General features: G+C 38.9%; 3 protein-coding genes across 4 annotated transcripts; 2 read left to right on the forward strand and 1 right to left on the reverse strand.

Moving 5' to 3' along the window:
- Positions 1 to 5,099: 5,099 nt before the first annotated feature.
- Positions 5,100 to 36,619, reverse strand: LOC306847238 (NACHT, LRR and PYD domains-containing protein 3-like). Its single transcript, XM_079381076.1, has 11 exons — positions 36,447 to 36,619; positions 36,171 to 36,241; positions 35,805 to 35,918; positions 27,082 to 27,171; positions 25,078 to 26,889; positions 24,661 to 24,834; positions 23,927 to 24,094; positions 23,068 to 23,241; positions 13,838 to 14,011; positions 9,109 to 9,155; positions 5,100 to 8,924 (listed from the first exon to the last, which is right to left on the reverse strand). The coding sequence occupies exons 2-11, from the start codon at positions 36,218 to 36,220 to the stop codon at positions 8,338 to 8,340; spliced, it is 3,390 nt and encodes a 1,129-aa protein (XP_079237202.1). The 5' UTR covers positions 36,221 to 36,241; positions 36,447 to 36,619; the 3' UTR covers positions 5,100 to 8,337.
- A 20,901-nt stretch (positions 36,620 to 57,520) lies between these two features.
- Positions 57,521 to 84,990, forward strand: LOC306846820 (cytosolic 5'-nucleotidase 3-like). 2 transcript variants are annotated; one of them, XM_079380447.1, is made up of 9 exons: positions 57,521 to 57,664; positions 58,088 to 58,198; positions 64,110 to 64,179; positions 67,650 to 67,696; positions 69,715 to 69,800; positions 78,486 to 78,575; positions 78,662 to 78,824; positions 83,421 to 83,621; positions 83,699 to 84,990. In XM_079380447.1, the coding sequence occupies exons 1-9, from the start codon at positions 57,662 to 57,664 to the stop codon at positions 83,804 to 83,806; spliced, it is 879 nt and encodes a 292-aa protein (XP_079236573.1). In that variant the 5' UTR covers positions 57,521 to 57,661; the 3' UTR covers positions 83,807 to 84,990. The 2 variants fall into 2 exon arrangements, with proteins under 2 accessions (XP_079236573.1, XP_079236574.1); XM_079380448.1 differs by having other exon boundaries at positions 57,547 to 57,664; positions 64,142 to 64,179.
- A 34,522-nt stretch (positions 84,991 to 119,512) lies between these two features.
- LOC306846897 (endoplasmic reticulum protein SC65-like) lies at positions 119,513 to 137,105 on the forward strand. Its single transcript, XM_079380587.1, has 7 exons — positions 119,513 to 120,128; positions 123,906 to 124,055; positions 124,156 to 124,327; positions 124,559 to 124,687; positions 126,378 to 126,523; positions 126,979 to 127,062; positions 135,694 to 137,105. Exons 1-7 carry the CDS (start codon positions 119,673 to 119,675, stop codon positions 135,841 to 135,843), a joined length of 1,287 nt encoding a protein of 428 aa, XP_079236713.1. The 5' UTR covers positions 119,513 to 119,672; the 3' UTR covers positions 135,844 to 137,105.
- The last annotated feature ends 3,695 nt before the right edge of the window (positions 137,106 to 140,800 follow it).

A 140,800-nucleotide genomic window follows, 5' to 3' on the forward strand; every position in this document is an offset into this window, starting at 1 on the left:
ATTTGTTTTACATTAAATTTTATTTAAGTATTGTATGCAACAGAAATGCTTCTGTGACCGATGTATGACACAGGCTACATCGTAATTTAAATGCAGAAAACTTTAATGGACAGTACAAAAAAGGCAAAAAGCAGTAACTAGTGTTACTGTGTTCTGCCTTGGTTTCTCCTCGTCTTTTGGAAGTTACTGTTAAAGCAACCCATAATTTTCTCAAAAACAAAAAACAAAAAAAACAATGGAATTGACTCTTTTGGAATTGACTTGATATACTTTCCACATAATAAAGAAGGTCTTGAATGTTACAAAAAAAAATAATAACTTTGCCTCACTATTTATTTTTCTGACTACTTTTTACTTTCACTCCTTACATTTTTACACAAATATCTGTTCTTTCTATTTCTTACATTTTCAAACCAGGCTCGTTACATTAGTTTTTAATCTGGATCGCCACTCGATAACAAATCTCTAATAAATCATGAACTGGTTAGTCTTTACTGGCAATGCGATTCAGCTCGTGCGCGCTCCACGTCTCCACCAAAAGGTTTCAAATTAACCATGGTTTTGCTACACTAACCATAGTCTAACCATGACATTTGTAGTAAAACTATGGTTGTAATTTAAAACAGATTGCAGTCAATCCAGGAAAAAAACATGGTTACTATACTTTTACTGTAATAAACCATGATTAATTTTGTTAAGAGAAAAATTTGACTCATGATAATGCAATAACATGTTCAGTATTAGGATTTTTCTGTAAAGATTTTGTCATGATGTAATTATTATTGTACAAATTTTGACATTTAGGTAATTTAGAACATATAGTTTTGTTAAATCTACAGTATTTAAGTCATTTTAAGATAAAATAACACATGGTCATAATGTGATACTATGAATTTAAATGTTATTGCAAACAGAATGCAATGAGGTGGTTGTTTTGCAGCAAGGTGGAGACAGTTCTGTTCATAAGAGTAGGGAAAGGCTGATGGGGAAAAGTGTCAGGGACAAGAAATTTTGTGAAAAAAGTAAACACACAAAGTGAGATGCGAGATATCATAGAAAATGAAGAGACTGAAAGGGAAAATGGAAGTGATGGTGCAGTTCAAGAGAGAACCTTTAATAATTTTGCTATGTGATTTAAATGTGATGGCCATGCAAAAAAAATAAAGTTGTCCGTGGTTTCAGAATTTGTCTTGGGTGTTTGGCCTGGATGAGTGCGAGATTTCCTTGAATTTTGTCCCAGTCCTGCCCTAACTTACATTTAAAATTATGTTAGCTAACACAATTCTGGTGGTGGACGAGGAGACACCCCCCTTACTATGTAAAGCGCTTTGAGTGCCTTGAAAAGCGCTATATAAATGTAACGAATTATTATTATTTTAAATGTAAGTTATTTTGTATTAATGTGTCAGTATGACATGAGATCCAGTTACCAACGTGACACTAAAACAGGTAGTAGTGGGGTACGTTTATACTTACAGTAAGTACATATAAGAGCCCATACTTCTTTACTTTAACTTTTGTAAAAAAGTGTAGTCAGTACTTCTACTTTTACCAGAGTATTTTTAAACATGAGTATCTGTACTTCTACTTGAGTGAAGGATGTGTGTACTTTTGCCATCTCTGGAAGTTACTGCCTTTTGCCTTTGTAGGGCAGAAATGTCCTCAGCAGAAGAACAATTTCATCTTTTATCAGATTAAGTGAAAGTTCTTCAAACTTCATTGAGTCCAGTCCACATTCTATATCACAACAAACTGTCATTTTTTGAATAATGTATCGTGGTACATTACTTCTGCAGAGACTTTTGTATTGTTCTCTGTGAAACCAAACTGCCTTACTGAGTCTTTAACACAATCATCACACAGATCTGGGTAAAATGGCGTGCTGTCTTTAGATGAAACATTGGCCAGAGAAAAATACATAGCTAGTATTTTGCTTGTTTTTTGCTGAGCCTAATGGGTTTACCACCTCAAATGCATCCTGATAAAAAATTGGTTTGAGATATTGTGGGTTTTGCAAGAAGAATTTGTTGTTTTTGAATACCTGACCATCACTGACATCACAAAGCACATCTGTGCATGGACAATGTGTATGCTGTGCAACACAATTCTGCCACAGGTCAGACTCCAACAAACATTTCAAAATCTATTTTAAAGGAACACCTGTTCCTGTACCTGTAACTTGGCTTGCTTGGGAAAAGATCACCAAGATTTGTCTGTGTACTTGAAGATATTTTTTTAAAAGCCTGAGCTCTTGAATAAGTGGTTCTCATTGGTTCATGACAAACAGTGAATAGGTCTGATTCCTTCACAGCATCACATATTTTACCAATGTTCTCAGCTGTTAATGATAACTCATGCAACTTCAGGTCAGGTTACAGAGGACTGAGAAGCTGTCTGCTTATATTTGTTAGCTTATACTACCCACAGAACACTGTCTGTGTTTTCTAGACATGTGGGAATTAAATGATGATTTTATTGTTAAAGTATTGTTCCATCCTGTCACAGGACATGTTGTCAGTAATTGTTAAATTTGCTTTCTCACCTTGAAACATCACAGAGTGTAGTTTCAGAAATCTGAGTTTTTCTTTTTTTAAGCAAACAAGTGTTTTCCACACATTAAAAAAATCCAGGTTTATTAATCTGTGAAGACACAGATTAATAAGGTTCAAACAAAAGGTTTATAAAAAATAATCTAAAATACAGGCAGATGGGCAGGAGTAAAACATGTGTATACATAAACATGACCAAACATAGAGTGAGTACAAGCAAACAACTTAAATAAGCACTCAAACAAGGTAATTAATCAAATACAGCTGAAACTAATCATGGTGAACATGGTAACTAAAGAGTGATGGGAAATTTGAACAAAAGAAAACAGATAACATGCGAATACTAACTAAATGTCCATGATAACTAAACCTAACAGAACATAACTGTGACAGCACAACCCTCTCCGGTAAGGCACAACCTCGCAGTGTAACAAAAAGATGAGCAGAGAGCGGGATCGAAGGGGTTTCGGTGGAGAGCAAGGGGATGGCAAAGGGATGGTGACTGGCAGCGGCAGAGGAGTGATGGCATCTGGACAATTATGAAACCCCAGCAGCGCAGACCCAGAGCACAACAAGAGTGGCGGAGTCGAGTGAGGGAGGAGCCAAGATGTTGATGCCGTGGCTGCCGACATCTTGGGGACAACCAGCGGAGATGTGGCAGATGGATCTGTGGGCACAGACAGATGGTCAAACGGAGTGCCTGAGGATTTAGCTGATGCCAGTGTGACCGATGACTGAAGTTTACCCAAAGGGAAGGAGAAACCTGCTGTAGCCATTGGGGTGGAGAAACTGAGTGTAGCAGAAGCCTGGCCAAAACAGTATGCATAAAATAACTTATTTTATTTACTTCAGTTCAAGCTAATAACCTATAACAAATAAAAACTTCTCTAACATGCCATGTGTGATTTTTATAGCAATCAAATGTAATGAGCATTAGCTTTAACACAGTTGTGACTCATTGAGAACAATATTCAACACAATTCTAGTACATATGTCACCAACAACCTAATCACAAACTCTATTTTTCAGCACAATGGTAACCTCAGAAAATCAACTTATCAGAAACTCTTTTAGATATAAAATATAACATAACTGAATATTACACAAATAACAGGTCTTTTCAAAAAACACATTAAATAGCACTTAATATCAACATTTATGCTCCTGATACAGCCCTATGCAAAGCATGCTGGGAACTAGAATACCACTGGCCAGTTTCAGTCAATGCAACAAAAATGCTTCATGTTGTCCCAACACAAATGGATTAAGTTAGCTTAACATTTCACAAATATAATTTAATTTAACATAAATAAATAAAATTAAATAAAACTAAATGCAAGAGACAATTAGGTAAAAAAAAATTAAGATTTCTGTTGCTTTAGCTTACTTTAAAAAAGCTGAGCAAACAGCTAAATGCTTCTTTGTTTTTTTAGTTTCATGAGTTCACCCTTACATCAAATCTGATTGAGCAAATAGTAAGCAAATTTTGGCGTGCTGTCCTGGGGAAGGGCTCCGTGTCACGGTTCACCAATTCATTTGCTTCCTTCTCGTCCCGTGTCATTGTTGTGATGTGTGTGTGTGTGTGTAGGTGCGTGTGGGCGTGACCGAGGTATCACCGCTGATCAGCGCCTCAGCTGAGGCTCATTAGCAGTGCCAGCTGCAGCTCATTCACGCACCTATACATTCTCACCAGTTTCTCCTCTCCATTGTCAGATCGTTGTTGATGTCTTCACGGATTCTCCTGTACCTGTTCCTGCCGTCATGTTTTGATCCGTGATGCTGTCTGGTGTCGTTGTCGGAGTTCTTATAGTGTTGCTGGGTTTCTCGTTCCTCGTCTGGATGCTTCACTCTTCACCTACGGATCCGTCTCATCTCACCATTAATTTCTGTGTTGTCCATCGAGGTCCCTGCGCCGCTGATCTTCACTGTGTATTGTCTGTTATATAACTTTTATTTTACAAATAAAAGTTCTTACTCACTCGCCAACTTGCTTCCTCCCACTTTGTCATGACACTCCGAGCCCGGAATAGCCCAAACCCAGAGAACTCCCTCTATGGGATGAGAATAGATTAAGGCCCAATCCCAATTCTAATTTATACCCCTTCCCCTAAAAAAATATTCCCCTAATAATTGGGGATACTATACCTTCACACGTCATTATACGTCGTCTAGCTCTTACAATAAACAGACTTATACTGGTGTGCATTAGAGCCTTACCGTTCTGTATTAATGAGCTGCTTACTGACACACACATATCGGAGATCGCGCAGATCACACACCCAGGAGCAAAGAAACTCGTCAACGCTGCCCCACGACTTTTATTAATAACAGTTTAAATACTGAATCGCTACATTATATTTTCCAGCAACGAGAGGATAAAATCTCTGTTTTTGAAGTAAACTCACTCATTGTAAAGAGAGACGCACAGACGCACATACACGCAACTTTCATCTCTCACTCTCTCTCTCTCTCTCTCTCACTCTCGAATTGGCAATAGGTATTCGAGAAAAAGGTTTAGCTATAGAAAAAACTGGATCCAAGACATTTCTTCTGGTTCAAAAATATAAAAGGCCTTTATTCAGACATGGCTCACTCTAAAAACATAAAAGCTGCACACTGATGCATTTCGTCCACCCAGCCTTCCTCAGAGTGTGTCAGAGGTTTAGCTATTGTGGCGGGAGGAGCAAACGATAGACACAGTGGGCGTGGCGTCAGGCCTCGGAGAGGTTTTTATTAAACATAAACAAAATTAGTGTCCAAGGGGAAAAAGTGTCCAAAATAAACAGGGGGATCTGGTGTCCTCGTCGTGCTGCGGGGCTTGTCAAGGAGGGCAGTGTTCAGGAGGAAGGAAGGGTCCAGGGAAGGGGCGGAGTCCAGTGGCCGCACGCGCTCCCCTCTCGGGTCCGGGAGCGAGTCGCGGCGGCTTCTTCCAGCGGCAACATCCTACTCCTGGGCCCCCGGAGCTTCTGGGGGACTCGACGGCCCGGCATCCTGGCCCGTCAGCCGTCTAACGGGTGCGGCAGTCCTCCTACTTGATGCGCCCTTCCTGGACACACGAGGACACCAGCGTGCATGCACGGGGAAGAGACCGGTCTCCCGAGGAGAGGCGCGCTCGGCGTTTAAACGGCGGCGGTGATGAGGCTCTATTCACATCAGGTGCGCCTCATCACATGCCGCCAGCCCTGGCTGTTTCAGCGCCCCTCCTCTCTCACACACCCACTCCCGTCGGGAGCCTGGCGAAGGGCGGCGAATACGGGACGGGGTGGTGATGATGATAAGGGGGGAGGCAGCCGACGCGTCACACTATTTATAATTATTGGGGGTACTAGCCCTCCTCAATGTCTATGTATGATGCAGTCTGTAATGAAATGACGTTAGCAAATTTTAGCTATTTTTTGCAAACATTTCATTGAATAACATGACCGTAAATATGAACACACGATTGAATGTAACAAACAAATTATTACTTTTCATTAAAATCTTTATTAATACCAATAATTCTTACTAATGCTTAATAGTGTGTCTTTTCGTTCGCTCAGGCAGCCATGTTGCCGCTGTAGCCGCTTTATGCTGATAATTCTCATACCCCTTCATTTGAAGTGTGGTCCCGAAAAATCTTTGTTTGAAGGGCTCTCTGGCCCTTCCCCTACCCCTCCAACCAAAAGAGAATCGAGACACCCCTACCCCTTCACGTGAACGTGCAAAACAGGGAAAAGGGGAAGGGCTAAGGGGAAGAAATGGGATTGGGCCTAAGAGTAAAGAGTTGGGGTGGAGGAGGGTTAGAATTTGTGAAGAAAAAAGGGGACAGCATGACCTGGAGAGCTCATGCAGTGCTCAACGGGAGCTGCGGCTCACAGCGTCTGTGTTACATCTCCCCAATCATTTGGCATCTAGGGTTTTTGGGAGGTAACACAAAATGTTCAATAAATAAAAGGATATTTAAGCTAAAACACTTTTCTCTGCTATGGAGGTGCGGTGTGTGCAGTTAAGAAGCAGGCAGAGGCAAAACTGTATAAGTAATAAATAATTTCAGTATTACAAAGCTCCCAATAATAATATAAACAGTAAACCCAAAATGCCTTCAAAAAAGCCAACAAATATCTATTTACAAATTATGTACAAATGTAATGGATTAACAAAACAAGAGTGGTGCTAAAGAAAAGAAAATAATAAAACAAAAAACAATCTAACTAACACCAATCAATACTAAGCTAAACAAAGGAATCAAAGAAAATAACATCTTCAGCATAGAACACCACTAAATACACTGACTGACAAACATAAATACAGAAGTTGGCACTCGCTCATAAAGGGAAAGGGAAGTGGTGTAATGCAAGTATGGTGACCCATACTCGGAATTTGTGCTCTGCATTTACACCTGCTCCGGGTGTATGTTCACTACTGTGTGTACACTTGGATGGGAGCAGTGGCTGCTCCAGCCAATGCTGCGGCGCCCGGGGAGCAGTTGGGGGTTCGGTGCCTTGCTCAAGGGTCTCACCTCAGTCGTGGTATTGAGGGTGGAGAGAGTGTTGGTTATTCACTCCCCCACCTACAATCCCTGCCGGATCTGAGACTCGAACCCACGACCTTCGGGTTACAAGTCCAACTCTCTATCTATTAGGCCACGACTGCCCCATTATAAACATAAACTTGTGTTTTTAGACAACTTTACCCTGCGTGTAGTCATGTGACATGCTGAACTGGTCTCATCACTGTAGGTGTGTTCGACTTGAAGCGGCGCTGCGCAGAATGATTAGTGTATGACATCAAAGTACCGCGAGAGCGATTCAAAAGCATAAGGATCCATCTGCTCTCTCATCGCTCTCGCAGTACTTTGATGTCATACACTGACCATTCTGTGCAGTGCCACTTCAAGTCGAACACACCTTATGTGTCGAAGTAGGACTTGAATAAACTCGGGTACACCGAGAGTCGAGTCACAGCATAAACGCAGTTAAACAGCCAATGAACAATAAAGTTTCGCAAGAGAAATCTCTAACACACCATAACTCAAATTCAGAAAACAACAACAAAAACAGGAGCAAACACCAAAGTAAACATGAGAGAGCAAACAAATGAAAAGCAAACGCTCCTCCCGAACTCGTGTCACATCCAGGTCTTTATATGCACCCACGTCTGATTGGTCCTCAAAACGTCACGTAGAATCAATGACTGACGGAAGCATGGTCCAATCACAGGTCCTGTGAGATGAGAGCGTAGCAAGAGAGAGAAAAAGGGGGAAAAACATCCCTCCCAGAGCAATAAGGGACGTAACACTCGAACTGGCAAGCCATACATGCCACTAAAAGAGGAGCATGATGGAAGACATCAAATGAGGGACTCTCTGCTGCACCGGAAGGGAGAGCCCCGTCCGATGCTAAAGAAGCAATGAGATTCAAAGCGACTGATGGAGGCACTCTCGTTGCGTCTGAAGGGAGACGCAGAGAGGCAGGCTCTGCTGCACCGCAAGGGAGAGTTCCTCTTGCAGCTGAATACAAGGCGCGGTTTGATGCGTCGGATGGAGGGCTCTCACTGTGACCGAAGGGAGCCTGCGGCTCTGCTGCACCAGAAGGGGGAGCCCCATCCGATGCTGAATAAGCAATGAGACTCAAAACGACGGCTTAAAACTATTTTTAGGTTATTTAAAAATGCATAGTTATGGTGGATACTGTATAGTTATGAGAGTTTTAACTGTTCAGGCTGAATATAGCCTGTGGGGGAAAAAGTTATCTTGTGCCTGGCTGATCTGGTGGTCGGTGCTCTGTAGCGCCAGCCAGAGGGCAACAGTTCAAAGAGAGAGTGGGCTGGGTGTGTCATCTTTTTTGTTTCTCACAGTGGTTTTAATCTCACATAGAGACACTGAGGAGTTCAAACCATAAACCCTAAATCCAGCACAGAGAGACTCAGTGAATGTGGAGGTGAATGTGTGCAATTGTGTGAGTTTGTGTGCGTCAGAGACACTGTAGAAAGACAGAATGCCTGCAGATACGTCCACATACACTCCTACTCTACTACATGAGCCTGAAGGGACATGTATGTCAGTGAACTTGCTATTGTGACACACAGTAAATTTGTCATTAGAGCGTCTCAGACTCCAGGAGTTCTTATTGTGTCCAAATACACAATCATCACTCCGTCCTTTCCTGCTGATTCCTTTATATGTCACTGATATAACAGCATCTCCACTCCATTCAGCCTCCCAGTAACAGCGCCCAGACAGACTCTCTCTACACAGAACTTGAAGAGTCTTGTCAAATCTCTCTGGATGATCAGGATATGACTGATATTCTCTCACATGTGTCACCTTTCTGTTTTCCTCAGACAGAATGAGATGATTGTGTGATGTGTCTGGATCCACTGTGAGATCACAGGCATCTGAACACAAGAAGACAGACATTTATTTATCAAACAACAACATTAAAGCTGTGTCTGTGTACCTACTTAACTAGGGTTGGGTTGTAAAATGTGTAACTATCCGTATATATAAACAATAAAAGTCTATGTAACGTCCCCATTTATATAGCTAAGTGCATGTGTGTGTGTGTGTGTGTAGTCATACATTTTTGTAGTCCTGCTGTAATCCTGAACTCTCCTCCATGATCCACACTATAAAACACACAGTGCCATATTCAGTTTAAATTCACATAGAGCAGTGTTGAATGATTAATCAATTCTTAATTATAAAAATTATATTTCCAATTACTCCTGATAAATAGATTATATATAGATATAGCATCTATAAATAGATGCATTTTCCTGACTTATTTCTAGAATACAGTTGGGTATTTGGGATTGTTATTGTTCGACACCTCTAGGAATAAATGTATAACTAAAGCCCTAGTCAGACGGTAATTGTTTCTCAAGGGGACCTAAGTGATTTTCACCATATACAGTGGGTAGTTGGTGATTTTAATGCCGTCCGAATCCAGGATGTCTGTGTTTTTCTCTCACCACCCTCTTAAAAATCCCCGGCCGAATTACTTACTGTTTTTTGACAAACACCAAGGTAGTGTGCTAATTTAATTGCCGTCCGAATCCACATCTCTTGAGTATAAGAGAAGAAATCAATTCAAAATTCAGTTTAAACCCTTTTTGAGCACTCCCGAACACCGTAAGGTAAAGTTGTACTTCGGTGTAATTTGCATACATAATATTTCTGAAATGCTGGAAAGTATTTAAAAGAACAATACTTCATGACTGATCAACCACAGCAACTGGGAGCAGAAAAAGAATAATAGCACATAAACATTCGAAATGGGTCTTTATTATGGCAGCAGCAGGTATGCAATACAATTGTAAAATGTGTATTATAAACAGATATATATCGCGTAGAATTATATACAACAATACCTATTTTCCTATTTTTAAACAGGAGATTTAAATAATTAAATAATAAATATTCTAAAATATGCTTGGAATAATAAGAATAAATTTTACATAATAATAAGTATTTTTAAATACATTTTACACACTAATAAGAATAAATTTGTCAATAAAATTAATTTTATTTACAGCAGACAGAGCAGAGCAGAGCAGAGACGTGAGCAGCACGTTCCCAGGTGCGCAGGATCACAGAAGTCGCTGCTCCACTGTTAATAAATCACCGTCCGAATCCATGAGTTTTATCACTGAGGTGATATGTACATTTATTTTTACAGACGTCCATATGCGAAACCATTACCGTCCGAATCGGGCTTTAGTGCATTGGTCTCAAACTCAGTTCCTGGAGGGCCACAGCTCTGCACAGTTTACCAGTGACTTAGTGGTTCCCAACCACATTCCTGGAGGCCCCGCAGCACTGCACGTTTTCCATGTCTCCTTAACCAAACACACCTGATTCAACTCATCAGCAGAGACTCCAAGACCTGAAAGGGGTGTGTCAGACAAAGGAGACATACCCTGCGTCTCAATGTCCATACTATCCATCCTAAATAGTATGTGAGATTAAAATAAGTGTGTCCCAAAGCATAGTATGTTAGAAAGAGTATGCCAAGAGTCCCCGGATGATCTACTATTTCCAGCAGGTTTTCGAAGTGTGCATTCGGGCAGAATATGAAGGCTAATATTACCCACAAGCCATTGCACTTGGACGAGGATGTATTCAGAACTACAAACATGAGTAAAAACCGTTCAAAAACTACAAAACATGGTCGATTATCGTGAGGATGAGTGACTAATAATCCAAATTTGACCTGATAAGAAATATTTATTTAGTGTTATCCATGTTGTATTTAATCTGCATTAACAATGTTAACTTTTCAAAAGATCCTTTAGGACCTTAACTTTTAAATGCATCATTATCCATTAATATGAGGAGAGTCTCCGCATCAAAGACCCATGACTGGAAGATCAACTCCAATAGGTAGGAAACAAAATTAATGAAATGTGGAGGATAATAACTGTGACAAGATGATTGACATGTCAGTTTATGGTGTCAGGATGTGACAGAGAGTGTCGGTGAAATACGCAGTTTTATGGCAGGATAGTATGTCCCAAAGCTTGCCTACTCTTTTGCTACACACTCAAAAGTATGTACTTTTTCTTCACAAAAAGAGTACATACTTTTAGGGCTAAGTATAAGTAGGTGAATTGAGACGCAGGGATACAAAATATGCAGTGTTGGGGGGCCTCCAGGAACGTGGTTGGGAACCATTAATTTTTTAGTGTATGATATTCCTATGTCTGTTGATGTCAATCGCAATCACTGCTCAGTGTCTTTGAATGAGAGATGTGGTATTTCGCTATTCTTTTGTCTTATGTAACACAAGATAACCACGGGTTCTTAAGAACTCTTAAATGGCATACAACGCCTTAATTCTAATGTTAACTCTCCTGCTGGGTTAAAAAATAGAAAAAAAAAAAAAAAAGGCAATTTTATTTTTTTGTTGTGGGTCAAATTAACTGACATTGGGTTCCAAGCAATTTGACCAAACACTATGAAAAACAGTAAAAATTCATGTAAAAACATAAAACTACTATGTAGCTTGTTGGAGATTAATATATAAAAGATGTCTCATATGCTCACCAAGGCTGCATTTATTAGATAAAAAAAAAATGTTTAATATTATCCCAATTTTAAAATGTAATTCATTCCTGTGATGAAAAATGTGAATATTCACCATCATTACTCTAGTCTTCAGTGTCACATGATCCTTCAGGAATCATGATGATTTGCTGCTCAAGAAATATTTTACTTAATGTTAAAAAAAAAAAGTTGTGTACAATTTACCTGGATTCTTGATGAAAATAAAGTTCAAAAGAACAGCATTTATTTTAAATGTAATACACATTCTTTTTGACATTGTGTCTACACTGAATGCAACAGAGCGAGCGCTGCAAATCCATTTGCTCTTCATGTTCAGAAGTAGTGCGAGTGCTTGGAGTATTTCAGAGATTGAACGGGGCATCAGTTTACTGTCTGGAAATTGTCATATCTCAACATGCTGCATCCAGTGTAGAGAGCATCACTGATTATAATACTTTCTGTTTGTTTTTGTCAGGTCCCACCATTCACGTCTGATATAGACGTATGTCTTATAGCATGCTTTAACCTGATTTTAATGCATCAAGGTAACCTTCTTGATGCATTAAAATCAGTAACACAGTCAATTTGTCAGAATTGGGACAAAAGTATTAAACAGGATGCTCCGATGCAGTTTTCAAGGCACTATTGTATCACACCCTGAACCGATGCTTGTATCGAAATTACAATACCACCTGACTGATTATGCTTGAAGCTTCGATAGTCATGCAGTATTGGAAGGTCAGAACAGCTGGTTTGGAAAAAATCAGTGCATTTTTTCGCATGACTCTTGTGTTTGACTTTACATTGACTTAGTTGTGTGTGTGTGTGTGTGTGTGTGTGTGTGTACACTTATTTGGGATTCAGTGGAATAGTTTAGAATAACCTCAACACCAGACAGAAACTGAAAGCATGTCACAACTCTATTGCATTTAATCATGCTCTACAGCTGGGGTCTCAGAGACCCCGAACAGCTCACCTAAAATATTTTTTGTAACTATACTCACGTCAATTATTAATCATAAACACACACTTGTATATTTTCTATTATTGATCAATATGTGAATCCGTTGAGCATGACACGAGTTGGCACAGATTGAAAACTTTTTCAAACCATCCTCTGAAACGCAGTGGTGGAGAAACCAAATCTGACCACCAGATGCCGCTAATGCGCACTGTGTTAAAAGCTTCGAGTAATGAACCGTTTTTCGGCACAATTTGATGAAAGCCTCAAACAGTTCAAAAAGCCTTGGTTTCTCATTACTAGCTGGAAGTACTAAAGCATAAACATTGGCTTGTTTAGAATTCAAAATCCAACCTTTACAGCTGTAACGTAGGGTTTGGGTTTTGTTTCTTGTTTAGGTTTTCTGGTCTTTTATTTTGATATTTTGTTTTGTTTCATGCTCCTGTCATGTGTTCCTTGCCCCTCATGTGATCATGTCATGTGCTACTCTTGTCTATGTGTCATGTTGTGATTGGTTGTCTTAGTCATGTGCCTTGTTTCCCATTAGGTGTGTTCGACTTGAAGCGGCGCTGCACAGAATGACATCAAAGTACCGCGAGAGAGATAAGAGGGCAGACGGATATTTATGCTTTCGTATCGCTCTCGCAATACTTTGATGTCATACATTGATCATTCTGCGCAGCTCCGCTTCAAGTCGTACACACCTATTGGTTGGTTTGTGTCATGTGACCCTTATTGTTTGGTATTTATTGTCCTCATGTTGCCATTAGGTGCGTTCAGCTTGAAGCAGCGCTACGCAGAATGATCACTGTATGACATCAAAGTACCGTGAGAGAGATAAGACAGCAGAGGGATCCTATGCATTCGAATCGCTCTCGTGGTACTTTGATGTCATACAGTGATCATTCTGCGCAGTGCTGCTTCAAGACGAATGCGCCTATTGTCTCTTGCTGAGTAATATCTGTGTAAACTGCTGTTGGTGAGTTGTGTTTCTGTTCATGCCAAGTCAAGTCTGTTTCTGGCCAAGTCCGTTTCACGTCAAGTTTGTGTCGTCGAGTCTTCGTTTGTTTGGATTTTGGATTTTGAATATCACTTTGTTAAATAAAAGCTGCACATGGGTTCTTACAACTTGCCTTCAGTGGACTGATTGTTACAACAGATAAGCATTTTTCCAGTTTATTAATAATCTTAACAAATGTATCACATTCTTTATATTTTACATGCTTTTCAATCTGACACAAGGATATTGAGTAATTTGAATAATAGAATAATAAAAATAAACAAAAATCCTGCTTAACATACTTGAGCTTGTCCAGTGTACAGTCAGGATGGTTGAGAATATCAGAGAGCAACTTGACTCCTGAATCTCCCGGGTGATTGTAGCTCAGAACCAACTCTCTCAGGTGTGAGGGCTTTGAACTCAGCGCTGAAGACACATAACGACAGCCTTCCCCTGTCACCATACAGCCAGACAATCTACAAGAACACACAACACAACAGTCTACATGATATTGTTTGGCATTCTGAAATCAAGCAAACAGTGCAGTTTATTTCAGTGCACTATATTAGTTATTTTCTGCAGTTACAATAACTAGTATTTATTTTTGTTTCTTAATGTAGTAAAGTCTACAGAGACATAATTTCTACATTGTCCCTAGACACCAAGGGTAAAAGCTGAAATTTGTCTCATAGAAAACGTTATTTGAACAATTATACATATTTTTACCATTTATTATGTATTATGCATTTAAGCAATTTAACAAAATTCCAAGTACCTTGAAGGTGCTTGTCCACATGGTAATGTCTGAAGAATTATTATGTAGTTCACTACCTTTTGGCCTTTGAATCCCCCATCCTTACATAAATGTGTGATATGATTTGATATTTCTATTGGAAGTGAAAAAATAGTAATTTTGGTGGAATAATCATTCTCACTGATTAAACATTATAACTTGTACTATTTAAGATTTAATAATTTTAAGATTTATTTTTGCCATATTCACCATTATGATAAGACAGGGTAACACTTTATTTCGATAGTCCACTTTAGACATTCTACTAACAGTAAGTAACTTTGCAACTACATGTCAATTAGCAGTCATTAGAGTATTAGTAGACTGTCTGCTTAATATCTTCTAACACTTTATTTTGATGCGTCCACAACACACAACATACTGACTATTAGAAACTTTGCAAGTATATGTCAACTTACTCTACCAACCCTAAACCTACCCTAACAGTCCACCCTAAGAGTTAGTAGACATGTAGTTGCACATTAATGAGAATTAGTTGACATGTAGTTGACATGTAGTTACAAAGTTACTTATAGCTAGTAGAATGTCTAAAGTGGACTATCGAAATAAAGTGTAACCTAAGACAGTATAGAGTTGACAGGAAGCAAAATGAGAGAGAGAGAGAGAGATATGATTGCGAATGGTCTGCAGCCCGAACTCGAATTCAGGTCGCCCAAAGCACAATGGCACTATATGTCATATATGACTCTACCGTGTGACTCCACCGGGCAGGGACACCGAAGGGATAGTAGTAGCTTTTGATTTAATTTTTTCATTGATATGTTTATTATTGAAATGTTGTTGTTATATGCATGTGTTAATTCGATTTAATTTCTTTATTTTCTTAAATATGTGGGTAGATAGTATTTATAGAGTTGTAACTTTTTAGTTTTAGTTACTTTTTCTTATTTGTAAGTCGCTTTGGACAAAAGCGTCTGCTAAATGACAAAAGTAAAGTAAAGTAAAGTATGTCAGCACGCTTGCCCCCGAGGCTATCGGCACTGACAAGGGGGTGTAATGTAAGGCTTATGTTTAGTTTTTTATTGTGCTTAATTTGGTTTTCCCTGTTCCTGTTTGCCTGAATTATGCACCTGTTTCATGTTGTGTTCATTAGTCCCTGTGTCTATTTAGATTGCCTCAGTTCCTTGTCCTGTGATAATGTTTAAATGGAAGTGTGGTGCGCTCTTGTTTTTTTCTGTTTAATGTTATTGTTCATTTGTAATTCTGCTTTACATATCATTCATGTGTATTTACTATGCTGTCAATGTAACAGTATGCCTTCCTCTCCCAAAAGATATAGAGCACTACCCTTACGGAAAAAATAAATGTTTATTCGGTAATACTTTATTTTGATGGTCCCTTTTGAACATTCTGTTGACACTAAGTAATGTTGCAACTACATGTCAAAAAACTCTCATTAGAGTATTAGTAGACTGTCTGCTTCATATCTGCTAACTCTTTATTGTGATGGTCTCCCAACAGACAATCTACTGACTGTAAGTAACTTTGCAAGTGCATGTCAACTTATTCTAACCCTAACCCTACTAGTCTACTAATACAGTGATACTAATGAGTGTTAGTAGAAATGCAATGTTGGTGCAAGGTGCAATGTTACTTATAGTCAACAGAATGTGTTAAAGGGACTATCAAAATAAAGTGAAACCGTTTATTCAAGTGTGTTATTATTATACTTCTTTTAAACTTTTATATATATATTATACTGTAGGTGTGCCTGATGTACTGTATATTACCACTTAGACCAGCTGTAAACAGACTGCATGCTGCACCACGCGACTGTTTTAATTTTTTTATTTAATTTTAATTTTTATATTTTTTCTGCAACTAATAAAATCTTGGTCATCCAAGCCTCTTCTCATTGACTAGTCTACTATTAGGGAACAATCCAAATGTAATCATTTTCTTTTAATATATATTATGAATAGGGTTGGGTACCGAACTCTGTACTTTGAAGGGTACATATTGCGTACAGTTGCGTCATTACTACAGAGTACCGATTCACATTAAATCATTTGGTACCCAATTTCGGTACCTGATGCATTTGGGCGCAGAGAGAGACAGAGACAGAGAGAGAGACCCTGTGACATGATGGCACCCCTGCTACGCTTTAAAACACGACACACAGGGCAAACCGAAATGTTCTGAAGTATGCTTACATTTCTAGGGACAGGATGGCGGAGTCCATTCATAAAAAAAGAATGTACTCTATAGCGCGGAATTCGTAATTTTTTGGATGAATAAAAGGTCTGTCACTTATTTCGAATCGCGATATGAACTAGTGTATGTGACTAATAAAACGCAAAAAGACGTTTTTGTTTACTACATAAATACTGAAGTACACCTGAACTCGCGGTGATTTTCGGCCTCTGCATATCACTACATGAACACATGAACACTTACAGGCTGTGAGTGTCACGAATCCTGGCCATGAACTCGCATTTACTCACCACCAGAGGTCACTCACTCACCACATGAACTCTTGCACTACACTAACTGTTGCACACCACCTCAAACTCCAATTCCCATCATGCCTCATACCTGGGACTCTCCCGTCTGACTTCTCCAATAAAGCTGCATTTGGATCTAACTCAGCCTGACTCCTCGTTACAGTGAGTCCCACTTCATGACAATTTTACCGTTTCATTTGAGAAAACTAGCATCATATCATACTTTATACACACAGAAACTTCATGGCAACCTGTCAAAATAAAAGTGCGGTTTAACGGAAATATATTACTCTTGTATTACTTTTGTACAGTATAATGTACGTCTTCTATTTACTGTCAAATTTAAATAAAACAATTAAATTATAAAAATAATTATTACAACTACATTAACCACTTAATTGTAGAACAAAAATACAATTATTATTAAAAAAATTTTTTTTTAAAGGAATATTCACAATTCCCCGGGCGCCGCAGCAAAAAATGGCTGCCCACTGCTCCGGGTGTATGTTCACGGTGTGTGTGTGTTCACTGCTGTGTGTGTGCACGTTGGATGGGTTAAATGCAGAGCACGAATTCCGAGTATGGGTCACCATACTTGGCTGAATGTCACTTCACTTCACTTCAATTTTTCTACCATGTATTAATTTTAACAGTAAACCTTTGTTTGTTTGCCCAAAAATAAAAGGGTTTCATTTTCATTTGATTAAAAGTAAATAAATGTTTCATGCCTTCCTTTGATTATCAGGAAAAAAAAAACACACAATAATTTCTAGAAGAAAAAATAGAAAATAAATTGTTGGGCCCTATTGTTCAAAATGTTGAAATTGAGAGTTTTGGACTTAATTTTTCACTGAAATAAATGTTTTTGTAATTACACAGAGAGTAAAGTACCAAAAAAAGGTACCGTTGGGTACCGGTACCGAATTTCAGGTACCGATACCGGTACCGTACCGGTTCAAATGTGAACGGTACCCAACCCTAATTATGAACAGAACTTCTGTGATATTTTAAAGCATATTGAAATACTTTCAGTAAATTTCCTCAGGGAATGAAGGTAGAGCAGTGTTTCTGATATCAGGGTCAATATCACTGTAGGGTGCCTTTTGGTATCCTGTACATAAATAACTCATTTGCCATGATAACATAAAAATGACTATGAAAGGGTGTGCTAGGCTTTTTCGTGCTGATGGCCTGCACCCCAGCAGAGTCGGAGCGGAACTCCTGTCGGACAACATCTCCAGGACGCTACGCTCCATATGACTAGTAAGCCAATTCTCAAATAACTGCTATGATGACTTTTGTTCTACCCACTTAAAAGATAGAAGTACTTGCGTTGTCCAATCTACACAGACTGTGTCTGTTCCCCGAATAGCGAGTTCCAAATATACATTTAATGCAGGATCTAGAAAAAATCTGATCGTGATTAAACCAGAAAAATGCAAAATAAATGAACAAAAACAATTTTTAAAAGCTTGGGCTCCTAAATATTAGATCACTCGCACCCAAAGCAGTTATTGTAAATGAAATGATCACAGATAATAATTTTGATGTACTCTGCCTGACTGAAACCTGGCTGAAACCAAATTAATATTTTGGTCTAAATGAGTCTACTCCACCAAGCTACTGTTATAAACATGAGCCCCGTCAGACTGGTCGTGGCGGCGGTGTGGCAACAATATATAGTGATATTCTCAATGTTACTCAGAAAACAGGATACAGGAGGTTTAGCTCATTCGAAATACTTCTGCTTAATGTTACACTGTTAGATATGCAAAAGTAATCTCTCTTATCTTTTGCTCTGGCTACTGTGTATAGACCGCTAGGGCCATATACAGATTTCCTAAAAGAATTTGCAGATTTCCTCTCAGATCTATTAGTTAATGTTGATAAAGCACTAATCGTCTGAGATTTTAACATTCACGTTGATAATACAAATGATGCGTTAGGACTTGCGTTTACTGACCTAATAAACTCTTTTAGAGTCAAGCAAAATGTCACCAGACCCACTCATCGTTTTAATCATACGCTAGATTTAATTATATCGCATGGACTTGATCTTACCGATATAGATATCGTACCTCAAAGTGACGATGTTACTGATCATTTCCTTGTATCGTGCATGCTGCCTATTACTGATATTAATTATATGTCTCCGCGTTATCGTCCGGGCAGAACCTATTGTTCCAGCCACCAAAGACAGATTCACAAATAACCTGCCTGATTTATCTCAACTGCTCTGTGTACCCATAAATACACATGAACTAGACGAAATGACTAGCAACATGGGCACTATCTTCTCTAATACATTAGAAGCTGTTGCCCCCCTCAAATTGAAAAAGGTTCGAGAAAAACGTACTGCGCCATGGTTTCCTCAAGAAAGAAACTCGTAATCTTGAGCGCAAATGGAGAAAAACTAACTTGGAAGTTTTTAGAATTGCGTGAAAAACAGTATGTCCAGCTATAGACAGGCTCTAAAAGCTGCCAGGGTAGAGCATATCCGCAAACTCATAGATAATAACCAAAACAATCCAAGGTTCTTATTTAGCACAGTGGCTAGATTAACAAATAAACAGACACCGCCCGATCTAAATATTCCCACACAGTTTAATAGTAATGACTTTATGAATTTCTTTACTGATAAAATAGATAACATCAGAAATACAATATCAAATGTAGATTCTACTGCGTCTAGTATTTCAGCTTCATTCATCGCACCCAAAGAAAAACTGCAGTGCTTTACAACTATAGGACAGGAAGAGCTAAATAAACTTATCAGTGCATCTAAACCAACAACGTGTTTATTAGATCCTGTACCCACTAAACTACTGAAAGAGTTGTTACCTGTAGCAGAAGAACCGCTTCTCAATATTATTAACTCATCGTTATCTTTAGGTCACGTCCCAAAACCATTCAAGCTGGCGGTTATTAAGCCTCTTATTAAGAAACCACAACTAGATTCTAATGACCTGGCAAATTACAGACCCATTTCAAATCTTCTGTTTATGTCTAAAATTTTAGAAAAAGTTGTGTCTGCTCAATTGTGCTCCTTCTTGCAAAAAAATGATCTCTATGAAGAATTAAAAATGACTTGCTTCTTGCTTCAGACCAAGGCTGCATCTCATTGCTATTATTACTTGATCTTAGTGCTGCGTTCGACACTATAGACCATGACATACTCATAGATCGATTACAAAACTATACTGGTATTCAAGGGCAGGCTTTAAGATGGTTTAGATCCTACCTGTCCGATCGCTACCACTTTGTTCATTTAAAGGGAGAGTCATCACAATTATCACCAGTAAAGTATGGAGTACCACAAGGATCTGTCCTAGGTCCTCTGCTATTTTCAATGTACATGCTGCCTCTTGGTAATATTATTAGAAAATGCGGGATTAGTTTTCATTGTTATGCTGATGCTACTCAACTATATATCTCAACAAGACCAGATGAAACTTCTAAACTATCTAAACTAATAGATTGTGTAAAAAATGTAAAAGATTGTATGACCAATAATTTCTTCCTATTAAATTCAGATAAGACAGAGATATTACTTATTGGACCAAAAAACTGTACACAGAATCTCTTGGATTACAATTTGCAACTAGATGGATGCACTGTCACATCCTCTAAAGCCAAAAATCTGGGTGTTATATTAGACAGCAACTTGTCCTTTGAAAATCATATTTCCCATGTTACAAAAACAGCATTCTTTCATCTTAGAAACATTGCCAAGCTTCGAAAAATGCTACCTGTTTCTGATGCAGAAAAGCTAGTTCATGCATTCATGACCTCTAGACTGGACTATTGTAATGTACTGCTAGGTGGTTGTCCTGCATCTTCAATAAACAAGCTACAGATAGTCCAAAATGCAGTGGCTAGAGTTCTTACCAGGTCAAGAAAATATGATCATATTATCCCAATTTTATATTCTCTGCACTGGCTATCTATTCAGTTCCGTATCATTTACAAAAAATTATTACTTGCCTATAAGGCCCTAAATGGTTTAGCTCCTGCGTACCTAACTTGTCTTCTACCACGCTACAATCCAACCCGCTCCCTAAGGTCGCAAAACTCTGGACTTTTGGTAGTACCTAGGATAGCAAAGTCCACTAAAGGAGGTAGAGCTTTTTCACATTTGGCACTCAAACTCTGGAATAGCCTTCCTGATAACGTTCGGGTTCAGACACACTCTCTCTGTTTAAATCTAGATTAAAGACACATCTTTTTAGCCAAGCATTCACATAATGCATCTTATAATCTTGTACTGCAGTTATATCTGATCAAATGTACGTTTATTATTATTCTTTAGTTTGGGTTGAACAAATCATTTTTGCTTAGATGGAACAGCAGCTACGCTAATTATGTCTCTATTTGTTTCTCTGTTTCTGCCACGGGATTAACATCCCGTGGTAACTAGGAATGACAAGCTTCAGTCTGGATCCAACCCTTAAATGATCTGAGACGACCGAACACCTGAGAAAGATGATGCCAACCCCTCAGAGGACTTCAGAGGATGCCAACGCTCAGACAACATACAGATTTACCAAATTTTGCCATAAGTCAAACATATTAAGGTTCTGCAATATATAAATATATTGTGGAAACTTAAATTCCTGTAGAGCTGCTTTGCAACGATTGTATCGTAAAAAGCACTATACAAATAAACTTGAATTGAATTGAATTATATTAGGCTAAGTTTTCATATTCATAACAAAAGCATTACTTGGCTCTTTAAATACTTTTTCTCTATTTTTTTTTTTGTTTTGTGTAAGAGGATGTGTGTTATTTTGCTATGTCCCATGCACTGCTCATTAAATTTGAATGATAGTAGAATAGTCAAATCATAAATTTCTCCTTTTAATATTTTGTTAAATAAGAGATTTCTCAATTTGAGTGTATTGATCATTTGGTAATAAAAATAATATTTTTACTTAATAAAAAAGAGTTTGTCCATGTCCCTTGAATGGTTGTCCACCCTGTTGTATTGGGGAATCCGCCCCTAGAAAAATGCCATCCCCTTTAGTGACAACAGATGGGTTTGTCTCTTCAGTGAAGGGAATTTCAATGGCTGAGGTGAATAAGTTGGTGACTTTTCAACTGACAAATTTTCTTCGCATGAGTTTGCTTACCTGCTTTGCCAAAACGTAACATGTCCACCCTGTCGGCATAAAATATGCCAGAAGTGATTCGAATACAGTATCTTCAAAATATGTAAGTTTAAATATACCAAATTCTCTTCAACAACCAGACTAAATATTTAGCTAGTCACAGTTTGTTGTAAGCTAATATGTGAATTGAAGCTTAAAATGTCCACCCTGTCATTGTTCCAAAATGTCCACCATTTCGGCCACTTAGACTCGATAGAGTGGACATAAACATGACAGGGTGGACATAGCATTCATTTATAGATAATATTGCGAAAACTAAAATCAATGGGGGGAGGTATATCAATGTGATTGAGGATGTAACTGCCTTTCATAAAATATAATTTGCATCTTAATTTTGCATTGAAAACGTATTTAGCAGTACTACATATGTCATTGAGAGGGTTGACATAACTTATGGTTTATGCTTCGAATAATGGCCCATAATTCTCTAAAAACAAATGTGTGGGAGCTCAGCAAATACGTTTGTATAGTACTTGAGTGTCTACTATTTATGATATGACAGAAAGTGAATGGAAAATTAAAACCAACATTTTTGAGTATTGTGAGGGTTGAAAGGCACTTTATGGTGATATTGACCCATCAGTGAGTGAGGAGAGGAGTGCGGAGCGGAAAATGGTGAACCCAAAGCAGAGCTGGAGCGGAGTGATTACTGAAAGCTTAGAGCGTGGAGGGGAAATTGTTGCCGCTCCACTCCGCTCACATACTCTGTATCCAACACCCTTAATTCATCTTAAAATGTAGCATGAGTCGAATTCTGAAAACGCGGATGATCAAACCGATCGATCAGATCCAACTGTGCAAGCCTGACTTGAGCAGTACGTTTCACAGTGGTAAGTAGTCTTTGTGTATAGCCTGTGTTGTACTCTCCCACTCTTATTCTAATTTCTTCCATTTTCAGAAGGCCAAACAAAGTAATTTTGTTTTTGCGTTGAAATACACAGCATCTCTGCAACATGAAGCCTAATCTTTTCTATTTGCGTATGCCTTTGGGTGTGTATTATGCTAATATACCACATAGTGACAGATATTTGAGAGGAACAGTTTGATTGTATTAAGTAATTTATGGTGTAAGTGTTTTGTTAATTATTTTATAGAAAATAATTTACCTCAGTATCTCCAAATGACAGTTTGGACTCTTCAATCCATCAGAAAGAAACTTTACTCCTAAATCTTGCAGATCATTGTTACTCAGGTCCAGCTCTCTTAGGACAGAGTTTGGGGATTGTAAAACTGAAGACAAACTTTTGCAACAATGATCAGTGAGATAACAGCTATGTAGCCTGTGTAGGGAACAAAACAAACATATATAATGTGTTTATTAGGCAGGGTTTATAGTGTCTGTACCACTTGGAAACTTTGAAAAACCAATGTAGGGATGAGAGAGATTTCTGTCCCTCCATTGATAATAAACACAACTACCACTTTGATGCTTCAAAAAGTTCTTAAAACTAATCCATTTGAATCCAAATTTATTAAAGAAACACAATCGTTAATTTAGGATTTTATTCATATATTCAAATTTATTCATATACTCATGAATGCACACATCAGATATTGTAAATGTAAGCTAAATGGAAGAAGTGTTGGCCACACTATGAGTTCCCTCTGATGCCAGCAGCCAATCACAGCACTGGAATGGAGAAGCACCATACTGAAAGTTCCTCCTCATCTGCCGTTGGCTATTGCAGATGTGGGTGCTTCAATACAGTACAGCATCATCATGCACACATTCAGAAAGACAAATGTACCCATTTATAATGTTTACTTTGATATGTCCAGTGTAAAAACACCTAAACTCAGTTCTAGCAAAAAATGTACCTGGTGCAGATACGTTGAATGGGTTTATTATAAGTGAGATGCTCATGATCGCAATCCTACATTCCTGTCAGAACTGTGAATATGTCAGAATATGAATATTTTTTGTGAGTATCAATGTGTGTGTGATTCTCAGAGAGATTAACTTACTTCACTGTTTCCAGTTTGCAATCCTTCATTCCAACAGAGAGCAGATTCACTCCTGAATCTCCTAGTTTATTCCATGACAGATCCAGTTCTCTCAGGTGTGAGGGGTTTGATCTCAGAGCTGTAGCCAGAGCTACACAACCTTCATCTGTGACACCACAATCATTCAACCTGTAGAAAACAATGACACCCTTTTTTGCATTTTAAGATATACAACTCAAATAAGCCATATCTTTACAATAAAAAGATGGCACATTAAACAGGTTCAGTCAAAGGTTCTCAAATTGCATTTTACACTGGACCCACAGTCATGGCCAGAATTATTGGCACCCTTGGTAAGTATGATCTAAGATGGCTGTAAAAATAAATCTGCAATGTTTATCCTTTTGATCTTTCATTAATTAATGATTTTTTTTTTTTTTCAAAAATCCAACCTTTCATTAAAATAAAATATTTATTTTAATTAATTATCTTAATTCACATGGACCAATACAACAATATCTGTCCCTAACCTTATTCATATGCCACCTTCATTTTGCAATACATCATGAACACAATAAGTACATATTACTTAACATTTTTAAGTACAGCTAAATCACCTAATGTTCAGTAGAATTAATGAGCTATATGCAATAAAAGGGCACCTTATATTAATATAGAAGTCAATAATTCCAGTAGGAGGTGAATGAGAATGTTTATACAGTTTGTATGTTTATACAATGTTTATACAATCTTACCACAGTGTTACCAGTTTACAGTGAAAATCTTTAAGTCCAGCAGAGATCAGCTTCACTCCGCTGTCTCCTATGTTATTCTGAATCAGATCTAGTTCTCTCAGGTTTGAGGGATTTGATCGCAGACATGAAGCCAGAGCAACACAACCTTCATCCGTGACACAGCAATAATTCATACTGTACAGAAAATGCAAATGTAATTTATGCAGGCAGTAAAACATACATTAAAAAACATCATTAGAGAACAGACAGTGCAAATCTAGGTTATTTTCTATTAATTTTGATCCCCTCACATTCAAACTTTCATCTTCATCTTACACCCTGATATCCAGCCCTCACAAAGATCACATAAAAACCTCCTCAGCTGCTTTAGTGTATCTCACTCACAGACATGAAACACATGTTGTAAGTTTTACTTACTGAACTGATCTGGATTCTTTAACCACAGGCAGCAGGTTCTGAAGAACTTCATCTGCTGTATTTTGTGCTCCAATAAACTGTTTTAGATCAAAACCATCTATCTTCTGTTCTGATGTCAGCAACACATAAACCAGAGCTGACCACTGTGAAGAAGAGAGTTTGGTTTCACCTATTTGTCCAGATTTCAGATAATCTTGGATCTCCTGCATCAGTGAATGATCACCCAGTTCACTCAAACAGTGGAACAGATTGATGGATCTCTCTGGAGAGCGATTCTCCCTGATCTTCTGCTTTAAGTACTGAACTGTTTCCTCTTTGTTGTAGAAGCAGCATCTTGTCTGTGTCGGTAGTTTTTGCAAGAGAGTCTGATTGGACTCCACTGAGAGACCCAGAAGGAAACGCAGGAAAAGGTCCAGATGCCCATTCTTGCTCTGTAAAGCATCATCTGCAGCTTTCTGATGCAACTTACTGATACGATAAGATAAGATAAGATAAAATACTGAACTCATCCATTTTAAAACTTTGGAGAACAGACTATGTTTGGTTTGGTCAAACACATTGATGTTGTTGTTGGTAAAAGAGAGATGTGCATATAGAGCTGCTAGATGTTCCTGAATGCTCAGATGAACAAAGCAGAAGACTTTTCCCTGATACAAGCCAAACTCCTCTCTGAAGATCTGAGTGCACAATCCTGAGTACACTAATGCTTCTGTCACATCAATGCCACACTCTCTCAGGTCTTCCTCATAGAAGATCAGGTTTCCTTTCACAAGCTGCTGATAAGCCAGTTTACCCAGTTTGAGAATCATGTCTTCATCTTTCAGTTTCTTCTCATAGTCCTTCTCATGTTTGATGTTGGTCTGAAGGATCAGGAAGTGTGTGTACATTTGAGTGAGAGTCTTTGGAATCTCTCCACTCTCTACTCGACTCAACATCTTCTCTAGAACAGCAGCTGAGATCCAACAGAACACTGGGATGTGGCACATGATGTAGAGGCTCCCTGATGACTTCAAATGTGAGATGATCCTGTCGGCCAGACTCTGATCACTGATTCTCTTGCTGAAGTATTCCTCCTTCTGTGGATCATTGAAGCCTCGTACCTCTGTCACTCGATGGACACACTCAGAGGGGACGAGATCAGCTGCTGCTGGTCTGGAGGTGATCCAGATGAGAGCAGAGGGAAGCAGATTCCCCACTATGAGGTTCATCAGCAGCACGTCCACTGAGGCTGGTTTAGATATATTGCACAACCTCACATCACTCTGAAAATCCAGAGACAGACGACACTCATCCAGACCATCAAAGATGAACAACACCTTATATTCATCACTGGATATTTCCATTTCTGTAGTTTCAGGGAAAAAGACATGAAGAAGATCTGAAAGACTAAGTGTTTTGTCCTTCATCAAATTGATTTCTCTGAAAGGAAGTGGAAATATGAGCTGGACGTCCTGATTCTCTTTTCCTTCAGCCCAGTCCAGGATGAACTTCTGCACAGAGACTGTTTTTCCGATGCCAGCAACTCCCTTTGTCAGCACAGTTCTGATGGCTTTGTCTTGTCCAGGTAATGGTCTAAAGATGTCACTGCATTTGATGGCTGTGTCCTCTGTTGCTGCTCTCCTGGACTGTGTCTCAATCTGTCTCATCTCATGCTCATCACTGATCTCTCCACTCTCACTCTCTGTGATGTAGAGCTCTGTGTAAATCTCATTCAGGAGTGCTGGGTTTCCCTGTGTTGCCGTTCCCTCATACAGACACTGAAACTTCCTCCTCTGGTTTGATTTAAATGTGTTGAGGACTTCAGAGTCATGGCTGTAAAATTAAAATACCAGATTATTACACAGGTTTGGGAAGTAAATATACAGAGCTATAAATAGCTAAATGTTATTTTTTTAATAATGGTACACATGGTTTATTAAATGTGTTTGATTATTAATAGTGTGTTTTAGTGATGTGTGATGATTACAGCACCTAAAACAATTACAAAAACATCCAATATTTTACCTCAAACCAGGACACATGCTTTCATTAAAATCCTGTGGTTGTTTCACAGACCGGTCATATGTCCTATCAGCAGGTGTTTTTGGGGCTGGTCTGGATAGTTGGTTTAACCATAATCAGCATGAAAAGAATAAAGAGTCAGAAATTCCGATATTGAAGAATTGTATCATTAACTGAATAACATACCATCAGTTTGTGTGAATGTATTAACAACACATAAGAGCACAGTGGTAATCATTTAAGGAGGAGAAAACTACTGCTGTGACAGGTATGATTTATCAGTTTCTTTTCCCACAACAGCTAGATTTGGTCGTCTTGTCATTAATGTTATGCATATTTACATATATGAATAATAATTTGAAATGTATTGTATGCTTTATACACAGTGAAAATAGCCTGTGTTTTACTGAAATTACAGAATCATCAACAAGCGGATTATCTAGATAGCTTTGTGAACATTTATATGGTTGTCAGTGAATGGGACACTAAATATAATTTTGCCTTTAGTAATATTTTCCCAATAAATCTGCAGGAATAAAACTGGTGTCCTCCCTGATTCCTGTTCATTCCAACAAAGCACTTGAATGCAACAAGCTCGTAATCATAACTTCTGAAATAGGAATTAGGAAAGTTCCGATAGCACGTGAAGGCAGCATTAGAGCTTGTCATTCCCATATATTAAAGGTGCGTTCACGCCATGAAATTACTGTAACTACAAGATTCTAGTTTCAGCCTCAGACGTCACGCCCACGGACCATTGGCTAAACGTCTGATGCATATGGCACACAAAAGTGGAAACACTTCTGGAGTTTCGAAGTCTTCATCGTATTAGTTGAATTCTACAGGATTTCCGGGAGATGTGTGAGTCGCGTTCTTTAATGTTCTGCCTGGAAACAAAGATGCTGTAACGCCAAACCCCCTCACGAAAGAAGAAAGCTGTTGTGTTTACAACTGTGACGACAAGCACTTGTCAGGATCAACTAAACGCTGGATTTTCAAAAGTATGTGAAATATTTAAAGTTTGCGGCATAAAACCTTTAAAATATGTCAGAGAGTTTTACACACCGGTCTGTTATTGTGGCGACATTTCCACAATTCTGACTTGTAAGAAGTGTTCACACCCTCGTAGAGCTGGTAATAACAACTTTTAACCCTCTGAGCCCGACAAACGCGAATACGCGTTTTGGGGCAGATTTTCCTGATAAGGCAGAAATGAGCTTGAATTACTCTGCCATTTTTGATCATTCAGATAAGAGCAATACACCATTCGAATCTGTAAGGGGTCTACTTTTATTTGTATTCACTCATAATAACAACTAAACTTTGTGCTTTTGAAGAATAAAGAAAACAATCAGGGTGCGCTCTCTGTCTTCTCCGTCTCCGCGATCTATTTTCAGAAATGCGTCACTAAAATGAAGTGTAACTCAGCGAATACTCAACACACAGACATTGGAGTTATATCTATAGAAAGCTTGAAGTGTCTTCTTTCAAATTAAGTAAGTCATATCGAAAACAAATATTCTGTGATGAAGTAATCCGTATGAAACCAACACGATGTTCAGTCTGTCCCGTCTAACTCATTATTTTTAATGAGATCCCGCCCCCTCGCGTTCACATGTAAATAACCACGTGACCCTCGCGCGGAGCATAAACAAAGCGTCAGTGAAGAGTTCATCGCTCCTACTTTCTGGAAGAACACGCGTTGAGTAAAGGCTGGATTTCCCTCAAAATCGATCTGATGAGTAAGTCATGTTTATTTTCTGCATTAGTTAACGTGTTATTGTGACATAAACTTCATGTGGTATCACATTACTAGTTGGGTTTTTCCCAAACTACAACACGATGAATGCTACGCATCTAAGAAAGTTTAGACCATGTTTATTGTTAATAATATGTTCACAAATATATTTTAATAACGTGCTAAACGATAACAATTAGTTCTCAGATATAAAATATCCTTTTTTTATATTTTTTATATTACGAAGTACATCCTTTTATAGTACAAAGCATGCTTGAGTCTATGGCTGCAGAATCATATCTTCTATACTATAAAATATACATGATGTTCAGGATGGCTATATGACTACAAAATCATAGTTGGGTTTTCCCCAAACTATAATTCCTGACTAAAATGTTTGAAATCCAGTAAAACATTGTGAATATGACGGGCAATTCATTGTATTTAAATTTCTTATGGCCCGATGATGTTTTCATGCTCTATATAAAACAATAAAAGTAATATGAGAGTACATTGTAACATGATGAATGCTACGAGTCTAAGTATGTTTACAACATGTTTATTATTAATAGCATACTCTGTTCAAAAATAGATTTTAATAACGTGCTAAACAATAATAATTAGTTTCTCAGATATAAAATGTCTTTTTTTTACAATAATACAAAGCAAATAACACGTAAATATCAGGTATGATTTGTTTGTTTCACTTGTTGAACAGAATCTGTTGCAGGAACGAGTCAAAGTCTGTTCACATCTCTGTGGTTAGATCAGTGTGCACAATAATGTGTCTTTGACCCTCATTATGTATGTTTTGATTATACTGTGTTGTAAATAAAATACAAATAATTTTAAAAACCCATTTTTTCAGTCTCCTCACTCTCTCTTACCTGCCTCAGTCACAGTCACACTGATGAGCCATTAGCAGCTTTAGGGGAGGGCCCTTTGATTCGGTTCTCAAAAGTCTTGTAAACAATTGTTCTGTATGTGTTGTTCTGTATGGTCTTATTTCAGTGACTTCAAAATTTTAGTTTTTCACTAACCACGCATAAACGTTGATTTCTCAAAAACACAATCATGTACATAAATGCTGCTAACATATTATTGTAGCCCAGTTTGTGCTGTTTACAGTGTTATTGACTTTAGCCATTTATATTTTTATAAGCAACTGAAAAAAGCACAAATGTCAGGGCATGTCGAAAGTTCTCCAGGCCCCCAAAACACCCTCAGGGCCCAGAGGGTTAAGCTGGGAGTTTTCTGTAAGCTACTATACCACCTGACCGGTGTAGATTCATTTAGACATTGATAGTGGTCCCATAGAAACACATAATTTCCGTGAACAGCTCCGAACATAACATCACGTCGTCATCTCAAGTTTACTGTAATTACGTGGTGGTGTGAATGCAGCATTAGGCATAAACAATACAGGAGAAGCACACTTTTGAAATATAACTCTCAAAATGGATCATTAGAAACATCCAACATCCATGTTTGTGATCCAACATTCATGTTTCTGATCCAACATATCCAGAACATGTAAATAAGGCATATATTTTGTGAATGTTTGCTGAACATTTGATTCTGAATGTGCTTGATTGCATGCTGCACGTCTAACATGGCTAAAGTTACACACTGTTGGAGAGACTCATTAAAGGAATAGTTCACCCAAAATGTATGATTTACTCACCCTCAAGCCATCCTAGGTGTGTATGACTTTCTTATTTCAGCCGAAAACAATCAGAGTTCTTTTAAAATTTATCCTGGCTCTTCCAAGCTTGATAATGGTAGTAAATGGAGACCATTATTCTGAAGCTGGAAAAAGTGCATATATCTGTCATACTGAAACTTTATAAAGCAAAACATCCAGCTTCTGGTGCGATCGCCTCTCACAATGCGTAACACCTATTGATCTGTATAATGATCAGTGGTAATGCCTCTCGCAGGTCACAAATAACAAGTCTGGTCTCTGTAAGAGACAATGGCAACTAGCCTCGTTTGCAAAGTGATAACAAGCACATTCAGAAAAGCAATTTGCAAACATCATAAAATATATTTACGTGTTCTGGATATGAAATTGGATCATGAACAGTTGGTGATCCATCTTTGATAATTAACTTCCATACATATCCTGTGTTTGACCCTTGTTTGCAAAGCAGTATGATGTAAAATTACTTGCACATACTGTTATTTGAATTTGACTGTTTTCTTCTGGGACACATTACCATCTTAAATAAAATTACACCACTGCATCTTTAGTGGCTCAGATGCTGGGAGTTTATGAAGACTCTTATATTTAATATCACAGCCATGAACAGATCAATTATAATATTTCTGTAGTTGAGACATTATATCACAAGCTCACGGATATTCGGTCCTGAGTGCTGCTGTCCTGCAGAGTTTAGCTCTGACCTAACTCATCAAAGTGGGTTCAAGCGCCAGCAGAAGGCAGTGTAATGAAATAGTCTTTAAGAGAAGCAGTCTATCAGCGGAAGTTAAAATCAGCTTGTAAGTGTATTTTCTTGTCTCATTAGTGTTTAGAGCAGTTGCCGTTGCTAGGAAACGCTTATTTTGTTTACTGTTGAGACTTTCTGAAATCGCTTGTCAGTGTCTGCACTTGCTTGTCCATTTATATATAATAAATAATAAATAATAAATATTTATATATAATAAATAGCTGATATAATACTGACTGGCGCCGAACATGGCCACTTCGGTTTGTTGCTTCTTGGTACTTTTTCTGTTTTTGTTTGTTTGTCCTGTCTTAAGCAACATTTTCCGATCAGCTTCATTAGAAACAAACTCTTGGACATAAGAAATAGCAAACCAGATAACCTTTTCATCATAGAGTCGTCGGGGAAAATGAGAGGCGGTGGATTATGTTTTTATATCAATGAAGGCTGTTGTACAGACATGACAGTTTTAAAGAAGATGTGCTGCCCAAACCTGGAAGCTCTCTTTATTAACTACAAGCCTTTTTATTCGCCGCATGAGTTTTCCTCTTTTATTCTGGTGAGTGTGTACATTCCTCCTGACCCGCGTGTGAGTGCAGCACTAGAACTGTTGGCCGACCAAATCACACACACAGAGCAGTGTTTCCCGGACTCTTTTATTATCATTCTCTGTGATTTTAATAAAGCTAATCTCACCCGCGAACTGCCTAAATACAGACAACACATCACATGCCCCACCAGGGACAGCAATATACTGGACCACTGCTACACTGTTTTAAAGGATGTGTATCACTCTGTCCCCCGTGCAGCACTGGGACTCTCTGATCACTGTTTGGTTCATCTTCTACCAGCCTACAGGCAGAAACTTAAATCTGCTAAGCCTGTAGAAAAAACTGTAAAGAGATGGACTGTTGAAGCAGAGCAGGATTTACAGGCCTGCTTCGAACTTACTGATTGGAGTGTTTTTGAGGCTGCAGCTACTGATCTGGATGAGCTCACCGACGCCGTGACGTCATACATTGTTTTCTGTGAGGACATGTGTGTACCCACCAGGACTTACTTAACATTTAACAACGACAAACCTTGGTTCACTACAAAACTCAAACAGCTTCGCCAGGCCAAAGAGGATGCTCACAGGAGAGGGAACAAAGCCTTGTACAAACAGTCCAAATACACACTGAATAGAGAGATAAGAGTGGCAAAGAAAAACTACTCTGAAAAGCTAAAAAACAGCTTTCAAGCAATGACTCTACATCAGTGTGGAAAGGCCTGAAAGCCATCACAGCTTTCAAGCAATGACTCTACATCAGTGTGGAAAGGCCTGAAAGCCATCACAGTTACAAGACCCCTCCCCCCAGCACCGAGGCCCCCCCCCCCCACTGTTCCTCAGCCTGTAATCAAGATCATGGGAAGAAGATGTAAGCAAAGTCTTCAGGAAACAGAAGATAAGGAAAGCCAAAGGCCCAGACGGTGTCTCTCCAGCCTGCCTCAAAGCCTGTGCTGTTCAGCTATCATCCATCTTCAAATTGATCTTCAACAGATCACTGGAGCTGTGTGAAGTCCCCTCCTGCTTCAAATGCTCCACCATCATCCCTGTACCCAAGAAACCAAAAATCACAGGACTTAATGAGACAGACCTGTTGCTTTAACGTCTGTGGTGATGAAGTCATTTGAGAGGCTTGTGTTGGCTCACCTGAAGGACTTTACTGGTCCCTTGCTGGACTCCCTGCAGTTTGCTTACTGAGCAAACAGGTCTGTGGATGATGCAGTCAACATGGGACTGCACTTCATCCTCCAACATCTGGACAAACCAGGGAATTATGCAAGGATTTACCTACATTTCACTGCTGGTTATACTCTGTATAATTGTGTATGTGACAAATAAAAATAAAAAACTCTTGAAGGATCCTGTTTGTGGACTTCAGCTCCGCCTTCAACACCATCATCTCGGACACCCTTCAGAATAAACTGACACAGCTCTCCGTCTCCACCTCCGTCTGTCAGTGGATCACCAGCTTCCTGACAGACAGGCAGCAGCTAGCGAGGCTGGGAAAACTCACATCCAACACCCGCACCATCAGCACTGGAGCTCCTCAGGGCTACGTTCTCTCCCCACTGCTCTTCTCCCTCTGCACGAACGACTGCACATCTAAAGACCCCTCTGTCAAACCTCTGAAGTTTGCAGATGACACTACAGTCATCGGCCTCATCCAGGACGGTGATGAGTCTGCTTACAGACAGGAGGTTGATCAGCTAACTGTCTGGTACAGTCACAACAACCTGGAGCTCAACATGCTCAAAACTGTAGAGATGATCGTGGACTTCAGGAGAAACCCCCCTGCTCTCCCCCCACTCACCATCATGAACAGCACTGTGACTGCAGTGGAGTCATTCAGGTTCCTGGGCGCCACCATCTCCCAGGACCTGAAGTGGGATACTCACATCGACTCCATCGTGAAAAAGGCTCAGCAGAGATTGTACTTTCTTCGTCAACTGAAAAAGTTCAACCTGCCACAGATGCACATGACACAGTTTTACTCTGCTGTTATTGAGTCGGTCCTGTGCTCTTCTATAACTGTATGGTTTGGGTCAGCCAACAAATCAGATATAAGAAGACTGCAGCGGACTGTTAGATCAGCAGAAAGGATCATTGGTGTCCACCTGCCCAGTCTTCAAGACTTGTACTACTCCAGAGTGAAGAAACGGGCAGGTAACATCATCACAGACCCTTCTCACCCTGGACACGACCTGTTTGTGCTTCTCCCCTCAGGCAGATGCTACAGATCTCTGTGCACTAGAACATCTAGGCATAAAAACAGTTTTTTCCCCCATGCCACCTCCAGCCTAAACAACTAACACAGGAATTATTACCTGTGTCCTGTAATTCATGCCTGTAATTAATTCCTCATCTCTAATTATTCACTCTCTCCCTAGTACTTTGTAAATATATATGCATATTTTTCTAAACAGCTGTATATATAGAGTAAATGAGGCACAAATCTGTACATAAATCTTCTGTTCCAGATTCTTGCACATTATTATTATTATTATTATTATTATTGTTAAGTCTTATTTAAATGTTTCTGTTCTCATGTCAGATATGTATGTATGTATGCATGTATGTACCAGAGCTTCTTAAAAACCACAGCAAATTCCTCGTTTGCGCACACTTGGCGAATAAAGCCGTCGTGTAAAGCCCTCCTTGTGTGAAGACCGAAGAGTGTAAAGACCATCGATTCTACCGTGCGACTCCACCGGACAGGGACACCGGCAAAGGATATAAGTATCGCTTTTGATTTTTCCTCTTTCCTACAACTTGTTTCACTTCTGTTTCAGTTTTTATAACCATTTCTTACTATGTGTAAGTAAGTTGTTGTTGTTGTTGTTTTAAAACGTGTGCTTGGCTCAGTGTTGATGTCTGTATAGGTTGTTTATTCAGTTTTAGTTTTATTTCATTTTAGTTATTTTAGTACTTCATACTATATGGAAATTAAATAATATATATATTGAATTAATTTTTATATGTATATGTACTGTATATGTGTGTGGCTGTACATACACATGTAGTTGTTTTTTGGTGTTTGGCTTAGTGTTATGTTAGAAGCATTATTATACTCATACCTTTTGTTGTTTTAATTGTTTTAATTGTTTTTTTTTGTTTTCATTTAAATGTTTAGTATTGAAATGTTGTTGTATGCTTTTGTCAATTTAATTTAATTTATTCATGTTCTTAAATGTGTGTATATAGTATTTACAGAGTTTTGACTTTTCGTTTTAGTTACTTTTTCTTGTTTGTAAGTTGCATTGGATAAAAGTGTCTGCTAAATGACTAAAAGTAAAAGTAAAGTAATCCTGAAGACATTCAGATGTGTCTGATCAGGGCTGGAGCTAAACTAGACAGGACAGCTCCAGGACCAGTGTTATCTATCCCTGCACCAGCTGCTCTAGTAACACTATACCAATGGAGGACCGCAGCTTGTCACTCAGGGCTGTGCCTACGTTAACAGGGCAGATCCCCACCAATCATGGGCAGGGCTGTCCCTACAATGATGTCAACGTAGGAAGTATTGGGTTTATGATTTATGGAGATTATAAAAAAAGAAGTGGGTAAATTTGTATCATTATAGACTGGCTGTTTACACACACTGTGAACACACATCTGTGTTCAAACACCTTATAAAAGTGAAGTTTGCATAATAGGTCCCCTTCAAAATCAGGATCATTACAATATTGCATATTTTAAAACTTCATATATACCTTAACGTATAATACTATGAACCTATTTTTACGGATGTTTCATTAAAAATGTGACCCTGGACCACAAAACCAGTCATAAGGGTCAAAAATTAAGTTTTGATATATTTACAGTAGGAAATTTACAAAATATCTTCATGGAACATGATCTTTACTTGATATCCGGATGATTTTACAATGTATTGTTGGCTATTGCTACAAATATACCTGTGCTACTTATGACTAGTTTTGTGGTCCAGGGTCACATATACATTCTATAAAACATATTTATTACAGAATTTGCATACCTGAGACTAGGTTGTATGTTTCCACACTTAAATTGTTTTGGCTCATCCATTGACTGGTCGCTCTTCATTGACACAGAGCTGGGCTCTGGTTTTGATCTTTCCTGCAGGACTGAACTGTAAGAAGTGTAATTCTTTTAATTACTGGATCTATTCTGTATGATAAAATCTCATTCATTTTTCATTAGAAGACTAGGAAAGACCATATGAACTGTTATTATTTATTTAATTGTAGTATTAAAATAACTGAAAAAATATAAACAAAAAATAGGCAAAACATTTGTCATCTGTATTTCCATACTATAAACTATTGTTTATTATTAATAATATTCATATATTTATATTAATAAACAGTGTTTTTGAAAGTACCTGCATCTTGGAGAAAACTCTTCATTTCTTAATCTTTGCGAACTGTCCATGATGGAGCTGTATGGGTTTTACTGAACGGAAATGACATTTAGACAGAAAACTAATCACATAATCAAATTAATCAAACATTATCATTTATTTGAATGGATCCTGTGACTGTTAACTCAAGCTCAGCCATACATTTACACAGGTGTTGTTAGACATCAGAAGAATCATCATCACAAATAACACGAGAAACAACAATGTTTCTTTTCAGTTTCTCTTCCTTTCACTCACCTTGATCAAACTTTCACACGATTAAGTTTCTCAAAATCCTCCAACTTTTCCATCGATACATGTAAATTCCTGCATAAACTTACATAATACTTTATTAAACACTTCGATAGTACATTTTACTTGTGTAACAAATCATATTCTGCATATTTAAAATGGTGGTAGGTGAACTCTGTGGTGTACTTTCACTTTCTCTTTTCCTGAGTTGAGAGTTTAGACAAAATGAAAGGCATTGACCATCCTCTTCACACAGAGCTCACGAAGAGGATCTTTTCCATGCCATAACCATACAAAGAGAAGTTCAACATCAGCACCAAATATACATCTAAAAACATGTCACTAAATTTGAACGGTGTAATAAAGAAACATTTTGCCTTTTCTGCAATGTGCAGAACAGCAGTGAAATAATTTCACACTGAAATGTGTCTCCCTCTGTTGGCTGGTTTTATGAAACTAATTTAACTTAACATTCTAATCCAGCCAAGTCCAGTCAAGTCAGTCAAGTATACACAGATATTTCACTCATATATATTTCGTCATGTGTCATGAGCTTTCTAAGGAGCAGAGGTGGACAATCCATGGGTCAGAACGTAAAAGTCCTGCCATATGTTTATTCCAGCCATGAACTCAGCAGCTGACTTCACCAGAGGAGGAACCAAGTCATTTATTTCAAGTCACAAGCAAGTCTCAAGTCAAATCCCAAGTCCTTAAAGAGTTAAAGTTAATGAGATAATTAAGTGACTAATTAAATGATGATTGTGCATTAGTGATGAACACCTGCTGTTATTGAGAATTACAGAGGATCAGATGCTGATGTTTTATTGGTTAAAATGATGCCACCATCATGGAGATCAGTGTTTGCTTTAGTTGAGCTCTTGATCTTTGACTCCTGTGTTAGTTCTCACTCTGTAGCAATGCATGTGGTGTTGTAAAGCAGGGAGATCAGTGCTGTGCAGTTATGCTTTTATAGCTGGTTTGATTACATCTAAAATAACTTTTTTTTATATGTTTAGGTTTTGAATAATCAACCCCATGCCCATGAAGCTACAGCATGTAAGGAAAGTGTTGCTCTAAAAGTTATAATGAATTATTTTTAAATCTACTGTATGTAGATATGTACTGTACCCCCATATGTACTGTATGTACTGTCCCCCCAACTGCTCCCCGGGCGCCGCAGCATAAATGGCTGCTCACTGCTCTGGGTGTGTGTTCACGGTGTGTGTGTGTTCACTGCTGTGTATGTGCACTTTGGATGGGATAAAGAGCACGAATTCCGAGTATGGGTCTCCATACTTGGCTGTATGTCACGTCACTGTCACTGTCACTGTAATGTATATAAATATTTGAACTCTTGTGCTATTTAGACACAGATAAACATCAAGAACCAGCATATGAATTCCAACAATGGTGACAACCAACAAAATTCTTCATGCTGCAATGCATGCTGGGTAACACCATAGTAAAAAGTCCCATCATGCTCTGCAGTATGAAAAATTATTGTCACCACTTTTGAGGATCATATGATAAGTGTTCATGTCTAAAAGCATTACCCTACCCCCTACCCAATATTTAGTTACTACAGTGGCATTTGTTTAATAGGACTTTTTTGCGGTTCAGTTATCGTTGTCAATAAAACAAAGAGAGACCACTTCATGGTGTTTATTCAAATGAGTTATAAGCAGAAAGTGTAAACTAATCTGCTACCTCAAGCTTTTGATTCATCAATGCGCAAATGCATAAATGTTTGCTGTGAAACAATATTGTAATTGCTCATAAGCAAGTTACTTTGAATTACTAAAAGGGTCAAGAGACCACCTAAAGCAAACACTGATCTCCATGATGGTGGCATCATTTTAACCAATAAAACATCAGCATCTGATCCTCTGTAATTCTCAATAACAGCAGGTGTTCATCACTAATGCACAATCATCATTTAATTAGTCACTTAATTATCTCATTAACTTTAACTCCTTGAGGACTTGGGATTTGACTTGAGACTCGCGTGTCACTTGAAAGGAATGACTTGGTTCCCCCTCTGGTGAAATCAGCTGCTGAGTTCATGGGTGGAATAAACACACGGCAGGACTTTTACTTTCTGACCCCTGGATTGTCCACCTCTGCTAAGGAGATTTTGTGTATTTTGTGTGTGTATTTGATGTACGATGCCAGTGTGGCCATATTTCCCCAATCTGGCGGGGAGTTGAACTGCTTTTCATGTCCAATTCTACAAGCTACCACGGCAAAAAAAAAAATCCAGAGGTGATAAATGAAAACTTTTACTTCCTGCTAAAACAACGAAGGTAAAAACTTTTAAAGTAACTGTTTACAGTACTCAATTGTACAACTCGTCTGGTGTCCTTCTTTGCATGAAAACACTATGATGTCACAGCTTTTGGCAGCTGAACAGTTCTAACTGTTACATATTGGTAATGTCTATGTCGGTATGTGTTGCATTTATGTTCACATTAAAATTTAGGAATGTCTTCATTAGTGTAAGTACTGAATGGAAAGTTGGAGACCAGCAAGATGGATACAGTCGGCTTCTCAGAGTTGTGTAGAAAGTGAAAGAGGCCCTTGGATTGCGGTATTCAATCGTTTTGACAGATAGCTAGGGTAATGAAGAAACTAGGGGTATTTTTGATCATGTAAGCTGTTTTAGTAATTTCAATATGAAATTTTGTTTTATGCATTACTAGAGATAAGTTTTTGACTCACTTTGTAACACTTTTTATAGTGTTGGAACAGCTTATGTGCCAGCAGTTTCTGAAAGTTCACTTAACAGTTACATGATTGTCACAGTTATGTTTGGTCACGGTTATGTGCTTAAACAATCACATTAGCGTAAAAACATAAAATATTCAGATATTGCCAGAATTATCTGTACTGTTAGCATATCAGAACATGAAATGACGTCAAATGATTTCCCTATGGTCATAAGTACTAGTGTTTCTTTATTCTGTATAAATTAGTTCAAGCCTGGATGCTCTTCAGAGTTCTCTGCAATTAAAAGGCTGTAGAATATGTCTTAACTCAGTAAACTCTGTCAGTTGATTGAACTGTAAATTTGACTGCAGAGGTCAGTTGCATGAAACTAGTTGAACAAAGTTTCAGTGTAAGTTTAGAGTTGACAAAACCGAACAAACCTAACCCAGTTTAGATCAGGATCAGCTGTTCCACAACGCTCTGTATAAACGTTCTCTGTCAACTCAGGTTTGATCCAGAGTGGGATGTATAAAAAAGTTTTCATGTAGGTTTATTTTATGTACTTTATGTAACATTTATTCATGATGAACTTAATTTGCATGCTATTTACATCGAGTGCAATAGCCTACAGTCCGGTAGCCTATGGTCAATATAATAATTTAATTATGTAATCATTTCTATAATAATTCATATAATAATTTCATAATTCTACATAATAAATTATTATGTAGAATCCATCTCTGATAATCCCGGGTTGCTATGGTCACGTAGGTTTGTTTACGCATTAAACTCGACAAAACTAAGGGAACCGAAGACGTCCCCTCCCGGGCACCGTAGAGTACTCCTTGCCAGGTACATCCTTTTTTATGTGTTTGAAGTTAAGGTCTGCAATGAAAGCAAATGGGGTATCCAAATGGGGGAATTCTAGCTCAGATGATCACCCATTGTTAAAGTGCATAAAAAACACTACTTATAGATAAAGGAGACTGTGCCCTGACAGTTACAATTACTTGAATACTCATATAAGTCCTTGAAGATAATAGCGGTGTGGGAGAGAGAACTCTCCTGGTTGGGTTATAGTCCTGACTGGAATACAGTTTGGTTAAATCTCTGCCTTACCTCCAAAAACCCCTCGTTCTTATTAATTTCAAAACTGTACACAAAATGTAGTGTACCCGATAAAAGCGATACTTGATGAAACTCTTAATTGCAGTCTGTGTAATAATAATTCTAAAGGTACTTTTTGCACATGTTTTGGGATTGTTAAGTCATATCCAATTTCTGGAAACGTAGTTCAAGTGCTAAAAAATATCACAAAGTTGCAATTTGATCTTGATCCTTGTTTTATGTTGTTAAATGATGATTCTTCTTATAAGTTTGCATTAGTTCAGAGAAGGTTGTTAAAGTCTGGCTTCACTGCAGCTAAATAAAAAAACAGAACAATTATACAGCAATGGTTTACACCTGACATGGATCTTAGAAGATTCTGGCTGCTTAGTGACAGAAGCTCCACAGTGCAACAGAAAGACAGCAACAGGACAAGACACAGATGATAAAAGAATAATATACAAAGACACAAATAGGCAATGTACTAAATAGCAAAAACACAATATATAATATAGACAATTATGTGTGTACAGGTCTGATATATGCAATTTGAAATGAAAAAAATAAGTATGTGTGGTGAATAAATAATGTATAATTGTGTTGTGTGTTCCACATTTAATGTCAAGTGTTCATGAGATGGATTGCTTGAGGGAAGAAACTTTTTCTGTGTCTGGTCATTCTGGTGCTCAGAGCGTCGACCAGATCATAACAGCTCAAAGAGGGAGTGTGCTGGATGTGAGGGGTCCATAGTGATTTTGCCAGCTCTTTTGCTCACTCTGGATAAGTACAGTTCTTGGAAACTGGGGAGGGTTGTACCAATGATTCGCTCAGCAGTCCGGACTACCCTCCGTAGTCTTCTGAGGTCAGATTTGGTAGCTGAGCTGAACCAGACAGTTATTGAAGTGCAGAGGACGGATTCAATGATGGCGGAGTAGAACTGTTTCAGCAGGTCCTGTGGCAGGTTGAACTTCCTCAGCTGGCTAAGGAAGTACAACCTCTGCTGGGCCTTTTTCACAATTGACTAAATGTGATTGTCCCACTTCAGGTCCTGAGAAATTGTAGTGCCCAGGAACCTGAATGACTCCACTGCAGTCACAGTGCTGTTCATAATGGTGAGTGGGGGGAGAGCAGGGGGGTTTCTCCTGAAGTCCACGATCATCTCCACAGTTTTGAGCTTGTTAAGCTCCAGGTTGTTAAGACTACACCAGACAACCAGCTCCTTAACTCCTGTCTGTAAGCAGACTCGTCTCCGTCCTGGATGAGGCCGATCAGTGTGGTGTCGTCTGCAAACTTCAGGAGCTTGACAGAGGGGTCTTTAGATGTGCAGTGGGGAGAGAACGCAGCCCTGAGGAGCTCCAGTGCTGATGGTTTGAGTGTTTGATGTGAATTTTCCCAGCCTCACTAGCTGCTGCCTGTCTCTCAGGAAGCTGGTGATCCACTGACAGACGGAGGTGGGGACGGAGAGCTGTGTCAGTTTATTCTGAAGGGTGTCCAGGATGATGAAGTTAAAAGCATAGCTGAAGTCTACAAACAGGATCCTCACACAAGTCCCTGGTCTGTCCAGATTCTGCAGGATGAAGTGCAGTTCCATGTTGACTGCATCATCCACAGACCTGTTTGCTCTGTAGGCAAACTGCAGGGGGTCCAGTAAGGGTCAAGTGGAGGCCTTCAGATAAGCCAAAACCAGTCTTTCAAATTATTTCATGGCCACAGACGTTAGAGCCACAGGTCTGTAGTCATTAAGTCCAGTAATTTTGGGTTTCTTTGGGACAGGGATGATGGTGGAGCGTTTGAAGCATGAGGGGACTTCGCACAGCTCCAGTCATCTGTTGAAGATCTGTGTGAAGATGGGGGCCAGCTGGTCAGCACAGGCTTTTAGGCAGGCTGGTGACACACCACCTGGGCCTGGTGCTTTTCTTCTTTTGTTCTTACTGAAGGCCTGGCACACGTCGTCTTCACTTATCTGCAGTGCAGGTGTGGGGGAGAGGGGGGTTGCTGGAGGTGTTAATGGTTTTGTGGAGAGGTGTTCAGTTCGGGTGTGGGTGTTTTTTCAAACCTGCAATAGAACTCATTCAGGTGATTTGAACTCATTCAGGAGTTCTGGGGGATGGTGTCTTGTAACTCGTGATATCTTTCAGACCTTTCCACACTGAAGCAGAATCACTGGAAGATAATTTGTTCCTTAGCTTGCCAGAATAATTCTTCTTTGCCACGCTGATCTCCTTTTCCAATGTGTATTTGGCCTGTTTATACTTTACATTTACATTTACATTTATGCATTTAGCAGACGCTTTTATCCAAAGTGACTTACATTGTATTCAAGTTACAGTTTTTACATTTTATCAGCTCTTGATAAAAAAACTTTATCCCCCTTTCTGTAAGCATCTTCTTTGGCCTGATGGAGCTGTCTGTGTTTTGCAGTGAACCATGGTTTGTAAAACCCGCTCTCTTTCATTAGTCCATCTTTTAACCGTTCTTAATACAGGTTTAGCAGATTTAATTTCTGCCTATAGGTCGGTATGAGATGAACCAAACAGTGATCAGAGAGTCCAAAAGCTGCTTGTGGGACAGAGTGATATGCGTCCTAACAGTAGGACGCATCCAATATATGTAACAGTGATCCAATATATTACTGTCTCTGGTGGGACATGTGATGTGCTGTCTGTAAATTGGCAGTTTGTGGGAGAGATTACCTTTATTAACCTGTTAACCTTTGCCAGAGCGACGGCGCACTGAACGCTCTTTGTTTGCAGGTGTCATTGTTTTCTAATAGAATAAATGAAACGGGACAAAGTTAATCTTGACAAACTATATATCATTCTGAAGGTCTAAGCCTCAAACATCGACGACAGATCGCTGTTTTTCGATGGAAAGCTTATAAGGAATGTATTTGCTACATTTGTGTAAGCAGTACACATCAAAACATGCAGAATAAAAAGCAGTACGTACCATTATCATTGTAATAACGAGCCACAAACGCGTACACTGCTGAAATCCCAGTTTAGTTAGAGAGGTAAGGGTCCACAGAACAACATAACAGCGAGTCCAACGAAACAATAACGTTGTAATAAGGATGATTATTCCTTTGTTTACATTTCATTTCTTCGGGAGAGTTAATGTTCGCGTCTGTTATGGAATAAATTACGCTCAAAAACAGCGTCTTGGTGGTAAAAAAACAACACGGTGTTGACTCTTATTTTGAAACGACCATGCTTCCACATGCACTCCTGCAACATATTAGTACAAAATAAAATCATACAGACCGTCGAAATCCATCGCTAAATCATTATCATCAGTCGCTTGGCATAACAATGCTCGTATTGATGGAGCTGCTCTGAAACAGCTCACGATTAAAGTATTGCGATTCGTGTTTTTCAGTCCCCAGTTTTAAGTCCTCTAAAACGAACCTTTAGGCTTCTGTATAGCCTCAGTGGATCAAACTAACGCACGTGGCCACATCTGCTAACACTGAACACATCTTGCTGCTCCATTAATGTGCGCCAAACACTGTTAGACAAGTATATTACGCGTGGAACGATAAATCATTGCAACATTTTCAGTAAAAACGAAGCGTTATGTCTCACTCACATGTCTCTACTGCCGCTCCGGACCGGAAAAGACCATCCAGCCTGCGCGTGTCCCTGACGTCATCCTTTCACCGGAAGAGCCGGCTACTGCGCATGCGCACATCAGCGTAAATCCATCACTCTACAATAATTCAGTTTTTGCAAACATTGAGTGGAAGTAAGTATTGTTAATAACACATAAGTTTTTTCATAAGTAATAAAGTAAAAGAGGTATCTTTTCAAATATTACAAAGAATTGAACCCGTTAAAGAATTATTTGAATATGTGGTGTTATTAAACAATCTTTTCTGTTTATATTCAGGATGTCTCTAACTTCATTTCTAGGATGTTTGGGACATTAATACAAATAGGAATATATCATGTCATATTCGTTTTTGTACGAGATACCATTGATTCTAAAAGTACAATTTCTTTTCTTACACAGCTAATTATTTTACTTGGAAAATATCATATTCATGTAAAGAAATGGTCTAAAGCTAAGCCAAATTGTGAACATTTTATTAAAGAAATTCAGCAATATGGTACTATTAGAAATATTTATGTCAGTTTAATTTAGTTAGTTAAATGTTGCTGTTTTTTTCCCCCTGGCACAGATCTTTTTTAGTAGATTTTTTTTTTCTTTTCTTTCCCTGTATACCCTTTTTCATATTTTTTTTCTAGTACTGTTGTGAGATGTATATGTTTGTATTAATATGTACATAATTGAATAATAAAAAATAAAAAAAAATTAAAAATGTGTTTTTGCATTATTGTAAGGAGGAGGTTTAGGGTTGTTTTAGGTGGACGTTAATAAAACACAATCTAATAGGTAGAGCATCTTATTTATTGTTAGTTTCCGGCTGTAGCTGTATCCATTTAGCCACAAGAGCCTTTAAGATTAGCGAATTACAGCCTTTTTGTTACAGCCATGATATTTCTTAACCCTAATTTAATTTCTATAAAGATACATTATTATGTTGGTTTCCTATTTATAACTATAACTTGTTTTCCTCATATTTATTTTATCTGAAATAACACTTCAGATATAATATATATTGTGCAATTTCTGATATTTAATCACAAATGTATTAATTGATGTTTTGTCAGCTGAAACTTGATTCTTAAGATCTTATTAAAGCTCAGACTTCTTTACCTGTTTTGGAATAATAAATTCAGTGATTGACAGACAGATGCTAATAAATAAATAAAATACAGTTCCTAATTGTGACCCAGTAAATGATAAATGTGCTGTGGTTAAAACCCATGGACCAGGTATGATGAACAAAGACCAGGAGTCAGACTGCGATTAATTAAAGAAATGTACTGAAATAGTTTGCAGTTTCATCAGCAGAAGTCAGCTTTAACACTCACGATGGAGTTCGTAGGCGACCTGCTTTTTATTATTATTATTATTTAGTCATTTAGCAGACCAAACACCAGCAATTATACCCTGACAGATGTTGCTAATTGTGTCAATGCATAAGTCATCAAAATTCTGATTGGTTCTAAAACCTAGATAAACTTAGACAATTTCCACATATGGACACAAGCTTGAAGCATATCTTCTGATGAGTATTTTAGTGATCAGAGGTCCGACGCTATACGTCTCTCCAAAGACATATCAAGTCAAGTCAAGTTGAGCTTTATTGTCATTCCGCTACATGTGGGGACATACAGTGGAACGAAATGTCGTGCCTCGCAGGACCACGATGCTACATAAATACAGACATACAACAATGAAGTAAGAAAACAATATAAACCTATACACAACTAACCTACTGACATATTTTAAGTATTTTAAGTATTATGTTTCAGGAGGTAGGGGTTTGCATGGGGTTTCAGAGGGGGGCGGGGTGGTTTGAGTTCAGGGCTCTCACAGCCTGGGGGAAAAAGCTGTTGAGCAGTCTGGCGGAGCGGGCTCTGATGTTCCGTTACCATCTTCCTGATGGTAGGAGCTGGAAGAGACTGTGGGAGGGATGGGTGGGGTCCAGGAAATTTTCCAGGATGGAGGGGAGAGGGGCACCGATGATCTTTGCAGCTGTGTTCACTGTCCGCTGGAGGGTCTTGCGGTCAGCAGCACTGCAGTTCCCGTACCAGACAGTGATGCAGCTGGTCAGCACACTCTCAATGGTGCCTCTGTAGAATGTGGTGAGGATGGGTGGAGGGAGACTTGTCTTTTCAGCTGGCGGAGAAAGTGTAGGCGCTGTTGTGCCTTTTTGGAGAGTGACATGGTGTTGGTGGTCCAGGTGAGTTCCTCTGTGATGTGCACCCCCAGGAATTTAGTGCTGTTGACTCTCTCCACAGTCGAGCTGTCGATGGTCAGTGGGGGATGGTCAACGGAGTTTCTCCTGAAATCCATCACAACCTCTTTTGTCTTCTCCATATTGAGGGACAGATTGTTAGTGCCACACCATTCAGCCAGCTGTGCCACTTCCTCTCTGTAGTGAGTTTCATCGTTGTTGCTGATGAGACCTACCACTGTTGTGTCATCAGCAAACTTGATGATGTGGTTGGAGCTGAACTTGGCAGTGCAGTCGTGGGTCAGCAGTGTGAAGAGCAGCGGGCTGAGCACATAGCCTTGTGGGGCACCTGTGCTCAGTGTGGTAGTGCTCGAGGTGTTGTGGCCGACACGGACTGACTGAGGTCTTCCGGTTAGAAAGTCCAGGATCCAATTACAAAGGGAATTGTTAAGGCCCAGCAGGTTTAGTTTATTTATGAGCTGTTGTGGGATTATTGTGTTGAATGCCGAGCTGAAGTCAATACACAGCATTCTAACATAGGAGTCTTTATTTTCTAGGTGGGTAAGAGCCAGGTGGAGGGTGGAGGAAATTGCATAATCCGTAGAGCGGTTTGGACGGTATGCAAACTGGAGCGGGTCGAGTGTGTTGGGGAGGTTGGTTTTGATGTTGTGCATGACTAGCCTCTCAAAGCACTTCATCATGATTGGAGTCAGTGCTATGGGACAGTAGTTATTTAGACAGGACACAGGTTATTTCTTTGGTACCGGTATGATTGTTGTGGATTTGAGACATGTGGGGACGACTGCCTGGCTCAGCGAGGTGTTGAAGATATCTGTAAGTACATCTGTCAGCTGTGCAACGCAGTCTCTCAGAACAAGGCCAGGTATGTTGTCAGGACCCGCAGCCTTGCGTGGGTTAATCCTAGATAGGGTCTTCCTTACGTCGGCTGGAGACAGACAGAGCGCCCGGAGGTGTGGGCAGTTTTTGTGCAGGTGTGTCATTCTGCATTTCAAACCGTGAATAAAAGTGGTTGAGTGCATCGGGGAGGGATGTGTCCTCATCACAGGCCTGTGGCGGCGGCTTGTAGTCAGTGATGGTCTGAATGGCTTGCCACAGGCTCCGTGTGTCTCTGCTGTCTGTGAAGTGATTGTTGATTTTTTGAGCATATGACCGTTTTGCATTTTTGATGCCACAGGACAGACTGGCTCTTGCTGTTTTGAGGGCTGCTTTATCTCCTGATCTGAATGCTTCATCTCTGGTCTTTAACAGCCCACGAACCTCTGCTGTCATCCATGGCTTCTGTTGTAGATGGCTGCCTCTTTAAACATGTTCCAGTCTGTGCACTGAAAGCAGTCCTGTAGTGCTGAGGTGGCATTGTCTGAGAAGTGAGTTTGAGAAGTGGTCTATATGCTGGGATTAGCATAACAGTGATGTGGTCTGAGTACCCGAGGTGGGGGCGGGGTACAGCCTTGTAAGCATTCTTTACTGTTGTGTAAACAAAGTCCAGTGTGTTGTTTCCCCTTGTTGCAAAGTTCACATGTTAGTAGAACTTAGGCAAAACTGTCTTTAAGTTTGCGTGGTTGAAGTCACCGGCTATGATGAAAAAGCCCTCGGGGTTATTTGTTTGTTGTTCACTGATGGCGCTATACAGTTCATCAAGCGCGTCCTTAGCGTTTGCACACGGGGGGATGTAAACCGTGACGATAACAATGGCCGTGAACCCCCGCGGTAGATAGAACGGTCGACATTTCACAAACATAAACTCCACCAGCGGTGAACAGTGTTTTGATAATACCCCAGCATTGTTACACCAGTCTTTGTTGATATAAACACACAAGCCACCTCCGCGGGTCTTACCAGACAGTGATGAATCTCTATCCGCTCGGAAGCTGGTTAGCCCGTGCAGCTGAATGGCGGATGTTGTCGTTTAGCCATGTTTCGGTGAAAACAAACACACAACAATCCCTTGCCTCATGCTGTGTAGACCGACTGAGTTGAACTAAGTCCAGTTTGTTTTCCAGAAAGCGAACCTTTGAGAGCATGAGTGTTGGAAGAGCTGGTCTTGCGGGGTTAGCTCTTAGCCTAGCTTGTATACCTCCGCGCTTCCGTCCTCTCTCACATCGCTTGCGACGCTGCCTTGTGTGGGTAGCGTCAGTAGGCGAAGCCGCGGTCTCGAGGTCTGGCTTTAGCAGTAAACAAAGGCCTCGTAGCTTCTCAGTAGCCGCCGGCGAGAGTTGGTGTTTGTATGCGTTGCCGATATCCAAAAGACTTTGGCGATCATAGATGAGTTTTGGGGTGATTTCCGTATGAGTTAGCGGTAAACTGACACTATTTGGAGACGAACAGACAACATTAAAAGAGAATAATCAAAATCCACCTAATTGAGATGCTATGTGGAATGATGGGAAAGAAAAAGCGGCCAGTTTAAAAGGTATTCTGGTCAAAGTTACAGAGCATAAGTTATTACAAACACTGTGCAGATGCACCTGAAAGTGTATGCACCGTGCGTCGCCAGGTGCAGTTTTAACGCTCGCCGTTTCCTAAACGTCTTTGCGCACTGTGGATCTTTACACTGAGAAAAACAGACTCAGTGTTGATTACAAACATAAAGCGTATTTAAGCGAACAGCAAAATGTGGCCAGTAATTGTGTGGTGGGAAAGTAAGAGTCCGACCTTGAAACATTTGCGTTTCTCACTGTGAGCGTAGCACACGTGCCTCTTAAGTCTATCAGCGGTGAAGAAGCTTTTGCCACATGTAGCGGCACCGCACCTGCTCAACGAGAAGCACAAACTTTCTCAGATGTACAAAAAGGAGGAAAAATGGTTTTTCACAGATGTAGAACACCTTTTAAACTGGCCGCTTTTTCTTTCCCACCATTCCACATAGCATCTCAATTAGCCTAATACGATCCCATAACTAAACATTTTTAAACTGGCCGTTTTTAATAATGTATTACTTCAAGTTTTCACCCCGCTGTGTATTAAAGCATGTCGACTCAGGTGCGATTTACAGGTGAAACTGCGTCCACATCCTGCTACAACACACTTGTGAGGACGCTGAAGAAAACAGGGGTGGGGGGGTGGAGTCTGATCAAACGCAGAAAAGAGAATTAACAGAATGATAAAAGCGGTCTTTTATTCCAATAAAAAATAAATAATAATAATAATAAAGAATACAACTCACCGCACCGGTATGCACGGCCTCGTACTCCAGCAGATGCCACTGTCGAGTGAATGTCGTGCCACATTCAGTGTAAGCGCAATTAAACAGCTGCAGTCGCAGCACAGCGTCCTCTTTCTTAACCACCAATGCGTTCATCATCTTCAAAATGCGGATTGCAGTTTCAATGTGATTATTATTACTTATTACTTTGCTTCGTTCAGTTCACATTAATAAATAGGAGGTCTTCTAGGCTTGGTGAGCTATATACACTCCGGCCACCTGCAGATGGTTGCGCTAATGATGTTTGGTAATAAGATAAAGATTTTTTCAATGTAATGAGAACACAGCTGTATTAAGAACAATTGGGTCTGAATAAAGATTGCATTAAATGAAAGGTCAATGTGCATTTTATCCAGTGCTTAATAGGGAAAAAAACTACTTTATATAGCCTACAGTTGTACTCAAAATTATTCATACCATTGATAAATATGATCAAAGAAGACTGTGAAAATAAATCTGTATCATTAATTATTTTGATCTTTTATTTAAAAAATAAATAAATACAAAATACAAAAGCAGAAATTTTCACTGGGGAATTTAAAAAAGGGGGGCAATCTCATTATGAAATAAATGTTTTTCTCTAATACACATTGGCCACAATTATCATAACCTTTTATTCAATACTTTTTGCAACTACCTGTTGCAGAGATAACAGCTCTGAATCTTCACCTATAATGCCTGACGAGTTTGGAGAACATTTGATAAGAGATCAGAGACCAGTCCTTCATCCAGAATCACTCCAGACCCTTCAGATTTCCAGATAATGGTGGTGGATGAGGAGATACCCCCTGACAATGAAGAGCACTTTAGAAGCCAGTGTGAATTTCCAGTAGTGTCTAGCAAATAAATATGCTGGAGTTTGTTTTTGGTTAAGAGCATTTTCTTTTCTAGAATTTTTTAAAACACTCCCAAACAACATATGATGTAGGTGCTGTTTGATATATATATCAAGTATATATATATATATATATATATATATACAGGTGCATCTCAATAAATTAGAATGTCATGGAAAAGTTCATTTATTTCAGTAATTCAACTCAAATTGTGAAACTCGTGTATTAAATAAATTCAATGCACTCAGACTGAAGTAGTTTAAGTCTTTAGTTCTTTTAATTGTGATGATTTAGGCTCACATTTAACAAAAACCTCAACAAATTAGAATACTTCATAAGACCAATAAAATAAAATAAAACATTTTTAGTGAATTGTTGGTCTTCTGGAAGGTATGTTCATTTACTGTATATGTACTCAATACTTGGTAGGGGCTCCTTTTACTTTAATTACTGCCTCAATTCGGCATGGCATGGAGTTGATCAGTTTGTGACACTGCTCAGGTGTAATGGAAGCCCAGGTTGCTTTGATAGCGGCCTTCAGGTCACCTGCATTGTTGGGTCTGGTGTCTCTCATCTTCCTCTTGACAATACCTCATAGATTCTCTATGGGGTTCAGGTCAGGCGAGTTTGCCGGCCAATCAAGCACATTAACACCATGGTCACTGAACCAGCTTTTGGTACTTTTGGCAGTGTGGGCAGGTGCCAAGTCCTGCTGGAAAATGAAATCAGCATCTCCATAAAGCTTGTCAGCAGAAGGAAGCATGACGTGCTCTAAAATTTCCTGGTAGATGGCTACATTGACTGTGGCCTTCATAAAACACAGTGGACCAACACCAGCAGATGACATGGCAGCCCAAATCATCACTGACTGTGGAAACTTCACACTGGACTTCAAGCAACATGGATTCAGTGCCTCTCCACTCTTCCTCCAGACTCTGGGACCTTGATTTCCAAATGAAATGCAAAATTTACTTTCATCTGAAAAGAGGACTTTGGACCACTGAGTAACAGTTCAGATCTTTTTCTCCACAGACCAGGTAAGATGCTTCTGACATTGTCTCTTCTGAAGTGGCTTGGTAGCCCTTTTGAAGACGTCTGAGCGTGGAGACTCTTGATGCACTGACTCCAGCTTCAGTCCACTCCTTGTGAAACTCTCACAAGTGTTTGAATCAGTGTTAATTTTGGCAGGCATTTTTGATTTAGTCTTAGTCTTTATCTTGAGACGAAAATGCTTAATATTTTAGTCATTTGAGTCTTTCATAGTTTTAGTCTAGTTTTAGTCGACGAAAAGTCATTGCATTTTTGTCAACTTTTAGTCATTACTTTTAGTCAAACTGCAGTTACCAACATTTATTTTGGAAGCTATTTTATATGTAGTATTCAAACAAAAATAGTCATCAATACTTCTCTCTTTAGACCAATTCAATTAAGCTTAGTTATGAGAAATTTGAATCAAGGATTGAATTTGGAAAAACTGGAATAAATTTTCATTTTTTGGTAGAGATATAAATTAAACTCATTTTTCAGATACAGTAGGTTTACTTAAGTATACATTTATTTAACATCTTTTGTTGGTTAACATTTATGACACAGATAATTAGGAATGCTGTCCATTTAAGACGGAAGGTATGCATGTAATAGCCTACTGACATACATTCAGTTTTCACCCACCTGTTTAAGCTCACTTAAACCATAACGGACTGTATTTCCGTGAGATACTCTACACGAGAGACATGTGGACTGCTGTGTGTGTATTTGAGCGCTGAGAACTGATCGCGCGCTGTATGAGAACTGAAGAAGTGGAGCGTGTGCGAGAGAGAGCACTTCTATCAGCGCGCTTCCGCCTATCGCACCTTCACTGACTTTAAGTTAATCGACAATGAATTGTGACTCCCGGGAAAAACGGGACGTCTGGTCACCCACTCCCTAACCCTTCGGTTGCTGAGGCCATTGTTTCAGATCGCTAGTTCGCGTTTTGGTAGGCTATCCGTCCACTGCGGCTGCCATGCAAACGCACCTTATCCAATGACAGAGATGCACATTTTGAAAGACAAGACAGATAACTTAACCTATAGGATGTATTTTAAATGTCCGGTAGTCCTCAAATAACATTTTAGTCCCGTCTCGTCTTGTTAATGAAGACGCGCATAAATTTCGTCATAGTTTTTATCATCAGATGTTAGTTTTAGCTCGTCAACGTCTCGGCTTAGTCACAGAAAAAAGGTTCGTTGACGAATATTTTTCGTCGTCGTCTTCATCGACGAAATTAACACTGGTTTGAATCAGCTTTGCCTGACCGTATTTTCAAGCTTGCGGTCATCCCTGTTGCTTGTGCACCTTTTCCTACCCAAATTCTTCCTTCCAGTCAACTTTGCATTTAATATGCTTTGATACAGCACTCTGTAAACAGCCACAGCTTTCAGTAATGACCCTCTGTGACTTACCCTCTTTGTGGAGGGCGTCAATGTTCATCTTCTGGATCATTGCCAAGTCAGCAGTCTTCTCCATTATTGTGCTTTCAAAGAACAAGCGATACCCAGAATTTATACTGTAGGGATGGTCATTAATTGAAACTCAAATGTAAATATTCTAATATTTTGGGATACTGATTTTTGACTTTCATGAGCTGTAAGCTCTAATCATCAAAATTAAAACAAAAAAAACTTTGAAATGTTTTACTTTACATGCAATGAATCTAAAATATATGAAAGTTTCACTTTTTGAAATAACTTACAAGAAAAAATGAACTTTTTCACAACATTCTAATTTATTGAGATGCACCTGTATATCAAGCTGCAGTTTTCCAGCTGTGATCCTTGGAGAGTCTTTGGCCTCTCAGACTAACCTCCTCATCTTGCTTTGAGACAACATAGAACCACGTCCTCTTCCAGGTAGATTTGTAACATTTTCTGTTGATTGGAAAATCTTAATTATTGCCCTGATGGTAGAAATGGGATTTTTTTCTTACAGCCACTTTCTAATTTGTGAAGTTCAACAATCTTTTGCTACACATCAGAAATACATTCTTTGATTTTAATCAATTGATCAATTAATGATCATTGTGTAATTAAGGAATTTGGTCTTTGTGGTCCCTCATATTTATATTCCTTTGAAACAGAAAGCCATGGCTGGCTTCATGTAGTCACCCTGGTGTGATAAAAAATGCAAATATGAATGGGAGTATACTTCAGAGATATTTTAATCATAAGATTTTATAGGGGTACCAATAATTGTGGCCTTTGTGTACTAGAGAAAAATATATATTTCATAATGTGATTTCAAAATGTGATTTCCCTCTTTCGCTTTAAATTTTTTATTTATTATTATTACATCAATTACATCACTGTGTACACTGTGTACATCAATTAAAGGTTAGATTTATTTTTTTATTTTTTTTAAATGAAAGATTATGCACACCCTGGATCATGTGCTTACTACACACATTTTATCTGGCGTAAAGTGATTAAGTAAACAGAATTCTTTAATTTTGCAAATGTAGGTTAAACACACCACTCCCAAGAATGGAGTTGACCGCAGAAATTACATTAAATTATTATCCAGACGTATAGAAAATAAATGCTGCTTTTGGAGAACTATGAAGCCCATTTTCACCAAATAATAATAAAAAAAGTAATTACCTGTTTTAGTTTTTAAACAAGCTTCTATACTTTTCCCAAGATACTGCATTTTAATGTCACAATTTAATGTTTAAGAACAGCAAAAACCACTCGTTCATGAAGGTTTGCATTGCACAACATCAGAAAGATCAGGCCCTTCCTAACGGAGCATGCTGCTCAACTTCTTGTTCAGGCCCTTGTCATTTATAGGCTGGACTACTGCAGCACTCTTCTGGCTGGACTTCCATCATGCATAATCAAACCAAAATACAAATGATTCAGAATGCAGCGGCGCATCTGGTCTTCAACGAGCCCAAAGGGCCCATGTCACACCTCTCTTTACCTCCCTGCACTGGCTAGAAGTTGTAGCTCACATCAATATCAAAACATTGATGCTTGCATATAGAACAGCCACAAGCTCCACTAACTCTTAAGAATCTACATCCCCGCTAGAAGCCTGAGATCTACAAGTGAAATAAACATGAATGAACATCTAATACCTCGTGCAATCTCTCAATCAGTGTTTCAACTGCAGAAAGACATCAAAACAAAATGTCACATAGCATTTCATTTACCCATCATCAGTGTTCAGCTCATTACTCTCTAATGAGTGTAGAGTGTAGAGCATTTCACAAAATATTAGAATGTATACAAATTATATTTTACTTGACCTGTCTTAATTATTTAATGTATGTTAAAATAAATTTGTTATGAAACACATTTTAACAGCCACTGTGTAAATGAATATATTTCAACAACAAATATAAATTTTATAATAATTTAAATTATAATTTTATAATTTAAAGTTAAACTGCATGTGCAATATGTGCAATTTACATGTTTGCATAAGTTGAGTGTTGATTAATATATTTAAAAATAAATAGTAATTAAATGTAAGTTTAGGCTCTGTTGTTTACTGTAACTTCATAGTAATGCAAAATGGCTCCCTAAAGTTTAGAGCATAGGTAGAGGTAGACTTTTATCCTTAAGAAAATGTTAATTATATGTGAATTTATTTAAAGAAAGAGCAATTCGTTCAGTAAACCACTGTTTAATAAAAAGCAATTAAATATAATAAAATATATAAATATAACCATTGTTGACTTTCATATGCTGATTCTTGATGATTTAGCAATTTAATGAGATTTTTTTTTTTTTTTTGTTAATTCATAGAAGTATGACAGCCATATCACACATATCTCATAAAAAAACATATGCACTTGTGAACAATTATTTAAATAATCTCACAGTGATTACAATCACCGTCACCTGATCCCTATGTATCTTAGTTTTCATTGTCTCAACAAATGTATTGTTACAAGTAACAATGAAAACATAACATCAAAATACAATGAGTCAAGAGCCAACATTAATTGCGGGTGCAAAAGTGATATTAATTCAATGCCATTAACACTGACAAATCAACTATTTCAAACATTGATTCAATGGTTGCTTGCTATTACTGATTTGTTTCAACACAATAGTTCAGAGTATTTGCTGTGTGTATATTACTACTGCAAGTTTCCAGAGATTGCAAAGCTGAAAGACACCACGAGCAGAAGTGTGATCACGGCATTGATATCACTGTATGCAAGACATGGCATACCTGATGTGGTAGTATCAGATAATGGTCCACAATATGCCAGTCAAGAATTCAAGTCTTTTGCAGAAAACTGGGAGTTCGAGCACAAAATGTCTAGTCCGGGATATGCTCAGTCAAACAGACAAGCACAAAGAACTGTTCAAACCATCAAGAGAATGCTTAAGAAGTCTCAAAGTGAGACTGGAGATCCATTTATTGCGTCGCAGTACTCCACTAGATGGCATCAAAATGTTCTTGGCACAACTTCTAAATGGGAAGAAGGTTGAAAACCAAACTGCCAATATCTACTAAGTTGCTGACTTCCAAGTGGATGTGGAAGAATTCAAGAAAAACTACAACAGAGACAGTCAAAGCAAAAATTTGAGAGTACAGCAAGGACAAATCTGGAATCCTGCAACGGTCCTGAAGAAACGTGATTCACCAATATCATACATTTTCGCAACCTCGGAAGAAACAGAAAGCATCTGTTAAAAACAAGAGAGCAAAATTTTCCATCAACAAGTGATGAAGATGACTTCGACACTGAGCCTGACACAAGTGCAGCACTACAGAGAGAAATGAGTCCAGACTTACCTTCTGTGATGAAGCAAGCAAGAAGAATGGTCTGACAAACAGAGCAAACCAAACATCATCACAAGATTAGGAAGGGAGGTTAAAGTTTCTCCGAGATTTAAGGACTATAAAATGGACTAGAATAGTTACTAAATAAAATACATCACAGGGAATGTGTGTTGATAAAGTTAAGGAATAATGTTTATGTTGGTTAATCCATTATCGAATGTTTAAATAACTGTTTATTTAAAAAGGGGGGGATGTAATATATTTAAGTATAATACATTATGATGTAAGTGTGTAATGGGCACGTGATTGGTGAACAAGAAGGCAGATAAAAAGCATGTCAGTTCTAGAGCCACCAGTGTGTCGTCTCATTTTATTGGTTTAAAAAACAATAATACACCGCCCAGCACTTAATATCTGTCCCTGCAGCACAAAAGCAGTCATGAGTAGCACAGGTATATTTGTAGCAATAGCCAACAATACATTGTATGGATCAAAATTATACATTTCTCTTTTATGACAAAAATCATTAGGATATTAAGATCATGTTCCATCAAGATATTTAGTAAATTTCCTACTGTAAATATATCAAAACTTATTTTTTTATTAGTAATATGCACTGCTAAGAACTTCATTTGGACATCTTTAAAGGTGATTTAATATAGGGGTAGAGTGGGGGGAAAACACCCCCCTACTGATTTCCCCAAAATAACCACAAGCTAAATTCAAGATCAATTTTTATTGTAACTATGGACTACGTTGCCGAGAGTGATGTGGCAGTTTTCACCATGAAGCTTACACTGGTGATGTACCGGAATGTCACGAATCCTGGTCATGCTCTTCCGGACAATCGCCACAAGAGGTCCCCGTTTGGATTATTGCTCTCGTCTCTGGATTATCTCTCTGCCTTGCCCCTTTGGATACTGTTCGCTGATCGTCGACCCACGCTTGCTCCACGGATTGCTTTGTCTTGCCTCCACCATACCAGTTTGGCACTGTCTGAACCTGCTTGTTTATGACCATGTTTTATAATAAAGCTTTGCATATGGATCCGCACATCTCACGTCTCGTCAGCCCCGTAACACGGAAAGAAAACAGATTTCACAGTAAATGGTATAATTTTCAGTTTACCCCACCTAAACGCCCCCTTGGCACAAATTAAAAAAAATTTAAAAATCTAATAACATGAAAACTCTGGACATTTTTCATACTTGTTTTATAATTTATGTCATAGTCATTAAAACTATGATAACTTTTTTGAACACATTTAACTTTTGTTTCACTGAAAAAAAAAAAAGACAATCCTTAAAAAAAAAAAAAAGTCAAAGTGACGTGACATACGGCCAAGTATGGTGACCCATACTCAGAATTCGTGCTCTGCATTTGACCCATCCAACGTGCACACACACAGCAGTGAACACACACACACACCGTGCATATAGACAGAGAAGGACAAATGGAAAAAAATATAGGTACTATATTTATAGCTGGACAATTATATTGTAGGTAGAAGGTACAAAAGTATAACACTGAAAACATTACTATAAGCTGTACAGTACGGAGATGAAAATATTAGAATATCTTTTTCCTAGCCATTAAGGCTTCACACTTCAGTTCAGTAGGTGGCAGTAAAGCAGCATGAGCTGGATTGCTCTCACTGTAAACGAGAAGAAGAAGAATACCTACTGTTGTTTTGGTCATTTTAAGAGATTGAGTTTTATATGCTCTTTTTAAATTTATAATTAATATCGCTTTGGGTTTTAACATGGTAAGTTATTATAGCATTACAGACACAATTAGAGTTTGCACTGTTTTTATCAATCATATTTGACACTGTTCGTTATAAGTCACGATTTACAGGAGAAACTGGTATAATTCATAACCTGCTCAGTCATTAATTGCATTCCTAACTGACTGCTTTGTATGTCCTCCTGCATTATATCACACGTTTTGAACACTAAAGCTGCTTTGACACAATCTGTATTGTATAAAGGTGACTTGACGACTTCTCCCACTGAGATATTATAAGACTGAAAACAAAATTATATTTACCTAATATACATTGTAGAAAACGAAACCTGCAAATTTATTTTGTCCTTTAACAACAATAAAACAGCGTGACTCTGTTCTGTATACTTGTAAAACACATTAAACTTGTAGTAAAACATGGCTTGATGTGTTGCTTGTTTAGTCTCTCTCTCAGATTCCTGTGTTATCACAAACTTCAGTGAGCATGAGGGACCCCAAGAGGGTGGAGCAGATATTAACATCCATGAGAAATGCTGGACCTAACACATTACAGGTAATTATTTCTCCTTGAAGTGTCAAGCCTGTTTTAGTGCTGGTCATTCACACCTCAGATTTGAAAAAAGCCTCAAGAAATGGGTATGCAAAGTTTCAGAAAATTGGGAGCGTTGAGGGACAACAACCAGCAAAACACAAACCTACAACACTCATTATACAGTAATGTATATTAAAATGTGCTTTTTTTTCTTTTAATTTAAAGGAAGTTCACTTTTTTTCCATTTTCCTTCCTTTTGCATAACTACATAAAAGCATACATTAACGCACTGTTTACACAACAGTGATCACAAATGAGATATAATTTAAAGGCAGGTCAGTTAGGTATTTCACTTTATAAAATTTTTCTACGTCAATTTCCATGCTTTGTTGAATAAAAGTGTACTGGAAGTGAAAATTATGAACTCTATATTGCTTACAGGCAAACAGTGCCTCAGGAAAAGTGAAAAAGAAAATAAATGATGGACCATATATGAACCCATGTCCTCTGGACTGCTCACTGCATGAACTGAATAACCACTAGATGGCAGTATAACAAATGAAACTAAAATTCACTGTACAAGTTGTTTGAACATAAATGTGTGTTGGAAGTGTCCACCCAGTGTTTTTTTTCTTTAAATCCCCTTTCTGAAATCAGGCTGTTCTGAGGTTCCTGTCAGAATGACGTAGTCCTGTACGAACCCCCCCCCACACACACAACGATAGTTGATTGACAAGACCGTCTTACCTTAGACCCGCCCTGAGTGAGCTGAGAGCTGTCCGACTCCGGTGCAGTGGAAGACAAGTGATTGAAGTGTTTAGTTGTTGGATGTAATAATGAATATAGCAGTCATCATTAACTCCCGACATCTGAGCCGCTGAAGGCAGAGGATTAACGTTACTTTCGTTTTGAAGTGAATTCGCCGATGTCCGATCTACATAAATACGTCTATGTTCGCGCGAATTATTCGTGATCCAGCTTTATCTACAGTATAAAGAAGAAGTGAGTATAAGGGTTTTTTATGAATCTTTGCAAATCGCCTTTCCTAATAATGTGCTAGTTGCCCAGTTTCGCGGCTGAAGTTTAGTATGCTCCATAGAGATATATACCTAGATGCCTCATTATCGACTGTTTCTATGGGCCGCGATACATAATCCATCCACCATTTTTGGAGCGGTCTGCGAATCTTTGAGCACATTGACTGTGCGAACAGCAAGTTATATACTTGTATATCTTTGAATATTCATTGATTATTATGGTAAATGCGAGATGGCTGACACGTCAACATATCTGGAGCGGTCGATTAGGGAACCTACACATATCTATGGTCTGCTCGTCACTCCACGGAAGAGAGGGGCGGAGTCAGCAGAGCTCATTAGCATTTAAAGCAACATGGACTTAAAAACGGCTTGCTGAAAACAGAGCTGATTTTGACAGGGTAAAGAAGGTATTTTTTACACTACCATAGACTTTTCGTTAAGACCCTAAAGAATCATATCAACTTGTGTAATATGGGCATCCGATGACCCCTTTAATTTTCAAATATTCATCAAAATACGGAATCTGTAATAAAATAGAACAGAAACAAATAATGATAGATATTATTGAAATTATGCTAATGCATTTTTTGCACATATAAATGCAAAATACAGTAAAGTGCGTAGGATAAAAAATTCAGTTGATATAGATAATTATCACAATAAATGTCAGATCTTTATTTCTTTCAAGTTAAAGGCAGAGTTTTTGAAAGTTGTGGAATCCAGACAGTTAATTGTTGTTTTAAACTACTTTAAACTTACTCTTTTTTTTTTGCCAGAACATGATAAATGCTTACCAAACAGGGGCCTGTTTCAACAAGTTTACCAAATAAACCAGGTTAATTTCAGTTAGTCTGAGTTATTGTCAGCTGATTTGGTTCAGAATAAGTCAGACTAACTGAAATAAGCCTGGCTTATTTGGTAAACTTGTTTTATGAAACAGGCCCCAGGTTGAACATTTGAGGTACAGATCCTAAACATTTATAATAATAATAACATATTTTTCTACATCAAAATATTCATGTGAAAACATAAGTAAAATCCTTTCTCAGTCTTTTTTCCTTAACAAATTAATAATAGAGAAATGAATTTATTAGTTTCTGCATGCTTCAATGAGTGATATTGTTTCAAATCATAAAAGAGGTTTGTGTTGCCTGACTTTGATGGCACGATGCAGATGTACATTTATGTTCATTAACAAAAACAGTTACATCTGTAAAAATTGTAACAACCTCATATTTATAGGGTAAAATTTTAATATTGACTGAGTTATGACTGTACTTTGATTAAAATTTATCCTATAGTATCACAATTAGATCGATAACTAAAGAGAAAATCACATATAGCACCTCAATACCATGGTAAAGTTTAACTATATGGTTTCTTTGGTATTTGTATGAAAAACAGCAGCCTAAATATAAATGAATAAATGTTAGAACTTAATAACAACCATTACTCCTTTAATACATGTCTACATTAATAATATAACAAATCCATATGTGTATGCCACATTTAAGCCACAAAAATTATGAAAAATTAAAAATACATGAAAAATTAAAACGTATTAAAAATACATGAAAAATTATGTATTTAGTATTACTACAGTAAATGGTAAATCCACATAAGCCTTCTAACGGGATTGTTCATGAAACAGTGTTTCTCGTGTTTGTTAGTGCTTTTGAGAAGGTCAGTGCTGTTTCATCTGGCTTCAAACGAAATCACTGAGACGTTTGTGTTCTTTCTCTGAATTCAAGCTTTTCTGGCTGGTCTCTATGTCCCTTATTCCCATTTAAAAACTACAGTGCCTATAGAAAATCATCATACCCCTTGGAAAGACTTTCCAGCTTTACAAATTTCTCAATGAAAGAAATGACATTAATGAAAGAAAACAACAGTTCTGGGGGGAAAAAAACCTGCAAAACTAGAATAACAGGATCAGAAAAGCCATCAGTCCCCTGATTTAATATGTCTGTACTAGCTTTGCACACCTAGATTGGAGAATATTTGCCCATTCTTCCTTGCAGAATTGCTGGACTAGGCTGCAACAAACGTTTGTTTTGATAATCAATTAATCTAACAATTATTACATAGATCAATCAACTAATTGTCGATTATTTCACAAATTAATCAGTAGGCTTTTTTATATTATTCAGCTTTTACAATTAGTTAAAATATTGAGTTACACATATTCTAACTAATAAAAGGGGAAAGGGAAGTGGTGTGTGGCCAAGTGTGGTGACCCATACTCAGAATTTGTGCTCTGCATTTAACCCATCCAAGTGTACACTCAGTAGTGAGCATACACCCGGAGCAGTGGGCGGCTAATGCTGCGGCGCCCGGGGAGCAGTTGGGGGTTCGGTGCCTTGCTCAAGGGTCTCACCTCAGTCGTGGTATTGAGGGTGGAGAGAGTGTTGGTTATTCACTCCCCCACCTACAATCCCTGCTGGACCTGAGACTCGAACCCACGAAAGTCCTCTATCCATTAGGCCACGACTGCCCCAAAAAATAAATCTATTGTACAATTACAGTTATTATACAATTAGTTTTTACAACATAAATATATTTGGCACACAAAATGACACATTCTCATTCACCATTTAATTAACTGTATGAAAAAGCAATTCATCATTCTGCCTTACAACTTCTTTTCTAAGTCATATGGAACAAAATAATAGTAAGTGATAAGACATTTTATTCAAAACTTTAGCTCTCTTAAAACAACTTATAGTGTTATAATAAACTGTCCTGAGCTAGAATAAGCTTTAATCTATGCAAATCAAAATATCACTCTAATGTAATGTTTTTGTTTTTATTTATTTATCTTTGCATTTACTAATAAAAAAAGATTTCTTAGTAAATGAATAAATTGTAACTGAAATTAATTAATAACTGAAAATTAATTCTAACTGAAAGCATCACTGACACTGTTTTTTCATGTTAAATGTTTCATGTTCTATAAAGCGCTATATAAAGAAACTGGAGTGTCGACTGCAGAGCTCATGTAAACATACCCATATCACTATGATTGGATGCTTTCTTAATTGCTGTTTTCTCACCGCTGTCATTTTTGTTGTGTCTGGTTCTGCTGCGTTTACACTCAGGCCATAATATCCATCCTAAATAGTATGTGAGAGCAGAATAAGTGTGTCCCGAAGCATAGTATGTTGAAAAGAGTATGCCAAAAGTCCCTGAATGGTCTACTATTTCAGGTAGATTTTCGAAGTGTGGATCCGTTCACACTCTAAAGGCTAATACTGCCCACAATCCATTGTGTTTCAGCGACAGATTCAGTTCAGAACTACATACACAAATAAAAAGCGTTAAAAAAAACTACAAACATGGTGGATGTGCACAACCGACAGTCACTGTAAGTAGAGAGGTTTAGATAAAGGGGTTTGAGTTACTAATAATCAACATTTAAAAAAATATTTATTTAATGTTATCTGTGTCATATTTCAGCTGCAAAAACAATGTGAACTTTTTATAAACATCCGTTTGGCCATTAACTTTTTAACGCATTGTTATCCAAAAAAGATGAGCTCACCGCATAAAGATCCATGGCTGGCAGATGCTGCTTCTTCCTCAATACGGTAGGAAGTTAGATTAAATCAAATGTGGAGGATGTTAGCTGTGACAAGATGATTGACAGGCCAGTTTACAGTGACAGTGCGTGTAACAATGCGACAGAGAGCATCCGTTTAGGACGCAGTTGTATGACATAATAATATGTCCCAAAGCTTGCCTACTCTTCTACTACACACTCAAAAGTGTGTATGTTTTCTTCACCAGAAGAGTAAATATTTAAGGGCGTAGTTAGGGCTGCAACTAATGATTATTTTGATAATCGATTAGTTGGCCGATTAGTTTTTCGATTAATCAGATTTTTTTAAAAAAGAAGCTACATTTTCTTTTTTTATTTTATTGACAAAAAAACACTTCCACATTCTGCCCAATGTCCTTCATACAAACGTGCCATCTGAATGCTATGAAAACATACAGTGATGAAAACATACAAAAATGACAGCGGTGAGAAAACAGCAATTAAGAAAGCATCCAATCATAGTGATATGGATATGTTTACATGAGTTTGGAGAAAATAGGGTATGTGTCAGACCTGCGTCATGTGCATCAGGTTTTAAAGAGACTTTTAAGTAAAACCTGCTGAAGTCTGTCATTGATGTTAAGAACAAAAGAAAAAGAGAAATCGCTGATTAACTTTTGTAGCTTGAATAAAGATTAATCTGTTTAGTTAAAAATAATGGTTTTCAATTATACTGTAAATGTTGAATGGCTATAATTAATAGGGAAAATGCAATTAATAGAGTCACCAGTAGCAGTATTGGTATAAATTAATAATAGGTTACTTAGTAAATAGATGCCATTAAGTGAAGTGAAGTGACATACTGCCAAGTATGGTGACCCATACTCGGAATTCATGCTCTGCATTTAACCCATCCAACGTGCACACACAGCAGTGAACACACACACAGCAGTGAACACACACACAGCAGTGAACACACACACAGCAGTGAACACACACACACAGCAGTGAACACACACACAGCAGTGAACACACACACAGCAGTGAACACACACCCACCGTGAACACACACCCGGAGCAGTGGGCAGCCATTTATGCTGCAGCACCCGGGGAGCAGTTGGGGGTTCGGTGTCTTGCTCAAGGGCACCTCAGTCGTGGTATTGAGGGTGGAGAGAGCGCTGGACATTCACTCATTAGGCCATGACTGCCCCAGACTGTTAGATAGAGTTTGAACTGATTTCTCATGATATGTAGATATTAGGTGTGTTTTTTGTGTTTTCCTTTGAATACAAGGCTTGGATGTTCTCATGTAATGACTTGGGTATTTGATGGATTTTTGTTGTTTATGTTGTAGGTAATCTCAGATTTTGATATGACTCTCACCAGGTTCGCCTACAATGGCAAACGCTGCCCTACATCCCATAGTAAGTACAACAATCATTAATATTGCCTTTAGTTTTGCTGAGCTAGTTGTCTACCAATCAAATAGCCAATTAGTGAGGTTAAGTAGTTTTATTTTTTGTGTTGACAGCATGCTGGGTTTTTAGCTGTTAGACTGTTTGCACAGTAAAACTATCTTTGTAATGCTGCCTGCATCTTTAAATTCATTCATTTTAAAATCTTTATATCCATAGACATTGAGACAGATGTCTTTGGTCAGAAGTTTTTGTTTAGTTGATTTTGAAAATGTGTACTTTTGCAGGTCTCTATGATTAAAATTAAAGGGGTCATATGATGCTATTTTAAGGATCATTATTTTGTGTATTTGGTGTAACAGAATATGTTGACATGCTATAATGTTCAACAAACCCATTATTTTTCAAATACTGTACATTATTGTAGTTCCTCTATGCCCCGCCTCTTTCAAATGCATAGTTTTCTACAAAGCCCCTCCTTCCGACAAGCACAGTCTGCTCTGATTGGTCAACTGACACAGTGCATTGTGATTGGCTGAACACCACAAGCACGCGTCGGAAATGTAACGCACCTTACCATAATCGCGAGCTTCAGCTTTCAAGTTAGTTTTATCAGTTCAAGCCTGAGAGGGGAGCAGAGTCACGTGACAGACAACTGGGCCTCATTTACGAAACGAACGTACGACCGAAAATTAGCGCTGGCTACGATCAAATCTCACGTCAGGTCTGAGCTCGTGTACGCAAGATTTTGAGTTAGCCTGAACTTGCATGCAGCATAGAGAATTTCTGAGAATAGTATAATGACAGCATTTTGTTCATTTAGATTATTTTCTAAACCGACAAACAAAGCTTTTTTTTTCTTTCAGGGCTTTAGCTTTATATGCTCAAATAGCAGCATAAACAACAGACCATGAAGAATCCCACATCGTTGTATCACGCACCTGCAGCACTTCTGTGAATGGAGAAAAACAGAAATTATAAAAGGAATAAAATAAATATGGCTACACAAAATATATTTCTCTTAATTAACAAATTTTAAAAAAATTGTGTTTTTGTGACAAACGCATTTTATTTGTTTTCTTTATATCTTTATTTTTAAAAAATTAACTGATCGGTGATCACGCAGGTGCCTCAAACACACAACATTTCAGCGTTACTAACTTGAAATTTCAGCCATTAATCAAACTAAAATGCAGTCAACCAAACATAAAAGTTACACTGCTCAATTTACAAGGTCCAGTGTAAAATCAGCGCGCAGCGCCGAAACAAACATTTATTGTGCATGTGAAGGATGATATTTTACGTGGATACTGGAACACAAGTGAAGTACAAAGCCTTGTGTACATAGATAATAGTTTAGCAACCAAATGTTACATGGCAAAAATGGAAACATTTGGATGTCGAATGAGATAGGCTTGTGAGCCCAATGCCATTTAGTTTAGCTTTAATAAATTCATTTTAGCTTGACGTTGTATTCTGTTTATAATGAATGCCACTATAGCCTAATTTCTGTTACTTCATAATTTAATAAAAAAAACGTATAGCTTCTCATTTTTTTCATTCTTGTTCTGTAATACCATTAAATTTAAAGGGTTTGTTGTGGATTAAGGAGAGCTAAATAATCTATATAGTGTTTATAATGTTTATAAATGTTTCGTTATATTTACTGGTATTTAATATACATATAAATTAATGCCATTGTTTGCAATTATAAGGTTAACGGGTGTTTTTGGAGTAAGATCAATTTCTCTTTCATTAGATTACTTCCTCTTAAAGTTGTATTTCTCCGTGTCATAAACTCATAAAAGAGTTGTATTTCTCCGTGTCATAAACTCTAGGGGCGAGGCTTCTAAACCAGGGTGTTTTTAGGGGCGTGATATTCAAATGACGATTGTTTTTTTGCCGTCACATTTATCAATGTACGATCTTTCGTACGATGGGATTGAAGGCATACGAATGTTTCATAAAGCACATGTGAGCTCTGTCGTAAGTTGATTTGTGCGCTCGGATCTGCGCTCGTTTCTACATTTGATTGATAAATGAGGCCCAGTGTGATGATGCTCGTATGTATTTGCAGTACACAAGCCGCGGTTAAGATGATTTCTGACGGGCTGTACACTCCGCTGTGATGTGACCCTGTTCCCCTCACACACACACACACACACACACACACGACGCGTTACGCGCAAAACGGTTAATGCGTTTCATACGCATTTGAACAGTCAATAGCAAATACTTGAACTAATAACAAAACATACTTACAGTCGCTGATTCAGAAGCGCCAGATTGTCATACCAAAGTCGGAATTGACCCTTTTTTTGTTTTTTTTAAGAAGTAGCCTTCGTGCACAGCCAGCCTTGTACTCTCCTGGGTTCACAAAATGGTCGTCCATAAAATGCGTTGCACAAATTCGAACATTTGGGTTGTGCTGTTGTGCTGTAAACAAATCTATCCAATGATTCCTAACTGCATCTACTTTCAGAAGGCCAAATAAAGTCAAGTCAGCTTTATTTATATAGCGCTTTTAACAATACAGATTGTGTCAAAGCACTTAACACTATCAAGCTGGAGGATAGTGTCAGTAATGTATAAAAATAAGATTAAACACTCAATTTTCAGTTAAGGCATTTCATTATTGAGTTCAGAGATGTCATTGTCTAGCTCAGTTTAGTTTAAATAGTATCTGTGAAATTAAATTGACGATTATCATTAGAAATGAAGTGTCCCCAACTAAGCAAGCCAGAGGCGACAGCGGCAAGGAACCAAAACTCCCTCTGTGACAGAATGGAGAAAAAAACCTTGGGAGAAACCAGACTCAGTTCTAAAGTGCTTTTGTTTTCAAAGAGAAAGGAAAACTTGAAATCGCATCGTATGATCCCTTTAAGCACAGAATGCTATATAAAGGTTGTAAGAGTTTAACGAGTTTACTTGAATAACATAAATATGTAAATCTAACCTAAAGTTAATGCTGTTGAACACTGAAAGCTGTAAATAACCTACAGAAAATTAATCAGCGTTAAGAGTCATCTTATGTGGATTTCTCTTGTGTTGTTAAAATGAGGGGGAAAGGGAAAGGTAAGTGGTGTGTGGCCAAGTGTGGTGACCCATACTCTGAATTTGTGCTCTACATGTAACCCATCCAAGTGTACACTCAGTAGTGAACATACACCCGGAGCAGTGGGCAGCTATTGCTGCGACACCCGGGGAGCAGTTGGGGGTTCGGTGCCTTGCTCAAGGGTCTCATCTCAGTCGTGGTGTTGAGGGTGGAGAGAGTGTTGGTTATTCACTCCTCCACCTACAATCCCTGCTGGACCTGAGACTCGAACCCACAACCTTCAGGTTACAAGCCCAACTCTATCCATTAGGCCACGACTGCCCCAATAAATTGTATTGTGGCATTTGTGAGAGTTTGTGGTATTGTGGCATTTGTGGTATTGTGAGAGTACACAATAAACAAGTAATAAATTGTATGCTTTCAGATATTCTGGACGATAGCAAACTGATCAGTGAAGACTGCAAAGCCAAGGTGAGAAAGCAAATGTTTTCCCTAATGAATATTTTACGCTTACATTTAGTTTTGACTCAGAACTGTCTGTGCAACTATAGGGTAAACGTACCCATTAAGCACACTTCCATTTTTGAGATCAGATTATAAAAAGAAAAAAATATTTATTATCCTACTTGATGTCTTAACCAATTGATGTGTTTAGTTACTATATACCTCCTGCAATTTCAAGTCAATCAGATCATCACACACTGAGATATGAGTCTCCATGTGTTCACACTGTCTGGCGGCCATTTAAATGTGTGTTTTTTAGATGTTTAAGCCTTTATTTGGGTAAGTTTCACTACTTATTGTAAATTTAAAAGATTAATGTTCAAACTTTTGCATATTATAACCTGGAACTTGGATGTGGGAAATAATTACATTAGATCCAAAAGATAGTTTTAGCAGCACAGCACAGATGCTACAGAACACAGTTAGCTGACTAGCTGTATTAGATTGTGTGCTATGCTAACATATTACTGCACAGGCATTACTGGCTTGTACTTTTACATCCATAATATTATAAATTGAGTTTATTGCTGGTCTGTGGTTTTACAGTGCTGTAATTTTGAAAGATTTCATATTATTTTAAGGTGAGCTTAAAGGGTGCACTACTGTGAAAATCAGACAGCTTCAGTGTGTCATCAATAAGAAAAAGTATCATTTCATAGATATTGTTAATAATAGTTGTTCATATTAAAATATGTATGAACTTAATACATGACCTAGACTATTTAGCATTTAAAACTATTTAAAATCCTGTAATTTTAATAAGTATTATATGAAATTTATTCAAAATTGTTGCTGCTTCAATTAAGCTCAGTGTGCTCTCTTTAAGCTCGTCCACACTGAACGTCTATGTAAATACTTCATAAACAGACTTTACATATTAACTGATGGTTGTCACTTTAAGTGAAGTTAATCGATTTGCTATGGATTATGTCAACTCAAATCTCCAGACTGGCTCTGATCTTTGGGAACTATCCATCTTTTCCAGACTGTAAATCTGTGGAAAATCTGCAAAAATCATGTCGTGTATTCCAGCCTTAAGAGACTATAGATAAGTTGACATCCATTTAAAAAGACGTTTCATAATGAGGCTAGTTTCTGTGTTCATCCCCATGAATTAAATGTTTTATTGGTTTTTTATTAGATTTTTGAATATGTGTTATTTAGCTGAACGTGGACTAGTCTAGGTGTTGCAATGTGCTTAAATGACACTTCACTATGAATATATAACTGATCCACCTGAATGCCTTGTTGCTTGATTATAGTGTTCTGATTTTTTTTTGTGATCGACTTTGTACCTTCAATAAAATATATTCTTACAATTATTCTTTAAAATTCTTCCTTAAAATAAGATAGAATTTTCAATAAAATATGATGTGAGCTTAATGGGAACAGGGGTGTGCTTAAAGGGTACAAAAATGTACCCATTAAGCACAGCCGGACTTTTTGAATTTAATCATGTATATCTTAATTGAAATGCGTTTGTCATTTAAAATAAAAATTTTAAAAAATTGTGTGAGAGATTAATATTTTATTTTAACATAACTTTTTCTACTGAAACCAATATCTCGTGCACTAAAAATATCTCAATATAGTTTGGTGAGCTTAATAGGTACGTTTACCCTATATGTTACACTGTTATGTGTTTGATGTAAAATTCACAGATTTTCAACCACTTCGAGTAAATGTGTGTTATTCTTTCTATTACCTGTATCAAAATATCCCTGTTTATTTGTCAGTTCCAGGGCTTTTGTGAAAACTATAGATCATACTTCTGTTACCGTTTCTGTTTTATTTCTGTTCATTTCTTTTCTGAAGCAGAAGTTTCATGCAATCCCTAATTGTCTTAAATGCTATTTTATCACAAACACTGTTTATTCTGTGCGTCGGTTTTACAGACATATCTTACCTTAACTTGTAAGCACTGTATAGATTTCTTTATGATGACCAGGACAGTCTTGACATTTTTGAGGATTGTTTTTCTGCAGCTGAAGGATCTTCTGGACACTTACTACCCTATAGAGATCGATTCCACGCGCTCAGTAGAAGAGAAGTTACCACTTATGGTTGAATGGTGAGATACATCTACTCATTGCACAACTTATCTCTCAACAACAAACAGAAGGTGACCCTATGATGCATCTGAAACCTATGAGGGTCCAAGTCTGACCATTATTTGTTATACGGGTTGAAAGTGTATGTAGAAATGCACCAAAATATCGGCCAATAATCGGTATCAGCTGAAAAAAGCAGTTATTTGCACTAGGGCTGGGCGATATGGCTGAAAACTGTATCACGATATCAGTGTTTCATATTGGTCGATATCGATAATTATTGATATTTTTTTAAGGTGGTACATCAAGTTCGTGGTATTACCAGTCTTGGCGGGGACGACGGTCTTGCATAATTTGCAGACGACATTTGGTCTGACTACGGTCAGACTTTTAATATCCAAAAAACTGCCATACTGGCGAGCTGACTTTCTCTTTTATTTACAATTTCCTCGCTCGCTGCGGCACTCATTTTCTGCTTATGAAGAGGAATCCAGCAGACCAGCCAGGTCTGGCTGCAGACGTGCACTCTCCGCCGCGCGTGCGCACTAGACACGAGACAACGATATGGCGCAACCAAACATGATACTGTTACATGATTGGTTGTTAGCGTGTCACTCCCTACGTTGCTAGGTTACCAGAGAGCGAGTGCCTTTGTTAATGCAACCAAACTTGCTTCGCAACCTTTGTTTTCTTCCGACGAAGAATAAAAAATATCGAACGTTTTATCGAACACATTTTTTATTGATATCGTTCACGTGTCTATCGCGATACATATCGTTATCGTTTTATCGCCCAGCCCTAATTTGCACCATCAACCGATTGTTTAAAACAGCCGATGATCAGAGCTGAAATCAACATGAATGAACATCAGAAGGGGTTAGAGGTATGATGATATGATATGATGATTTTAGATGGATGATAAAAATGTCTCCACGATCTGCTTTTGAAGAAATATCGTAGTATCGTGCTACAGCACACATTGTCAAATACAGTTAAAATACAGTAAATAGTTAAAAGAGAAACAGATGCGTGCCTGTATATTAGATGCGTGCAGCTCTTAAAGGGACAGGACACTAAACATGCTGTCGACTGTCATTAAAGGGATAGTTCACCCTAAAATTTAATTTCTGTCATTATTTACTCACTCACATGTTGTCCCAAACCTCTATTAATTTCTTGTGCTGAACCCAAAAGAAGATATTTTGAAGAATGAGGGTAACCAAACAGTTGCTGGTCTACATTGACTTTGATAGAAAGAACAATCCTATGGAAGTCACTGAGGACCAGCAACTGATTGGTTTTCCACCTTCTTCAAAATAGCATTTATGTTCAGCAGAAGAAAGAAACTCATTCAGGTTTAAAACTACTTTTGAGTAAATGATGGTATAAAAATAAAACATTATGACAGAATTGACAGACAGATGACAGAATATTTATTTTTGGGGGAACTATTCATTTAACGTTAACAAAACAACAAAACGCAAAGAGAAAAATCACTCACTATTCTTGACTGAAAAACTTTAATACAGTTGCTTTAGGAATCAGTCTATCTAGTGTTTTATTTTTATATTTGTTCATTCAATTTCATTGAATGCTCTGCTAAATACACCTATTGTACCTGAAAATAAAGCAGTTTTTTTTATTGTATATTATGTGTATTTGTAATGTGTATCTTTGTTCTTATTTTTTAATAAGAAAGATAAAATAATGACAAAGATTTTTATCTTCGCCCACTTTGGCCTAAATATCTGCCATGTCTTTTTTTATTGTTTTCTGTTACCTTGAAAGGCTTTGTCTTTCTAGTTTGGCTGTAATGCTCAGACAACTTGTAAAACCAAAATAGTAAAACTAACATGACAAAGATTCATGATAAAATCGTGAATCATGATATTTCTAAAAAAAATCGTGATATGATATTTTTTCCATATCGCCCACCCCTAGAAGGGGTGTTGAAAGATACCGACCACTTACTGAAATGTATTATGTTAGTTAGCTATAAAAACACTAGAGGGAACCAAAAACACCATGGTTTAAACCACACAATGAAATTCTTACTTTGCAAGGCTCCCTTTTACAAAATATACAATATAAACAAACTATACAAAAATATACAAATACAAGTATACGTTGGTGCAACTGTGTCGATATTTGAAGGGTTGTTCAGGAGTCTGGTGGATAAAAATGGTTTGTCTTTTTTGGCCCAAAAAAAGTAATTTTGTCCTTGATTTTATACTCCTATTGTATACCATTTCTCAGATGGCAGAAGTAGTGGTCGACCAAAATGTTTAGCATTTTTCAAATTTTACGTTCAAATTGTTTTTGACGGCGCTGATAACGGCAGCGCCTGAGCACACACCGCTCACATTCCCCCTCTTGTTAGCTGTCGTCGTTAACAGTTCTAATACGAATAGAAGTCTGTCTAATAATCAAATAGAACTGTTAAACAAAGGCATTCAAATGGATACAAAAAATATTATAACGATTGCTTTCATATTATTAGTAATAGAAAGGAAAACATTATAATACTTTATCGTTTGCCGTCAGCATTCAGCAAAAACGCATTTATACCATTTAAACAAATCTTTGAATAGCTAATGAACATTTCATTTCACAAACCTTGCAAACTTAGTCGAATCTAGTTGTGAGATCTTGTGAAGTGTGCATTTGTATCCTGCATGTGCTCTGCATGACTTTCGGTGTGAATTGAATGCTTTAAACATTAAATTCGTGATTTCAAATTATGCTGCGCTTTATGCATTTGCCCACTGTCATATTCATGTCATTATATATTCATTCATGTCATATTCATGTCAGCACCGTGTGCTGTATGTAAAATGACTTTGGCTTTATTTGAAAAAAATATGATTCCCAATGCACACAAACTTCCCAGAATACTGAGTGCATTGGTTACAGTATTTACTTTTTTGCTGGGATTTTCTCAGATGCTATTAAGTGTTGTGAAACCAGGTGAGAGCTGAAGTAGGTTCTGAGGAATTTTTCATCCTCTCCACTAGGGTTGGGCAATGTCTACAAAATTGTCATCGGACGATGTCTGCAGTGAAACATTGCGATAGTTAGGGGGTGTGCCCGAAGCGTAAATCTGTTTTCAGAACGGCAAGGAAAACAAATAACGATTGCCAACAATTACCTGTTACCAGTGCCGATGCTAGACTTCCAGGGGCCCTACGCAAAACTGTGTGTGGGGGGGTGGGGGCAGTTATGGTATGAGGGGATGAAAGAATGGATGAAACGCATTTGTCCGTGTTTCACTCCGTCTCGAATCGCGCTTATGGAAAGTGCTCGAGAAACAGTATATCTTCTGCGGCTCGGTAAGCTTTCAACTCTTTTTTTACATTTACGTTACATGATTTGTCTGATTTTTACATAGAGAGCGTGACAGCGCACCGCATTAAAAGAAATGATCATTCATGTTTTCATAACCGCTGTCCAAAATCAACAAAATGTGTTTCAGGGGCCCTACGCAGCTTGCGTATTCTGCGTATAGGGAGGATCGGCTACTACATAAACAGACAGTAAGGAGAGATGACTGAAGCATTCAGAAATTGTCACATGTGTGTTCCCCTTGTGTTCCTGTTTTGTCCTTATTTGGTAGTTCCTGTTCTTATTAGTTAATTTTTGGTTAATTCATGTCCAGCTGTGTTTTGTTATCTTGTTTAGTTTGATTATTATTTAAGTCCTGTGGTTCCCTGCCTTTGTGTTCCGGTATTGATTGTCTCACCCCTGTAATCCATGTTTCCTGGCGATATCTTCATTAAAAGGAATGTTGATTGTTCTCCTCGTTTCCTGCGTTCTCCTTGCTCCCCGCGAAACGTGACAGAAATCACATAAAATAAAATTAAGCAGTTTTACTACGATAGAACCATGGTTAATCTTTGTAAGGATTGTGATGTCCATCTGTTTTTGTTGAAGAAATTACAGAGGCTGTAGCATTTCTACTGCAAAAATGTGGCCAAGAATTAAAGGGATATTTGAATTAAATGTTTGGTCAATATTAAATCCTTATTTGATCATCTTGTAAGTGTAACAACAGCAAGTAACAGGCCTTTGGCACCCTTTGCAGGGATTTATAATAATATGTAATGTAAATAAATGTGCATAATGTACATTGTAAGGCATGGAAACCATTAAGGCAGTTGCAATGGTGATGGTGAAATTATTATAAACCATTTTTTTTATAATTGTGTGTGTGTGTGTGTGTGTGTGTGTGTGTGTGTGTGTGTATGTGACCCTGGACCACAAAAGTTGCTGGCATATATTTGTAGCAATAGCCAAAAATACATTGTATGGGTCAAAATGATCCATTTTTCTTTTATGCCAAAAATCATTAGGATATTAAGTAAAGATCATGTTCCATGAAGATATTTGGTAAATTTCCTACCGTAAATATATTAAAGCTTAATTTTTGATTAGTAATATGTATCGCTAAGAACTTAATTTAACTTAATTTAACAGCTCTAAATGTTCTCCTATAATGCCTGATGAGGTTATAGAACACCTGACAAGAGATCAGAGACCATTCCTTCATCCAGAATCACTCCAAACCCTTTAGATTCACAGCTCCATGACGGTGCTTCTTCTCTTCAGTTCACCTCACTCATTTTCTACAGGGTTCAGGTCAGAGGACTGGAATGGCCAGCAGAAGCTTGGTTTTGTGCTCAGTGACCCATTTTTGTGTTGATTTTGAGGTTTGTGTTTGGATTATTGTACGGTTGGAAGATCCAAACATGGCCCATTATAAGATTTATAACAGAGTCAGTCACTTGTTGATGTTTTATCTGTTGGTATTTGATAGAATCCATGATGCCATGTGTCTAAACAAGATGTCCAGGACCTCCAGCAGAAATATAGGCCCACAACATCAAAAATACAGCAGTATATTTCATTGTACACATGGGGTACTTTCTTTCCCCGTGTTCACCAAACCCATCTTGAGTGTTTGCTGCTAAAAAGCTCAACTTTTAGTTTCATCTGACCATAGAAGCCAGTCCCATTTGAAGTTCCAGTCCTGTCTGATAACTGAATATGCTGGAGTTTGTTTTTGGATGAGCTAGAAAAAAAATTCTTGAAACCCTTCCAAACAACATGTGGTGATGTAGGTGCTGTTTGACAAATTTTTTTTAAAGGTTTTCTGACCCCGAGACTCAACTATTTTCTGCAATTCTCCAGCTGTGATCCTTGAAGAGTCTTTAGCCACTCAAACTCTCCTTCTCACCTTGCATTAGGACAATATAGACACACGTCCTCTTCCAGGCAGTTTCGTAACATTTTATGTTGATTGGAAATTCTTAATTATTGCCCAGATGGTGGAAATGGGGATTTTCACTGCTCTAGCTCTTTTCTTAAAGCCACTTCACTAATTTTTGAAGCTGAATTATCTTTTGCTGCACATCAGAAATATATTATTTGGTTTTTCTCATTGTGATGGATGATTAAGGGAATTCCGGCTTTTTTCCCCCCTCCTATTTATATTTCTGTGAAACAGGAAGCCATGGCTGGATAATTTCATGTTCATAATCACCCTAGAGTGCTCAAAATTGTGAATATGAATAGGAATATACTTCAGAGATATTTTACTCATAAGATTTTCTAGGGGTGCCAATAATTGTGTCCAACGTGTATTTGATAAAAACATTTCTTAATGATATTTACCCCCCATTTTAAATTCTTATTATCCAATGAAAGGTTAGATATTTGTGAATTTTTAAATAAAAGATCAAAAGTATTAACAATGCAGATTCATTTTCACAGCCTTCTTTGATCATATTTACCGAGGGTGCCAATATTTTTGGCCATGACTGTATATACTATATATATATATATATATATATATATATATATATATATATATATATACAGTGGGTACGGAAAGTATTCAGACCCCCTTAAATTTTTCACTCATTGTTATATTGCAGCCATTTGCTCAAATAATTTAAGTTAATTTTTTTTCAGATTTATTAAAAAAGAAAAACTGAAATATCACATGGTCCTAAGTATTCAGACCCTTTGCTGTGACACTCATATTTTTAACTCAGGTGCTGTCCATTTCTTCTGATCATCCTTGAGATGGTTCTACACCTTCATTTGAGTCCAGCTGTGTTTGATTATACTGACTGGACTTGATTAGGAAAGCCACACACCTGTCTATATAAGACCTTACAGCTCACAGTGCATGTCAGAGCAAATGAGAATCATGAGGTTAAAGGAACTGCCTGAAGAGCTCAGAGACAGAATTGTGGCAAGGCACAGATCTGGCCAAGGTTACAAAAAACATTCTGCTGCACTTAAGGTTCCTAAGAGCACAGTGGCATCCATAATCCTTAAATGGAAGACGTTTGGGATGACCAGAACCCTTCTTAGAGCTGGCCGTCCGGCCAAACTGAGCTATCGGGGGAGAAGAGCCTTGGTGAGAGAGGTAAAGAAGAACCCAAAGATCCCTGTGGCTGATCTCCAGAGATGCAGTCGGGAGATGGGAGAAAGTTGTAGAAAGTCAACCATCACTGCAGCCCTCCACCAGTCGGGGCTTTATGGCAGAGTGGCCCGACGGAAGCCTCTCCTCAGTGCAAGACACATGTAAGACCGCATTGACTCCAAGATGGTGACAAATAAGATTCTCTGGTCTGATGAGACCAAGATAGAACTTTTTGGCCTTAATTCTAAGCGGTATGTGTGGAGAAAACCAGGCACTGCTCATCACCTGTCCAATACAGTCCCAACAGTGAAGCATGGTGGTGGCAGCATCATGCTGTGGGGGTGTTTTTCAGCTGCAGGGACAGGAAGACTGGTTGCAATCGAGGGAAAGATGAATGCGGCCAAGTACAGGGATATCCTGGACGAAAACCTTCTCCAGAGTGCTCAGGACCTCAGACTGGGCCGAAGGTTTACCTTCCAACAAGACAATTACCCTAAGCACACAGCTAAAATAACGAAGGAGTGGCTTCACAACAACTCTGTGACTGTTCTTGAATGGCCCAGCCAGAGCCCTGACGTAAACCCAATTGAGCATCTCTGGAGAGACCTAAAAATGGCTGTCCACCAACGTTTACCATCCAACCTGACAGAGCTGGAGAGGATCTGCAAGGAGAAATGGCAGAGGATCCCCAAATCCAGGTGTGACAAACTTGTTGCATCTTTCCCAAAAAGGCTGTATTAGATCAAAAGGGTGCTTCTACTAAATACTGAGCAAAGGGTCTGAATACTTAGGACCATGTGATATTTCAGTTTTTCTTTTTTAATAAATCTGCAAAAATGTCAACAATTCTGTGTTTTTCTGTCAATATGGGGTGCTGTGTGTACATTAATGAGGGAAAAAAATGAACTTAAATGATTTTAGCAAATGGCTGCAATATAACAAAGAGTGAAAAATTTAAGGGGGTCTGAATACTTCCGTACCCACTGTATATTGTGTGTGTGTGTGTGTGTATATGTTCATTTTAATATAGAACGAAAGTTTTATTTATTTATTTATTTTGGAGCAACTGGGATGGTGTGTGGATGCCAGTGTTGACATCAGTGGACCGATTTTGTCGATATGCAAATTGAAATGGGTCCAAGGTGGCTAGAGTGGTTCTTTTTATGTTGGCGATGACTATCCTTTCAAAACACTTTATAACAATTAGGGTGAGTGCAATCATTATATAATCTATAATCATTCAGGCAGGTCACAGTGTTTTTCTTTGGAAGAGGCACAATTGTGGTGGTCTTAAAGTAGGTGGGCATCAAGGTCTGACTGAGGGACAGATTGTAGATTTCCACAAGTACTTCAGCCAGTTCTGAGGAACAAACAATGAGTGCCTGGCTGGGGATGTTATCTGGGCCGGCTGCTTTCCATGGGTTTGTCCTCTTCAGAGCCTTGCACACTTCTGTCGATGACACGGTGAGTGGCATGTCTGATATGTCCTCAGAGTCCAGAATCCTGTGCTGTTGGTTGATGTTTGGGGCCTTGAAGCGAGCGTAGAACTCCTTCAGCTCATTTGGGAGTGTGGTCTTGGAAGTCATGGCTCTGTGGCTCCTCTGCCGGTACTCCGTGATGTGCTGCAGGCCTTGCCACATTCGTCGAGAATCTGCTGTGGCGTAATATCTCCCTAGCCTCGGACTGTATTGTCTCTTGGCCTTTCTGATTGATTTGCGCAGGTTGTATCTGGCCTTTTTGTATTTCTCAGTCTCACTCCAGGTGAATGGGGTGGAGCGAGTGTGTAGCATGGATCATCCAAGCTTTATCATTGGGGTAGATCTTACAGAATTTTGTGGGAATGATGTTCTGCGTGCATGTGTAACCAGCTACAGCTGCAGCATACTCGTCTATAGTGGAGCCTCCCTTAGAGAAGCAGTTTTAAACACACCCCAATTTGTATTTAAAGCAGTCCTGAAGCACTAACTAGGATTATTCATTCCAGACTTTAACAGATTTGCTTACTTTACTTTTTATTTCCTTACTTGCTTAAGAAGTTGTCTGTAGGCTGGGTGTTTGGATCGAGAGAGCGAAACAGACACATCAGCCACGTTGGACACCTCATTTAGAATTTTGTCCTGAAATATTTTCCTTTTGTTTTGTTGTACTTTTTCAGTAAAACTGTAGTTTTATCTTGTTTTATATTGTTTTTACACCAATTGCAAGTTGTCATTCATTCATTGTACTTAGCTGTCTGTCTGTGTGTGTGTGTGTGTGTGTGTGTGTGTGTTTGTAGGTGGACTAAAGCTCATGAGCTTCTTGTGCAGCAGAAGATCATTAAGGATCACTTGGCTCTTGCTGTGAGAGAGTCTGAAGCCATGCTGAGGTAGGATCATTAACAAAACTAACAAGCATTTGTGTTGTAGTGGGTGATGGTATCACTTAATGATGGTTTGATAATGTGTTTGTCAGGGATGGATACCAGCAGTTCTTTGATCATCTCCACCAGTTGTCTGTTCCTCTGCTGATCTTCTCTGCTGGAATTGGGGATGTGTTAGAGGAAGTGATCAGACAAGCTGGTGTGTTCCATCCTAATGTTAAAGTCTTCTCCAATTACATGGACTTTGATGAGTCTGTAAGTTTCTTTATAAACATCTGTCATGTGTTTTTAAAATAATTCACTGATACGGATCAAATGATTTTCCAAACATTTCTTGTTTAGGTTTAATTTCTTAAACTATTTTGGCTGTTTAATTTCTGATATTGAATAGTCATTTATATGTTGGGCACACCTAACAAATTTGTGAGACCACAAATCGTTAAATTGCCCCTATTATGGATTTTTGAAGATGACCTTTCATGTGTGACACAGCTCTAAGTGAATGAAAACATCCTGCATTAAATCTGAAAGTGCACCGTGTATAAAGTTATTGTCTCTCAAAAGAAAGAGTCGACTCTGAATCATTGAAACGAGTCGTTTTTAATACGAATCCCAAGCCGTTTCATGTTGACGTCAACATGAATCATTAGCATATTGCCGCCCACTTGTTGGTCTTTTCGTGTTGTCTTGAATGAAATTCAAATTCATGCTTTCCCACTAGATGCGCATTTGGAGCAGTAAAAATAGCGGTTTCCTCAGTAACGCTGTACACAAAGTAGCACTGTGCTCACAAATGCTGCTTTATCAGGTATTACAGGCGGGATGAAATGAAAATGAGACCAAAGGAAGGGTTAGAAAAAATGAATCGTGGAGTCGTTGAGCAAATAAGGAAAAAATAAATGCATATTATAAGGCAAAATAAGAAAGTGTTTTTTGACTTTGCATTCATGTCAACCTGTTGTTGGGGACTCCCAAAACCAAAATATGAACCTTTCATAATCCATAATAGGGGCACCTTAAAAAATATTGTTTTACAATGAACTAATGAAAGCTTAATTAATGGGTTTTACATTTTGTAAAAAAAAAAAAAAAAAAAACGTACACGAGGACGCTATAACTTGCACAGAGCATATTAAAAAAATTTAAAAAATAATCTAGCTTCCTCTAACTGTTGTACAGGTCCTTTTAAAAAAATGAGCATAGTGTGATAAAGTTCATTATTTTCTGTAATGTACTGATAAACATTAGACTTTCATATATTTTAGATTCATTACAACACAACTGAAGTAGTTCAAGCCTTTTATTGTTTTAATATTGATGATTTTGGCATACAGCTCATGAAAACCCAAAATTCCTATCTCAAAAAATTAGCATATCATGAAAAGGTTCTCTAAACGAGCTATTAACCTAATCATCTGAATCAACTAATTAACTCTAAACACCTGCAAAAGATTCCTGAGGCTTTTAAAAACTCCCAGCCTGGTTCATTACTCAAAACCGCAATCATGGGTAAGACTGCCGACCTGACTGCTGTCCAGAAGGCCATCATTGACACCCTCAAGCAAGAGGGTAAGACACAGAAAGACATTTCTGAACGAATAGGCTGTTCCCAGAGTGCTGTATCAAGGCACCTCAGTGGGAAGTCTGTGGGAAGGAAAAAGTGTGGCAGAAAACGCAGCACAACGAGAAGAGGTGACCGGACCCTGAGGAAGATTGTGGAGAAGGACCGATTCCAGACCTTGGGGGACCTGCGGAAGCAGTGGACTGAGTCTGGAGTAGAAACATCCAGAGCCACCGTGTACAGGCGTGTGCAGGAAATGGGCTACAGGTGCCGCATTCCCCAGGTCAAGCCACTTTTGAACCAGAAACAGCGGCAGAAGCGCCTGATCTGGGCTACAGAGAAGCAGCACTGGACTGTTGCTCAGTGGTCCAAAGTACTTTTTTCGGATGAAAGCAAATTTTGCATCTCATTCAGAAATCAAGGTGCCAGAGTCTGGAGGAAGACTGGGGAGAGGGAAATGCCAAAATGCCTGAAGTCCAGTGTCAAGTACCCACAGTCAGTGATGCTGGTGTTGGTCCACTGTGTTTTATCAAGGGCAGGGTCAATGCAGTTAGCTATCAGGAGATTTGAGCACTTCATGCTTCCATCTGCTGAAAAGCTTTATGGAGATGAAGATTTCATTTTTCAGCACGACCTGGCACCTGCTCACAGTGCCAAAACCACTGGTAAATGGTTTACTGACCATGGTATTACTATGCTCAATTGGCCTGCCAACTCTCCTGACCTGAACCCCATAGAGAATCTGTGGGATATTGTGAAGAGAAAGTTGAGAGACGCAAGACCCAACACTCTGGATGAGCTTAAGGCCGCTATCGAAGCATCGTGGGCCTCCATAACACCTCAGCAGTGCCACAGGCTGATTGCCTCCATGCCACGCCGCATTGAAGCAGTCATTTCTGCAAAAGGATTCCCGACCAAGTATTGAGTGCATAACTGAACATAATTATTTGAAGGTTGACTTTTTTTGTATTAAAAACACTTTTCTTTTATTGGTCGGTTGAAATATGCTAATTTTTTGAGATAGGAATTTTGGGTTTTCATGAGCTGTATGCCAAAATCATCAATATTAAAACAACAAAAGGCTTGAACTACTTCAGTTGTGTTGTAATGAATCTAAAATATATGAAAGTCTAATGTTTATCAGTACATTACAGAAAATAATGAACTTTATCACAATATGCTAATTTTTTTAGTGCTGTCAATCGATTAAAAAAATTAACTAATTAATCACAATTTTTTCCTGAAATTAATCGCGATTAATCCCACCTAACATTAAACTTTTTAAATCTACTTTTATATTGCAATAATTTCACATTTAATCTTCAAATTAATGTAGAAACAACATAAAGACGGTATATTTTTAATATTTGATTAATGGCATCTTTTTAATGAATGTCTCTATAATATTGATGTTGATATACAATATTGATGTCTCTATAAAATAATAATTTTTTCCCTAATATTTAACCATTGACTATTGCCATTCAACATTACAGTATAATTGAGAGCCATCAATTTTAATATTTATTAGACTTTAATAAAAATAACTTCTAATTTAAGTGAACTTTAAACTATTTTCTCATAAACACAGTATAACCAATGTCATATTTAGCTACCTATGCCCTTCAGCAAGTAGGAAATATACAGAAATTGAATAAAGTTATCAAACACTAAATTCTAAATTAAATACAGATGAGTCCTTAAAGCTATAAAGTTATTGATTTCCTTTTTTTTTTTTTTTTGTTCTTTGATGAACAGACATCACAGCAGCTGGGTTAATAGGTTATTTTGGCTGCTTTTTCTTTAAGAGCGAGGCGGATCTGACACGCATCGTGTTTTCTCTCTTTACACTCACTTTACATTTTCTGACCCACTTCAGGTCTTAAAGTCTCTATTAATGATCTGACGAGTGTGTTAGATGAGTGAGAAAGTGCAGGACAGTTTTGAAAACCATTTCAGAGACATGTTCTTAAATGTGACTCATATTTCACGCAAGCACAGTTTTAAGGCAGTTTTAATCACCTTCATGACTTAACTGACCACGACATTGCATGCACATCGTTTCTTTCGCGCTTTGATATGAAATGATAAAGGCTACAGCGTGCGGCAGCGCCTTTGTTCAGTACAGTACAGTTTCCGCGCTCCTTTGACTCACGCCTGACGCTGAAGTGAAGTTGAAGCACGCGTCTGAAACATCTCCTATTTGAAATGCTCGTAAAGACGTTCTGTGACTAAATTAGCAAGAAAAAAGAGACAGAGGCAGCAGTTGTGAGTGGGGTGGCCAACACTAGCCCCGCCCCTGTGTTAACGCCATTAAATATTTTTAACGCGTTAAACTGAAAAAATTTATCACCTGCGTTAACGCGCTAATTTTGACAGCACTAAATTTTTTGAAAAGGACCTGTACATGTATTCTCGAGAGAGTGGCATTCCAGCAGATGATGTAGGACGAAGCCGTAGCGTAAGCTCTGGTAAGAATATAGTAGTCTCATGAAAACCTAGTTTTGTTTACAGCAAAGGAAAAGCAGTTTCCTCTTGGCTTATATTGAAATCCTCTGATATTTTTTTTACAAATCCTCGTTTTGTCATTTGTGACTGGTGTTATTTTTATTTTTTTTGCTCTCTCTCGCCTACACCATCTGCTGGAACACCACTCTCTCGTGAACACAAGTACGACAGTTGCCAGAAGCTACAGATTACGGTTTATAAAGTTTTAAATATAGATATTTTTCATACAAAAATGCATCAATTCACCTCAGAAGGTCTTTATTCACTCCCCGGAGCCATGTGGAGGACTCTTTTATAGGATGGATGGATGCACTTTATTTTGCTTCAAAATCTTGACCACTATTCATTGCCATTATAAGAGCCAGGACATTTTTCAATATAACTCCCAATTGTATTTGTCTGAAAGAAGAAAGTCATATACACCTAGGATGGCTTGAGGCTGAATAAATCATGTGGTAATTTTCATTTTTGGGTGAACTATGCCTTTAATTGCTGCTTGCAGCTATTTAATCTTTACTGTATGTTTATCTTTTTTCAGAAAAATATTAACAAAATCAAAAATTTGAGTCATGTTGATTTGACACAGAATGACCCTATTATAGAATTTTTAATACATTAATTAAAAATCGGTCAGCCACTAGCCACAAGGTTGAATCCAGCTGCTTGTTGTGTTCCATAGGGATGAATAGGTTGGAAATGCCGTTTCATTTTGAGCAGTTCTGAAGACCTTTAAGAACACAGTTCTTTCGGTATACTTCAGCCTCTTTTTGTGCTTGTCACAGGGTGTTTTGCGGGCATTTAAAGGAGAGCTGATTCACATCTACAACAAACGGGAAGGAGCTCTGCTCAATACCGAACACTTCAAGGTACTCCAGAGCCGCTGTAATGTCCTCCTGCTCGGAGACTCTCTTGGGGATCTCAACATGGCTGATGGAGTCATGGACTTACAAAACATCCTGAAGATCGGATACCTCAATGATAAAGTAAATCCACAGTAAAAGCAGGACAGCACATGAAAAAAGGAAAGAAACACTAATGAATGTCTTTGTTTTTACCCTAGGTGGATGAGAGGAGACAGTCATACTTAAACTCCTATGATATCATTTTGGAGAAAGATGAAACCATGGATGTTCCTAATGCCATCTTACTCTACATTACAGGACAATGAACTTAGACCTAAGATCTACAAGATAAGGATGGACTCAGTGATTTTCTTTTCTATGGGTTGGAATATTATTCTGTTTTTCTACCTTGACGACTTCTACATGTTTGTATGTAAGTCAGTACATTTATGTGAAGGTGACAAAAGGTTAACTTGTTTGCCTCTACCCCTAAAAACATTTAATGACATGTCTTGTTTTAAAAATAAAAAAATAAAAGAATAGAACAAGTCAAGTCAATATTATTTGTATAGCACTTTTTGTATAGCTTGATATAAAGATGGGTGGCTTTATATCAGCTTTGCAGTATTTAGACGGGGAAATAGTTTGTCGAAATAGTGTCATTCTCCTCTGGCCAGACAAAATCAGCAGTTTAAATCTAGGCTAAAGCAGAATCAGATTGTGCAAAGGAATCACCTGGTTTCTGTGGTCTTGTCCGGATGGCTGTCTAGGAGATGAGGTCTTCACTGGGGATCAGTCTCTGGGGCTCATCTAGGTGTCCTGGCTGTAGAGGTCATCTCTAGGTGCTGATCCACCATCTGATCTGGATACAGTCTGGATCTGGGTGGCTACGGTGACCTCGGAATAAGAAAGAAACAGACTAATATTAGCGTAGATGCCATTCTTCTAACAATGTAACAAGTACATCAGGTGTTTTGGGAAGTGTTCCCGGTTCCAGTTGACCTAATTAATGCAGCCTAACAATCCTTTAACAGATCTGAATTATAGAAGTGTATTAGTGTATTATGTGTAAACCAGGTTAAAGAGATGGGTCTTTAATCTAGATTTAAACTGACAGTGTGTCTGCTTCCCGAACAGTGTTAGGTAGATTGTTCCAGAGTTTGGGAGCTAAATAGGAAAACGATCTCCTGCCAGCAGTTGATTTTGATATTCTAGGTATTATCAAATGGCCAGAGTTTTGAGATCGCAGCGGACGTGAAGGACTATAATGCGATAAGAGCTCACTCAAATACTGAGGTGTCAAACCATTCAGGGCTTTATAGGTAATTAGCAAGATCTTAAAATGTATACGATATTTAATAGGGAGCCAGTGCAGTGTTGACAGAACCAGGCTAATGTGGTCATACTTCCTGGTTCTAGTAAGAACTGTAGCTGCTGCATTTTGAACCAGCTGGAGTTTGTTTATTAAACGTGCAGAGCAACCACCCAATAAAGCATTACAATAATCTAGCCTCGAGGTCATGAATGCATGAATTAATGTTTCTGAATTTGACATTGAGAGCACAGGTCGTAATTTAGATATATTTTTAAGATGGAAAAATGCTGTTTTACAAATGCTAGAAACATGTTTTTCGAAGGAAAGATTGCTATCAAAAAGTACGCCTAGGTTCCTAACTGATGACGAAGAATTTACAGAGCAGTCATCAAGTATTAGACAGTGATCTAGATTATTACATGCAAAAGTTTTTGGTCCAATAATTAACACCTGTTTTTTTCAGAATTTAGCATTAAAAAATTGCTAGTAATCCAGTTTTTGATATCAACTATACATTCCGTTAGTTTTGCAAATTGGTAAGTTTCATCAGGTCGCGAAGAAATATAGAGCTGGGTATCATCAGCATAACAGTGAAAGCTAACACCATGTTTCCTAATGATATCTCCCAAGGGTAATATCTTTGTAAAGTGCAAAAAGTAAGGGGCCAAGTACTGAGCCTTGAGGTACTCCATACTGCACTTGTGATTGGTATGATACCTCTTCATTTACTGCCACAAATTGATGGCGGTCAGATAAGTACGATTTGAACCATGCCAGTGCACTTCCTCTAATGCCAACATAATTTTCTAGTCTATTTATAAGAATGTTGTGGTCGATAGTATCAAATGCAGCACTAAGATCCAGTAGCACTAATAGAGAGATACAAGCACAATCAGATGATAAAAGCAGGTCGTTTGTAACTTCACCAAGATATGGTCTAAAACCTGACTGGAAATCTTCACAAATATAATTGAGCAAATTAGCTCAAAGTAAGATGAACATAATTTATTGTAACGGGTTGTTATCAATTATATATTCATCTTCAGGAATTAACTGTAGCATTAACAGTACAATAAAATGATTTGTTCCTCCGTAGTACGGACAGTTTCAATCGTCTATTGACTCTAAGGAAAATTATTTCTCTGGTCACTGAGAATAATCTCCTTCTTAACACCATCGCTCATAGAGCGTGTAACAAAACCGGAACGTTAAAGTGACCTCGTTCTGTGAGCTGCAGACACAGACGACCAAGTGTGAATACATATGGATGTTTATTAAACTACACTACAGGGGTACATGTAACATTGAACTAAACACAAACATACATACATTAAACACAGATGCCAACGCACGGAAGGCATAGAGAGAGTGAGTGAGAGAGAGAGAGAGGGAGAGAGAGAGCGCGCAAGGGAGAGGAAGAGTATAATGGCAGGAGTTGTACATCAGCTGACACAACCTGTTAGAACCATCAAAGAATTACATCACCTTAATCAAACTGTGGTCGAAGCTTAGAAGCTCGTCTAAACATTATCAAGCGGTTGCTTGCACTGGTTTGTTGCAATGTTGAAAGTGTCCTGCTGCATATATAATGCGCAGATTCTTGATGAATTCCTTTAGGAGTGGAAGCTTTGTCATTCCAGTCACGGGTTGATTGGTCCGAAGTTAAATCGCCAAAGTTACTGAGCTCAAAGCTGCCAGGAGCTCGGACTCCCCCGAAGGGGAGTCGCTAAGTTTCCACGGTGATGATGTCTCTAGTGCACCGAAGGTAAAAGAGAAGAGAAGAAGAAAATCTTTTGGGTGGTGTTAGAAGTTTTTATCTGGATCCAGCAACGCCCATTTCTGGTCAGTTCGACCAGTAACAACGCACATAGTTTCGGCGGGAGAGTGTTCCTTTGTCTCACTTACACCTCATTTGCATGTTTTATGACTTCTGTTGGATCAGTGTACTTCTTCCCACAGTACTGTAGGAATATTATGATGCATTTCACAAGGTCACAGTGTACATCATTGTTTGAGAAATGAAGAGCAGATCATTTTGATATCATGAAAGAAATATCTAGCATATATTAAACCAGAGATAGATTCATACACCTGAATATAGGCATTTAGAGTCGAACTAATACAAGTAAAGGGTTGTAACTAGGTTAATATAATAGGGGAATATATGTAGCATTTTGACCAATAAGACACAATTTTGATTTTGATTTAACAAATCAATTAGTTATTAGATTAACAAATGGTCACAGACCCCCCACCCAATACACATACTGGTGCTGGTGTGTCTGTCAATGACTCCAGGACTCTGGTTCCATGGCAACCCATCTGATAAGACCTGTTTTATTGCTCAATGGAATGCGGGTAGAGCAACACTTCCTCTTAGGGAAGACACATTACACCATAAAAAATGGACTCTTCTCTACTTAATTCATAGAAAAACCTTTCTTTGAATGAACACACATATCTTTAGGTCATTGTGTATATCATTACTGTTCTTGTATATGTTTTTGTGTGTTATACACTGTTTTCTGCATGCTTATGATAGATCACTAATTAATATCACTTTAGCTGCATCATGTTTAGTTTCTATCGGTTCGTCTTCGGATGATCTAATTGAGAGTGAATATTACATGTTGATACCTATGCAACATATTAGTGTCCTAAGAATCTTTAGAAGTTTGTGCATTAACCCAGCTGAATTACCTATGCAAATTATTATGTTCAGAGACAAAGGGTCATAAAACTTTCCCTCCAAAAATCCAGGACTCTATTGGGTATTTGACTCCCCAGAGGTGTGACCTCTATAGCAGATAAAGCTCCCACTTCAGAGATGCCCAAGCAGTCTGCGGTTTTGTTAGATCCTTAGAGGATGTGAGCTAGAACATTTTCTGACCCTCTAAGTTTTTGTGCCAGGCCTTTGCCTTTGCCTTTGTCTTTCCATTCAACCAAGCTCCTTGGACCTCAGAATGATCTCTTTCTTAGCTCTTTTCCATTCAAAACTTGGAAGAACATTTCTACCTGAGAACATTTTTGGAATTCATCACTCTTCAACCCGGAAGAACGTGATCGGGAGTCCAAAACTTTGAAACCATTAAGACTTTCATCTGAGACTGCATTCCGGACACTCGACCCGACCAAAGGCAGTGCAAGTATAACATTTAACTAAACGAAACAGAGGTTTAGTATAAGTTATAGACCCCATTATGAATGGCACTGATGGTTTTACTCAGGTGGTTAAATGACTTTCTCCATAACTGCATTCTCTGGTTTTCCTGATGGCTTCATCCATCAACTATCATTTAGCCTTTCCCCATGTATGAGTGATTGTACGTATGTATGTTTGTTTGTTAGACTAGTTTGCGTTAGTGTTTAGTTAATAAAAGTTGTGTGCACAAATTACATGAGTTTCTGGTTCTGCCTTGCAAATTAATGTCTCTTTACGATTTTGACCCTTGCTACAATGCTCTAATGCATTAATAGGAAAGTATTTTCTGTGGCCAAGGAAATACCTTTTCTTAGAGTTGCTACGAACTTACACTGAATGTTCGCTGGACGGACAGATCAGTTGATGGCAATTTAATTCTGCGACAGTTATTACTGTCAGCCGATATAAATAATTGTAAATTAATCATAATTAATCATAATTATTTATATACAATTCCCTTTTGAGCTTATAAATTGTTACATATACATACAACACATGCATATATCAGATACATTCATAACTGCTTAATTATAGCCTAAATAAAGCAAATGTCTTTATGTGTGTGTGTGTGTGATGTGTATTTGAAATTGTGGAGACCACTGGTCTAGTCAGGCCGTTGGTGCCTGGCACGGGGGGGTCATTCACTCCTTTTCGGAATGTGTTTGAAGTCCGATGGAGAGAACAGATAGTCAATTCTGCTTAGCATCTGACAGTGGGGGGGAACAACCACTGGCAATTACGCACCATATAAATGTAGAATTTGGGGCCAGGTGGGGCCAATGGCAGGTGGATCATGAAGGTCAGATGGCAGGTGGATCACAACGGATGGATGACAGGTGGTTTCTAATTTTCCTCAGCCTTTGGATCCTCAGCTTGGGTGTTAACCTTAGTCACGTTCAGCATTGTCTCTGCCTGGGTCGCTCTTCTCCGGTGGTTCCGTTCGGAGGTCTGAGGAAGTGCAGCCGTGCACCTGTTCATAGACTTTTGTCTCTCAGGACTGGATGTGGGTCTGAGGTGGTGTTACCTGTCTCTGTCAGTCACGTGAGCTTCCACTTCTGGATATCTTGGCCTTCTGCAGCATTCGGTCAAACTGGGTGACATTTTAGCCAGTTTGTCAAGGTCTTTAAGAGTCGTCTCATGTGCAGTTTCAGGGTCTGCATGGACGGGCTTTCTTCTTTTGCTAGAGGGGAAGAGTTCTGTGATGAGGACTGGCGATGCCTTGTTTGTGGCCATTCACTTCTTCTGTTATGTAGCAATTCTTGGATGGGGGACCCCGTTCTGCTCAGCGGCGGTGATGCTGATGAGGGCTCCGCTTTTCTTGGCTCTAATTCCTTTTCAGGTGGTCTTTCAGAGCATTTGTTTTAGAGTCTTTGTTTAAGGTCAGTTTTGGCTTTCTCTAGTCGCTGTTCTGCAGACTGTAGATGTCTTCTCATGTCTTTCTGTGAAGCTTTTAGTTCTCGTGGGTCATGTTCAGCAACTGCAAGTGCTTCTTGGGGCTGTTCAACTTTTTCCTTTGTTTCCTGCTTCACTCTGTCTAGTTCCTTGAGTTTATCCTGGGTTTTCACTTCGAGCTTGTCTGTGCAGCGTGATATGTGCAATAGCTCTGATGTCTGAAGTCATCTTGGACTTTTACTGTCACCTTGTCTATGTGGCTTTGGGCATGTGTCAGCTCCTTCTGACGATGGGTGCTGTGCTCGTCGCTTAGGGTTAGCTGGGCTGTGAAAGCGTAGCTTAGGGAACTGATGGCCTTGTTTAGCTCCCTGTGGTGGTGATTCTGGGTTGAGTCATGTGTCAGGAGTCTCTTCCGAATCGTGACTATTACTCAGAATATTAAAAGTTCAATGGTCTTGTGAGTAAGACTATGTGTAATGCCTCTTAGCCAGGTGTTCACATCTCCTCCTTGGGCAATGGGGTTTGAGGTCTGTGACATGCTGGCAGACTGGAAAGTGAGGGCTGACACAGATCTGTATGGTGTTATAGGCCCATATGTGGTGAAACAGCTAAGTGTCATTTCAGTGATTGCGAACCCAAAGTGAGTGTGTTGTAGTGGGCCTTATGGTTCCAATTTGCTGTTCAGAATTGACAGCAACCTGACATGCACTGACATATTATATCTTGCTGTATGCCAGCCCCGTATGCCACTTGTTTTAGTGTCTCTTAAATGTCTCTGGTACTGTGGTGTCCAGCACATGGTGTGTTGTGGGCATACCTTAACCTGACCCCTCTTTTGTCACTGTTGCACCACAAGCTTTGGCGCAGTGTGGTCATCAGGGACATATTATAGAATGTTGCTCAGCACACGCAGCATGTGTTTGATGTCATGCAGCAGAATGAGGGCTGGAGCAGCAGCTAGTTGAGCCGATGTGATAGGGTGGTTGGAGGGTGTCAGAGAGGTGGCCAAGAATAAGTGTCATTAATCAGTCAGATGTTTTTTTTTTAGGCAATGCCATTCATGGATGGTCATAAGTTTAGCATCAGGGCTGCGAGTTGGGTACCCTGGAAGTAAGGTAGGTCTCCTGTTGGTTATGGCTGCCATATCATGGGTGGGTGGGTGGGTGGGTCTTAGTTGAGATCATAGCTCTCCACGCAATGCACTTGTGATGTTGTTGCATGTCTGAGACGGGTGTTGGTGCTTGACTGGCTTGTCCAAGCCAAGGAGGTGGCGTGTGAGGCTGAGCTTGGCATCATTTGAGTCTGTGTAAATGAGGAGTTCTCTGATGCAGTTCTTGTGAGCCGATGCAATTTAAAGGGTGATCAGGATGGCTGTCACTTGTACTGTGATGACTAGGAGTCCAGTTTGAGGTGTTGCTGTGGGAGAGGTTTCCTGTTAATCCACAAACACTTGCTCTGGACACACCATGCCTCCACATTGCATCCTTAAAAGGCCAGTGACCATGGCTGTCGGTGCGTTGGTCCTCTGCACCGCTGCTTTTGCTGTTGAGGGCCGTTACAGGTTGGCGGCACGTCTTTGTGATCACTTTCCATGTTCTCTTGAACTGGAGAATCGCTGGGTGGTTCATGAAGTGCAGAGCAGGGCTCTTTTGTCATCTGAGTAGTTAGTGCTCTTTTGGGAGCAGTGTTCTGCTGAAATGAGCAACCCCCCTTTAGTTCTGGCCATTTGTTGGTGTAGACCAGGACTAAGGCAGTAGTTAGTGAATCCAGCTGTCAGATGAAACTCCTTGGGATTAGAGTAAATCAGGCATGGTGTAGAGTGCAGATGCCATTTGAGTTTAATGATGTAATGTGGTCTTGAGTGAGTCCACATGGTTGACATTAGCTCTGCATCATTGCCTCTTGTGACAAGCAGCTTAGGCACTAGCAGTTGTCGGCAGATGCGGGATGTCTCTCAGAAAAGGGGGTGTGGCTCAGAGTGGGGCCAGGTTCCCTCCCTTCCTTTGAAGGTGCGTGGTTGAGGGTTTGGTCACACTGTCGCTGTCCATTCCCCTTTCGAGTATGCTGGTATTGCAGTCTCGTATTTTTACCAGAGTAAACGTCTGGTGTGCTCTGGCTGGAAGTTCTTGCACTTTACAGGGTTTCCTCAGGGGGTTGCAAGGTCTCATAGGAAACGTGTGCACTTGTTTGTGAAGGCCGGTCTGGTGTGTGCTCAGTGAGTGCCTTGAAGCGTGTGAGGCTTCAGGTCATGTCCTCATGGCTGGCTGTGAGATTTTCCCGTGACCTCGGTGACCTGACAGTCTGTCTGGGTGACTTGTCTGGCTGGAGTGGCAGAGGTTCTCGCACTTCAGCCTGTCTCAATGTCAGCAAAGGGTCAATGTGACCCAGCGGTTCTTTATCACTTAGAAGGTGGTATGCATGTGTTGCTGCATGTTCAGTGCACACCTTTCGGCCTTAATAGTTCAGTTCTGTTTCTGAGCATCAACTTTGGGTCTGCCAAAAGTTGAAAATGACATAAAAGTTGGATTTAGTCCAGTGTCAACAGATCTCTAAGTCTCGCCATGTTTTCCAACATGCTGTTTCCTGGTTTCCCTCCTTTTCAATTGGGTTCCTCAGGAGTCCTCGTACCGGGTTTGTGTGGTGACCGGTATGCTGACAGGTGTTGGATCATCCTGGATGTGCAGCCATCAGCTGAAGTGGCGCGGTGATGCCATTACTCGGCGATGTGGCTGGTTAGCAGAGATCTGGGTGAGTGTTCAACTGACGGGCACCTTGTGTGGTCATCCATTTCAGTTCTCACATTTATACATTTTTTATGAGTTTGTACTGTCCATTTTTTTTTCTCCTTTACGGGGCCTCCTCTGAATGAGCTCCTTTAGAATACTCAAGATCTCTACTGTCTCAGGTGTTGCCACACTGTTCAGCTCTGAGAAGAGCTGGGACGCGTCAAGAGGGTTTCTGCTGGTGAGATTTTAGGTTTGTTGCTCAGTGCTCTGTCTGGTGCTTGGGACCGGCACCATCACGGATATGCTGTTCCTGCTGGTTAGGAACTGTGTTGACTTTCTGATGAAGCATCTATCACAGTGATGTGCCTTTCAAGATATAAGAGCAGGCGGAGTCTGGGTCGTGGGCTGGTCTGACCTTGAGACTGAATTCTCGCGACCAGCTGAGATGTCGGGCCTGATCTTTGTGACCTGGCATTGCACTTCAGATGAGTTGGCTGGTTGGAAATGTGAACGTTCCTGCACTTGAGGCCAATTCTATGAATGCTTAAAGTCCATTGGGCTCAAAACCATGTGGCAGGTCCATGTTGGTGACAAGAGAGCCTTTGTCCATTTGGGTTATGTACACAGGGTGTACAGACTCATGGAGCTGATGGTCAGGCACAGGGGAGTTGGCCGTGTGTGTATTTTGGCCTGTCGTGGGTGATCAGCTGTCTGCTGATGTGCTGTTTGGGTGACATGACCATCTGGCGTCAGGATGGACGTCTCTGTGGTGAGAGACTGTTTGCCAAGATCTGGGCATTTCTCTTAGTAGGAGGGCTTTCTGGTGGGTTGTTGGTTTCACATGCCACTCATAGTTAAAAGTCTGATAGTCTGATATATCCTGTTTGCCCTGCTGGGGAAGCCACTCTCAGGATCAGTTTCTTTTATGTTCTCAGGATCTCTGTTGCTGGCCTGTGTGCTCTCCACAGGAAGGCCATGGCACTTGGGTGGTGACCCACAATGTGATGCAGATTTCGGAAGGAGGTAAAGTTCTGGAGTTGAAGCCTTCCTCCCTTGTGGCCTGTTCTGTCGTCTGGCGTAAACTCAAAGCTGGCTGTAGCAGGCTTCTTGTAGTCTTTGTTATCCGCTTTGACAATTTCAGACTGCTCGTGCAGGCTAGAGGTGTTCCTGATTGGATAGTTTCATGTGGTCACATTGGGCAGAGTTCAAGCATAACAGTTCATGTTTTGCAGGCAGGCAAATGTGGTGGCCTTCTGCAGTCTCTAGCCAGCTTGTTGGGGTCTGTGGGGCCACACGGTGTGTGTGTATGCCGTGATCCCCTGTAATTGCTGGCTGGTGACGTGTGAACAGTGGGCTCTCGCCCCCCCCCCCCCCCCCCCCTCGCAGGTTTGGACTCTTGGCCGGGGGGGGGCCTGGGCCGGCTTGTCAGGGGAAATTCTGTGTTGTGTTTCCCCTTCCTGTTCACCTTGTGGTCTGCAAGCCTATTTTAGTTCATTTGTGACGTTGAGTTCACCTTGACTTGTTTGGTTAGTGTTTGCAGTTGCAGCGTTGCTGAGCAGAGACTTGGATTTCAACTCAGGCTGCTTGCAGGTGACATTCACAGGCGTTGTTTTGGTTTGCCTGGGTCAGTACTTAAGAGAGCTTCAGCCTGCTAGAGCCTCTCTGGCTTTTATTCCAGCTGCTCTCTGTGCTCAGTGTCTGCGTGGGTTTTGTAGAGGCATGCTGAAACTTTCTACTTCCTCTTGTAGCTCCTCGGCCTCTTCATCCACTGTCACTTGCTGGTCCAGCTGGTCTGGCAGTTCTGCACTCGCTCCCGGTCCTCTGGGCCTCCTTGTGGTTGAAGCATCTTTCGCTCAGCGTTGAATGGATGATGCGGATGTAGGCAAGAGCACCGATGATCCTGGCTCCAGAGGTGGGTAGTAACGAGTTACATTTACTTCGTTACATTTACTTGAGTATATTTTTTGGGTAACTAATACTTTTAGAGTATATTTTAAAAATGGGTACTTTTACTCTTACTCAAGTATATTTTTAGAGAAAAAACGGTACTTTTACTTCGTTACTGTGGGCGACTCTCCTCTCGTTACTGTATCTTAATGCAATACAAGTTAAAAATGCTTCGGTTTATTCCAAACGCGCCGTCTACTTTTCTCTGGGCAATGAACGATGCCCATTCGCGAATGATTCATTCTTTTGAGTCGATTCTGTTTAAAGGCTTTATCAAACCAGTTGGCAAACCAGTGAATCGGTTCGCGAATCAGTTTGAATGATTTGTTCAGTTCCCTGCCGCACGCGCTGAGTCTCTGAAGCGGTTCTCTCTCAGATAACAGAGAGTTTAAGAACATCAAGAGCGATGAAGACGTGGCTTTGGATCTACAGTCAGTTGAAAGCAAATATGCAAAGGCTTGTTTTCTAGAGCTATATGAAGATCTTTTATTAGATGAACACCGCGTGTGCTGTCTACTGTTCCACAGGTACAGGCCACGATACCACTATGACATTACCAGTGTGTTGTACATGTACCTTACATTAAATACAATGTATAATTCATACATTAAATAAGCTGTCACAGAGTATGAAATGAACACCCGCGGAACCCGCGTTAGCTCTGCGCAGCGGCGCGCGGCCTGTTCTAGACACAATTAATATTAATATTTTTACAATATTTACGCTTGCTAAAATATAGGCTACATTTGTTTACATTTTGCAGAAAAGAAGATCCGTCAATATGCATTTGCTTCGTTATGTTCAGAGCAGTCATGTGAGGCGTTTTCAGAGGTTTAAGTGTCAGAGGTTATAGGATAATACATAATTAATTTACTTTAAAATATAATTTACTTCAGTGATGCAAATCAGAATTTTCATCAGCTGTTACTCCAGTTTTCGGAGTCATATGATCCTTCAGAAATCATTATAATATATTGATTTATTACCAGTGTTGGAAACAGTTTTGCTGCTTAATATTTTTTGGAACCTGTGACATTTTGTTCAATATTCTTTGATGAATAGAAAGCTAAAAAGAGCAGCACTGATAATGATAATAAATCAACATGATTTCTGAAGAATTATGTGACTCTGAAGACTGGGGTGAAGGCTGATGAAAATTCTGATTTGCATCACTGAAATAAATTACATTAATATATATATATATATATATATATATATATATATATATATATATATATATATCAGGGCTCCAAACTGCGACTAAAATGGTCGCATTTGCGACCAAAAATATTAATTTGCGAGTGAAGTTTTTGCTGAGGTCGCCACTGGCGACTATATATAATTTGCATGAAAGGACTTTTTTCCCGATTGTTTTGCGCTCACATCTTTTGTTATGTTCACGTATTAAACTTACATAAGACGATGCGCATCAAAGTTTTACTGGAAAAGAGTTTCAAACAGTCCTCGTTTCTGCCACACACAGTCTGCTGAACGCAGTGAGAGAGACCTGAAAGGGCCTGTTTACACCTGGTCACTTCATGCATTTTCTCTGATCGGATATCTATATGATTTGTTAAAACGTTTCCCCATTTACACTTGGCCACATAAATGTGTCTTCACAAAACGGATATAAATCCGTTCTTCAATTCCCGCTTCATATGCAAATAGTTCACGTCAATGAAAGCAATGGATAATTTTATTAATTATCAGCTAATTTCAATATCAGAGACCGCAACAAGAGTGCGCGCGGCATCAGCACTGGAAAGATAGGCTAGTCTCGCTACTTTTAATGAAGAAGATTGTGTGTTGAGCGTCTGCGACTTACTTTCAGGTTCATTCAGTTTGCGCGTCGCTTGCTGAAGAAATACTCCGCTACTCATCCGCGGTGATGCTTGTTGCATTGCGCTGTCATATCTGACTATAACATGCCATATAGCCTATAAAACGCTCTCACACGTCTATTATTTTAATATTATGGGAGGAGTAAAATTACCATATGTGGTTTCAACAACCAGATGCATTTACACTTGTCCGGTCGATCTTCTTATCGAGATCTTAGTCTATATGCTGTGTTCTGTTAATGCATGGACTTCCTGTTATTTGAAGCGCACTTGCCATCCAGTAATCGCAAAAAGCTTTGTGCTGTCTTACTTTTTAATAAACAAAGTATCAGTTTTAAAATGCTACGAAATTCAAATGATGCGGTTTGGGTGCTCTTTAATGCGGACCACAAGCGCACACTTTGGGTAATATAAACACCAGTACCCCGCGTCCACACGGTCCGTGTATGCGTCCGGATCATTTTAGCACCTCAGTTAAAGCAGCAAGTGAACCCATTATATATTTCGATTTACTACTATAGTATGAAATGAACATGATCAAAAGGTAGGCAATAAGAAAGCTTATAGTACTGAAATGTTTTATGTAAAAGCTCATTCAGTGTTTCAAACAGAGGAAATGTATAAAGCTTGTAAACATTGCATTGTAATACATTTACCTCAGAATAACCACTCAGTGTCCATAAACTCATCAGTCAGCTTGAAAAATAACTATAAAGAGGAGCTATATTTATGCGCTGTTGCATATTAATATTTTTACTTATTCTGTTGTACATGATTCAACTCCTCCTATAAAATTGCATTTTACTAATGAAGAAAAACAGACTGAATGTGTGAAAGACGTGACAACATTTATAGGATGCACTGCACTCAGTTGCCAAGTGATGCTTATGGTCCATGATATTGGTACAGATTCTGTGTAACGAACAATTCTTTGTGACTGTACATTTCAAGTTGTAAAAGACATTTAATTCACACTTTAAGTGAACCTTAGTCCCCCGGTCGACCTGATCATCTACAAGATGGATTAAAATGCTGATAAAGCCTAGAAAAGATAAGACATAAACACATGACAAAATGATTGAAATGTTAAAATAGGGGGGGAAAATAAAATGATAATAATAAAATAAACCACTTTTATTCTGTGGCACCTAAAAAAATAATTTGGCGCCTAAGTTTTTCTTTTATAGGAGCCAATGGCTCCTTACTCGATTTTTTTGTCTGGAGCCCTGTATATATATATATATATATATATATATATATATATATATATATATATATATATATTTTGAACGGCAGTGTGTGTGTTTGTGTGTGTGTGTGTGTGTGTGTGTGTGTACACATACACATTACATAAATGTAATCTATATATCTAAATAAAAATAGACTATATTCAGTACCTATATGATCCAAAGTAACTAGTAACTAACTACTTGAGTAGTTTTTTTATCCGATACTTTTTTACTCTTACTCAAGTAACTATTCAGACTATTACTTTTACTTTTACTTGAGTAAATATTTCTAGAAGTACTTTTACTTTTACTTGAGTACAGTTTTTGGGTACTCTACCCACCTCTGGCTGTCTCTCTGTGGCTGTAGCCTTGGTTTGATCATGGTCTGTCTGCCAGTTCAGGTTGTCATCCAGCTGTTTCGCTCAGGTGCTGTAGATCAGGAGTAGTCACGGACCGGAGGACATCTGTTGCAGTGCTCAGCCAATCCTTTGGCTGATCAGGTGGGTGGCAGGGCCTGGACACAGGTGGAGAGGGAAAAGCACAACAAAAACCAATGCAAGTCCATACAGATTTATTGAGCTAAAATATTTGGGGCTATGTGTTTCGTGGTTAACTGGTGTGATCAGTTAGTGACGCAGACTAAACGCTTAAATGTCGTGGCTGATCAGGCAGGAGAGGGTAATTGGTGTGAGTAAGCACCCAAAACTATGAGTAACACTGTTGATGGGTGATAACCTAGGGGGTCATTTAATGACTTAGGCTATTCGGTTTATCAACGTCATTACAAAGTATTTTCTGATGGTTCAAACAGGTTAGGTCTCCAGGCCCACAAAAACAACTAAAACAGACAGAACCGAAATTAATAAAATAAATCAAAGTTCAAACCTAGAAAGGGATAGTTGGAAATCAAGGGCTTACTAGCACCTCTAGGGGCTGTGACAAGGACTGCAGAGCGGGGCTCTCTGGGGTTGTACTGCCTAGGGAGGTGATGAGCAAGATAGCTGGACAGACTGAGCACACTAAAGCAGAGAGGCTCTCTAGTCCTCTTCAAGTTTCATATTGAGTGAATGGCTATATCTTAGGTGTCGTTAGGCTTGGTGGTGAGCTGAGGTCACGCAACCGCTCCCGAGCACGCAACTGCAGGGGCTCCTGATCACCCGCACCCATGACATCTGGTAGCAACCACTCAAACAGCAAATGACTTGGCACAATGTTGCATCACTCAAGTGAGGGAGGGCCAACAACTAGCTGGCACAGCCAAAATTGGGTTTCGCCTGTGGGTCCCAAGTTACACGGACCCCCCTTTTGGGCCTCGAGCTATGGATGAGTTCGCTCCTCTCAAGAGGGTGGACCACCGTGTAACTTCACAGGGTGATTAACCAAAATTGCCCTTATGTGTCAGTCAGTATGGCCTGAGGTACCCCATAGCTGATGTCATGTTGCGTGTTGCCTCCCGGAGTATAGGGTCAGAGGTATCCGAGGCGCCCCCCCCCAGTACATGTTGGGTAGGTCGGGCAGAGGAGTCCAGTCACCGAGAGCTCCCATGGATGATTCGTCAGCTCACTGCCCAAGCCCCAGGGGGCATGCTACCTAACAGGGAACATTGAGAGGGGACACCAAAAAGATTAAGCGTCTAGGATACATGAAACAGCTTGATGCCGGTTTGCGGTGGGCCACTAATAGATTTGAGGGCTCATTGTGCACTGCGGTGGCTAGCATTGCCTATGCCTATGCCTATAGGGGAAGGAGAGGAAAAGGGTAACTAATGTAGAATTGAAAATTAGAAACCAAGTTAAAATTTCCTAATTTCTTAGGAAATTAAATGGAAAATTGTTTTAAATAGATTTAAAATCTAAGTAAATTCAGTTTTTCTCAATAGATGTAGCTAGACTTAACTACAGACTGGAGTAGATTAAATAAAATAAGCCCAAATAAAATAAATAATGCACAATTGTGCATCTGCACAATATCAAAAAAGGAAAATAGTGTGTCAATAATGTAAAATGAAAAGATTAAAAAAAAGATTTTCAGTTAAAGGCATTTCATTATTCAATTCAGTGATGTCATCATCCAGCTCAGTTCAGTTTAAATAGTGTCTTTGCAATCAGGACGACGATATCGCTGGAAATGAAGTGTCCCCAACTAAGCAAGCCAGAGGCAACACCGGCAAGGAACCAAAACTCCATCGGTGACAGAATGGAGAAAAAAAACCTTGGGAGAAACCAGGCTCAGTCGGGGGGCCAGTTCTCCTCTGGCCAAACGAACCAGCAGTTCAATTCCAACTGCAGCAAAGTCAGATTGTAAGGGCTCAACTGATTCCAGTGGTCTTTCCGGATGGCTGTCTAAGTGGCGGGGTCCTCACTGGGGATCTGTCTCTGGCGCTCATCTCGGTGTCCTGGTCTCCGCTGACGTTCAGGGCTGTAGAGGTCGTCTCTGGGCACTGATCCACCATCTAATCTGGATACGTACTGGATCTGGTGACAGCAGTGACCATCTGGGCTGGATACGGACCGGATCGGGTGGCTACGGTGACTGGGGATAGTCCCCGGGGCTCATCCAGGTGTCCGGCCTCCGCCGACGATCAGGGCCACATACATCATCTCTCGGCACCGATCCACCATCTGATCCGGACACGGACTAAGAAACAGACAAATATTAGCGTAGATGATACGGTCTAAATCCTGACTGGAATTCCTCACAAATACTATTTTGTCTCTAAGAACGAATATAATTGCGAGGATACTACATTTTCTAGTATCTTTGACAGAAAAGGGAGATTTGAGATCGGTTTGTAATTAACTAAATCTTTGGGATCAAGTTGTGGTTTTTTAATGAGAGGCTTAACAGCCAATTTAAAGGTTTTGGGGACATATCCTAATTACAATGATGAATTAATAATAGCCAAAAGAGGATCTATGACTTCTGGAAGCAGCTCTTTTAGTAGTTTAGATGGAATAGGGTCTAACATACATGTTGTTGGTTTAGATGATTTAACAAATTTATACAATTCTTCCTCTCCTATAGTAGAGAATGAGTGAAATTGTTCCTCAGGGGATCTATCTTACTTACTTACTTTACTTTTGTCATTTAGCAGACGCTTTTGTCCAAAGCGACTTACAAATAAGAAAAAGTAACTAAAACTAAAAAGTTACAACTCTATAAATACTATCTACCCACATATTTAAGAAAATAAAGAAATAAAATAAAATTAACACATGCATATAACAACAACATTTCAATAATAAACATATCAATGAAAAAATTAAATAAAAAGCTACTACTATCCCTTGCCGGTGTCCCTGCCCGGTGGAGTCGCACGGTAGAGTCGATGGTCTTTACACTCTTTGGTCTTCACACTAAGAGGGCTTCACACGACGACTGCCGCGACCGCTGCCGCGGTATAATAACCTTTATTATACCAAACCAACAAATGATCATTTCAATTCAGCTGGACCCACTTTCCTGTTTATCAACTACAAATGGCCAAGCAAGTGCACACACTGACAAGATACACGATACAGTACGAGACCAAACGCGATTTCAGCAACTCTCATCCTAGTAAACAAAATAAGCGTTTCCTAGCAACGGCAAATGCGCTAAACACTGAGACAAGTAAATACACTTACGAGCTGATTTTAAACTTCCGCTGATAGACTGCTTCTCTTAAAGACCACTTCATTACACTGCCTTCTGCTGGCGCTTGAACCCACTTTCCTGTTTATCAACTACAAATGGCCAAGCAAGTGCACACACTGACAAGATACACGATACAGTACGAGACCAAACGCGATTTCAGCAACTCTCATCCTAGATATCTATCTGATGCGATATTGTAGCTGACGGCTGCATGGTTACAATTTTATCTCTGATAGAATCGATCTGGGAAGTAAAGTAGTTCATAAAGTGATTACTGCTGTGCTTTTGGGAAATGCCAACACCTGTTGATGCTTTATTTTTCATTAATTTAGTGACTATTGAATAAATACCGGGGGGTTATGTTTGTTTTCTTGTAGAAGATTTTCCAGGCTGCTCTCTTTAAGGTGCGAGTGTGCTCATTATACCACGTAGTCGGACTGTTTTCTTTGCTCTTTCTTAAGCGTAAAAGAGCAACTGTATCTAAAGTGCTAGAAAAGAGAGAGTCCATAGTTTCTGTTACATCATCAAGTTTTTCTGCACTGTTGGATATGCTGAGGAATTGAGATAAATCAGGAAGATTACTTACAAAGCAGTCTTTTGTGGTAGAGGTGATGGTTCTACCATACTTGTAACAAGGTGTAGAATTTACAGTTTTAGCTATATGGAGTTTACACAAGACCTGATAATGATCTGAGATGTCATTGCTTTGCTGCAGAATTTCAACACCACTAACATCAATTCCATGTGACACTATTAAATCTAGAGTATGATTTCAACAATGAGTAGGTCCGGAAACGTGTTGTCTAACCCCAATAGAGTTCAGAATGTCTATGAATGCTGATCCTAATGCATCTTTTTCATTATCAACATGGATATTAAAATCGCCAACAATTAAGACTTTATCTGCAGCCAGTACTAACTCAGATAGAAAATCAGCAAATTCTTTAATAAAGTCTGTGTGGTGCCCTGGTGGCCTGTATACAGTAGCCAGTACCAACATCACAGGGGATTTATCACTAACATGTGTTTCTCTAGATAATGTTATACGCAGCACCATAACTTCAAACGAGTTATACACTTAAAGCCTGCCCTCCGAGAAATACTGAAAATATTGCTATAAATTGTAGCAACACCTCCCCCTTTACCTTTCAGATGTGGCTCATTTTTATAGCAGTAATCTTGGGGGGTAGACTCATTTAATGTAATGTATTCATCTGGTTTTAGCCATGTTTCTGTCAAACAGAGCAAATCTAGGTTATGATCATTGACAAAAAGTGCTTTTGTAGAAAGGGACCGGATATTCAGTAAGCCAAGGTTTATCTCTGTATTGTTTAAAAAAATAGTTTCTCTGTATTGTAAAAAAAAATTATTTGTTGAACATCAATTAAATTGTTACTCTTAATTTGGTAAGGCAGCTAGCAGACGGTCGGTTTAGCCAGTCTGTCTGCTTCCTGACCTGGGCCCCAGTTATTCAAGTACGAACTCTAAGACTATGTGCCATATTTCTAGAGAGAAGAGCGGCACCACCCCAGGAGGGATGTACACCATCTTTTTTTTAGCCATTTAAATTATTCCAATTGTCTATGAAACCTATGTTATTCTGCAGGCACCACTTAGATATCCAGCCATTGAGTGACCACAGTCTGCTATGTATCTCATCACCCTGGTAAGCAGGGAGTGGACCAGAGCATATTACAGTGTCTGACATCGTACTTGCAAGTTCACACACCTCTTCAACATTATATTTAGTGATCTCCGACTGGCGAAGTCGAACATCATTATTTAGCAACGTCGAACGACGTGAATAACAATCTTACTGAATTTACGTTTAGCATTAGCCAGCACTTTTAAATTTGCCAAGATGTCAGGAGCTCTGGCTCCCGGTAAACATTGGACTATGGTGGCTGGTGTCTCTATTTTCACGTTCCATACAACAGAATCACCAATAACTAGAGCACTTTCATCAGGTTTCTCAGTGGGTTTGTCACTGAGTGGGAAGAACCTGTTTAATGTTTTGATCAGAATGGATGAGCTGTGTTTTGACCCGTGACTAGGCCGCCTCACAGTCACCCAGTTGCCCAGCTGCACGGGCTCTACAGGAACCGAACAATGTACAGGACTCCCTGAGCTAGTCGCATCCAAAGCAGTATCTACAGCCCTCACAATCTTATTATCCTCAACTAAAGTTTGGATGCGTGTCTCTAATTCTGAAACCTTCTCTGTCAGCCTAACTATTTTCCTGCATTTATCACATGTGAATACCTCGTCGCAGATAGAGAGAGATAAACTATGTGGCAAACAGTGCAAACAACAATAGCAGGAGAAGAAGCCATTACTCACTGTGATTGAAGAATGATTCGCTTACCACTGTTGTTTGATGAACTCGTGAAAAACAGTGTGAGAAAAAAGAAAACAATAATAGGCGCGAATGGAACCACGAGTGACAAGCTAACGGGCTAACGACTGCTAACGCGCTGCACGAGCGGCTTTAAAAGGCGTTAAAAAAAATTTGTTTGATAGAGAATACCAGAAATATGGTGGGGATTAAGTTATATATTATCACTTTAAACAACAGAGAGTGAAAGTAAGATAGAGATTCAAAAGAAAAGCAAAGGTACACGGAGCAACAATCGCAAACCTCTCAGCAGCACGACAGACAGAAGCAATCGATCATTCACATGTGCTAGCAATTAGATCACCAAGAAAGTTAAGTACTAATTATAAATTATATTTGTCAAAATGTATAAAGTAAAAAAGCTTTCTTAGACCAGATGTTAAACTAATATTTGTCACAGCCAACTGATTTGTATAGAGTTAAGTCCAGTAAATGCATTTTACAGGTTTCAGAGAAAGAGCATGAAGAGAGCCAAAATCAGTTCCTACAGGGATACTTTAATGGTTGCAGCAGAGGCCTGGTGGGTGAACCGCTAGTATTTGATGTAATGGATGAAACATCCAAGAATCTATTTTTTTTTTTTTGTTCTATTATGCACAGAGCATGAACTACAAACAGCACAACAACAACAGCAATAGAAAAATAAATGCCACTTATACCATGACGGAAATAAGCGCAGTTAGAATAGCTAAATATGTGGGAGAGTGTTGCTATTTAGTGACTATATTATTACAATTTGGCATTGGTGGAAAAACATTCGATGTTATACAGTCCATCATGTCCAAGTATAAAAACATTATGTGCAGTCAAAATTGGGAATCTCAGAAGTGCGTTCTTCCAGCAGGGTCGTGGAGTGAGGCAGGGATGCAGTCGGAGCCCAACCCTGTTTAACATCTACATCAACGAGCTGGCAGAAGCTCTGGATTGCTCCAGCAGAATCCCAGGCCTCGCTCTGCACAACTCTGAAGTCAAATGCCTGCTGTATGCGGACGACCTGTTTCAGCCGATAGTCTCCAGCACAGCCTGGCCCTGCTGGAACAGTACTGTGAGGAATGGGTACTGACAGTAAACCTTGACAAAACCAGGGTCAAGCTGTTCCAGAAGGCAGCCAGGTCTCAGGGAAACAGATACCAGTTCAGTTACTTAGGAGAAGTCCTCGAGCACAGCACCAGCTACACTTACCTGAGCATCGAGATCTCTCCATCAGGGGTCTTTAGTCTGGCTGTAAAGGCCTTGAATGAGAGGGCCCGTAGGACATTTTATGCCATAAAATCACGGTTTGGCCAATTAAAACTACCAATTAGAACGTGGATTAAATTATATCACGCCATCATTAAACCAATTCTACTGTACAGGTGTGAAATTTGGGGACATATATTAAAGTTTGAAAATTGGGATAAAAGTTTAATAGAAAGAACACAATTGGAATTTGCAAAAAACATTCTAAAGATAAACAGAGGCACTTCTAACAATGCCTGCAGGGCTGAACTGGGCTTATACACCTTATACATTGAAATACAAAAAAGAGCTGTTTAATTCTGGCATCACCTGAGTCAATCTGAATCTATTCAATCTAAAGCCTTCCTTGCCAATGAATCCCCCTCAGTGTCTCATCCTCTAAATACACTCGTCCTTCAACTAATGAATGAAAGCAGAGTCTAACTCCAACCACAAACCCAGCATTCATAAAGAAATTGACAAAAATCTGAAGTATAATTATGATGAAAAACTAAAAAACAAATTTGACCTCCAAACCAAACTCCAGTGTTATTTGGCCCTAAATTATTGGCAAATTTGGCCTCACCAAATTGGCAAATTACTTAACACACAATTACAAGAAAGACAGATCCTTCAAAATATAGACTCGGCAATCATGACTTGGAAAAAGAGAAAGGAAGACATAAAGAATCCTGGATTCGTAGAGAACAGCGATTATGCAAACACTGACCTGAATCAAATAGAGGATGAGAAACACTTTGGCCCAAATACATGGCAAAAAATAAAATTCCACAATTTGAAGCATTGAATTGTTCATTTTTGTCTCCAAATGACTCTAAGCTATATACTTGGAGAGGATGACACGGCAGTCAAACTAGCTGCAAAATATGTTTACACCATACACATAATACGAAATGGTTAAATTATTTTATCCATTTGCTTTATTTGACATTCTTCAATGTATATAATTGTAATTATTATAATTAATATAAGAAATACTGTCTGCTGTTGTTATTTTTATTTTATTGTATTTATTTTCTCATTTATTACTAATTTTCTCCTTTTTTGTTTTGATGGTGTAATTATGTTTTGTGTTTTACACATCTAAAATGCTTTGGCAATACTGTAACACAAATGTCATGCCGATAAAGCAACTTGAACTTGAGAGAGGGAGGGACACACACATACACAAACACACAGACATACACATATATTCATTTTAAATAACTTTAATGTACTTGAAGTGAGCACCAAACACTAGGAAAATACAAGTACCAGATTGGAACTCTGTATCAGCAGATACTCAATTCAATGACAATGGATCAGGGGCACAAAAAATCTGCATAACAACTATATATGAACAAACCCATCGTTCAGTTACATTGATTATTTGATTAATGGACAGAAAAAAAGACACCAAAAGGTCACATATTATCTTCCAATGTAACCTCTGAAACACTGCAACGTTTTTTAATAGTGCATTATATGTCATCGGAACATTACTCATTACTGAACCATGGATCCCAACATCAAGCTGACATAGTCAGCCAATTACAACTTGAATTACAAAAATCTCACTCAAAAAACTATGTTGCCCTCACAGCTCCTCATGTTTAGGCACTTCATCATCCTCATTTACTATGATGTTCAGTTCATCTTCAGTTATCTTGCCATCTGCATTGCGATCTTGCTTTTTGAACATGTCCCTTAGGATAACGTCAGGGTCCATTCCTGGATGGAGACGGCCCCTGCCTTCAACCACCTGTAGCTTAATGAATGCTGAAAACTGCAGAAGAAAACAACAAACCAATTGGTGATCTGATGTGACAAACAGTACGAGCATGTCACGTCATATTAGTCACATACTGTAGGTCGCACATAGTATTTGTGCAATAGGACAAGGTCTGTTTAATTGTGTGCTGACTTGAGAAGTCATGTTAATTCTTGTGCACAGTGGACAGACAACACAGACTAACACACGATACGTAAATGTCTTTACCGCAACCCAAATGATGGATCGGAACAATTTTTAGTAGCAACCTGTGTGTGTCTAGCTTTAAGAGAGCAAACAAACATCTGTATTAAATCCTTGGGCTGTGTTTGTGGTTTTTCTCCACCATCACTCTCTCTATTTTACTTTCTTAGTTGCCAACAGTTATGGTCGACCAAAGTAGTTGAGTGCACATGCTCAGCGTCAAATCCAGAGGTTGTGTTTGGGAAATAGACTTATGAGTGCTGCCAGCATTGCTGCAGAGGTTGAAGGGGTGGGGGGTCAGCCTGTCAGTGTTCAGTGCTCACTGGGGAGCTACAGTTCATTGAGGGAACCATGAATGCCAACATGTACGGTGACATACTGAAGCAGAGACTGGGCCGCAGGGCAGTATTCCAACATGATAACGACCCCAAACACACCTCCAAGACGACCACTGCCTTGCTAAAGAAGCTGAGGGTAAAGGTGATGGACTGGCTAAGCATGTCTTCAGACCTAAACCCTATTGAGCATCTGTGGGGCATCCTCAAACAGAAGGCAGAGGAGCGCAAGGTCTCAAACATGGAAGAGGACTCCAGTGGCAACCTGTGAAGCTCTGGTGAACTTCATGCCCAAGAGGGTTGAGGCAGTGCTGGAAAATAATGGTGGCCACACAAAATATTGACACTTTGTGCCCAATTTGGACATTTTCACTTAGGGGTGTACTCACTTTTGTGGCCAGCGGTTTAGACATTAATGGCTGTGTGTTGAGTTGTTTTGAGGAGACAGCAAATTTACACTGTTATACAAGCTGTACAATCACTACTTTACATTGTAGCAAAGTGTCATTTCTTCAGTGTTGTCACATGAAAAGATATAATAAAATATTTACAAAAATGTGAGGGGTGTAAGAGAGAAAGAAGGGCACCTTGTCTCTAAAAATGTATTTAAATACCACCCCCCCTCCCATAACTGGACACCTGTTTTGTACACCCCCACCCGTCTAAGTAGCCATCTGTTTCATCCACCCCGGTGATCTTAAGGAACTTATGGCAATGTGTGTGGGGCCAATGTTATGTGGTTTAAATGGTGAAATTGTGTTAAATGGGATAAAGGGAAGTGTTTTCACATACATATCAAGAAAAAGATCAAACATGTACGTAAAACGTACAACGCCTGTTTTTTTTTCCCCCTACAAGTCAAGACGTGCTAGTGTTGTTAAAACAGTTTTAGGAAAAACATAGAAAATAAAACGCGTTGGCATGTTAGTTAAACAATACGTCAGTTTTTTTTCTATCATTAGAATTGAAAACTAGTTAGTTTGACAAAGTTAAAAAGAAGAAGAGGTGAGCGCGTTTGTTTATCTATAACAAAAAAGCATCGGACGCGTTAGTTAAAACAATAAGACAGATTTATCAAAATCTATGTCGTACTTTTTAAAAAGTTTGAGTTTATAACAGATACAAAGTTAAATATAGAATTGTTTTATCTTACCGTGGTGTGAAATAAAAATATCAGACCGTTAAAACAATAGTATAAGATTACTTGTCGAAATCTATCTTGTAGTCTATCATCAGCTGCACTGACAGAAAGTTAAACAAAAAGAAAAAGCCCTGACCATCCGTCAGATAACCTCTCACTTCTGTATCAAACTGAGAATGAGGTTACGAGCGCTGCGGTCAGGCCACACCTACATCAACGCCCCTAACGCTGTAAGGAGAAGATTTAAAAGAATTAAACAAAGTAGCGTTTTTAAGTTATTTTTAATAAATCTTTAGCGTTTCTTAATTAATGAAACCATTCAGTATTCATCCTAAAATCTTTCACTTTAAAGGTTACACAAGTCTTCTTCTAAACATTCACCTCTAACCCACAGGAAAATGCTGTTTTATTTTATTTTAGTTTAGTTTAGTTATTCACACTTAATACCTTTATTTACTCTTTGATTTTGTCAATCTTAAAACTTCTAGCGTGCTATGTCAGTTAAAGCGTACGTATGCGCACGCAAACTGGAATGAAAGCGAATGTTTTGGTGGGGTGTTTGGATTTTCAGCCGTAATTAGACACCTAAACTTTTTACAACATCTTACGAAATGTAAATATTTTGTCTCACGCAGTGCGACAAAATGAGAAAGGCTGCTGTGCGTCTGTCCGTATGATCCCTGAAACGTCCTTATCTGATCAAGAGGTCCGTTGTAAAATATCTATAAAGTTTCTGGGATTCAACTAATTTGCAATCTAATGAGTTTTTGAGGGGATCTGGCGTCGTAAACTTTGTTAGAACGTGAGGTAAAAAGCTAATTGATCAAAACAGATCATCTTTCTAAGATGTTCGGTGATCAAAGCGTGTCTATCGCATCTATTTTATGACACGCACCTGCGAGGGTGAACTCTGTCGAAGGTTTAGGTACGGGTCAAAGGATGTGTGCCCTATTGACCCTTTTATGACACATGTGGTGAAGCTAGGTAAAGTTGAGAATTGAGTATTTATAATGAATTTATAATCTATTCGAATGTGGCTTTAAACTGATGTTCAGGATGAGATGAGATAGATAAAGAAGTCAATAACCACAAACTGAAATAAATAGGGAGGGTCAAGGTGATTGTTTTAATAAGATGGTCTGCGCTGTAGGAAAATGTTGTTTAATTTACTTCCTTTTACTTAGTTTTGTTATTTCTTTTTTCACTCATATATTTTTCAACCCTCAACACAAACACTGCAAATACAAACATACACACACACACACACTCAACACATCTACACATAAACATCCACATAAACAACCATACCGTTAAATATTTAAACTTTTATGATGTCTCATACAAACCTTTTATGAATAAAAACTTTTAGAATCACACTGGTATCTTTACAAGATGATGAAAAGTAGCATGATTAAACAATGATATAAGTTTTGTTTTAACAAATACGTTTTCAGATCTTTCTAACCTAAAACCATGATCCTCTAGAGCAAGGATTAGAAGCAGTCAAACGATCCTCTGAGTAACGCAAGACACTTACAGAGATTTTTCTTCATGAATTGGACCTAAATTAGATAGATAAAGAAAACACACACACACACACACACACAAATCTGAGTATGCTAAATGTTAAATACGAGCAAAATCGTATGTAAACTTGTGTAACCTTTAAAGTGAAAGATTTTAGGATGAATACTGAATGGTTTCATTAATTAAGAAACGCTAAAGATTTATTAAAAATAACTTAAAAACGCTACTTTGTTTAATTCTTTTAAATCTTCTCCTTACAGCGTTAGGGGCGTTGATGTAGGTGTGGCCTGACCGCAGCGCTCGTAACCTCATTCTCAGTTTGACACAGAAGTGAGAGGTTATCTGACGGATGGTCAGGGCTTTTTCTTTTTGTTTAACTTTCTGTCAGTGCAGCTGATGATAGACTACAAGATAGATTTCGACAAGTAATCTTATACTATTGTTTTAACGGTCTGATATTTTTATTTCACACCACGGTAAGATAAAACAATTCTATATTTAACTTTGTATCTGTTATAAACTCAAACTTTTTAAAAAGTACGACATAGATTTTGATAAATCTGTCTTATTGTTTTAACTAACGCGTCCGATGCTTTTTTGTTATAGATAAACAAACGCGCTCACCTCTTCTTCTTTTTAACTTTGTCAAACTAACTAGTTTTCAATTCTAATGATAGAAAAAAAAAACTGACGTATTGTTTAACTAACATGCCAATGCGTTTTATTTTCTATGTTTTTCCTAAAACTGTTTTAACAACACTAGCACGTCTTGACTTGTAGGGAAAAAAACAGGCGTTGTACGTTTTACGTACATGTTTGATCTTTTTTCTTGATATGTATGTGAAAACACTTTAATAAAAAAGTTCCCTTTATCCCATTTAACACAATTTCACCATTTAAAGTTTAAACCACATAACATTGGCCCCCACACACCATAAGTTCCTTAAGATCACCGGGGTGGATGAAACAGATGGCTACTTAGACGGGCGGGGGTGTACACAACAGGTGTCCAGTTATGGGAGGGGGGTGGTATGAGGGGCAATAAATAAATTTTTAGAGACCAGGTGCCCTTCTTTCTCTCTGGTGTACTCACTTCTGTGAGATACTGTATATGCATATATACTTCATTTCAGTAATAAACCAAACAGCAGAGAGCATACCTCTTCCAGCGGTACCTCCTGGTCTTGGTTCATGTCCATGGCAGGAAACAGCGGCTCAGGACTATCCGCCAGCCAAATGAACAAAAAGCCCTCAGGAACACCCTTCTGCAGCTGTAGTAATTCCAGCTCAAACAGCAACACTGCCTTACTGGGTACACCCAACGCTGCAGGAATGGAGAGAGAGACAAACAGAGGAGATCAGGGAACACTGGCACATCTAATAGACCAAAACCTAGATGATATAATACTTTAAAAAGCAAAAAGCAGCATGTTTTTGGAATCAGTTTACAACCAGAATTTTAAACTGGTAAACTCCAGGAAAGTTTTCAGTTCAAGGAAAGTTCTGATGGATGACAACTGTAATCAGGGTAAAGATGATTACAGTGGTATACAGGAGTCATACATTAGGCTCGCGGGAACCAAACCATGTGTGTGCTTTCGCACAGTGATCACTATAACATCATATTTTTGCATGAACATGTTAATTTATATTTTTGTTATTTTATGGTTTTTGCTTTGCAAGTGTTTCCATTGTTAAAGAAAAATGAACGTTCAGACATGTTCATGTCAGAAGTTTATTTTATTTTAACATTATTGGTTGAAAAACAGCATAAAGGGGACCTATTATGCAAAAATCACTTTTATAAGGTGTTTGAACACCTTGTTGTGTGGCCGCAGTGTGTGAAAACAACCAGCCTATAAGTAAAAAAATCCACCAACTCATTTTTTTTATAAAACCAATAAATCATAAACAGTCTCTCCAAATGAGCTGAGGGGAAAAAGTCCCGCCATTTGTGACGCACTCTGCCCTATTAGCATAATCACAGCCCTGAGTGAGAAGCTGCGGTCCGCCATTACTGGAGTTATATAGCTTTACAAGTGTTGTGTTTTGGGATGCACTAATGAACATAGGAGTCACCATAATCTCCTCCCATCTGAGCTGAAGACACTGGTTAAATTTAATTTTCGATGGAAATATCCCGGAAAAAAATCGGTAACGTCCCCTAAATGTTTAGGAATTAATACCAACGCTTCGTGCACGAACGTCAGCTCCAGACAAAGTATCACGTGTTTGTTTTCCAAATTGCCCTTCTAAAAGAGCTTCTTGGCACTCTGTAAGGCGTATTGCTAAAGCTATCATTGTCTCTTGTGCGTTTTCACTGATGCTGCCTTCACATGCTACCAGAATGATCGTGAATAGGAATGAGGTAGTTAAAAGTTGCATATGAAAGCAATGTGAGTCGATCGCTTGAAGTTGTCGAGCTCATAATCAGAAGTGGGACTTATAAAGTGTGTGATAGCATGAGACCAGCTATGTTGTTATTTTTTATCCCACCGTGCTCCCCGTCTGTGTAATTCATAAACGCGAATTTATTATGCACAGTATAATCAGATGACTGACTTTGAAACAGAGCAGTTTTCTGTAAAGATACTAGGTATTATTAATAGTGGAATGTTTATTTGCAAAGGCTAGCACTGCTAATGCCGGAGCTGGAGCTCTTGAAGCGCCGCCCTCTTCTCCGGGAGCAACAGCTCACTCGCATTTAAAGGTGCCATAGAATGCATTGATACAATATTTTAAATTTTTCTCTGATATCTACATAAAAGGTATGTGGCTTAGGTAAGGACAAAAACATCTCCAGAAACAGTTTTACATGTCCATTTACAACCCTAGGATTTCTCCCTAGAATGAAACGGTCTGTTATTGGCTTATTTGGCAGGGGCATGAATAATAATGAGCTCTGCCCTGATTGGCTGTTTCACAGTGCTGCTCAATGTTGAGCTCTGCTCTGATTGGCTGTTTCACAATCAGAGCAGAGTATGGGTCACCATACTTGACAGTATGTCACTTCAGTATGTCACTTCACTTCACAATGAGGCTCATTTCAGTAACTCACAGCACGAAGGAGACACAGGGAGGAAAATATATATTTAAATACTTTCTCTCGCATTTATATCATCGGGTAATTATACTGTATATACAGTGCCCTCCAAAAGTATTGGAACAGTAAAGACAAAATTTCTCTGTTGGCTGTGAATCAAGACATTTACAAATATGATTAAAAGATGAAATGAGACAAAACTACAGAATGTCACATTTTATTATTGGGTGATTCAACACAGATGTTTTACCAGCTAAGAAGTTCAGCACTTTTAGAGTTCATCCCTCTGAATCCCTCACATCAGTTTCATCTGATGTGAGCATAAGTATTGGAGCAGTTGCCTCACAGGTCTTTCTAAGTGATCAGCTGTGTCCTGTTGCATTAATTCTTCAGATATTAAAAGCAGGGAATGTGTTGTATCAGTTATATCCATTACTTCTGTATTCTGAATCTTGCATTCGATGATGACACACACAAACCAGGATGAAGATGAGGGAACAAAATATAGCAAAAACTAAGGGCTTGAAGAAATCAAGAGTTTGGAAACCACCAGCGACACCAGCAACCAACAACGACCTGATCGGCTGAGAAAACAACAGTAGTTGATGACAGACAAATCATAAAAGCTGTGAAAATGAATCCTAAAAGACGTGTCTGTAAAATCACCAACAACTTCCAGAAAGCTGGGGTGATGCTCTGACAATCTACTGTCCTCAGGAGACTTTGACACAGAATTACAGATGCTACACAGCAAGATGCAAACCTCTGACCAGCACCAAACATAGAAAGACAAGATTAGAGTTTGCAAAAAAGCACAAAGGTGAGCCAAAAGAGTTTTGGAACTGTGTTTATGGACCGATGAGACAAAGATGAACCTTTATCTAAGTGATGGGAAAGCAAAAAATGTGGAGAAAAAAGGGAACTGCAAATGATCCCAAGCATACAGCCTCATCTGTAAAGCATGGTGGAGGTGGAGTCATGGCATGGGCATGCATGTGTGACGGATGTGGTCTATTTCCTCCACTCTTTGATGTGACTTGGACAAAAACCACCGGCATCCGATAAGATTCTGTATGAATGACTCAATCTCTGTTTGAAACCCCTCTTCCTCCAATAAATGCTCGGACACAATGCTGGCTGGTGTAATCTTTCTTTTTCTTTACTGCAGGCTGTAAAATTAAATAAAACATCCTTTTAGTGATTGCTTTGCTGCAGGCATAAGTGACCCACAGCGTGCAGTACACATTGCAACTGCTGTGTTGCGTCATAACAGCATTAACAACGTCGCAACACGCGACCACACTTTACACATAACAATAGTAATAATAAACAAAAACTTACAAATAGACATACCTGTAAAATGAAATAAAACACCCTTTTAGTGATTGCTTTGCTGCAGGCATAAGTGACCTAAATAAAATGTAAAATAAAATTAACATCGTGGCCTTGCTAACGAGAGTTCACAACGGCCAAATAACTTACAGAATATATGTTCATAGTCAAATAAAATGGTCAAAATATTACCAACTAAATCATAAACATCAAATACTTGAAAACTCAACTTATTTTGCCTTATAATCGAATATATATAACTAAATTGAGACAGAGCATAAGCATACCCACCCACAGCGTGCAGTACACATTGCAACTGCTGTGTTGCGTCATCTCCTGTCTTACCAAACAATTATATCTGCCTGCAGTTCTCACACAAACCACACGAGGGCACCAGTACAACATGAAATTAACCGTTGCTGAATTCATAAGAATTCACAATAAAACTAAATAAAATCCTAACTCTGTTACACATGGCTGTCTCTGGAACAGGCCCTCTCAACTTTACTGATGACTTAATGTATGATGACAGTAGCAGAATGAATTTGGAAGGGTACAAAACCATCTTGCCTACCAATATTCAAGAAAATGCCACCAGATTCATTGGGAAGTGCTTCATATTGCATCAGGACAATGACACAAAACACCCTGCAGTTCAGTCAAGGAGTTTATAAGAGCAAAGAAATGGAAAGTCTTAGATTGCCCAAGTCAATCTCCAGATTTAAATCTGATTGAGCATGAATTTCAGCAGCTGAAGAGGAGAGTAAAGGCAGAAACTCCCCAAAACAAGCAACAATTGGAATTGGCTGCATTAAAGGCTGGGAAAAGCATTTCAAAGGATGAGACCAAGAGTCTGGTGATGTCTATGGGTCACAGACTCACTGCTGTGATTGTGTGCAAGGGATCTGCAACTAAATAATAGCTTTTAATCTTTTATATCTGCCTTATGTTCAACTGTCCCAATACTTATGCTCACATCAATGAGTGGGATGAACTCTAAAAGTGCTGTTCTTTTTATTTGGTAAAACATATGTGTTGAAACGGCTAATAATAAAATGTGACATTCTGTAGTTTTGTCTCATATTCATCTTTTAATCATATTTGCAAATGTCTTGACTCCACAGCCATCAGAGCAATTTTGTCTTTACTGTTCCAATACTTATGCAGGGCACTGTAAAATGCAGGCATCAGGGAGACGTTATTAATACGCGAGGCACTGAAACTGCTTTTGAACGATCGAACTATGTTTATATTATGGAGCAGCAGTACTTACCACACATTTTACAAGATCAGATGTGTGTCATTGGTGCTTAGGATCTGTAAATCATTCGCCATCATCCTCATCTCTCCTTACTCTGCAGTACATATTTCATTTACCACATAAACAGTGTAACAGGCTACAGCTAGCAAGGAACTAACCATGTCCCTTTAGTGGCTCGCGTTATTTTAGTAGAACATGTTATTTGCTTTCCGTGCCTATCTGAATAAAGACACCAACCCATCCCTGCACTTCACATCCCCTGCACAGCCTGGAATATAACATTTATTTCCATGGTCTGCCATTTTCGCTGTTGTCCGTGCTTGTTTATTTACAATACCTGCAGAACTTCTGATGGTTCAGCTGGCGGCTGGCCTAGAACAAGGGCGGGTTTATGCAAATGTTGGGGGCGTAGTGATCCCGACTGTTGCGTCACAGTCTGTGTTATGTTCTGATTCGCCTGTTTTTCAGTGGTCTTTTTTTATTCACAAGATTTACATAAGAAGGATGAAACTATGGTGTTTGAGGCTCATGGTATGTCATTTCCATGTACAGAACTGTTATTTTTTAACTATGCCAAGGTAAAGACAGTTTTTCATTCTATGGCACCTTTAAAGCAACACACTCAAAACAGCGCGTTTTGGCTCATACCCTAAAAGTGGCAATTTTAACAAGCTATAAAAATTTATATGTGGGGTATATTGAGCTAAAACTTCACACATACGCTCTGGGGACATCAGAGACTTATTTTACATCTTGTAAAAAGGGGCATAATAGGTCCCCATTAATTCCGCCTCATGTGAGTTATGGCACCTGTCATTGGCCTGTGCTTATGTCAGTCAAGAGAGTGTATATTTGTTTTGGTAAAAGCAAGTGCGTATGTTATCAGCATGATAACAGATAATGTGGCATTAAATATGGTCTAAACTGTATCGATTAAGTAGCATAGTAGTCTGTTGTGAAGTCAACACAATGCGTTTTGGAAGAACTGTCAATTTAATGCCTGATTATTATTGCAGTGAATTTTAGGAAAGGAGCTTTAATAAATATCACTCACGTCGCCAAATTTGAGAGCATCAAAGGTGATCTAAATGATTGCTGTGAACTGTTATTGCATTGAACGATGTTGGGGTGTGGGGGATGTCATGGTTGTCATGTGACACAGCAGCCACGATAGCACTGTATAACTGATATAGGCTTTTGTTTTATTTATTTTTTTCCTTTTTATTCGAAATATTCCCAAACATGTTAACTATATCATGAAATATCTCAATTCTCAAATATGTGTAAGTACCTTTTGCACCTTTATATATTGTGTTACTTAATCTATAATGGGCGATGGGCAAAGTAGTCAAATAGTGTAATCTATTAACTACGCATAAAACCCATCTTTTTACTTAAGTACCAGATATGGGTGTCATGCCATAAAATATTTTTAATACAAAAATTTTTTAATACATTAATTTTTAATAAAAAAAAACAACAATTTTCAAAAGAACATTTTCACTGACTTCTGTCAAGCTGAGTTCAAACGAAAACTCCCTTTTATAGTCACTGAATCTGTTTACACTGTGAAATTAATATCTTACATCGTACACATATCTGCACTTTGTTGTTTCTGCTGAGAGAATTCAGTCAGCACAGTGAACAAAACCCTGGGGCTGTTCCATAAACCAAGATTAGAGTATAAGCCAGGCTTATTTCGGTTAGTCAGGCTTATTTTTGGTAGATTCGGTTTCATAAATCAAACTTAAAAAAGTTCAAACTCAGTTACCCCGGCAACTTATGCTGGCAAACTAACCTGGTCCTGAGCAGGCTAACTGTCCGGCTAAGCTGAGCTCCTCTAACTCTGACCAATAGGAACGCATCCATATTACCACCGACTCTCTCACATACAGTCAGTTTAATTTATTATCGGTCCAAAAATAAAAGTATACAGAAAATACACCTCAAATAATCAAATAAATAAAAAATAGGCTACAACCTTCTGTATTTAATGTATTGTGCCCAAAATGTAGGCGAATGACATTTTAATATATTGCTACTTGTGCATGCAGTTGATCAGAAGTTTCTAGCCATGCAGCCTTTCTCTCTGAATTTATGACAGCTGTACCTTTTATGGTTATTAGAACATTAAAACATTACAATCTAAAATGGCTCTTTAAAGCATTAAAGCATAAAAACACAATCAAAAGTTAAAATCACTGAATTAAAAATGTAAATTTATAATAGAAATCAGAGTACATTTTAACTGATAAGAGGAACACACATTTAACTCATTTGAGCTAGTGATTAACAGTTGCTGCTATCATAAAAATACACTTATATGTAGGAAATTTAAATTCTATGCGTCACATTTAATGTCCAACAACAAATATTTTAGCAGAATGTATATTTTATTCAGAATTCTTGCGCTAGTATTCTATTCTGCTCCGTCTGTGTAGCGCGCATGCCTCGCATAAGCCCCGCCCACTCCTGACAGCTAAATGGATATATTTGCATGGCTTTCTGACATTTACAGATGTAAAAAATATACCTGTGACGTATCAGTTATGCACTGAGGAAAACACAATGTTTACATCATAAACATTTATAAAGCTTGGCTTACTGAATATCAGGTCCCTTTCTACAAAAGCAATTTTTGTAAATGATTTTATCAATGATAATAATCTAGATTTGCTCTGTTTGACAGAAACATGGCTAAAACCAGATGAATACATTACATTAAATGAGTCTACCCCCCAAGATTACTGCTATAAAAATGAGCCACATCTGAAAGGTAAAGGGGGAGGTGTTGCTACAATTTATAGCAATATTTTCAGTATTTCTCGGAGGGCAGGCTTTAAGTGTATAACTCGTTTGAAGTTATGGTGCTGCGTATAACATTATCTAGAGAAACACATGTTAGTGATAAATCCCCTGTGATGTTGGTACTGGCTACTGTATACAGGCCACCAGGGCACCACACAGACTTTATTAAAGAATTTGCTGATTTTCTATCTGAGTTAGTACTGGCTGCAGATAAAGTCTTAATTGCTGGCGATTTTAATATCCATGTCGATAATGAAAAAGATGCATTAGGATCAGCATTCATAGACATTCTGAACTCTATTGGGGTTAGACAACATGTTTCCGGACCTACTCATTGTTGAAATCATACTCTAGATTTAATACTGTCACATGGAATTGATGTTAGTGGTGTTGAAATTCTGCAGCAAAGCGATGATTATCAGATCATTATCAGGTCTTGTGTAAACTCCATATAGCTAAAACTGTAAATTCTACACCTTGTTACAAGTATGGTAGAACCATCACTTCTACCACAAAAGACTGCTTTGTAAGTAATCTTCCTGATTTATCTCAATTCCTCAGCATATCCAACAGCGCAGAAAAACTTGATGTAACAGAAACTATGGACTCTCTCTTTTCTAGCACTTTAGATACAGTTGCTCCTTTACGCTTAAGAAAGATCAAAGAAAACAGTCCGACTACGTGGTAGATCGATTCTATCAGAGATAAAATTGTAACCATGCAGCCGTCAGCTACAATATCGCATCAGATAGATCCCCTGAGGAACAATTTCACTCAATCTCTACTATAGGAGAGGAAGATAATTCTCATTCGGTTTTCTGCAAGAGAAAATAAATCAAAACTAAATCAAGCCGTGATAAACGATACTTAGTTATAAAATTTCCCTATGCATTTGTTATCCTGAAATCTGTGAAATTATGTGCAAACATGCGACAAATAACTTGAAGGAAGTTAATGTTCATGTAGGCTATGTTCCTGTACTGCGTGTCAATAGGAGGAGCAGCATCAACCGCGAGGTCCTAAACCCCATCCCGTCACGCATTTCCTAAAGCAACAAGCAGTCGGCCAGTGGTTCTCAAACCTGTCCTGGAGTCTCCCCAGCCCTGCATATTTTGTATGTTTCCCTCATCTATCACACCTGATTCAACTCATCAGCTCATAGTGGAGACTGCAAGACCTGAAGTGTGTGTGTCAGATATTGGGAGACATGCAAAATGTGCATTGCTGGGGGTACTTCATGGAGAGGTTTGAAAACCACTGCAGTAACTATTCAACAAGACAACAGGCACCAGATAAATATTTAACTTTTTTTTAATGTTTTTTGTTCAAATAAGGAACGCTAACTGAATAGCATGGTTTTATACAATTTTCAACCCAACATTTCGGAATTCTGTGTTTAAATAAAAATAATTATTTAAAAAATTAACTTTGGTTTATTCAGTAGGCTGCATATAATTTTTGTTTGGTCGATTTAGGGCTTATTGCTATTTCATCAGCATTTTCTGACAAGACATACAAAACATCTCTAAAACATTTATGAATTATGCTACCGGTCACTGGATGAAAGCTCAAATCTGACCCAGCCAAAGGACAAAAGGAAGATTTTATAGGCTATTTAAAGCAACAATCTGTCAAACTTTTCTAACTTTAAGTAGGCTATTTCTCAGAGCAATGACTAGATTACTTCAAACTGACGGACGTTTAGACCCAGAGAAGCAGTCCAGATCAGAATTTGGGAGGCATGCAGAGTTTTCCATCACCGTAAAACTCCTTCAACACCAAAGGGCCACAGATTTCCTACGTGCAGTCTGACATGAGTCTCCACTCTCCGGTATTACGCGGGGATCGCTTACAGTGAGGAACAGAAGCATGGCCCAAACAAGAATATGTGTAGTCGTGTTTTTCAGTACTGCCTATCTTTTCTGTACTGTGCAGGCTCAGTATGAGAAATACAGCTTCAAAAGCTTTCCAGCGAACGACCTCATGCCGCTGGAGTCTGCGTACGGACACGCGTTAGAGATGTACGAAGCTCAGGACTGGAAGCAGAGCGCTAAATATCTGGAGCTGAGCCTGCGGCTTCACCGGCTGCTGAAGGACAGCGAAGCGCACTGCAGTCAGAGCTGCAGCCCCGTGGGCCGGGAACATGAGCAGAACAACACGGAAACTACCCTCTTCATCATGGGGCACATCATAATGCGAGCTGCATGCCTGAAAAAGTGCAAAGCAAACTTCCTCGTTTTTTCTAAAGCATATCCTAAGCGAGAGACTTTGGGTGCTTTCGAACAGAGGATACCCTACCGGTACCTTCAGTACGTCTATTACCAGGTAAGAGACCACGTTCATGTATTTGCGATGGATGGACATTACTGGAAATCATTTTCTTTGTCGTAATCACTTGTAACAACCACAGCCTATCAACTTCTTTAGATGACGTTTGCTCTGTAAACGATGCATTTTTGATTGTGTCTGAATCGGTGCGTTTCATTGGTCAAGTCAGCATGCCACGTCCACGCACGAGCGCCTCGTAATCTCAAGACAACCGCGCTTTAAAGGTGTAACATCTTAAAACTGCTTAACGCCAAAACTTTTTCTTTCAGTTAATTTATTGTCGTGAATGTAGTAACCGTTTATAAGATTTAGATTGGCTGGATGAGGATTCACAAACACTGGGGAGAAAAGTAAAGTGACAGAACTTTTGCTCGAGTCTTCTGCTTCTCAAACTTGTCTCCTGAGACAAAAACCCTAAAACTCCCAGTATGATCTGCTTTAACATTTTAGAAGAGATTTCATCCATCATAAACAGATTTTTCTCCGTTGCTAGAGACAGTGAAGATCTCACTTTTGTCTCCTTTAAAGCTTTAGAAGAGATCTCAACAACATCACACACTGCTCAGATTTTCTCCTTAGCTAAAGGCTCTGGATCGCTCATAATTGTCTCCTATAAATTTCAGTAGCAACCTCAACAACTTGTATAAATATGAGCTCAAACATTTCTACCAAATATTATGTATTAATAATCAAATTAGTTTTGGATTGATTGAGTTATAAGCCATTTAATGTGCCTTTCAGTCCTTTTTGATTAGGGCACTGGCTAGATTACTATTTCCAAGAACAAATGATGTGCCTAATGCAAACTGTACGCTTCTATTATCGTTTAGTCAACAAGAGTAGCGTTAACCGTATTTTTGCCTAATTTTAATCTTAATATAGGTTTATAAAGGCTTTTATTTATTTATTTTGTGCCTTTCAAGTACTTGACTTAGTGCATACATTGTAAAGTTGTTGAGATATCTTCTAAGGACTTAAAGGAGACAAATATGAGACCCCTAGAGTGTTTAGTTTAGGAGAAAAATCTGAGCACAGTGTGTGATGTTGTTGAGATGTATTCTGAACTTTAGAGGAGACAAATGTGCTACACAGGCTCATTGGAAATGCGTGCCTTTATCTACATTTCTGCAGAACTCAAAAAACTTACCATCCATAAATATGAGTTGCTGCAGTTTCCAGTTGTAATTAACTCTAGGGGCAGTAAAACTGAGACTCCACTTTTCTCCTTTCCACACAAAGTGTAATTTACAGGGCCAGAGTATCGAATAAGAAATCTTAATTTTACACAATTCATTGCACAATTTTGTGTTATGATTTCATAACTATTTTACATGGTGCCGCATTAAACTAAAAAGATCCTTTTGAACGTTAGCATCACATATGATTAACAGCCAGAGAAGAGCTTGAACTTTTCGCAAAATGGCTCAGGGGTGTTTCACAATAGAACATTAACTTTTGGCAACAGACCCGGACTTGAATTCTCAATACGTACCTGAAGCAACACAGCAATATCATGTCATGGGTCACGTATTGAACTTGCATTTTTAGTGCCACTCACTGGACATTTTACTTTAAAATGCCGTGAAACATGGTATGTAAAATCGGTATTGCAGAAATGTCACCTCCAGCACATATTTCCAATGAGCCTGGGATGCAAATGTGAAAGATCCAGTCTCCAGCTAAGGAGAAGAATCTGAGCATATTGTGTGATGTTGTTGAGATCTCTTCTAAAGCTTTAGAGGAGACAAATGTGAGATCACAGTCTTTAGTTTTGGAAAAAAAAGTCTGAGCACAGTGTGTGATGATGATGAGATATATGCAAAAACTTTTAAGGAGACCATTTTAAAAGTGTTAGATTTATTAATTTTTTTGTCTCAGGAGACAAGTGTGAGAAGCAGGAGACTCAAGCAAAAGTCTCCATTTGATGTTAAAGTAACCTCATTTCTGTGTAGCGCAAACAATTGAGATGTTAAAGAGATCTCGTTTTCTTCTTTTCTCTGGGTAGTTTTAATCTCATTCATCCACAGCATTTTAATCAAACGTAATACTTGCATCATCATATTTGAAGCTATTCAGTGTAGACAGTGTTTTAAAGCACAATGTTACGCATGCAGAGGAAATCATGACATTTATTTGCATGCAAATATACAAGACAAACTTTTCAATGCTAAACAAAGAAAGAAAAAATGTCATGCAACAACCATGAATCACTGGAACACTATACATTTAATAAGAGAGTATTGATCTTATACTAGAAATCATACACTTATATAGGCCTAATCCCTTTATAGTGTATTTGGAAAATGTGCTGCATATACAATGCAGGACATTGAAGATCAATTGTATCTAGTAACCCTTAATATTCTGAAATGTATAATGCTATTTAAATGATAGTTTCTGAATTTACAATAATAATAAAAAATTTACATTTTGTAATTAAAATAAACCTTTCTCCTAAAACGAAACGGAAGACATCTGAAGACAAAGCTGATGCCTAAATTATATATAGAAAATGACCCCTTAGTGTCCTGAGCTTAGAGTAACCTCTGTTAAAGCCTTCCTCTGGACAGCAGATCAATGTCAAAGCAGAGACAGACAGAATCGAGTCCCAGGTATAGGTACTTTCCTGCTCCTGTTCCCTTCTTACTTCTCCCATTAATTCCTGTCTCTCCTCCTACTGCCCTGACCATTAATAAAAGTGAAAAAAGACCACTCCAGTGTAATCAGAAAGGAAAGAAAGAGCAACCTCTGAGCAATAAAACATGTTTATTATAGTGTCTTGAAAGAGATTACAGCAAGACAATAAAGAGATCATGATTCTCACAACCCATTCTCATTTTTGACTCTTTCTCTCAGAACTTTCTCATGTCTCATTTGTGTCTACTTTTATTTCTCCCAAGTTATTTTAGGAGAAATATCTGAAATGCTAGACCGTTTTTGCCTGGAAGACTTTCTTTAGCCGACTCAGGGTCAACCGGTTCCCTGACTTCTACTGCCCCTAGTTTCCTCCTCTTCTGCTCCTCCCTGATTTTCTGATGGTCCAAGGCCAACCTGCTTCCTTGTGCTCCCTGGTTCATCCCCTCAACTTGCCGTAGTCTGTTTCCCATATTCCATATCTATATGTATATTGTGTAAATCTATATTTCATAAAGCACTATATAAATAAATGTGATTTGGCTATTCTAACAGTAACAAGGCACAACATGTAATTAAATCTGAGAAAGCCAATGAGAGATCTCACCTGTGTGTCCTACCTCTTATTTCACTAATGTTAATGAAATGAGAAACTGCAAAACAATATGTGACCCTGGACCACAAAACCAGTCTTAAGTCGCTGGGGTATATTTGTAGCAATAGCCAAAAATACACTGTATGGGTCAAAATTATTCATTTTTCTTTTAGGCCAAAAATCATTAGGATATTAAGTAAAGATCATGTTCCATGAAGATATTTTGTAAATTTCCCATCGTAAATATATCAAAACTTAATTTTTGATTAGTAATATGCATTGCTAAGAACTTAATTTGAACAACTTTAAAGGTGATTTTCTCAATATTTAGATTTTTTTGCTCCCTCAGATTCCAGATTTTCAAATAGTTGTATCTCAGACAAATATTGTCCGATCATAACAAACCATACATCAATGGAAAGATGATTTATTCAGCCTTCAGATTATGTATAAATCACGATTTCGAAAAATTGACACTTATGACTGGTTTTGTGGTCCAGGGTCACGTTTAAACAACTGAATTATCTTATGTTATGTGCGTCTAGATGAATGAGTTGGAGAGAGCGTTTTCAGCAGCGCACACGTATCTACAGCGAAACCCTGAGGACCCCGTACTATCTAGGAGTCTTAACTACTATAAAAGCCTGTTTGACACGGAGGAGTACCTCATAGACCATGAAGAGAAGCCCTATGAGGTATTTATTCTCTCTAATTGTGTCTTTCTTTTTAACCTTATTTGTTAGAGGCTCTCTTCTGAAATAACTAAATATGGATTCATATCGATCTGTCTTTTAGGCTTTATTCCTGAAGGCTGTAAAGCTGTATAATTCGGGGGATTTTAGCAGCAGTGCTCGAGACATGGAGCTGGCGGCTGCTGAGTATTTTAAAACATTCAACACGTGTTTGATGTCCTGTGAGGGGTCATACGATGTGCAGGAGTTTAAAGACTTCTACCCCAGCCTAGCCGGTCAGTGATATCATGATGCATTCTCAGATTTCCTTCAAATAGCTGTGAATATTAGAAATCTATCCTAACTAAAATAAGCCTGGTTCAAATGCAAATAGCTTGGTAAACATGAGAAGTTCATCAATGATCTGACATAGGAAGTCTAGTAGGTAGTTTAGTTTTTTTTTTTTTTTTTTTTTAAGCATCAGTAGCCTATAAATGCAATGTCCTCTCTCTCTTTTTCTCCCCCAGATTTCTATTCTGAAGTAATGAAGTGTAAAGTAAAATGTGAGGAAAATTTTATTCCTAATGTTGGTGGTTTCTTTGTGGAGAAATTTGTTGCCACCATGTACCACTACATGCAGTTTTCTTATTACAAATGTAAGTAACAAAAACACACGCATGCAACAAAACAAGAAATACTCAAATCTGCCCATATTTCATATCAGTTAGTGCATTTTGGTATAATGGGGAATGATGTATTGTAAAACAATATTACTGTAGGAGACATGCAAGTCTCTCAGTAGCCCCTTTCACACAGAGATTCTGGAAAATACACGAGTAATGTGTTCCGGCAATTGTTCCTGGGTCGTTAGATTTGCTGCATTCACACTGCCAGTGATTTTCCGGAATCTGTGAGAGCGTTCACACACAACCCGTAAATGTTCCGGAATGACACGTGACGTATATAATGCGCCGCGCACCATTTCACTAACGAAAAAAAAACCTAAACTGGCTAATGATTTCAGCTTCAGCGCGGATAGTGAGGAGCTCCGATCGCTGCTTCATTCCAGTTTATACATTTTTTTTTGTGTGAATGTTGATCGCCCTTCAAAACACCCGGAAAAAAGAGTCGCATGATAACGCACCTTTACGGCATTCATCCGGCATTGTTCACACAGCGCTCGTTCCGGGACTGAGCCCGGCAATGTTACTAGGTCCTCAACGGGTCGTGGTTGCGTTCACACAGAAGGCACTCTGGCAATTTTCCGGCAATTTTCCAGGTCCAACGTGCAGTGTGAAAGGGGCTAGTATCTCACATGAATAGTTTCCAGTTCTTGTAGACATCTAGAGGTATTGGCATGGTACACTAGACGCAGAACTGTGCGTCATTCAAAACTGATAGGACATGAAATAAGATACTAAGATTGTTTTACTGTTTACCACACCGTAAAAAACTTAAAATAATTTACCTCGCTGACTAAAAATTTTAAGTTTAGTCAACTTGAAATTTTATGGCACGGTTTCACAGACAGGGATTAGCCTAAACCAGGATTAGGCCATAGTTCAATTAGGACATTTAAGTAATTTTTATAAATGTGCCTTTACAAAAAAACATTACTGGTGTGCATCCTGAGACAAAAAGCATTGATTTTATTTTAAGTTTCTTTCATTTGAAACAGCTCAGACTTACATTTTAGTCTAGGACTAGGCTTAAGCCTTGTTTGTGAAACCGGGGGTAAGTTAAGTAACAACTTGTAATATTTATGTTGACTAAACTTAACATTTTTAGTCAGCAGGGTAAATTATTTTGTTGAAACTTTTTTTTTTTTTTTTTACAGTGTATTCTGACAAAATAACATGCTCACGAGATATACAGTGTAATAGACTTATTGTACTTGTAGTTATTGTGGAGATGAGTGTGTCTCTTCAGTAAGCAGACACACTAACTAGTGCAAATGAAGTTAAAGATTAGTGTTGCTGCCTGAAGTATGACACCCATTCATGTTCATTAAAAAGGATAAGCACTATTTTTTTTTTTATTCCGCCAGTGCTTTCTCTCCGATTGTGATATTTGATTTTGAAAATGTTGATAAAATGCTAATGATAAAATGCAGCACATAACATCTGTTGCTGATATTGTATATGCTATCAACGAAGTCCACAAATCCAGTTTGTTAAAACACATTTATGTGGTCAAGTGTGAATGGAATGTTCAAACTCAGTGAGATAGCAATCCAATCACAGTGATAGACCAATAATAAATACCCCCATAGACGTAGACTTCATTGCCAAAAAGTTTATCAAAACAATAATTTTAGAAATGCCTTTTATTCATTTGTCCTTCTAGTAAATGATGTGCGAAATGCAGCACTGTGTGCAGCAAGCTATATGCTGTTTGATGCAAACGATCAAGTGATGCAGCAGAACATGGCCTACTACAGATTCTACAGACAACAGTGGGGACTGCAGGACGAGCATTTCAAACCACGGCCAGTAAGTACAATCACGCACACACATACATATCATGAACTTACCAAAATGACAAACATGTAGAAGGTTAATACTTCTGATGCTCAACAATTTCCCATTAACAGTAATGAAGTGGAATATACTGTACATTTTTGTTGTTGTTTCTCTTGGCAATGGAATCAAATTTATGTCACGTATTTAAGTATTGTAAGGTATTTTATTTTTAGTTTATTTGTTGCATGGATTTGGTTCCATGCTTGGCTTCTTTTAACTCTAACTCCACACATGTCATCCTCAACAAATCCACACATCCTCACGACAGAAACTATTGATAAAGGTATCTCTTCCATGTTTTTATAGAATAGTTCAGCCATTCTGAAGTGACCTGATAATGGACATTGATTTGTAAATGTTCTGGCTTTTTTTTTTCTTTTTTTCACACCTACTGTTTTAACATTTCTGTCTTTATGTCCATACAGGAAGCTCTTAGATATTTCAATCAAACCACCAAACTGAGGGAACTTCTGGAGTTCGCACAGAATTATTTACAGACAGATGATGAGGTAAACCCCCCAAGTGTGTTATTTAAAGGTGAAGTTGGAGATCTCGGAAAATGCTAACTTTAGCCTGATAGCATGGAAAGCGAATGTCCCACCCTCCCTGCAATCGCCGTCCAAAGCCACGCCCCCTGAACGCACATGCGCTCAAAGAGCAGAATGCCAGAGACAACATTAAATTACTACAATAGCCTACATCAACGGTTCCCAATTACAGTCCTCATGCCCTCCCCGCTCTGCACATTTCATATGCATATCTTATCACGTCCGACCGTAAGTCATAAGTGCCCTGCGAAGTGGACATCACCAGATATTCCGGCTTGATTCCAGTTCAAATCGAGCGTATATGTTTCATACAAAGGGCATTAAAGTGTGCGAGACATGAATTTAAATTGTATTTATTTACCGAGGTATATTATGTCACACTTCACACTTCTCTAGTAAGTTTCGTCTGTGTGTGAAGACGCTGCGCAGCGCAATCCGTGAATGAATGTTCCGAAGTGAAATAAACTTCAATGGATTTCCCTTGCTCAGGGAGTAGGGAGCATGTCAATTGGAACACAGTTCATGCACATAGCTCTCTTCTAACGAGCTGGTTATGTGAATCGGGTGTGTTAACCAAGGGAGACATGAAAAATATGCAGAGCGGAGGGCGCAAGGACTGGAATTGGGAAATGCTGGGCTACAACATGTCATTCACTGGTGAGAAAACTTTATAGCACAGTTATTAAAAGTACTACAATACCAGGTGTTTTAGTATGGTTTCTATTTTGGTTTTCCAAACTAATGTGAGACCAGTGAGGCGCTAATTCGGCGAGAGAAGGTGCCAGTAAAAGGTCCGTACGCCATACTAATCAAGCAATTACAACTGTTTATTGTTGGTACACACAGCTGATATCAATAATACTGATACTGATCATAAGTCAAGTAAAGTCGTGACGTATTGTCAAGTATGGTGACCCATACTCGAAATTGGTTTAACCCATCCAAGTGCACACACACAGCAGTGAGTAGTGAACAAATGCACACACACACACACACACCGTGAACACACACCCGGAGCAGTGGGCAGCCATCAATGCAGCGCCCGGGGAGCAGTTGAGGGGTTTGGTGCCTTGCTCAAGGGTCTCACCTCAGTCGTGGTATTGAGGGTGGAGAGAGTGTTGGTTATTCACTCCAACCACCTACAATCCCTGCCGGACCTGAGACTCGAACCCACGACCTTCGGGTTACAAGTCCAACTCTCTATCCATTAGGCCACGACTGCGCCCTGTAAGTAAATGCATAAGTAAATGCATAAAATGATGATAATCAAACCATAAACACATTGAAGAAAGATAATCATAAAACCAGTGCATAATATAAGAAGGATCATGAATAAATGAATAAAAGATAATATTCGTGAATAAATAATACACTAACTTGAGCATACACTAAAACTAAAACCCCCAAGCAAAATATTATAACCAATATACAACCTCAGAACTATGCTGTCGTCTTCACTCTTCGGTGGACTGAGGAGCTCGTTTCAGTCACAGTAGAAGACCAACACCTGTCTGAGAATGCCGGGCGATGTATACTTAACCCACGGCTGAGCTTCCACTGTTTCTGAAAGAAACCCCATGTTTTATACTTCAAAATTAGGTGCGGGTTAAGAACAACCCTCCAAGTGAGAGAGAAAGCAAGTTGATCAGGCTCGATCCCCCTCCCAGTTGGGTGCACTTGTCAATTACAAAAAGATGAACCATTACTCCGCAATATCTCTGAGGTTTCGCAATAAGTGTGTTTTGTGCCAGAATTCTGCACCTGGATGATCAAACGACAACAGTTTCTAACCTTATCTTGAAGGTCAATGTAACCACTCTCTTGTGCTCTCCCAAGAGATTGTGAGGTTGTTTTGCACCAGTTGCAACCTTGCCCCTAGCATTTCAATCTCTAAATGTTCATCCGTTGAGCTTTTCACAAAAAACAACCCATCTCTTACACCAGGAAGGAAGATCCGGTTGTTGATGTTTGCCTGTCATTCTCGCTCTTGTCTGCACAGCATGCATGAACGCGCTGATGACGTATCCTGTCTGTGCGAACAGGGTGAGCAGAGGTATGCAAATACATACGTTGACAGCCAGGAAGGAAAGCCAATTAAAACGCTCAGACCGAGCGTTTTGATTGGACAAACATTTCTTGGTCCTACACCTTCCACAGAATATATAAATACAGATAAATACATTTAGACCACTTAACTTAATGATTGCTGTCGGAAAGTGAAGAGACTTTCAACCAGAATAACCAAAAATGTTTCTGAAGACAATCATCTATGGCACCTTTAATAGCACAGTAAAGTAGCTGAATAAAATAACCCTAAAATAATCAACTATATTTCTTGAATGCTAAATGCAGTGGTGTGTGGTGGCCTGTGTCTCACTTTGTTTTAGATTGATCTTGGATTGACTTTTCCAAGCTAGTCAAACAACGATACCATATACACACACACACACAGACACACACACACGGCTTGAATTGTCAAATAGGACCTTTTAAGGGCAAAGTGAAGTAGTTATGATTTTCACATTGTGCATATCTAATTAGCAGTGTTTTTTCCTTATATCTGTCAGCTTGCAACATGTATCTATGTGTTAACGTCACACAATGCATGTTCTAACTAGAATTAATCCAGTCGGCGTGGTAGACCAGGCACACATACAGCTCTGGAAAAAAAGAGACCACTGCAAAATGATCAGTTTCTCTGATCTTAGTATTTATAGGTATGTGTTTGAGTAAAATTAACATTTTTGTTTTATTCTATAAACTATTGACAACATTTGTTCCAAATTCCAAATAAGCATATTGTTATTTAGAGCATTTATTTGCAGTAAATGACACTGGTCAAAATAACAAAAACAAGACAGTGTTTTCATACCTTAAATAATGCAAAGAAAACAAGTTCATATTCAACACAATTTTAAACAACACAATACTAATGTTTTAACTTATAGGAAGAGTTCAGAAATCAATATTGGTGGAATAACCCTGATTTTTATACATCTTGGCATGCTCTCCACATTGCTGTTGGGTGTTATGCCACTCTTGGCACAAAAATTCAAGCAGCTCAGCTTTGTTTGATGGCTTGTCCATCTTCCACATCACATTCAAGAGGTTTTAAATGGAGTTCATGTCTGGGTTGGCCATGACAGGGTCTTGATCCTATGCTCCTCCATCTACACCTTGATTAACCTGGCAGTGTGGCATGGAGCATTATCCTGCTGGAAAAAAATAATCCTCAGAGTTAGGGAACATTGTCAAAGCAGAAGGAAGCAAGTTTTCTTCCAGGCTTGATTCGTGTGCCCTCCACGAAGACAAATATGCCTGATTCCAGCCTTGCTGAAGCTCCCCAGATCATCACCAATCCTCCACCAAATTTCACAGAGGGTGCGAGACACTGTGGCTTGTAGGCATCTCCAGGTCTCCGTCTAACCATTAGACGACCAGGTGTTGGGCAAAGCTGAAAAACGGACACATCAAAGAAGATGACCTTACTCCAGTATGGTCCAGTCTTTATGGTGTTTTGCAAACCTCAGCTTGCTCTTCTTTGCTTCTCATTGATGAAGGGCTTTTTTCTAGCTTTGTACGAGTTCAGCCCTGCCCTAGGAGCCTGTTTCGAACCGTGTTCGCTGTGCACTTCATCCCAGCAGCCATTCTTTTTGTAGGTCCCTTTATGTCATCCTACGGTTGTTGAGTGACATTCAAATGAGTTGGCAGTCATTCCGGTCAGTGTAGAGTTGTTTTTGTAGTTTTGTTGTTCCCAGTGTCTGTAGCTTGACCTTTGAATCGCTGTCTTTGAAATTTTAAACCTGACGCTCATTGTATCTCTCTGCCAGTAAAGCCAGAATGGAACCCTTCTTTTCCTCACTCAAAACTTTTCTTTTCATCTCTTTTGGCATGGTTAATAGTTATTATTTGATTCCAATTGCTCTCTACTAGCACTGTTTTTGCATCCAACTGGTCCTATTGCAAGAGCATTGTGATGACCACAGCGGTATTTTCTATTTTTTATTTTTTTACTTTATACTATCACTAACGAAGACTTGGTTAAGATGATCACCTAATCGGTATTTCATTAAGCAAAATAAGGTGTGCCTGTGTTGGAATTCAACAGATACTGGAATGGAATGGCTGCCATAGATGCAGAAATCCTGATCCTGAATTGGAGTGGTCTCTTAATTTTTTCCCAGTGTTAAACATGCAGTTCTCTTGACTCATTGGAGCAGCAGTATTACATGTCGTGGCTTGAATTGTTTTTTTTTTTTTTGCTGAAAGTAACATTAACAAAATGTTAAGATGCTAGACAAGTCAAGTTAGCGTGATACTAAAAAATAATGGGCTGCACATCTAGCAGAAATTCAACAGCAGTAGGTTGGGTAAGAACAATGAAAAACTGGCTAGAGAAGCCTTTACCTTAAACCAGTTAACTTGTCATGATTTTGAAAGTGGAAGAAGTTGGGTTTTCACTTGTCGTGGTCGCTGAGCCTTTCCGAGGTTTGAAGCGGGTATGAGAAGCTGGAAACCTTTGTCAGCAACAGGAAATCAGGCAGATCACAGTATGGCCAGACAATGCCACCTCAGCACTGCAGGACTGCTTCCAGGACACAGACTGGAATATGTTTAAAGAGGCAGCCACCTACAACAACCACACAGACCTGAATGAGTACACTGAAACTGTGACTGCTTACATCAAAAAGTGCACTGATGATGTGACAGTCACCAAGACCATCACCACACGTGCAAACCAGAAGCCATGGATGACAGCAGAGGTTCGTGGGCTGCTAAAGACCAGAGATGAAGCATTCAGATCAGGAGATAAAGCAGCCCTCAAAACAGCAAGAGCCAATCTGTCCTGTGGCATCAAAAAAGCAAAACGGTCATATGCCCAAAAAATCAACAACCACTTCACAGACAGCAGAGACACACGGAGCCTGTGGCAAGCCATTCAGACCATCACAGACTACAAGCCCCCGCCACAGGCCTGTGATGAGGACACATCCCTCCCCGATGCACTCAACCACTTTTATTCACGGTTTGAAATGCAGAATGACACACCTGCACAAAAACTGCCCACACCTCCCAACGACCGGGCGCTCTGTCTGTCTCCAGCCGACGTAAGGAAGACCCTATCTAGGATTAACCCACGCAAGGCTGCGGGTCCTGACAACATACCTGGCCGTGTTCTGAGAGACTGTGCTGCACAGCTGACAGATGTCCTAACAGATATCTTCAACACTTCGCTGAGTCAGGCAGTCGTCCCCACGTGTTTCAAATCCACAACAATCATACCGGTACCAAAGAAATCACCTGTGTCCTGTCTCAATGACTACCGTCCCATAGCACTGACTCCAATCATGATGAAGTGCTTTGAGAGGCTAGTCATGCATAACATCAAAACCAGCCTCCCCAACACACTCGACCCGCTCCAGTTTACCATACCGTCCAAACCGCTCTACGGACGATGCAATTTCCTCCACCCTCCACCTGGCTCTTACCCACCTAGAAAATAAAGACTCCTATGTTAGAATGCTGTTCATTGACTTCAGCTCGGCATTCAACACAATAATCCCACAACAGCTCATAAATAAGCTAAACCTGCTGGGCCTTAACAATTCCCTCTGTAACTGGATCCTGGACTTTCTAACTGGAAGACCTCAGTCAGTCCGTGTCGGCAGCAACACCTCGAGCACTACAACACTGAGCACAGGTGCCCCACAAGGCTGTGTGCTCAGCCCGCTGCTCTTCACACTGCTGACCCACGACTGCACTGCCAAGTTCAGCTCCAACCACATCATCAAGTTTGCTGATGACACAACAGTGGTAGGTCTCATCAGCAACAACGATGAAACGCACCACAGAGAGGAAGTGGCACAGCTGGCTGAATGGTGTGGCACAAACAATCTGTCCCTCAATGTGGAGAAGACAAAGGAGGTTGTGATGGACTTCAGGAGAAACTCCGTTGACCACCCCCCACTGACCATCGACAGCTCGACTGTGGAGAGAGTCAGCAGCACTAAATTCCTGGGGGTGCACATCACAGAGGATCTCACCTGGACCACCAACACCATGTCACTCTCCAAAAAGGCACAACAGCGCCTACACTTTCTCCGCCGGCTGAAAAGAGCAAGTCTCCCTCCACCCATCCTCACCACATTCTACAGAGGCACCATTGAGAGTGTGCTGACCAGCTGCATCACTGTCTGGTACGGGAACTGCAGTGCTGCTGACCGCAAGACCCTCCAGCGGACAGTGAACACAGCTGCAAAGATCATCGGTGCCCCTCTCCCCTCCATCCTGGACATCTTCCTTACACGATGCTCCAGCAAAACCAACAGCATCGTGAAGGACTCCACCCATCCCTCCCACAGTCTCTTCCAGCTCCTACCATCAGGAAGACGGTACCGGAGCATCAGAGCCCGCTCCACCAGACTGCTCAACAGCTTTTTCCCCCAGGCTGTGAGAGCCCTGAACTCAAACCACCCCGCCCCCCTCTGAAACCCCATGCAAACCCCTACCTCCTGAACATGGACCACCCCCCACCCCAAACCTTACCACACCAAAGAAAAACTGTATGGAACTTTAATTATTTTTTTATTTATTTTATTCTTATTTTTCTTTACACTATGGACACTCTCCTCTATGTGCACTATAGACACTTTACACTATGGAAACTTACACTTTACACTATGTGCACTATGGACACTTACACACACTGCTGCATGTGCACAATCTCACAAAAATCTCAGCAATATATGTATGTTTACATGCTCATGCACTACAAATCATCCTGCACTGTTCCCCAACCAGCTGCTGACTCAAATGTCTCTCTTTGCACATGTACAGTATTTGTGAAGCATTCGTATAGTTTGTATTTTTGATCTTCTATTTTTTAGTTTGTATAGGGTAATATTTATGTGAAGCATTCGTATAGTTGTATTTTTTATCCTTTTAGTTTGTATAGGGTAAATACTTATATATATATATATATATATATATATATATATATATATATATATATATATATATATAGTATACTTATAGTTAAATCTGTTAGTAGTGTATAGGTTTATAGTGTTTTTTTACTTCATTGTTGTAATGTCTGTATTTATGTAGCACCGTGGTCCTGCGAGACACGACATTTCGTTCCACTGCATGTCCCCACATGTAGCGGAATGACAATAAAGCTCAACTTGAACTTGAACTTAAAAATAGTGACAATGTCGCCCTCTTCCAAAAGATCAAAGATCAATCACCAGATGATTTGGTGATTTGTTTTGTCACTGCAAGGATTATTAGACTACTGTTAGTCAGGAAACCTTTGCAAGCTTTAACAATCTCCAGGTTGAGCTGTGTTTGTCCCGGGTGTTATTGGGTACGAAGAGGTAAGCTTTAGGCAAACGAGCTTGCACACAGTGCCTTTCCCCTCTCTGAGGAAATGCTGTGCCCTTTTCTATCCATGAGAGTCCCCCATATCTGATGAACACTGGATGCCATACTACTCTGTCCAGCGCTCGTCAATAGCTGAATTTGACAGGAATCTCACTACCAGTAAAATTATTCATGGTATGCCCCTTTTCAGGTGAGCCCGTCTAGTTTGGTTAAGTGCTTCATGTGGTGATTCCCTTTTGGTAATCCTATATGATGTGTTTCCACTGTAAAGACTCCCTGTCGGTAACCTTGCATCTACCCCTGGGCTTTGCGTTGCTCATCTTCCAGTCATTGTGGCTTTGAGTCTCTTGCTTTCAAGGTAGAGCCCACCACAAGGACTTCTTACATGTGTGGTATTTCCTGCATACTTGTAGACTTCAGCTCTGCTTTTAACACCATCATGCCATCACTCCTTCAGCCCACACTAACTCAGCTCTCTGTACCCACCTCCGTCTGTCAGTGGACCACCAGCTTCCTGACAGACAGGCAGCAGCTAGTGAGGCATTTCAAATTTGCACATACCATACCTGTACATACATAATCGTCTATATTTTATATTGTTGTTGCTTTTTTTTGTACATTTGCCTATTTTGTATATCTGTATATTTATTCTTTTTATTATCTGTGTCCTGTTGCTGTCTTTCTGTTGCACTCTGGAGCTTCTGTCACTATAACAGAATAGTGTAAACATACCTGGCCAATAAAGCTCATTCTCATTCTCATACTGCTAATTACAGCCCACATTAAATGGAATGAAATGGAAGTAAAAATGTGGCTTTTTCATTGCAAACATATCAAAACACAAGCTAGCTACATACAAAAACAATGATGGAGCCACAGTGCTTGATTTAAACACTTAAATTTCTAAAAGCAGGTTAGTTCTGGGCCTGAGAGAGTGTCCAACCACTGAACAACATGGTCCTAAATTAATTTTTGACTTTTTGAATTGCACGATTAAATAAATTACCGCAATATCACTGTGTGATGCCTCCCACCAATGGTTTGAATGGGTGGGACAACTTACTGGAAATGTCCAAGGATTAAAGACGTTACTTCCTTAAACCAGCTAATAGCTGTTAAAATAGTCAATAGGCAGACATGTTTTTGAGTTTGTCCTATTCATGAGACTGACAATATTAACGTGGTTATTAACTGTTTGTTTGTTAACAGGATACTGTAAGTTCAGAGGAAGCAGCATCAGCTCTGTCAAGTCCTCCTGATGAAGAGTTTGAGGGAATCGGGGACTACGAGGAGTCTCTCCTGGCAGAATGGTGGCAGGAACCCAAAACTAAAGGAGATACAGGAGAACCAGCTGAATAATCACAAACCAAGTCATATACTATTATTTATACTGGTAGCCTGAGGGAGTCTTCATCTGGTGTCTTCCTCATCCCCTGTTGACTCTTTCCCCCTTTTTCATTTTTTCATTCTAACTTTACTTTTAACTTGATTTTGAACAGTGTCTCATCCAGATTTTGTTGAGTTTAGATGAGCTCGTTGAAACTGGAGACACATCACCAATCTAAACTCTGCTTAACAAAATCAGGTATGTGTTGGGGATAGTATTTATACATAATAAACCTGTTGTTTATGTCTTTTGCTCCTTCCCATGTATTTCAGGATGTGTTATCTATTAAAAAAGATTTTTGCTGATATGAAATATATCTGCATCTTTTCACATGCAATCTCTGTAATTCTGACTCTTATATTGCTGTTTTCATTTCAGGCTAGAGAGTTGCTGGCACTGCCTTATTTTCTGTTGTTTTTAGGTTTTACTTTTAATGATAAGGAAGATTATATATTAAAATAATATGTATAAAGACACTTGATGGCACAGTCTAATCTTTGAACAGTTATGATTCTCTGCAGTTATAATATTAATTTAATGACAGTGTATGTAAGCAGTTTCCTGTGCTTTGAATCACTTTTTGTTAATCTCTGGAAAGCAATTAGAACAGAAAAATAACAGACTCGATGCAGGCTTCATCAAATATGAGACAAAATTTAAATTCTGCTGCAACAACTTAAAATATAAAAAATAGTGCCATTTATTCAGCTCATTTATTTAGTGTTGGTTCAGATTGGTTTAATAGCTGTGTAAAGTTATGAAACAAGTTCAATTTAGCTATAAGTAGCACAAAAAGAAGACCTAGTTTAATTAGTGTTTACAAAGTACTTTACGGAAGTGAAGAAATGAATCCATTGGTCTCAAGACAAAAAACAAAACAATCAAAAGCTATTTCTGTTATTCTTTGTTGTGCTCTTCCTTTGTAGATTTAAAATAAGGTATTTTTGTTGTTATCTGTGAATACAGCACTTCCTACAACAACTGATATAAACCTGTAGAAATTTATTGGTGGCCTAATTAACATTGTCACCTACCCTGGTGTGATTACTCTCGGTCACCCTTAAATTTGTTATTTGCCATATCTTTCTGTTTCTGTCTGTCTTTTGCTTGCTGTATTTCTTATTTAATGTCTGTCCGCTAAGTCAAATTCCTTCAAAGAGCAGGAATCTGAGATGTCATTTCAACAATACTGTGCCTTCTGAGTTTTAAAAATAAAATTTGAGGGAAAAATGTTTTTTAGGAGTATCCTATGTTTAACAACAGGAACCTGCAAACATCAGTCTTACAGCTAAATTACTTATTGTATTGTTTTTATGAAACTGGTGAAATGCAAAGCCAAACTAAATGTATGGCCGGCAACATTTAATCTGATGCAGAAAACAAATAAGCAGCCTCTAAGATGAAATTCCCCTTATTGTTCTTCTCCCATGAGGTTACAATACAGAAAGGGAAGAGGAGGAGACAGAACAGGAAGTTAGGTCAGCTTGTGATATCACAGCACTTAAACGAGAACCACTGATTTTCATCAGGGGACCGTTAGGATGTGATAATGAACAATTTTGCGCAAATTCTACTCAACAGTACACATATATTTAGCAGTGTAATTTCAATACCTGTTACACTGTTAACAAATCTTATTTACCTCAAAACAACATGAAATTATGTAACGTAATGTCTCCTAAGATGACAAATATGCATATTGTAAATATGAAAAGTAATCTTTTCATTAATACACTGTCACGCTTCACCAAGCTCTTCCTGGATTTCTCTGGTTACCCTTCATCTCCTGTGTTTCAAGTTATTTTAATATTCTTCTCATCAAGTCAAGTCACCTTTATTTGTATTGTGCTTTATACAATGCAGTTCCCTTTCAAGGAATATGTATAAACACTGCAATGTTGGTTAGCTACGGCAAAGGTGCAAAATCATTCAATTCAAGTTTATTTGTATAGCGCGTTTTACGATACAAATCGTTGCAAAGCAGCTCTACAGGAATTTAAGTTTCCACAATATATTTATATATTGCAGAACCTTAATATGTTTGACTTATGGCAAAATTTTGTAATTCTGTTATTCTGTATGTTGTCTGACCATTGGCATCCTCCGAAGTCCTCTGAGGGGTTGGCATCATCTTTCTCAGGTGTTCGGTCATCTCAGATCATTTAAGGGTTGGATCCAGACTGAAGCTTCTGTCATTCCTAGTTACCACATGTTGGGATGTTAATCAACAGAGAAACAAATAGAGACATAATTAGTGTAGCTGCTGTTCCATCGAAGCAAAAATTATTTGTTCAACCCAAGCTAAAGAATAATAATAAATGTACATTTGATCAGATAAACAGTGGGTACGGAAAGTATTCAGTATTAAAAGTAAAAAAGTAAAGACCATCGACTCTACCGTGCGACTCCACCGGGCAGGGACACCGGCAAGGGATAGTAGTAGCTTTTTATTTAATTTTTTCATTGATATGTTTATTATTGAAATGTTGTTGTTATATGCATGTCAATTTTATTTAATTTCTTTATTTTCTTAAATATGTGGGTAGATAGTATTTATAGAGTTGTAACTTTTTAGTTTTAGTTACTTTTTCTTATGTGTAAGTCGCTTTGGACAAAAGCGTCTGCTAAATGACGTAAGTAAGTAAAGTAAGTATTCAGACCCCCTTAAATTTTTCACTCTTTGTTATATTGCAGCCATTTGCTAAAATCATTTAAGTTCATTTTTTTTTTCCTCATTAATGTACACACAGCATCCCATATTGACAGAAAAACACAGAATTGTTGACGTTTTTGCAGATTTATTAAAAAAGAAAAACTGAAATATCACATGGTCCTAAGTATTCAGACACTTTGCTCAGTATTTAGTAGAAGCACCCTTTTGATCTAATACAGCCATGAGTCTTTTTGGGAAAGATGCAACTAGTTTTTCACACCTGGATTTGGGGATCCTCTGCCATTCCTCCTTGCAGATCCTCTCCAGTTCTGTCAGGTTGGATGGTAAACGTTGGTGGACAGCCATTTTTAGGTCTCTCCAGAGATGCTCAATTGGGTTTATGGTGGTGGTGATGGCGCAGTGGATAAGACACATGCCTTTGGTGTGAGAGACCCGGGTTCGAATCCACTGTGAGACACCAATGTGTCCCTGAGCAAGACACTTAACCCCTAGTTGCTCCAGAGGCGTGCGACCTCTGACATATATAGCAATTGTAAGTCGCTTTGGATAAAAGCCTCAGCTAAATGAGTAAATGTCAAATGTAACTATATTCAATAGAGAAATAGAGTGAAACCATCGTTATTGAGAATGTTGTGTCTAAAATGTAATTTAATATGAACTTATTGTTTTTTTAACTGCATTTGCAAATGTGCTGATATTAGGAAGAACAGCTCTTGCTCATGTCATCAATAAAAAACAAGAACTCATATAGGAGTATATTTTTGCCCCTCATACCTTGAGGGCAGTATATTAAAACTCAAAATTTATTTATAATGTTAAAATCACATTACAAGGATTAATGTGATTTATGAGAACAAAGTGCAAATGTTGATGAATGGAATTGCATTCATCATCGCAAAGATAATATTTCTATAAACGAATCATTGCACCTGTGCCAGAAGTGGTCAAATGAGCATAGATAATACATTCTTATATTAAGACGTGAGCTGCTAATTTTCAAAATATTTTTAGTCCTTTTCCTTTCTCCTGACAAATCTGTACTTACAATGTTTTGCAAATCTTTTATTCAATTTGTTTTAGCATTTGCTTACACAAATACAGACACATTCTTGTTTAAAAGACGAATGAGGTTTGGTAACAGCACTGAGAAAAATGCATCCATCTTCTGCTAGAAACCTTGCAAAAGATAAATTAAATTAACTGAGATTGCCCAATACATTTTTAGTAGTATTAAAATGTGTGTTATACCTAAAAAAAAAAAAAAAAAGTTTAATTTGGAGGCGTTACATACGTGTGTGTGTGTGTGTGTGTGTGTGTGTGTGTGTGTGTGTGTACATGCGTGTGTTGTTCAGGTATACCCAAAATGTCCCCACAAACATGGCAATATCCAAAATCCTTTTCTTTGATGGGACATTTTTTGGTCCCCGTGAGGAAAACAGCTTATAAATCAAACAGAATGTGTGATAGGTGCCTGTAGCAGGGCCTACCGGACACTACTGTGATTTCAACCAAGGGGCCTTTACAAAAGTCACTGCCACATCATGATTGCTTGTAGTTATTAACAGCTTGACAATAACTCATAGATTCTCTATGGGATTCAGGTCAGGCGAGTTTGCTGGCCAATCAAGCACAGTAACACCATGGTCATTGAACCAGCTTTTGGTACCTTTGGCAGTGTGGGCAGGTGCCAAGTCCTGCTGGAAAATGAAATCAGAATCTCCATAAAGCTTGTCAGCAGAAGGAGGCATGACGTGCTCTAAAATTTCCTGGTAGTTGGCTGCGTTGACTGTGGACTTCAGAAAACACAGTGGACCAACACCAGCAGATGACATGGCAGCCCAAATCATCACTGACGTGGAAACTTCACTCTGGACTTCAAGCAACATGGATTCTGTGCCTCTCCACTCTTCTTTCAGACTCTGGGACCTTGATTTCCAAATGAAATGCAAAATTTACTTTCATCTGAAAAGAGGACTTTGGACCACTGAGCAACAGTCCAGTTCTTTTTCTCCACAGCCCAGGTAAGACGCTTCTGACGTTGTCTCTGGTTCAGAAGTGGCTTGGTAGCCCTTTTCCTGAAGACGTCTGAGCGTGGAGACTCTTGATGCACTGACTCCAGCTTCAGTCCACTCCTTGTGAAACTCTCCCAAGTGTTTGAATCAGCTTTGCTTGACAGTATTCTCAAGCTTGCGGTCATCCCGGTTGCTTGTGCACCTTTTCCTACCCAAATTCTTCCTTCCAGTCAACTTTGCATT

Source organism: Barbus barbus (assembly GCF_936440315.1).
Source record: "Barbus barbus genome assembly, chromosome: 27".
Lineage (NCBI taxonomy): Eukaryota > Metazoa > Chordata > Actinopteri > Cypriniformes > Cyprinidae > Barbus > Barbus barbus.

What these genes read in the sequence shown, in the direction of transcription:
- LOC306847238 (XM_079381076.1), bottom strand. Translation starts at nt 36,220, where the DNA reads ATGGACAGTTCGCAAAGATTAAGAAATGAAGAGTTTTCTCCAAGATGC. An exon ending in TGCAAACTGGAAACAGTGAA is followed by an intron (nt 23,242 to 23,926) that starts GTAAGTTAATCT and finishes TTCCCTACACAG; the next exon opens with GCTACATAGCTGTTATCTCA. An exon ending in TGTACACTGGACAAGCTCAA is followed by an intron (nt 9,156 to 13,837) that starts GTATGTTAAGCA and finishes TGTGTTTTATAG; the next exon opens with TGTGGATCATGGAGGAGAGT.
- LOC306846820 (XM_079380447.1), top strand. An exon ending in ACGCTGCCCTACATCCCATA is followed by an intron (nt 64,180 to 67,649) that starts GTAAGTACAACA and finishes GTATGCTTTCAG; the next exon opens with ATATTCTGGACGATAGCAAA. An exon ending in TCGGATACCTCAATGATAAA is followed by an intron (nt 83,622 to 83,698) that starts GTAAATCCACAG and finishes TTTTTACCCTAG; the next exon opens with GTGGATGAGAGGAGACAGTC.
- LOC306846897 (XM_079380587.1), top strand. Translation starts at nt 119,673, where the DNA reads ATGGCCCAAACAAGAATATGTGTAGTCGTGTTTTTCAGTACTGCCTAT. An exon ending in TTCAGTACGTCTATTACCAG is followed by an intron (nt 120,129 to 123,905) that starts GTAAGAGACCAC and finishes ATGTGCGTCTAG; the next exon opens with ATGAATGAGTTGGAGAGAGC. An exon ending in ATTTACAGACAGATGATGAG is followed by an intron (nt 127,063 to 135,693) that starts GTAAACCCCCCA and finishes GTTTGTTAACAG; the next exon opens with GATACTGTAAGTTCAGAGGA.